This window comes from Daldinia childiae, assembly GCF_008694065.1.
Source record: "Daldinia childiae strain JS-1345 chromosome Unknown Scaffold9, whole genome shotgun sequence".
In the NCBI taxonomy this organism is placed as follows: domain Eukaryota; kingdom Fungi; phylum Ascomycota; class Sordariomycetes; order Xylariales; family Hypoxylaceae; genus Daldinia; species Daldinia childiae.
In genome coordinates, this window is record NW_022984650.1 from 931,556 (window position 1) to 1,070,775 (window position 139,220).

The 139,220-nt window shown below is 44.8% G+C and overlaps 37 protein-coding genes across 39 annotated transcripts in view; 20 read left to right on the forward strand and 17 right to left on the reverse strand.

Annotated features, from left to right (window-relative positions):
* Positions 1-934: 934 nt before the first annotated feature.
* GL218_07484 (ATP-binding cassette transporter CGR1) lies at positions 935-4,882 on the forward strand (the record flags this gene model as incomplete). The annotated part of the gene is made up of 7 exons (XM_033584242.1): positions 935-1,190; positions 1,260-1,711; positions 1,794-2,351; positions 3,360-3,563; positions 3,700-4,012; positions 4,107-4,184; positions 4,278-4,882. The coding sequence occupies 7 exons, from the start codon at positions 935-937 to the stop codon at positions 4,880-4,882; spliced, it is 2,466 nt and encodes an 821-aa protein (XP_033432475.1).
* Positions 4,883-8,134: 3,252 nt separating this feature from the next.
* On the forward strand, positions 8,135-9,142 carry GL218_07485 (Protein indc11; the record flags this gene model as incomplete). Its single annotated transcript, XM_033584243.1, has 1 exon — positions 8,135-9,142. One exon carries the CDS (start codon positions 8,135-8,137, stop codon positions 9,140-9,142), a length of 1,008 nt encoding a protein of 335 aa, XP_033432474.1.
* A 919-nt stretch (positions 9,143-10,061) lies between these two features.
* GL218_07486 (Aldehyde reductase 2) lies at positions 10,062-11,102 on the forward strand (the record flags this gene model as incomplete). The annotated part of the gene is made up of 1 exon (XM_033584244.1): positions 10,062-11,102. One exon carries the CDS (start codon positions 10,062-10,064, stop codon positions 11,100-11,102), a length of 1,041 nt encoding a protein of 346 aa, XP_033432477.1.
* A 199-nt stretch (positions 11,103-11,301) lies between these two features.
* On the reverse strand, positions 11,302-14,333 carry GL218_07487 (Beta-galactosidase BoGH2A; the record flags this gene model as incomplete). The annotated part of the gene is made up of 3 exons (XM_033584245.1): positions 11,302-11,890; positions 12,070-12,733; positions 12,899-14,333. 3 exons carry the CDS (start codon positions 14,331-14,333, stop codon positions 11,302-11,304), a joined length of 2,688 nt encoding a protein of 895 aa, XP_033432476.1.
* A 4,126-nt stretch (positions 14,334-18,459) lies between these two features.
* GL218_07488 (uncharacterized protein) lies at positions 18,460-18,804 on the forward strand (the record flags this gene model as incomplete). Its single annotated transcript, XM_033584246.1, has 1 exon — positions 18,460-18,804. One exon carries the CDS (start codon positions 18,460-18,462, stop codon positions 18,802-18,804), a length of 345 nt encoding a protein of 114 aa, XP_033432483.1.
* A 3,380-nt stretch (positions 18,805-22,184) lies between these two features.
* GL218_07489 (uncharacterized protein) lies at positions 22,185-22,724 on the forward strand (the record flags this gene model as incomplete). The annotated part of the gene is made up of 1 exon (XM_033584247.1): positions 22,185-22,724. The coding sequence occupies one exon, from the start codon at positions 22,185-22,187 to the stop codon at positions 22,722-22,724; it is 540 nt and encodes a 179-aa protein (XP_033432482.1).
* Positions 22,725-25,684: 2,960 nt separating this feature from the next.
* GL218_07490 (uncharacterized protein) lies at positions 25,685-26,086 on the forward strand (the record flags this gene model as incomplete). Its single annotated transcript, XM_033584248.1, has 2 exons — positions 25,685-25,857; positions 25,909-26,086. The coding sequence occupies 2 exons, from the start codon at positions 25,685-25,687 to the stop codon at positions 26,084-26,086; spliced, it is 351 nt and encodes a 116-aa protein (XP_033432739.1).
* Positions 26,087-28,587: 2,501 nt separating this feature from the next.
* GL218_07491 (SWIRM domain-containing protein FUN19) lies at positions 28,588-29,742 on the reverse strand (the record flags this gene model as incomplete). Its single annotated transcript, XM_033584249.1, has 1 exon — positions 28,588-29,742. One exon carries the CDS (start codon positions 29,740-29,742, stop codon positions 28,588-28,590), a length of 1,155 nt encoding a protein of 384 aa, XP_033432740.1.
* A 7,365-nt stretch (positions 29,743-37,107) lies between these two features.
* Positions 37,108-37,653, forward strand: GL218_07492 (uncharacterized protein; the record flags this gene model as incomplete). Its single annotated transcript, XM_033584250.1, has 1 exon — positions 37,108-37,653. The coding sequence occupies one exon, from the start codon at positions 37,108-37,110 to the stop codon at positions 37,651-37,653; it is 546 nt and encodes a 181-aa protein (XP_033432737.1).
* Positions 37,654-39,585: 1,932 nt separating this feature from the next.
* On the reverse strand, positions 39,586-41,521 carry GL218_07493 (Trichodiene oxygenase; the record flags this gene model as incomplete). The annotated part of the gene is made up of 4 exons (XM_033584251.1): positions 39,586-39,954; positions 40,105-40,527; positions 40,656-41,191; positions 41,284-41,521. 4 exons carry the CDS (start codon positions 41,519-41,521, stop codon positions 39,586-39,588), a joined length of 1,566 nt encoding a protein of 521 aa, XP_033432738.1.
* Positions 41,522-42,764: 1,243 nt separating this feature from the next.
* GL218_07494 (uncharacterized protein) lies at positions 42,765-44,785 on the reverse strand (the record flags this gene model as incomplete). Its single annotated transcript, XM_033584252.1, has 9 exons — positions 42,765-42,916; positions 42,986-43,070; positions 43,283-43,718; positions 43,846-43,858; positions 43,921-43,948; positions 44,030-44,096; positions 44,247-44,384; positions 44,488-44,552; positions 44,681-44,785. 9 exons carry the CDS (start codon positions 44,783-44,785, stop codon positions 42,765-42,767), a joined length of 1,089 nt encoding a protein of 362 aa, XP_033432735.1.
* A 1,773-nt stretch (positions 44,786-46,558) lies between these two features.
* GL218_07495 (Pyruvate dehydrogenase E1 component subunit beta, mitochondrial) lies at positions 46,559-47,762 on the reverse strand (the record flags this gene model as incomplete). Its single annotated transcript, XM_033584253.1, has 2 exons — positions 46,559-47,317; positions 47,394-47,762. 2 exons carry the CDS (start codon positions 47,760-47,762, stop codon positions 46,559-46,561), a joined length of 1,128 nt encoding a protein of 375 aa, XP_033432736.1.
* A 951-nt stretch (positions 47,763-48,713) lies between these two features.
* GL218_07496 (Sterol 24-C-methyltransferase erg-4) lies at positions 48,714-49,989 on the reverse strand (the record flags this gene model as incomplete). Its single annotated transcript, XM_033584254.1, has 3 exons — positions 48,714-49,292; positions 49,361-49,682; positions 49,736-49,989. The coding sequence occupies 3 exons, from the start codon at positions 49,987-49,989 to the stop codon at positions 48,714-48,716; spliced, it is 1,155 nt and encodes a 384-aa protein (XP_033432733.1).
* Positions 49,990-51,632: 1,643 nt separating this feature from the next.
* Positions 51,633-53,359, reverse strand: GL218_07497 (uncharacterized protein; the record flags this gene model as incomplete). Its single annotated transcript, XM_033584255.1, has 4 exons — positions 51,633-51,903; positions 51,966-52,771; positions 52,837-53,152; positions 53,226-53,359. The coding sequence occupies 4 exons, from the start codon at positions 53,357-53,359 to the stop codon at positions 51,633-51,635; spliced, it is 1,527 nt and encodes a 508-aa protein (XP_033432734.1).
* A 6,256-nt stretch (positions 53,360-59,615) lies between these two features.
* On the forward strand, positions 59,616-60,670 carry GL218_07498 (uncharacterized protein; the record flags this gene model as incomplete). The annotated part of the gene is made up of 3 exons (XM_033584256.1): positions 59,616-60,137; positions 60,189-60,298; positions 60,358-60,670. The coding sequence occupies 3 exons, from the start codon at positions 59,616-59,618 to the stop codon at positions 60,668-60,670; spliced, it is 945 nt and encodes a 314-aa protein (XP_033432741.1).
* Positions 60,671-63,741: 3,071 nt separating this feature from the next.
* On the forward strand, positions 63,742-64,771 carry GL218_07499 (uncharacterized protein; the record flags this gene model as incomplete). Its single annotated transcript, XM_033584257.1, has 2 exons — positions 63,742-63,879; positions 63,929-64,771. The coding sequence occupies 2 exons, from the start codon at positions 63,742-63,744 to the stop codon at positions 64,769-64,771; spliced, it is 981 nt and encodes a 326-aa protein (XP_033432432.1).
* A 256-nt stretch (positions 64,772-65,027) lies between these two features.
* GL218_07500 (WW domain-containing oxidoreductase) lies at positions 65,028-65,996 on the reverse strand (the record flags this gene model as incomplete). The annotated part of the gene is made up of 1 exon (XM_033584258.1): positions 65,028-65,996. The coding sequence occupies one exon, from the start codon at positions 65,994-65,996 to the stop codon at positions 65,028-65,030; it is 969 nt and encodes a 322-aa protein (XP_033432682.1).
* An 899-nt stretch (positions 65,997-66,895) lies between these two features.
* On the forward strand, positions 66,896-67,444 carry GL218_07501 (uncharacterized protein; the record flags this gene model as incomplete). The annotated part of the gene is made up of 1 exon (XM_033584259.1): positions 66,896-67,444. The coding sequence occupies one exon, from the start codon at positions 66,896-66,898 to the stop codon at positions 67,442-67,444; it is 549 nt and encodes a 182-aa protein (XP_033432683.1).
* Positions 67,445-69,401: 1,957 nt separating this feature from the next.
* Positions 69,402-69,875, forward strand: GL218_07502 (uncharacterized protein; the record flags this gene model as incomplete). The annotated part of the gene is made up of 1 exon (XM_033584260.1): positions 69,402-69,875. The coding sequence occupies one exon, from the start codon at positions 69,402-69,404 to the stop codon at positions 69,873-69,875; it is 474 nt and encodes a 157-aa protein (XP_033432684.1).
* A 4,023-nt stretch (positions 69,876-73,898) lies between these two features.
* Positions 73,899-75,773, reverse strand: GL218_07503 (LysM domain-containing protein; the record flags this gene model as incomplete). Its single annotated transcript, XM_033584261.1, has 4 exons — positions 73,899-74,799; positions 74,867-75,436; positions 75,518-75,575; positions 75,632-75,773. The coding sequence occupies 4 exons, from the start codon at positions 75,771-75,773 to the stop codon at positions 73,899-73,901; spliced, it is 1,671 nt and encodes a 556-aa protein (XP_033432685.1).
* Positions 75,774-76,966: 1,193 nt separating this feature from the next.
* Positions 76,967-81,400, forward strand: GL218_07504 (Killer toxin subunits alpha/beta; the record flags this gene model as incomplete). Its single annotated transcript, XM_033584262.1, has 11 exons — positions 76,967-76,992; positions 77,049-77,290; positions 77,358-77,426; positions 77,486-77,786; positions 77,845-78,043; positions 78,139-78,182; positions 78,249-78,457; positions 78,563-78,769; positions 78,858-79,018; positions 80,571-80,969; positions 81,071-81,400. 11 exons carry the CDS (start codon positions 76,967-76,969, stop codon positions 81,398-81,400), a joined length of 2,187 nt encoding a protein of 728 aa, XP_033432678.1.
* Positions 81,401-87,110: 5,710 nt separating this feature from the next.
* Positions 87,111-87,871, reverse strand: GL218_07505 (Cellulose-growth-specific protein; the record flags this gene model as incomplete). Its single annotated transcript, XM_033584263.1, has 2 exons — positions 87,111-87,176; positions 87,230-87,871. 2 exons carry the CDS (start codon positions 87,869-87,871, stop codon positions 87,111-87,113), a joined length of 708 nt encoding a protein of 235 aa, XP_033432679.1.
* A 4,329-nt stretch (positions 87,872-92,200) lies between these two features.
* Positions 92,201-94,961, forward strand: GL218_07506 (putative transcriptional regulatory protein PB24D3.01; the record flags this gene model as incomplete). The annotated part of the gene is made up of 7 exons (XM_033584264.1): positions 92,201-92,257; positions 92,492-92,613; positions 92,696-93,177; positions 93,237-93,538; positions 93,625-94,134; positions 94,275-94,444; positions 94,514-94,961. The coding sequence occupies 7 exons, from the start codon at positions 92,201-92,203 to the stop codon at positions 94,959-94,961; spliced, it is 2,091 nt and encodes a 696-aa protein (XP_033432680.1).
* A 385-nt stretch (positions 94,962-95,346) lies between these two features.
* GL218_07507 (NADH-ubiquinone oxidoreductase 20.9 kDa subunit) lies at positions 95,347-96,119 on the reverse strand (the record flags this gene model as incomplete). The annotated part of the gene is made up of 4 exons (XM_033584265.1): positions 95,347-95,630; positions 95,702-95,907; positions 95,986-96,002; positions 96,060-96,119. The coding sequence occupies 4 exons, from the start codon at positions 96,117-96,119 to the stop codon at positions 95,347-95,349; spliced, it is 567 nt and encodes a 188-aa protein (XP_033432681.1).
* A 363-nt stretch (positions 96,120-96,482) lies between these two features.
* Positions 96,483-97,732, forward strand: GL218_07508 (Chromosome segregation in meiosis protein 3; the record flags this gene model as incomplete). Its single annotated transcript, XM_033584266.1, has 3 exons — positions 96,483-96,712; positions 96,776-96,851; positions 96,905-97,732. The coding sequence occupies 3 exons, from the start codon at positions 96,483-96,485 to the stop codon at positions 97,730-97,732; spliced, it is 1,134 nt and encodes a 377-aa protein (XP_033432686.1).
* Positions 97,733-98,209: 477 nt separating this feature from the next.
* Positions 98,210-102,084, forward strand: GL218_07509 (uncharacterized protein; the record flags this gene model as incomplete). Its single annotated transcript, XM_033584267.1, has 2 exons — positions 98,210-101,347; positions 101,404-102,084. The coding sequence occupies 2 exons, from the start codon at positions 98,210-98,212 to the stop codon at positions 102,082-102,084; spliced, it is 3,819 nt and encodes a 1,272-aa protein (XP_033432687.1).
* A 1,732-nt stretch (positions 102,085-103,816) lies between these two features.
* On the reverse strand, positions 103,817-104,591 carry GL218_07510 (Vacuolar protein-sorting-associated protein 46; the record flags this gene model as incomplete). The annotated part of the gene is made up of 3 exons (XM_033584268.1): positions 103,817-104,098; positions 104,179-104,472; positions 104,541-104,591. The coding sequence occupies 3 exons, from the start codon at positions 104,589-104,591 to the stop codon at positions 103,817-103,819; spliced, it is 627 nt and encodes a 208-aa protein (XP_033432422.1).
* Positions 104,592-109,367: 4,776 nt separating this feature from the next.
* GL218_07511 (Transcriptional activator hac1) lies at positions 109,368-110,706 on the forward strand (the record flags this gene model as incomplete). Its single annotated transcript, XM_033584269.1, has 3 exons — positions 109,368-109,675; positions 109,735-110,256; positions 110,310-110,706. The coding sequence occupies 3 exons, from the start codon at positions 109,368-109,370 to the stop codon at positions 110,704-110,706; spliced, it is 1,227 nt and encodes a 408-aa protein (XP_033432421.1).
* A 1,347-nt stretch (positions 110,707-112,053) lies between these two features.
* Positions 112,054-112,401, reverse strand: GL218_07512 (putative barwin-like endoglucanase protein; the record flags this gene model as incomplete). The annotated part of the gene is made up of 1 exon (XM_033584270.1): positions 112,054-112,401. The coding sequence occupies one exon, from the start codon at positions 112,399-112,401 to the stop codon at positions 112,054-112,056; it is 348 nt and encodes a 115-aa protein (XP_033432420.1).
* A 2,510-nt stretch (positions 112,402-114,911) lies between these two features.
* GL218_07513 (4-amino-5-hydroxymethyl-2-methylpyrimidine phosphate synthase) lies at positions 114,912-116,163 on the reverse strand (the record flags this gene model as incomplete). Its single annotated transcript, XM_033584271.1, has 5 exons — positions 114,912-115,592; positions 115,649-115,798; positions 115,855-115,923; positions 115,977-116,079; positions 116,129-116,163. 5 exons carry the CDS (start codon positions 116,161-116,163, stop codon positions 114,912-114,914), a joined length of 1,038 nt encoding a protein of 345 aa, XP_033432419.1.
* A 673-nt stretch (positions 116,164-116,836) lies between these two features.
* GL218_07514 (putative acetyltransferase protein) lies at positions 116,837-117,367 on the reverse strand (the record flags this gene model as incomplete). The annotated part of the gene is made up of 1 exon (XM_033584272.1): positions 116,837-117,367. One exon carries the CDS (start codon positions 117,365-117,367, stop codon positions 116,837-116,839), a length of 531 nt encoding a protein of 176 aa, XP_033432427.1.
* Positions 117,368-120,276: 2,909 nt separating this feature from the next.
* Positions 120,277-122,545, forward strand: GL218_07515 (Lactose permease; the record flags this gene model as incomplete). Of its 2 annotated transcripts, XM_033584274.1 has the most annotated exons (9): positions 120,277-120,387; positions 120,520-120,613; positions 120,676-120,839; positions 120,928-121,397; positions 121,450-121,539; positions 121,642-121,661; positions 121,735-122,000; positions 122,054-122,093; positions 122,208-122,545. In XM_033584274.1, the coding sequence occupies 9 exons, from the start codon at positions 120,277-120,279 to the stop codon at positions 122,543-122,545; spliced, it is 1,593 nt and encodes a 530-aa protein (XP_033432426.1). The 2 variants fall into 2 exon arrangements, with proteins under 2 accessions (XP_033432426.1, XP_033432425.1); XM_033584273.1 differs by lacking the exon at positions 121,642-121,661 and having other exon boundaries at positions 121,910-122,000.
* Positions 122,546-123,353: 808 nt separating this feature from the next.
* On the forward strand, positions 123,354-123,719 carry GL218_07516 (putative fad binding domain protein; the record flags this gene model as incomplete). The annotated part of the gene is made up of 1 exon (XM_033584275.1): positions 123,354-123,719. One exon carries the CDS (start codon positions 123,354-123,356, stop codon positions 123,717-123,719), a length of 366 nt encoding a protein of 121 aa, XP_033432424.1.
* A 6,868-nt stretch (positions 123,720-130,587) lies between these two features.
* On the forward strand, positions 130,588-131,442 carry GL218_07517 (AB hydrolase superfamily protein YdjP; the record flags this gene model as incomplete). The annotated part of the gene is made up of 1 exon (XM_033584276.1): positions 130,588-131,442. One exon carries the CDS (start codon positions 130,588-130,590, stop codon positions 131,440-131,442), a length of 855 nt encoding a protein of 284 aa, XP_033432423.1.
* Positions 131,443-133,732: 2,290 nt separating this feature from the next.
* Positions 133,733-135,277, forward strand: GL218_07518 (putative fasciclin domain family protein; the record flags this gene model as incomplete). The annotated part of the gene is made up of 2 exons (XM_033584277.1): positions 133,733-134,446; positions 134,543-135,277. The coding sequence occupies 2 exons, from the start codon at positions 133,733-133,735 to the stop codon at positions 135,275-135,277; spliced, it is 1,449 nt and encodes a 482-aa protein (XP_033432429.1).
* Positions 135,278-135,689: 412 nt separating this feature from the next.
* On the reverse strand, positions 135,690-137,360 carry GL218_07519 (uncharacterized protein; the record flags this gene model as incomplete). Its single annotated transcript, XM_033584278.1, has 2 exons — positions 135,690-137,042; positions 137,121-137,360. The coding sequence occupies 2 exons, from the start codon at positions 137,358-137,360 to the stop codon at positions 135,690-135,692; spliced, it is 1,593 nt and encodes a 530-aa protein (XP_033432428.1).
* Positions 137,361-138,171: 811 nt separating this feature from the next.
* The window catches only part of GL218_07520, a gene marked incomplete at both ends in the record, with an annotated part of 1,915 nt that continues 866 nt past the window's right edge, over positions 138,172-139,220 (reverse strand). For both annotated transcript variants that reach the window (XM_033584279.1, XM_033584280.1), the window contains 2 exons: positions 138,172-138,941; positions 138,998-139,220. The exon at positions 138,998-139,220 is cut by the window's right edge and continues 216 nt beyond it. In XM_033584279.1, coding sequence (XP_033432663.1) covers positions 138,172-138,941; positions 138,998-139,220 — 993 coding nt within the window. The remainder of the gene's footprint in view (positions 138,942-138,997) is intronic.

Here is a 139,220-nt window from a genome sequence, read left to right on the forward strand (position 1 = left end):
AGGTAGCTGACCGCTGAAGCACGGCACAGCCTTACACACCTAAGGTATATATTTGGAGGTTGAGATGGGGTCAAATATATTACCTAAACACCGAAGTTTAGATAGTGTTGCATCAGTCAGTTACATTGAAATATTTTGCAACCATCGTGTTGAGTGTTACCAAAAGTTTGGGGGCCTTAAAGAAAAATTCAGAAGTATTGCGCCGTCTCTGGTGTAGGTAACATCTTGCCTGCTTATTTGCATACGGCTCGGGAACGTGCAGAAGTGGCACGTACGTACTGGATACTTCTATTACTTCTAGGCAGTGCACGACCTAGAGTCCAGATCACTTACAAGGGTTACACGGCATAAAAGATTTAAATTAACTAAATCCTCATGCAGCCTAGAGTCTACATTGACCATTAGTACCCCTTGCATAGGTATCACCTAGATACCGCAGCGGAGGTATACGGCTTCCAACAATGATTGTAATACGTCTCATTGAGTGTGCTACATGCCAGCCAAGGAATGCCCACAGGGAGCTCAGATAGGGATAATCAAACTTAGAGGTTAGTTTTTTATTCGAAATAGGTAGCTATCGAACGTTTGCTTCTGAAGAGACAGAGTCGGGAACGAGGACTCAGCACGTACCTAGCGAACTACCTCCAAAGGCACATCTATCAATTTTAAAATACTAGGTATACTTTTCTAATAAAGCCCCTACATAACAAAATCTAGAGTTTAGACAACCAAACAAGTAAACCCTCAGCTTTAGATAACAGGTCCAAACAACAGCGACAAGGCGAAGAAGATGAATAATAATGATGTTGACAACAATATTACAGTCGGTGCCTTAGACCGTTGGCTCGATGGGTCGGGAAAATTCAAGCATAGATCTAGTAAACATCATGCTGAAGCCGGAGTATCATTTAAGGATTTGAATTGCTATGGATTCATGACAGTTGACCAGTATCAGTCGACTCTCGCTACTTGGCTACTTGAAACTCCGAAGCTTCTACTTCGTCTCCTCCTGGCGAGACCACGCCAACCTCAGAGGGTCGAGATTCTTCGCGGTCTGCACGGTATTGTCCGTCCTGGCGAGCTACTCCTCGTACTTGGCAGGCCAGGTAGTGGATGCTCAACGTTCCTCAAGGCACTGGCCGGGGACACATACGGATTCCATGTTGATGATGACGGGATCAACTATGAAGGTGTGTCAAGCTATATCTAGGTTCTAACTATCCAACAAACTGAGTTACTTTGGACTGACGAAAATATAGGTACTACTTATCATAAAATGCAGCGCGAACAAAGCGGCAATCGCATATACATCGCAGAGCTTGACGTGCACTTCCCCGAACTTACTCTCGGTCAAACTATCGCGTTTGCCGTAAGCACTAGACCGACCGGTCTGGATCACAAGTATCCTGGAACTGCAACGTCATTAGATGGCCCAAGTCGAGATATATGTTCATTCTTCAACCTGGAGCAGGCGTTTGACACGAAAGTCGGCAATACCATGATTCGTGGAATCAGCGGAGGCGAGAAACGACGGGCTAGTCTGGCTGAAGCTTTCGTCGGCGGAGCACAGTTCCAGTGTTGGGATAATAGCACTAGAGGATTAGATAGTTCTACTGCCCTCAGCTTCATCCAACTTCTTCGGAAGTCGGCTGATAAGCTTCGCTTGGTCATCATGATGAGTATATATCAAGTATCTGAGGCTCAGTATAATGTAAGTTAAGTACTTTTTATCCAAGATATCTTCAAACTATCTCCAACGTCGTTTGGTCACCAACTGACCATACGCGCTATAGCACTTCGATAAAGTCATGCTTCTATATGAAGGGCGTCAAATATATTTCGGCTCGACTAAAGAAGCGACTGGCTACTTCCAAGATCTTGGTTTTGTGAGACTAAGCCATTCAACCACGGCGGACTTTCTAACATCACTCACAAACCCATCCGAACGCGTTGTTCAACAGGGCTATGAAAACCGAGTGCCCAGAACCCCTGATGACTTCGCGCTCGCCTGGAGACAAAGTAAGCAAGCCAGGGAGGTACTACAAAAAGTCCAAGACTTTGAGACAGCCACCTTGCATCCAAAGGGTCCGAAAACCAACAGCAACCCCACCCCAGCTCTTGAGACAATGATGCCAGTTCATCTACAAATGCTTACCTGCCTCAGAAGAGGTTTCCAACGACTGCGTAATAATTACGATGTCGTAGTCGCCAGTATTGTCGCCAATTCGATTCTTGCACTGATTCTGAGCAGTGCCTTCTACAACTTGCCCCACACAGCCGACAGCATGGACAAGCGTGCCGTGCTGCTTTTCTTCTCGCTCATTGTCAATGCATGTACCCCAGCATTTGAGGTATATATGCCCTTACCTTAATTAAATACTAATTATATATTAACCGCGAAAGGTACTTACTATGTGGGCTCAACGTCCCATCGTCGAAAAGCACAACCGTTACGCCTACTATTACCCTTTCACTGAAGGTGTCACGTCGATGCTCTGCGACTTGCCGAATAAACTAGGGACTTCAATTCTCTTCAACGTTACTCTCTACTTCATGACCAACCTCCGGCGGACGGTCTCTGCTTTTTTTGTCTATTATTTGTTCAACTTCGTTGTGTTACTGACTATGTCTATGTACTTCCGTATGGTCGGTTCCGTATCCCGAAGGATGGAACAGACTATGGCTCCATCCTCTATCGCCATCTTATTGTGTTCCATATATGCCGGATTCGTTATACCCGTCCCTTACATGGTACCATGGCTTGGGTGGTTTCGGTTCATCAACCCTCTGGCATACGTCTATGAGAGTTTGATGATCAATGAGGTGAGTCTGCAGGTGTCGCTATAGAGCATTTTGTCAGTGTGGTCTTGCGACTAATACTAAATACTTGTCATTTAGTTTCGTGATAGAAATTTCCCATGTTTAGTTACAATACCTATAGGCCCTACATACCCATCTACAGCCGACCTTGAGGGAAAGGTTTGTCCTGTCATAGGAAGCGTTCCGGGTGAGAGCACAGTTCAGGGCTCGGCGTATCTTGCAGTAAAATATAGTTATGTCTCCAGTCACATTTGGCGGTATGGATCGCAGTCTTTTCCTAAAGACTCCCTTCCCCCTACACTAGTTATTCATTACGTGATAAAAACTAACTAAATATCTACCATAGTAACCTTCCTATCACATTTGCATTTATGATCGTTTTCTGCGCGATTCACCTCCTCGCAACGCAATTCATACCTGCCCAGAGATCCAAGGGGGATATCCTCATCTTTCGGCGTCGGCCTACTCTTGGTTCGAAAGGTCGCAGTTTCATGTCAGACAATGTACCAAACTCAGATCTATTGACTACATTCGCCCAGGATATTACCAAAGTGCAAGATGAAAAGGCTCATGAGAACCCCGATAAAGAGGTTACAGGCATATCCATCCAGGCGGTTCCTAAACAGTCTGCTGTATTCCACTGGAAAAACCTCAGCTATGATGTCAAGACCGAAAGAGGCACGAAACGCGTTTTAAATAACATAAATGGCTGGGTAAAACCTGGAACTATGACGGCGCTTATGGTGAGAACAGACCTCACCCCTAGATCCCTATACTGCTCTCACTTGATCTTTCCAGTGATATTTCCTATGTGACATCTTTTACTCTCAGATTCTCCCTTTAGCTTTCTGTCACCTAACTAACTATTTCAACTCCCAGGGCGTAAGCGGTGCCGGGAAGACTACGCTCCTTGACGTCCTTGCCAACCGTGCCAGCTCCGGAACAGCCAGTGGTGATGTTTTTATCGGTAACAGCCCGCGAGATTCCAGCTTTCAGCGGAGAGTCGGCTATGTACAGCAGGAAGACGTGCACCCCCCAATGGCGACTGTGCGTGAGACTTTGCAGCTCAGCGCGCTTCTGCGCCAGTCTGGTACCGAAACCGAGCAGGAGAAGTCAGCATATGTCGATATGATTCTGGGTATGCTAGATATGGAATCCTGTGCTGATGCTATGGTTGGGATTCCAGGCCAAGGTACGTTATCATTTAGCCCATTACCCCTTTAATTGGTCATTGGTAGCAATTTAGTTACAATTGCATAGAACACATGTACTCACATCGGGAATAGGACTCAACATTGAACAACGCAAACGTCTAAGCATTGGCGTAGAATTGGTGGCCAAACCGGAATTACTTCTCTTTTTAGGTATGTTTACTATTTTTGATAGAAGTGCAACTGGTTTTTAATCATCATATCCACCGTCCTTACAAGCAACTCCTTTTTAACAAGTATTCGTAGACGAGCCTACTTCCGGCCTCGACAGCCAGACCGCTTGGTCGATCTGCACACTCCTACGAAAGCTAGCAGACCACGGTCAGGCGATTCTGTGTACAATTCACCAGCCTTCGTCCCAGATCTTCCAAATGTTCGACCGTCTACTGCTTTTAAGCCGAAATGGACAGACACTGTATTTCGGAGACATTGGACCGCAAGCCACCACCGTAATCGACTATTTTGAGCAAAATAACGCACCAAAGTACCAAACAACATTGGCTAATCCAGCTGAATGGATGCTGGATGTTACTAGTATTCCTAGCGACGTTAGCGAATGGAGTGCTAAATACAATAACAGTACACAGCATAAGGAGATGCTGATACATCAGGCTGAGCTACTCCAAACCAACTACGAAACGACGACAGAAGGCGTCTCTGAAGCTCAAAAAGGAAAAAGTGAGTATGCCGTATCTTACACTGGCCAGTTACGCCTTGTTACCACGCATGTGTTCCGCGAGTACTGGAGGGATCCGACATACATGTATTCCAAATTTGCCTTATGCGCAGGACTCGTACGTATTTTTCCACATCAGGTTTCCCTTCTTAATTTCTTCATGCATATGAATTAAACCTAATCGTTAATCTCCGGGATAGGCACTCTTCAACGGCCTTTCATTTACCAATACTCCTCTAGACGTACAAGGCCTGACCAACATACTCTTCTCTATATTTCTGCTCTCTATGCTCTTTAGTACTGTAGACCAACAAATAATCCCGCGTTTAACTGATAGTAGAGCACTCTACGAGTCGCGCGAGGGCCGCTCCAAATCATACTCTTGGGTGGTGTTCCTTTCCGCTAATATTCTGGTCGAGCTTGTCTGGCAGACATTCGCTGCAGTGCTTGTATATATCGCATGGTGGTTACCCATTGGGATCTGGAGAAACGCCGACCCAAGTATCGATTGGGTTGATCGTAGCGCATTGGCTTTTGTTCTGGTTTGGCTATTCTGTCTGTGGATCTCGACGTTTTCCCAGGCCGTCGCAGCAGGGATCAATCATGCTGAGACAGCTGTTCAGGTTGCAACGTTGTCCTTCTGGCTTTGTTTAGTGTTCTGTGGGTAAGTGAATCGAAACCCTTGATTTTCTTCTTCCTTATGTTAGGTACCTAAGGTACTTGCGATACATTTGGTAATTTTGACGTTTATTTCAGAGTCCTCGTCCAGCCCGGTGCCCTTCCCGGGTTTTGGGTATTCATGTACCGTGCATCGCCCCTAACCTACTTTTTAAACGGTATGGTCCTGGCCGGCCTCAAAGGCACGAACCTCCACTGCTCTGCCGCGCAGCTATACCATATGGACCCACCTAATAACGACAGTAACTCTTTAACGTGCGGTGGCTACCTCGCGAGTTACATTCAGTTCGCTGGGGGATACGTCGATAATCCCACAGATTTCAGTGATTGCCGCTATTGTCCTGTCCTGGAAACTGATAGGGCGTTGCAAGACATTCTAGGCATGAGTACGACCGATCCATGGCGCAATGCAGGATACATGGCTGTATATATCGTCTTTAATATTTTAGCTACCTTTTTGGTATATTGGGTAGCAAGAGTACCCAAGAAGAAGACAGGGACTTCCGCATAGACTATATATCTAAGGTACGCAGATTGTAAGGAGAGGGCTTAATATGGGGGTTTAATAGGGGGTAAAGTTATTTGTATATTGCGTGTTTACATCATCTAGGTTAGTTACTTGTCATTGATAAGATAAAGAGGAGGACTTAGATTATGTAAGCAGCAGAGGATAAAGATGTGGTGTTTCTTGAATAACTAACTAGTCTAAAAATAGTTCTAATTAATAGGTATATTTCGACAAGCGTATGGAAGTCCTTTTCAAAAGTTAGGAAGACCTCTCCCCCCCCCGGTAAGCTTTGACCAAGTACGGTTGACCAGACAGGGTACTGTGCCAAAATGAAAAAAAAGATCACACACTAGACTGAGATGGGTAAAAGGTCACGGACTACAATTTAATATATACTTTTAAGCCTCATACGGTTATTTTTATAATATCAATATTCAATTAATCAAAAACAACCGCATCCACACATACCCATACTTAGGTATATATACATATGAATTCAACGATAGCTTCATAAATACTGGTCTTAAAATGACATAATATATATCGTTTGATAGCCCAAATTGATGCGAAAATGACAATATCAATTGCAGTATCATACCTATGATACGAATCAAGTATTATATGACTTAACTACCTACCCAATAAATTGTAATATTGTATTAAAAATTGTCTTGTCAAAAGGTATCACGTGCTTGCTTGCGAAGCAACACAATTCAATTATATCTTACCTTTATAAAAGCCCAAATAACATGCAACTTAAGTTACTAAATAACATGCACCTTAGGTTATTATTTTCGCATTAGTTATGGCTATCTATTGATAGTAATTATATTATTTAAAATTGGGTAGTGGTAAAGTTATTTAAATTTGGAAAAATTACGTGTGGTATGTAAAAAGTTGATTTTTCCATTAGTGTTTTGTACTTTGTATATATATTTATATGTAAAGATACTTACTAGCTATACCTAGCTAAACAGCCCCACCTAGCGCTGCGCTACATACCTACCTAGGTATATAATCATCCCTAAGGTAATCACGTGATACCCTTTGCTGGGACAATTTTCAACATAATATTACTGGGTAAGTCATATAATACCTGATTCGTATCATACAATACTGTAATTGATATCGTTATTTTCGCATCAATTCGGGCTATTAAATGATATATATCATGTCATTTTAAGACCAGTATTCATGAAGCTATCCTTGAATTTATATAGGTATAGGTATAACTAACTAGATATAAGTATAAGTATGGGATTTTTGAATACAATTATATATATTACGTATAAGGTAATGAGATATGTACTTAAGTAAAATAAGTCTTTTTCCCACTTCAAGGTGTAAAGTACCAAGCTAATTGGATAAACCCGTGCTTAACTACCCGTTTAGGCTTAATTTTCATATTTTTTTCATTTTGGCACAGTACCCTGTCTGGTCAACCGTACCAAGCTTGACAACAACTGCTCACCTATTTAACATGTATATATTATTTTACTCTACTATTTTAACAAGGTATATTTTTTTTAATCTCAACTCTAGGATTGTTCAAAAATGTTCATTATGAGTACAAAAGAATTGTTTTTAATATGTTATTTTTTTTGTTTTATTTCAGGATTATATTTGACTGTAAAACCTAGTAGTTAACCTAGGGGATAATAATGTATACATCCTTACATCACCCGACAGCTGCTGGCCAAGTATCAGACAATCTTGACAGGGGTTCGGGACATCCGTAGATACTTCACGCATGAATGATTTTCCGATGGACGGACTTTACCCCGACGGTAAAGTACAAAGCCCCATTTCAATCCCCCGATTCCAAAGATGCCATCCGAATTTGTGGACCACCGACTGGAGGCCGAATTATTGTGTATGGTCTATGCTGAGCCGGCAGGATTGATGCTTGCCTGCCGCTATTTAGCTGTGGCGTAGGTACGCAGGATGAAACTAGCTGAAGATTCATCCCCTCGGTATCGTTTAGCATTATAGGGGTCGTCTATAATCATACAAACCTACTTTGTTTTTTCCATTTGTATAGAGTCGCTAGTTGTATAAATATGATATTGATTTCGTCTAAATTTTTATTCATCATGCCAGACAAGCTACTATACCATCATCCGATTATATATACAAAGCCTCCGTTTATAAGTCTTTATCATAAAGATTCAACTTGAGTTTACATATTTTTTCCCCCTCCTCGCATCAACTTATTATCTCCTATCGACCTCTCTAGAGACAATGGCAGCCATTCGTAAAGTTGTTATTGCCGAGTTCGGTGATGTCGACGTTGTCAAAGTAGTTGACGACGTCTGCCCACCTCCACCACCAGGCCACGTCCAAATAGCAGTTGAATATGCAGCCTTTACTGGCGGCGATGTCAACATGCGAAAGGGTATTTACCCTTTTCAGAAGAGCCCACCTTTCACTCCCGGGTATAGCTTGGTAGGGACCGTCCGCGCCAATGGTGAAGGTTGCAAAGCATTTCAGATTGGCGATGTTGTAACTATCCTGTCCAAGTACGACGCCGAAGCACAACTTGTCAACCAACCCGAAAAATATTGCGTTAAAGTGCCCGATGGCGTGGACCACCAGCAAGCAACGGTGCTGCCGTGCGACTGGAATACGGCGTATTCGATGGTTATGGATACGGCAAAGGTTTCTGAAGGTCAAAGAGTATTCATCCACGGTATCAGCGGGTCCGTTGGTACGGCGATCATGACTCTTTGCAAGTTAAGGGGCGCCGAAGTATACGGCACGGCTAGTGAGCGCAATCACGATGACATCCGCGCATACGGCTCCACACCGTTCGTATACACGGATAAGAAGTGGATGGACAAGATGAAAGAAATGGGGGGTGCGCACGCCGTCTTCGACCCGCTAGGCTTTGACAGCTTCGACGAAAGCTTCTCCATATTAGCACCGGACGGCATACTTGTAGCCTACGGAAACAACGGGAGAGCTCTTGACGGACATAATAAGAGCCCAACGTGCCATATCATCAAAATGTTTGCGCGCGGTCTTAATCCGATGAACAATAAACGCACCACCTTCTACGGGGTCTTCCGTCAATCATCCACGTATAAACCCCATGTCACAACCTTGTTGAACATGGTGAAGGATGGAACCATCAAGGTCCCAATCAAGAAAATTTGGGATTTGGAGGATATTCAGAGTGCGCATCGGGAATGGGGTACCGGGAGCGGGATCGGGTCTCTGCTCATTAGGATTCCTCAAAAGCAAGGCTAATTGGCGAGCTATTTAACTCAGAAATTTCTTTTTGTTTGGAGTGTTCATTAGCGAGGAATATAGTAACGTATGGGGTGTTTGATGATAGCGAGGCGAGTACGTGGTTGGATTGGATTGTTAATGGAATTATTACGATATATACCTATAGAAGATAACTATTTGCTTCATAAACGCGAGCGATAATATATTGTGATAAATGTGGTTAGTTTGATAGTCCATTTATAAGCGCCTGGCCGGAGTGAGATGGGCCCGATACTTGCTCCGTTCTTAATTGCTCGGACCGAAGAAGGGACTAGAAAACGGGGTTAACGAGACATATCACGGGAATAAACGGGTGTTACGTAGGTAGGCATACAAAAAGGTTAAGAACTTCAGAAGTTATATAAACCAAAGCTTAAAGAGCAATTGAGATCTTCTGATTACAATTTTGAGCATTCTAGACAGCAATACATATAATGTTTGACTAATCAGTTATTGTTACGTATGCCATATACTTAAGTACTATGCTTGATTTTCCACTAATGGATATTCAATGGATGGTAGCGCTGTAAGCATGTCTTCATAGGACACAAGTGCTTACGAATATTACGGCGTCTCGGAGTGCCGAAAGCCAGAGTCCGTCTAGAGATCCACTTACAATAAACCCATAAACCTGAGTGGTTAAAAAATAGGTAACCAGCGATGCAATAGTGTCTGACTATTCACTTATAGACTCTCGGTGATTAGAAATACTCTACAGATAGATATACACGTGGGGACATATGGCTCCATTACTCTAAGTGGTAGGGGTGGATGAATACCTCATATGTACGTAGATGCCATAGATGTCCATACATAAACTTCCATTATAGAATACATAACAAATACCTAAGTCTTTAACTTACTCAACTACAAACTGTCTTTCCGTCTATACATCAAAATGTCAAAATCTACATTCTCCAACCCGACAATCCCTCAGGGTTCTACCGTTCTCGTTACCGGCGCTAATGGTTTAATTGCTTCACATGCTGTTGATCGTCTCCTGGAAGCGGGCTATAATGTCCGGGGCACCGTTCGCACCCCTTCAAAATGCACGTGGATGGTGCCGTTATTCTCATCGCGTCACCCATCAAGTCAATTAGAGATCGTGCAGGTCTCGGACTTTGGCGTTCCCGGCGCATGGAATGATGCTGTCAAAGGAGTCGCCGCCGTTGTAGCCGTAGCTGGCGGTGTAGGCATAGCAGTTTCGGATATCGACAAGGCACTCGAGGAGGAAGTGCCGTGGAATGAAGCGCTCCTACAGGCAGCGAAGAACGAGCCTACCGTAAAGGCGTTTATCTATACAAGCAGTGCATGGGCGACATGGACACCGGATCAAACCAAGAAGGTCAAATTGACGGAATGGACTTATAATGACAATGCCGTGCGGATAGTTAGGAGCGACGCTACTCCCGAGGAGAAAGGAATCCGGCCGTATATGGCATTCAAAGCATTACTCGAGCAGCGGATTTGGGATTGGGTTAAAAGGGAGAACCCCTCCTTCACCTTCAACACAATTCTCCCCGAGACGGTCATCGGCGAATGTCTCGACCCCGAGCATCAGGGCATCCTAAGCACTTGCGGAATGGTGAAGTCTCTCTACGAGGGCAAAAATCTAGAAGTGCTATCCATGCTACCACCGCAATGGGTTTCCGACACGCGCGACACCGGCTTGCTTTACGTAGCGGCCCTGATTACCCCCGGCGTAGACAGGGAGAGGCTGTATCCGTGGAGCGACCGGTATAGCTGGCCTAGGATCGCCCAGATACTGAAAAAGCTGTATCCGCAGAAAGAGATCCCAGTCTTGGAGGACAACGGGTGGGATCAGACGGAAGTGCCGAATAAGAGGGCTGAGGAATTGCTGCGCGGCTTAGGACAGGATAAGTGGACCAGTCTTGAGGAGAGTGTGGAGGCTTGTGCTAAGGGCTTCGTAAAGGATTGATCGTGGATGAATATGGCTATAACAAACATTTAATTAAGCGATTGAGCATATGATATCTAAACCCATAAACACTACTTCGGAGTTAAATACGGTAGTTTAATTAAACTAGGCAAGTATACGTGGCAAAGTAAGATAAATTATTTTCATTAATCCATCCTATATTTAGATATCAAGTACCTGGTACGAACCCCTTTTTTATTTACGCAGCCTTCAGCACTATCTCTGCCCCCTTGAGTCCCTCTGCCTCTGCACGAACTATAATATCTCCAGAACCCCCTGATTCCGAGCGGACAACAGCAAGGGCAAGTCCGCCAAAGGCATCACGCGTCAAGCTCGGGAATGCAGTGAAGTCGGCTGGGTTGCCATTATCGGTTGACAGAATCTCGGCAGGGCCAGAGATAGAGAACGTGATGGCATTGGTGGCCTCAGGTACGGTTGTACCGCTCTCGTCGGTAACAGTAACAGTGATGAACGATAAATCGCGACCGTCGCCGCTGATTGTCGTGCGGTCCGCTGCGATATTCAGTTTCGCAGGCTCGGTAGCCGTCTTTACCGTGTCTTCGGCCCATTTAGAACCGTCTTTATACGTGACGACGTGTAGCTCGCCCGGCGCATAGGTAATATTATCCCATCGGAAGCGGTAGTTGGATGGTTCCCTTTGGAGTTTACCAACGGACTTTCCGTTGACGAATAATTCGGCCTCGTCGGCGCCTGAGAAGACGTGGACTGGTGTTACCTCGCCGACACGGCTGGGCCAGGTCCAGTGAGGTAGGATGTGCGCCATGGGACTAGAAATACGGTTAGTAACCACTCGATCAAGGATGGTATATTGCATAGAGGGCTTATCATGGTCTTGCCTGCTTGTTGATATAAGCGGCAAGACATGAATTATTTATGGGATATTAAGGAGCTTGCTTTACGTACTATGAATCGGTTAGTTTATCCGTATATGACAGGGAAATAATACTCATCGAATACCAAGGGGAAGCAGAAATACGATGTACTTACCAAATCAGGGCGCCAACGGGCTTGATACAGGTAGAAGCGGTCCTTCTTAAACCCGGCAAGATCAATAATTCCGAAGTAAGAACTGCGAGCCTCGGTATCAAACGGCGATGGCTCGCCCAGATAGTCCCATCCAGTCCACACGAACTCGCCTGCAACATAGGGGAATCTATCCTGCATTCCAAACACCTTATCTGGCGACGAACCCCAGGAGACAGCGTAAAGTTCGTAAGCACTAACGAATAGCGTCGTAGGATCCGAACCCGAAGTGTCGCTGACAGTCGTGCTATTGGCGCTTGTAACCGGGAATATGTAAGTCCCGCGCGAGCTGACGCCCGACGAGCTCTCGGTGCTCCAAAGCACCTTTCCTGGGTACGTAGAATGGTAACTCGGGTACGCCGAATCGAACGACGTGCCGCGGCCCTCGCCCTGGTAGTTCAAACCGGGGATATCGACGGCGTCAGAGAACTCACTACCAGCCTTTGCGTTGTTGATGCCGGCGCTGATTTGTCGCGTTGGGTCCTCTTCCTTCATGATGCTGTGCAGTTCGCGGGCTGTTGCACCGCCGGAGGGTGTTGATTGCTCAACGATTTCGTTGCCGAAGCTCCAGGCGATGATGGAGGGGTCTGCGATGGAAAGTGTTAGTTAGGTAGGTTTTTATATCCCCTTTTTACTGCCATTGTAGGAATATTTATGAGTCCAATATGACTTGGAGACTAAAGAGGTAGCTATATACTACTCCTTAAACAGGATGGAAATTCGAACTTAAAATGGATATAAGTGTTACTTACGGTTACGGTCACGTCGGATGAAGTTTCGGATATCCGGCTCGTGCCACTCCTCGAAATATACGTGGTAGTCATCGTCAATCTTTTGCTGTTTCCAGACGTCGAAGATTTCGTCTAAGACTACAAAGCCGTACGTATCCGCCAAGTCAAGCAGCTCAGGGGCCGGTGGGTTGTGAGACATTCGAAGCGCATTGCAGCCCATCTCCTGTAATAGGTCTAGCTGGCGTTCAGCTGCTCTGAGGTGGAATGCAGCGCCGATTGAACCGTGGTCGTGGTGATTGTTGGTCCCTTGGATATAAACTCTCTTGCCGTTGACATGAATTCCCGTGTTAGCGTCGTAGGTGATTGATCGGATACCAAAGCGCGTCTCGTAGGTGTCGATGACGGTACCATTGGAGAGAAGCTTCGTAACTGCGACGTATAGGTTAGGTTCTTGATCCGGCTTAGGTCCCCAGAGTCGTGGATTTTCTACCGTCACCGAAGCATTCACAGACGTTTTGCTGCTAGCTGACACGCTCGCAGTCGATTGTGGGAAGGATGCAATTACGTCTGCTCCAGCTTTCCCTGTTTCCGCGTCAAGGACGTAGACGTCAGTCTTTACCTCCACCCGGCGACTAGAATTCCCCTTGTTTTCAATCTCAACAGTTAGGTCGACATCGGCCGATTCTGCAGATACGACTGGGGTCGTAATATAAGTGCCATATTGACCAATATGAGTTTGCTCAACCTTAACAAGCCATATATTGCGGTAGAGACCAGCGCCGGGGTACCAGCGTGAGAAGTTGAGAGGGTTGTCAATTCGAATCGCTAAAAGATTCTCCCCAGCCTTTACGTACGGAGTGAGGTCCAAACGAAAGGAATTGTATCCGTAGGGCCATCCACCAATAATTTGACCATTGATCCACACTGCGGAATTGGACATGGCACCGTCGATATCCAAGAAAATAGACTTGTTGGCGTCGCTTGGTGATATTGTTAGGTTGCGACGATACCATCCTACACCATTGATAGGCAAAGCACCCATGCTATTCGGAATTCCAGGGGCATGGAAAGGCCCTTTGATAGCCCAATCGTGCGGAACGTTCACACTTTCCCACTCGCTATCACCGAATGACGCTTGCACGTACTCGACGTTTGCACCCGGAGCGGTCTTTTCAGGACGTTCATGCTTGGCACCGTTGACGATGAAGTCGTTGCCGGAAGGGAGAATCCATTCCTTCAATGTGTCGTATGACAGCGAATCCGGATTTGATTCAAAACGAGAAAAGCGCCAGCCATCGTTAACGCTAACGCGCTCACGACCTACCGATGCGACTTGATATTCGTTAGGAAGTCTCCTAACGAGACCTGCTTCAGTAGCTGAAGGATATCCTAACAGCAGGAACCCCGATAGGAGCAGCCCGCAGGCGTTGTACACCGTTCGCGCAAGTGGTGACATGTTGCGATGTGCGTGGACGATAAAAACAAATTGACCTACCTTCGACTCTTAATTATAGAGCGAAAGCTTGCTCCGCACAGGGAAACCGGAACTCCATTCTCGGTGAGAAACTAGACCGTAAGAGCTACGGCGCCGAGGAACCCAAGAAATGGACCTTGAAAGAATCCTAGTCTAGAATCCGTAGGGAGTCGAATTTGGATACCAATTCTTCGGGACCCGGGTTATTTCTAGTCGAATAGCCGGAAAGCAAGCTATGGGAGCTCGGCTTTCTTCTGATTTAAACGTCTCCATTTAGCCTACGATTGGTGGGAATATCACATTAAATGTTACGATTATAACAGGGATTAAATCATATGAGGTAATCTCCACATTAGCTAGATGGCACCATGCATGTGAATGGTCATTATGCGGTGGGAGGACCATATTGGTTGATATTAAATAAGATAGGTATCAGTTTATAAGCAATAAAGAGAAGCCATTAGCTTAATAGAAGGGTTAACCAGTTGCATCCAAACTACGGTTCTCGAAGTTCAAGAGAAACGAAGTTCGAGTCAACTTGATTGAAATCATCGTAGTAGAACTGGATGAACATATTAATAATCGCGTTTAACAACCAAATTTCCACTTTCTATTATAAAGCCTTTCATTATGACTGTTCTTATATATATGAGTCTCACTGTAATGTGATATAAGTAACCAGAGGTTATAGAAAATGATAGGTAATATTCTGTGATGTATCCTTGAGTGCCTTAGTAAGTGCCACCGAAGTATTTGAATAATTAGACAAAGACCTTGTCCTGAAAAGAAGTAAAGACCATGAAGTATGATAACTGTTTCGTCACATAGCAAACCAAGTACATTGTAAAAGATAAGTAGCGCAATAGTATAAAGCCGTATAAATTTTATGGCGCCCAGATTTAATAACCGAAAGTCGCTCAGGTTGGATTTACGTCGTTTAATTGAGTTGTAAGTTTCTTCTAAAATTGTCATAAAATTCAAACAGCCGATAACCATGCATCTTTGGATCGATACTCTTAGCGACAACGATGATAGTAGCAGTGATGGTAACACATGGAGAGGAGGCGATAGTTGGCAAACCCAGAAGAGTCCTGGAGAAGAAGAGTCTGAAAAAACCCTGAACGCAATACAGAAAGCATTTAGAAATGATACTCGCTTTATGTGTGAAGGATTACTTGGGGATATTCATAACGGCGCAGCGATGATTATTAGGGAAGATTATACTGTAGAAGGACAACCGAAAGTACGAAGATTTGTCGTTAAAGCTGGAATCACCGGTGCCCATCAAAGCGTTAGAAAGGAGACGCAGTACTTAAATGTGAGTCTACTAAACTTGAGCAGCTTAATCCTCACTTGCTACTCTTTGCTAATGTTATCATAGAGTCTCGCCTTCGCAGAGCACATACCTCGTATTATCTCATTCCAAGATCATCCACTTATGAACCTTAGGGTTCCTTTTTTCGTCTCGGAGTATATGGAGCATGGCACTCTAAGAAGATTTCAGGAGAGGTTAAGAAAAGCAGACCAAATCTTACCGAATCGTATTATATGGTCTATATTCCTTTGTTGTAAGGCTGAACCTAAACTGTCATTAACATAGACTAATTAGCATATAGTAGTACGCGCATGCATAGGGATGGCTTGGCCTCCGCCCGGTCCAAATGTAGAGCCAGAGAAAACTGGACCAAATGACCCGACAGCACTCGCACATAACGACATGCATGATGAAAACTGTGAGTGATCTTTACGCTTACCCTTATTATATTTGCTTTTAATAGGCTTATAGCTAATTGTTTTAGTTGTTTTTGGAGACCTAGACGTGGCTTCGAGCGACCATTCCCTCGTGCCGGTATTGAAACTAATCGACTTTGGTGAGTCGGTTGAGATGCCTGGAGGGACTGATAGATCCAGTTTAAACGAGAACCTTTTTAACCAGCACGATAAGGTTTTGAATTTAGCAGCATAGTAAGTATATTAAACGACTTTAGATACCATGAATCATCGTTACTAATATCAATATATAGTCGACTAGACAAGTATACCAGACGCAATCGTGGTACAGACAAGAACATACTAGATGTAGGGGTTGTAAGTCACCCTCCCTATCCTGATATCAATCGTGTTGTTGAAACTAATAGGTACATGAAATAATAGAATATGAGCCAAATCATTGCTCAACGTGGGTCAGTTTTCCCTAACCAATCCCGCACATTGATTCGGATCCCTAATATCCATCCCAGCCTGGATCCAGACCTTCGGTTGTTAGTGCAAAGGTGTATTGCTGTTGACCCTCTTAACAGGCCCTCGCTAGACGAATTGATGGAGTTGATTAATAATTCCTACTTTAACAGTCACGCATGTTACTATGGCGCCGCTGGGGAGGGAGACGGGCTTGAATCTGACGAAACTATAAGGAAAATCGTTTCCACATGCATTTTGAGTACTGATACATCGTGAGTTAGACCGGAATGGTGCTATTATTCACTAAGACCTTAGCCGGGATGAATCAACTCGGACTTGTTGAGATTGATTTCATCAGGTAGGTTTAGCTCATGTCCAACTGAGTTTAGGTATATCATTAACTTAGAAGTGGCCAAGTTTTGGCATCTTGAAACTGAACTATCGGTAGGTACCTCTTAATATATAGATGTACATAAAGTAGCTCTTTTACTTGAGAAATCTTAATATATTTATCAATAATATGAACGCTATTGTGAGTAGTTCAAATCCCTTAGTTAAGCAAGTGAATCATAACCTTGAAAATTTTTATGAAAATAAACTATAATTAAAAGTCTTTGCAAAAATACCCGCTTAATTCCCTTCTTATTTCAATTATATGGTTCCTTATCAAATCCTATAGCCCTTTTATGAGCAATGAAAACCCGCGTACGATTGGTACTCAAGACTTTACCTAGAAAGTAAAGCGTAGCATAAGCGCGACAGCAACTGTTGTGGTAAAGATAAAGTGTTGCTCTTTGCTACCGTATTCAAATCCTATTAGCCAGGAATACAACGCGTAAGGCAGCATAGGTGAAAAGATGGATATGAATGCTTTTGACAAGGGCCCAGATTATGGAACTGGAAGCTGTGGGAAAACGTAGGTGTTTATAACCAACCACTGGCAAGCAAATAGAATGAAGTATGTTATGCGAGAAGAGATCTGGAGGCGAAAACGGAGATCTTCAACTGTTAATTCACTCATCGCGGTTGAGTTAGACTGGGAATTTTAAATAGAATAATGAGAAGGGCTAAACAAGCTGAAAGTCAGACCGTTTTATAATACATCTCGGGAGTAAGATTGTCTTAGGGGCCGAAATTTGAAAGAGAGCGGAAGTATTTCTATAAATCAATTCCTTCCTACCTCCTCAGCCACGAAGGCTGTTAAAATTTACCTCCCTGATTGGTTTCCGCTCAAGTGTAAGGGAGATCATGAATAGGTAGGTAGATTGTGGCTCACTACATGTAGGATTACGTAAATAATACCGATATGGAATGGTTCAGTACCTAGGTACATATCTAGTACTTAATTGATATTTGTGAGATGTACCTAAGTACATCTCAACACGTGACCTTCGGTCACGTGTCATCCAAACGCTCATCATAGATGAGTGTTTGTAAAAAAAAAAAAAATAATAATTGTATCATTAGATTTTATTCAATCAATTATCTATTATCCAACAATATTTCGCGTATCAATTGCAACAGGAGTCGTTATCTCAACTAACTATTGATCTAGTAAACAATGTTGACAACAGTATTAATATTTAAGGATTATCCAGCGACTTGAACTAAACAATATTGTCTTTCAAATATACCCACCTAGGTACCTTGGGTACCTACTTAAGTCGGTATTAAGCAGTTGAGGTCAGTGGCTTCTGACAATCAGATGTGACGTCACTCAGATTTATGCAGCGACATGACGTCAACGGGTGGAAATATAGCGAGAATAAAATATAATAAATAAAGCATCGACCAAAGCATGACAACAACTTATCTACTTCCACATTACCGACATCTCTACTAGAAAAATAAGATTAATCATTTGAAACTATTATTACATCTATAAAGACGTTGCCTAAAGGGTCACTAGTTTTATATTATCACCATAATGGCTTCCACCGGAAACCCAACCAACGGCCTCCAGAGAGAAGCGCAAATTCAGTCATCAGGAGCTGGAAAGAGCACCATTACCACCGACGGCTCTGTAGTTACCTCCTCCGATCCTACCACCAACCCGTCCGCCAGTGTCGGCCAGAAGCTCAAAGGCGACGTAAGCGGTGCCATCAGTGGAAGCATCGGAAGCATGCAAGCTGCTACAGGCTCACTTATAAGGAACAAGGGGTTGGAAGAGAAAGGCATGACGAAGATGCAAGAAGAAGACGAGCGGTTAGGTGCGAAGCGAGGCGTCATGCCGGTAGGTTCGGGACAGAGACACACTAAAGGGGACGTGTGAAGTTGTATTTGTATCGCGTTTTGTATGCGATGGTACGGGTGGCCGCGTAAATTGTACGAATATAAACGATAGCCATAGATGATTCATAGGAGGTCTAAGCTAAATCATTTCCTAATTCCCATATTTTATAAAATTTTCGTTATCAACGAAATATTTTTAGGAACCTATCCTCTTGGCTGGCATAAGACAGCAACTCCATAACTTTTAGTATTAGTACATAAGGCTTAACGTCATTCATTAACATAATAGGAAAAGGTCTTATAATTAGTCTCTAAAACCGCAACTCGCAAATAGTATTGGTCGATTTAGTATCGCACGAGTCTTTCTTTCTTTTCTAGCTAATCCGTATGTATCAATACTGAAAGTTATAGAGTTGCTGTCTTATGCCAGCCAAGGGGATAGGTACAGAGATTCATTACTGCTATCCGAGAATAACCCATGAATGGTGGAGAAATGATATGCATGAGAGGGATAAGCGAACAATGATGTAGTAATTGAACAGTTCCAACAGATTATAAGCACTTAAATTTGTTTCAGTTAACCATTAAATCTTTTTTTCTATATTTGCCTATGTAGGTATTGTTTATAATTGTATCCACTGTATTACATAATCAGCTGAACCTCTATAAAACGATCTCTTAACTATACGTAGTAGATAGATTATTTGAGGGGCGCTACACTCTCTTACCAAGATAGATGATAGGCATTACCTAACAGATTGACTCTATCTATCCTACTAAATATAACAAGGGGCGTAAATATTAATATCTTCGTAGTGAATATCCTGGGAGTGCTCACGGTCCTCGAGGACTAAAAAACTATGTTTATAATACATAGTCTTTGCTAAACCGTTCCAAGTACTTATATGTCATATCTACTACAAGAGCTATGATACTGTCTAATTCTATCAGCTTACCTTATAACCTTGGCTAGTTTCTAGCTAGAATAAAATTTTACAACACAATAAAAGTGCTCGATGTTCCAGACTCAAGAAATCCATCATAATAGATAATGGATGGTACTTTCTAATTTCAGCTTCATGATACATGTCATTGATAAATGGTGAACAGTTTTTTATTTCCTGGCGCGAAGACGGAAAGAAGGAACAATAAATAATAAAACCAAAGAGAAAAGTCCAAAAAAAAGAATTGCCGGGAGCTGGATTCGAACCAGCAGTATTCTGAATAATAACCTGTCTTCTGTATAGATCGATTAAAGTTTACATCATACCTCTGAGTACATCACACAGTAAACTGTGCGTGTAGCGTCCATGAGCATTACCCATGAACATCTCCTTCCTCGGTATGGATTAACTGGAATCGAGCTAACATCGAGATTAAATCCAGCGACTACACCACTGAGCCAAAGCCCATTAGTCCGTCCCGGCTTGTTAAAATACAGGTACGCTATTGCAGTATATAACCATACCTTAGGTAGGTAGCCTAGGTGGGGTATTGCAAAATGACACTGTCATGACAACTTGTTACTCCTGTCATCCACTGACCCGGCAACCGGTTAACCCCTGAACCCCTGAACCCCCCCTCCCCCTTTTTTTTTTCATACAGTCATTAAATGTGGTTCGCAAGGTTACAACTACGCGTTCTACCATTATATTGGAAATATATTCCGAAATCATTATAGATTACCTATGATTAAATACATATGCCTGTGAAAGTTAAGTACCAATGTAAATAAAAATAAATGTCGGCATTATCAATACAAGCAGTGCTCTTTTCATGTGTACCTACGTACCTAACGTACGTACCTCAAGTACCTACATAGGCACGGACAGTTAGAAAGTCGCATCCTAAAACTGAATTTGACCTGAGGTAGTAAACAGTTACCGACTGAGATTATAGTCAAAAAAAAAAAAGTGTTTAAATATTATTGACCCAGAGAGTCTCTTAAATTAAAAATTTTCACTTAGCATCCTTAGTTTCTAACGACCACTCACAACTTAAAAGATGTAAGTAACTAGGTTATACCCTTATGAAAACATCACGGCAATTATTATCCTCATATTTTCTACTTGGAACTTTAAACATTTCTAAATATATCTATTTTAACAGGTCGACTTCCAATATGGACGTACCAAGTAAAAAGAGAAAAGCGCCTCAGATCTCTTTGATAGAGACCAAGGGAGATGCTTTCCCCTTAAGCCAAAACACAATTACGAAATCTGGATTCAAAGAGTTATTTACCTTTGCCAGCTATGAGGTAGAACCATATGACCCGAACGAAAATCATCCAGAACTTGGAAAGCGTATGAGGCAAGAGGATACTGAGTCGCAACCTCATTCAGAAGGAAAGCGTATCAAACGAACGGACACCGTAGCAGAAACCGAATCTGGAACTGGGACTCAACCATCCCAGTGTGCCTTCACTTCGGCCAGCCATCTTTCTTCCCCTACTCCTAAGGCTGTTTCCTCGTTAACTTCCATACATAGCAAAGCTGCTGCACCATTACAGAAAACCCCACAAGGTTCCTCTCGGAGTCAGAATACTATATTGACCCATGCTCCAGGTTCACATATTCTCATCCTTCCTAGTCAGTACTTATTGATATTAATGTTTTTTCTTCTTTTTAGAACCGTCCGTATCCGCCACCCTTATGACTAACAATATAGATAGGTCATCTACCCAACAGTACAAAGCTGCCTCCAAACAACCGTAAAGCTAAGGTCCCCGATTACTATAATATGGACCGACCATACCTTGCATTTGATTGTATGTGCCGAGCAGCTCTAGAAATAAAAAAATCGAAGTCTATCAAGTCAGCAGCCTTCGTTACCGACATAGATACAATGTGGGGTCTCTTCTCTACTATGAAAGGTGTAGGCACCTCTTATAGCAAGCTCAGCCACAAACAGAAACAAGCTAAAGGAATATGCCTGACAGTTCAGGTAGTGGATGGTACCATATTTATGAAGATACTCAACAGCCATCATGTCGATGGCAATCACCACTACAAGGCTGCAACACAGCATCTAAATAAAAACGGTCCCCAATGGTGCTGGAGTCCACGTGTTGATATTAAGCGTAACAAACGGAATGAGCTCAACACTTTTAAGCGTATCATCTCATACGAATTTAGTGGTTTAACTATGGTGGTTGAGGATCCTTACCAGACACTCGCAGCTCCCCATAGTTGCGGGGGAATATCTAAGAAGGATCTGAAAGTTCAGGATGATTGGAATTAGGAAACTTCCCATTCTAACGAAGATCCTACTAAGATTAGTCCGCCGTACGATATTTACCATCAAAAAGCGGTCGTTAGCCATAAACGAATTATAGTCTTTGCAAGTAAAACAGAAAGTCCCGATATACCGTACCTGAAGAACATCGGATTAATGTGTCGTTTATGGTTGTCGCAAAGTAGAATGGCTATGATATTCCCCTACGAAATATCTGGGAAGAATGTTGTATTCTTGGACCGTACCGAGCTATTTGATTCCGGGTCAGTAGTGGAGGACTCTAGCAACTCTAGGGAGAACTCCAAGAAGAACTCCGCACAGAAGTCAACACTCGATATCTGGGCAGAGCAGGTAGACATTCAGAAGACACTCAAGCTTCTCCACCGCCTCTTACAGCATGTGAAGCAGATGGCTGAGGCTATGCAGAGCCAGGGCGTCTACACATTTGCCTTGAAGCAACTACGTAAGAATGATAAGATACTAAAGGTTGAGACAAAGGGAAGCCCCTCGGCACATTTGGTGATTGATCTAATATCGCCGAAGGTTCAGCATGATCTTGGCCAGGTCCGGGACGGCGACGAAAGAGAAGGTGTCGATACGGAAGTTGACGATGAGACGAAGGATAGGGGCGAAGGGGTGGAGAACAAGAAAGAAAGTGATGATGAGAATGGAGATGATGGTCAGGGGGCGACGATTGAAATAACTGATGGAACTACAAGTTTCTAAAATCTATTATAATCTATTTTCATTAGTCCCCCTAAAACATGAAACGCTTCTTTATTTGGAAGTGATAAAAAAGAAAAAGAAAAAAAGGAAGTTCTACTGTCTACCCTAACCCTACGATAAAACACTATAAAATGGCAAAGATTAATGATTCTAATACACTTTAAATAGATAAAGGTATTTACTCCCTATCCTGACATCTAGGTTTCTTCAACCGTGGCAATGAGGTGCTTAGATCACAATACCTTATAGCGATCCCTAGACAACAAGGATCATGGATGGTGATAGATAAATCGGAAAAACATAACAATAATGAAAATCCCGTGTATTTTATTAAGTACTTTGAGATCTAAGACGAGTCGAACGTTTTCACATATTCTTCGATTAAGCTAGCAGTGTCAGGATTCTAGATGAGACATCTAGAACAAATAACAGGTTTAGTATGTATAGACTTAGAATTTTATAGATAGGCGGTTAGAGTTCTTTGCGGAACAAGGAAGTTGTTTCCATGCTGTTTGGTTCTACCTTGTGATAAGCAGTATATGAGCGAATTCACCCCTGACACGACGACCCGAGTTCTAGCTACTTCAAAGCTATCCTTCGAAGTTGCTATCTTTAAAAGTAGACTAATAACCATTATAATATTGACAATACATATGTACGATTAAACGATAATGAAGCTAGATATAGTAGTTATGGATATAAAGGTACCAGACAGCCAATGAAATTACTCCGCGAAGAGCTCCCGGAGCCCTCCACAATGATGTAAACAACAAGACGAAGAGGCGTTCAATTTCGTCATGACTCGCTCACCTTGAGCTCTGTTTGCTATTCAATAAGGTAGCAATCTGTTGATACAAGACCCGGACACTCCCATCCGCTCTAGCTAAAATACATTCTCGGATTTCGATGAAAACACCGAGATGTCATGATCTCACCATAAGAAGCCCCTGGCTGACACCGTTCTTCGAGCCGGTGCTTTACTTAATCATTCATCGGCGCTTTGTGCAACACCATCGTTCTACTTACAATCACAACAGCCGCAGTTCCTTAGATCAGTATATCCACTCCAGACAGTCAGAATGGCGGCAAACAGCCGTAACGAGCCCTTCATTCGGGACAAGCTCTTCGACCTGAAGGGGCACGTAGCGCTCGTGACGGGGACGGATGTTGTCGACATACCGCTACACCACTAAAAGGTTATTTGGTAACAGATTTTATTCTATTACATATTATATATGTCGGACAGATATTTTTATATCTGACAGATGTGTACCGCACCAACGTCGCGCAGATCTTGTATTGGCCATTTAAAACGCATATTATAAGCCACCTACGCAACCGAGTCGTTAAGCCGTGCGAAATTGTTTAGTTAGCATTCTGTACTATAAATAGAAGCAGAGCCTCAGAAAAATTACGCGTAATAAACAACTACGCAAATGCCGCGTCTTAGGATAAAACCCCCCCTCGTCAGCATCACATACATATTCTTCAATTACGCCGGTTCCGTGTACAAGTCCAAAAGAGATACATCAATTTTATAAGGCGCCTGCATATGCTAACGAAGTATTATTATAGGCCACCTGTATAGACCCCTTGTGACTACAGAATACGTTGGTTAATCCTGCGAAAGAAGCAAATTTTATCCTAGATTTCGCTATAGCCTAACTGCTAGGCCTTGATCCCCGCCTCACACTATGGCGCGTCGAAATAATGGGCAAATGCACCATAATACCAACTCGCTACCTACCAAGAGACAACACTCTCCTTCGCCTGAACAGAGAAGGCAACCAATTTCACAAATAATTGAAACTACTGCTATACCATCTCCATCGTCCTTCAACAACACGTCGTTAACTACACTACTTATACCATTTACATCAAGCTATATAAATAGCTGGCGTGAAAATATCGAACCAGATTTGCAAGATCCGAATCAAATACCTCCAAGTCCGAAAGAACCATATATACCCGAAGATCTAATATCCTCCTTAAATACTATGGGTCGAAATCGAGTAGCTCATCTTGCAAATAGAGATGATCAGTCAATACCACCAGAGGCATCGGTGTCAGCAGTAGCAGCAAAGTATCCTTCCCATGGTGCCTCGAGCGCCCACCAATCCGGCAACGCTCGGTATAGGGAGATCTACTTGGAGCCGAACTTGATAATATTTCAGGAAGGGCTATTCGAATGTCCCAAACCTGTCAAGAAATTTTACAGTAAATTTCTACAGTCTACTCGGGATATACTTAATCCTAAAGCAGAGAGGAAAAGGAGATTTCATTGGTATTTCTCAGCACAAAATCAACGCCACCGTGCAGAGATTGAGGTGCAACTGAGGGTAATGCGTCTATTGGATCTCGATCTATTGAAGGTCCAACCCTACGAGGTAAACACTCCATTTTGGGGTAGTATGACTAGTACGTGGCTATTGCAGCACGTAGTCAGACAATGTCCCCCAAAAGAACTTTGCCAACCTATTGTCCCCAAACCTGACCTAGCCTACGGATACGACGCCAAATACATCCCATATCTTGACCAACTGTCAAGATTCCTAAGAAAGGATCAAGAGTTCACTACTACTACCTACGGCTTCTGTTTCCCGTACCTTATATTCGAATTTAAGGGTTCTCGGAGCTTGGAAGAAGCGGAGAACCAAATTCTCAATAGTACCTCGTCGGCTTTGTTTGTATACAACAAAATTATCCAAGGCGGATATGTTTTCGGTGCTACTGTGAGAGAAAACATTATACACTTCTATATTATGTGGCCAATACCGAACGTATCTGTACCAACCAATCCAAGAGCACGGCTTACGAGATATACAATGATATGTTTCGCATCATTTTTATTGAGGAAGCAAGTGGAATATAAGAAATGTCTTATGTTGATTAGCAACATCCAACGGTGGGGCCAAGGAGAGCGATTTAAGAAGATTTGCGAGACTGTCGAAAAGTTCTATATGGAACGACAGGTTTTATCGGGGTACTTACAGCAAGAACCGCTAAACCCAATAGCGGCAATAGAGCCAGATTTAGAGTCTGGACTTGATCAGACCGAGGATGAAGACCATACTCAATACAATGAATCCGATAGTGCCTCTAAGGGGCAGGCCGAGGCGCAGACCGTAAGCATGTCTGTATGATGTGTGAATTAACTAGGTGCTCCAGTGACTACCGACGGTAGCAATGAGGGCCAGAAGAGCCACATCGAGAAGGAAAAGTATGAGAGCAAGGTGCCGGCGGGTCGTCCCGGGAAGGACGATGACATGGCGCAGGCGGTGCTATTCTTTGCCGCGAACCAGTATTTGAACGGTCAAACCGTTGCAGTAAATGGCCGATATGCACTTGCAGCCGGAGAATAAGACAAGGGATTATTACTAAAAGGAATGAATTATTAAGGTGATGGCGTTTGTGTTTAAGTTATAAAATATATGTTGGTATAATGAAGATACGAAATGAACCAATAAAATGCTCCCTTGGAAATAATACATGTATGCCTACGAACACCTAGAACTATGCCCCCAGTACGATTATCTATAACTAGTTTGAACAATTCAAAGATATCTCTCATCGTATGCCTAAGCCAAGTTGAAACTATAAACCAACCCTTCCTGTATATATTAATCCCCCTGCAGTTGAACCATCTCAAAATATACACGATTTCTTCCCCATCCCCGCCAAGCCAAGCCATACCATGCAAGTACGGTGCCGTCGCATCGAGCTTATCTAAACCCGCGTCCTTGGCTACATTGCGCTCGCAGATCCGATCTGCTGCTGCTGCTGCTGCGACGCAATAGCGAGGCGTAGATATAGCCACGACTGATGTCATGTCATATCACCCATACATACATACAATTGTTCCGCCGGGGAAACGGTTCGACGGGGCGCACGCATGCGGCCTATAATCGTTCGATACCAAACAATTTTGACGGGCGGCGCAATCCATTCTATTTTTCTACCTTTTTTATCCTATCATTGCCTGCCTGGCGCGATAACGGAGGGAGGGGGCTATATCGTTGAGCTATAATTTTATTGTTTTTTTATTGCGCAGTGAACTTCGCATGGATCGAGCATTTATCGTACTATCTCAACATGCAAAGAGTTGAGGTATGCTTTGGTAAAAGGTACGAAAAGCAAAAAGATAAATAGGGCAAATAACGGGTAGCAATTAAACCTTAAAACCAATCTTTACGAATAACCTTCGTCTTCAAACTATAACCTAGGTTAGTATGTAACAAGAGCCTATCTAGTACATATCCAAGTGTCCGGCATGTAATAGGATAATCCATGTCCCGTCAGCGTTACTAATCCATGTCCGGCCACGATGTGACGCGGCAGCCCATTTGCGGGGCCCCGTCTGTTGAAAAGATCCACGTAGGCATGTATGTATGCTGCAGCGTGCTGCGTTACCCAAAAACCCTTACCCGTACAGACTCCACGGAACTAAGCGCGATACGTAAGCAACTGTAACCCAGCCCACGTAGCTGTAGGCTGACCTCACACTGCAGCGGAAACCGGAGTGAGAATTAGATGGCGTACGATATGAACCGAGATTTGGAATATCCAGGAATATATATTTTACATATATAGTATATAGTATATAGTATATACCTCATCCTATATTTTTTTACCCTTGGTAGTTAGCAATCTGGATATTATGCGCGTATATATAAATGTTCAAAACGATACACCCCTAAGGTGTTCAAGTAACAATGTGACATCACTAAAAAATATATTTCCAAACTAAAAAGATCTACGTCCCGAATCCCACTTCACCGGTGCTGATCCGGTAGACGGCAAGGCGGCACGCCAACGACGCTAAGTTAAAGACAAGTCGACAGGGGCGGGGATTACAGCTTCGTAGCGTGTACCATAGGGCTGGGACGTGGATAACGCAGATTTGACCTCGAGACTTGACCTTGGCTTGCATTCCTGTCGCTTGATAATTGTCATAACCTATAGAGATTAGTATCATACATATTTTATAAGTTGGTTATAAATCACGTAAATATTTCCGTACGCTTGTTTAGAATGATATAGTAGTAGGATGAGACTGTATATTCGGTTGGGAACTGACTACCAAACCGGTGATGATATGACAGACGAGGTAACCATAAAAGTAGACCGTAGAAGACCGTAGTACCACACACGAGAGAAATCTTGCCAAATATTTGAGAAATACCCAAATAACTAACATTTCAAAATTTCGCTGTGGGTTTACCTACCACTTGCCTGTGGTAGCTTCTAACATTGGTGTGCATCTCTGTCAATTCTCTGCCAAGAATCTCATTCTGCCCATGAAAACAAATCAAGGTCCATCCCACTCTGCTAGGTCAATATAACGCCACACATAATGCAAAGGTATCCCCTCAATGGGGGAAAGCCCAATCTGGCCAAAACCCCAACCAATGAACCAACCGACCAATAGACCAACCAATCCCCTAGCCTCCCCTAAACCAGAAAAAAAAAAGAAACATGTGTGGAGTGGGGGTAATCATAGGGGTATGAACCTGCTCGCTCCGGGTATCATTGCAATCCCGTTATGCTATGTATCAATGAAAACCAATTCTCTCTTCCATGATCTGATACCGTTGATGAGTTGATGTCTGTGAAACAAATAGAACCGAGTGAACAAAATGAAAATATGTATCTCTGAGACCAATCCGATGGTCATAATGCAACCGCCGATAACCAGGCAACTAAAGCCTAACCGAAACCAATATGCACAAATCATTAAGAAAAACACGGGTCTGAAAGACCCGACAACGCTATACGTTGGCTAGGTTGCCCCCAGTAGTTAGGTTACCCCTAGATGATTCGACCCATACCCAACGGGTCATGGCTTAGGGGATTCGTTGGTCAATTACATAAAGTCGGCCATCCAGGTCTTCTCAAGCCAGCCGACCTTGTCGAAGGCTGTCCACAGCTTGGAGGCTTTGTTGACGTCAATTTTACAGGCCTGCTGTGCATCCGTCTTGCGGAACTCCTTTCCCATCTTAAGACACTCCCGACGACGTATAAACATCCGTCGCTTGCTCGTCAAGTAGGTAGCACAATCGAGTCGAAGATTGGCGGCGAGTGTAATCTCATCAGGGTGTAGGAGGTAACGATGCGGATCATTGCTCAAATCGATTGGTGTTCCTTTCCAATCCACCTTGAGGCTGTTGGATCGTTCCGGAAGCGAATTCAAAGGCGGGCAGTAGTTAGGAAGCGAGGCAAAATCCTTATCTTCCCGGTTCGGGGCAACTGCACGACGTGGTGAAGGATCAGGCGTCGCGCTTGGTGGGCGATTGGCAGATTGACCCGGATTCGTCGTTGGATATGATCGAATTGGTCGCGGAGCTGCGGTGTTAGACTGTGTTGCTTTGACTACCTTTGCTGGCTTCGCAGTCTTTGCACGCTGTGTCTCCTTTCGAATCTGGGGGAGTTTCGCCGGAAGAATTGGCTTCGGTTGGAGCTTGAACTGATTGTTGCGTGCCCCAGCTCGTCGGTCTGCTAGTAAAAGTTCACGTTCACGCTTAAGCCACGCCTTCGGATCCCGTTGGTAGATATTCAATACCTGGGAGTTAAAGTATAGGATCAATTCATAATCCTCTCGCTTGGGTGGGCTCGTATTTCCAAACAGACCCGCCGGTCGTACATTCACATGTTCATCTACAATTCTGCGAACGTCGATAGAGTCGTCTTGACTGAATAATGGTTGTTGCTGTGGTGAGCGAGTAACGTCCTGCGGGGGGTATAGGATAGGATCCTGCACGGTAATACTTGTGGATGACGCAGGATTGACAGAATGATCATCAGTCTTCGTGGCAGGTGAGATAGGAGGCGAGATGGGCGAAATGGGATGCAACCGTCGAACATCGGAAATAGTTGGGCCTATAGATTTCGATTCGCGTCCATGTGAAAATGAATCGAGTCGAGGAGGCTCAGGAGGCGACATTAGGTTGCTAATATCAAGAGGATTCTTAAATCCCGACTCCGTTGAAGAAGCGATTGGGGCCTTCGCATTCTTATCCATGTTGCGCGAGGAAGCTGATGTTGAAAGTAAATGAGTTGGGAACTTGGTGCCGAATGTAGAAAACTTGATACCGGTTGTCGACATTGGTTTGTCAGCCATGGACTCTTGATGCCAGGCAATGTGTGGGTCGATATGAGCACGAAGTGGCAAACCAGGCAGAAATTCAATTGCGTAGCAATTAATTAATTCGGTAGAATTAGGGAAAATATCTCGTCGTTAATGCGACCGTGATCGCGGTTGCAATCGCAGTGGATTAATTATGTTTTGGGAACCAAGTTTGAAAGAGTTGAGTTAGGTGTGGTGTGGTGTGTTGATGGTTCCTAGATATAAGTACCTAAGGGTTGATTTGTTGTTGGAAACTTAGAGAAGAAGGCAGAGCTAAGTTTCGGAGATAAGGTGGCGGGTGGAATTAGAATTCCCTCGTCGTTACTAGTGTGGTATTGTCCCAAAGTGTTGGAAAGTTAATTGAGCTGTGGAATGATGAACAATAAGCAGCTAAGTTATATTTGTATTGTTATCCTCGTGGCGGCGGCGATTGAGTTGAACGCTGTAAACTACTACTAACAAGAGAGCCACCATTTGCGGGGACTGGGTCTGGTTAGGGTAATCAGGGGTAGCGATTATAAAGATTCGATAGGCTTGTCTAAACTCCGAGACCAATGCGCATTGAAGATTGAAGAGAATATAATGAATTTAATAGTATAACCCACGGGTGGCAAACAATTCTCTGTGCTGTGTTTGTGAGTTTTGGTAAGATGAGAATTGAAGGTTAAGACGGCGAGGGAGAGGACAAGATTGAGAAGAAGAAAAAGAGGAAAGAAGTGTAAACCTAGACAGGTTGGTCCTGGTGGATAGATGAAGTATCTAAGTAAGAGAAGGGGTGTGTGGGAGAAGGACAAAACAGCCTCTCATTAGGCTGGTGACTTTAGAACGGTCTTGTTCTGTGTTTGGGGTCCGTACCTCGTCGGATATAGACGTGGATGCGTTTTGGTGGTGGTGTCGTCAAGGAGTCACACCCCCATCCTCCAATAGTCATCGATGTCAGTCATAGGGCAGGGCCAGACAGGGCAGACGCGGCGTGGCGGGCGCAGGGGTGTGCAGCATTTGGCGTTGGCTTTATTTTTGGGACCTGTCCTGCGTGAAGAGACCCAGGAAGCCAAGGAAGTCCATGTCCCCAGACTGAGTACCCCAAAGTACCTCAGCTGAATTGGTACTTTGGTGCTTGGAGGAGTAACTCCACTCCACCTTGGCTTTCATCGGCCACCAACGGGATAGACCTGGTAGTTCAGGTTTGGAAAGAACATTTCTCACCTTCATAGGTATGCCATGTACATATTGGCATACCGTACCGTACCTTGGGTTTTGCCGACATATACCCATCCATTTCTGTTAAGCATGGACACAGGGTTAGGTACAGATCTAATGCTGTGAACAAGATTCGAACCTATTTGAATTTTAAGATAAGACGAGATAGGACGAATGACAATAAGATCTGTCATATAATTGACAAGTTTTCCAACTGAATTGTATTTCGAAAGGAGCGCAATTGGAAGGACAAAGCTTGATGGCTTTTGCAACGTGATCAGGCTTCAATGGAGAACAGTTGCAAATGTGAAAAGCGTCGTTAGAAAGTGGGGGGAGGGGGGGGCTCACGGAACATACAGAACAGACAGAGAGGGGTGTGTATATGTGTGTATAGGTATGTGTGTGTGTGTGGGAGTGGGAGTGTGTGCGGTGCGTGCACCATATACACTCCCACACGAATACAAGTCCCTCGCCAATCTACCACTTGGTAGACTAAACTAGCTCTAGTTGGCATGTACATGCCTACTGAGATAATGTCAGGTCTGTTCTGATTTGTATTGAGGGTGCTTCCCCTCTCTTCTAGATAGAAGCCCAACTAGGACACAACAATTTGTCACGCCAACGGATCTTGCAACGCGGGGTCCAATAACACCAACGAATTGGAGTGGCGCAGGTCTCCCGGTTCGCAGGAGAAAAACTCAACGGGAAGATTAAAAGCTGCAACGCTGGCACGCATGGTAAGTTGATGTCGACGGGAATAACCTAGGCGCACAAGATTTGCGCCAGATTAGGCACCGTAAATGACTTAAGTTGGACGAATGCGCCTTTTCCCCGTTTACAAGAGACCTTTCCCAGCGAATTGACCTTTATGTTTTCCTGGGGAGATCCTGATGCCCAAACTTTAGTACCTTCAAGTGGACCAGAAGTTCGATTGAACATGGCGAATTTTGCATCGTGTCACGCAGCGTCTGGCTCGCGTTTCTCCATGGACACTGTATAAGATTCGCAAACCAGGTGTTAAGAAACGGTTGGCCAATTGTTAGGCGTATGAGGTGGGCGATGCCAACTACCAACCAAGGTCATAGCACATTGGTGAATATGAGGTTTTGCAAGCTTCATTATCTGACCTATATCTGACATGTCATCGTCCTGTTAGCCAGCAACGTTGCCAAGCCAGAGCTATACGGAGGGTAGACGAAAATACATGTATATTAAGATCCGACGGCTGGAGCTACGATAAACAGGTACATAAGACAATAACATGCGGGCTTTTTGATTGAGGACAATTGTGCAAATAAAAATTTTATACAAAGGATTAGGAAACTTAATGATAGGAGATACTTAATTCATTAATTATTTGACTCCGTTCCAGCAACTGCCGGCCTTCATTCCCCCCCGAGCCGACTTGGGATGATAGAAGGATCCTAGATTTATTGCCAAGGTGGGTAGGTATTAGAGCTGACGCGACCGCGTTTCGATGGCGCAGACATACAGTCGTCATCCGTACGGTGTAGCATAAAAAACTAAAACCACCAAAGAAACGAGATGTCATTGCTCGCATTGACAGAAAACGAGAAATTCGAAAAAGCGGGCTAGGGTATGCGGATATGGCGGCTATCCAGGAGGGATTCGGGCTTCTGCGTAGAAGTACCTGAGACAGACAACTCGCCTCCGAAAGCAAACGCGATTAGAGCAAGTAATTGACCAGCAGCAAGAAGAGAAAAAAACTGCCACCTCAGCGCTATGTAGACCGAAGTGAATGAGGGGACAATCTAGAAAATTGATGAGACGAATTGGCCAATCAAAAGATCAATTGGTAGATAAGAGTGTCCATAATTGGGTGGATTTAACTGAGCTGAAGATGCCGAGAAGCCTTTTTTTGTCTGTGAGTCATATGTATAGTGCAAGGACAGTGAGGCAAAGAAGTGAAAAGAATCAGACAAAAAGGAAAATAAGGGGACGTAGAACAATAGCATTAAGCATTACTTAGCAAATTCTACTGACGGGGAATTATATTATTACATATTAGGTACATATTGAAAAATCTCTTATCTAACTGTTTAAAAAGAGCCAATCGTCTCTCTAACTAGGCTTGCTATTGGGCAACATGGACTTCAGGTGAAACTATATTACCCTTTAAAGTATAGCATATACTTATTTTAAAGGCCTTCTAACTTATTAAAATATTCCAAATTCAAGCATCTCATGCCAAGCTTTTATTCAGGTGTCCGGTCGTGAAATGTACCTTTTTGGAATTTTAAGTACCGATACTATTCCCCACCCCAATCGATACATGTCATATTAACCACTCACAATTTGTGTCATACGCTAAAGTCACAAGCCACTTCCCACCATACATTTTTATGTACCTCATTAACGGGTTGCGCCCGCGTGGGGCAGACTTACAGATCTGTTTTACACCCAAACCCCAACATGATGGCGTCCCCAGATCTCGAATGCGTCGATTCTGTAGTAGCTAAGTACCTTTGCCTACCTACCCTACCTAGGTACCCTACCTCCTACTTCTACAGCATTGGCCATTAACGTGCTGCCTAAAGGTGGCCATGCTTTTGTCAATCACAAAGCAGACCGGCGATAATATGTAACCACATAAGTACCTACTTACCTACTTTCCTTCTAGGTATAGCTTTTACGCATGGCTTATCAGCGCGGAGTGATTGTAGCACAACCGCAGCAATGCTGACGATGCTCTCTGTTGCCTAGTCTCCTAGATTCGTGGAGTAAGGGATCATTACCCTCGTGGCAATAGCAACACTAATACCGATGATCCGACCTAGGCTGACTAGCTTCTATCTAATCCTATTTAACCCGTATAATTTGTCAACATGTCAACGTCTTATTCGGACTTTGGCGGACTTATTATCCACCACAAGCTTCGTTTTTATATCGCCATGGATAGACTATTCTACAGTTTTCCCGACGGATCCGGGACAACGTCAATTCGAGCTGTCGAATCCCTCTATTAATGAATTAGACATCCTAGACGATCTACCTGGACAGCCTGCCTCGCCTGATTCTCGACTGTCTGGTCTCCATTCCATTACGTTATGTTTGCCCCAGCTCCGCCTCATATCTCTTATCGTTAGCATTAACATATGACAGATATAAAGCGGGAAGCTGCTCAATGCAGATCCGAAAGCGCCCGAGTTATGAGTGTTGTATGTGAGATGTTCTCGAAGCTTACAGCCTAGGAGTCCTACGAGCTGCTGTACAACATCGTTTCCCGTATGCCTAGGTAGGCTTCTTATTAATTCCACTTACCTCGAGATATCATAGCGTACCCTGCAGAAATGCGCCTACCGGGATGGGACTTGAATCAAGGGCAACAACACTTAACATCTCGTAGCCGTTCTCAGCATTCTCATTCAACTATCTTGAGACGAAAAAGCAAGCCTCGTACCATTATTTATATTACAAGCATTCGTGACTCATAAATTGAGCGAAGTGAGCTTCCGATACAGTTAACGGTATGTCAATTGATATTCACAATGGCGGCTCTATTCGCAAATCAATCAGAGCCAACCAATTCTCTACCACTTACAAGAGCATGATACATTGCTCAATTCAATTGGCTACAACAGGCAGATTATTCCTCAATTGAGACCCAATTGCCGGTATAACTACGTTATTCGATCTTAGCAAAAACGGCCTAGCAAATAGCAATACACAACCTTGCCGAGGCCGTATGTGTCGCACAGTTATCGCCTCACTTCAGATGAAGCAGCAGGCAGGCAGTTGATTCTGCCCTTAAGTACCGAAAATGATATAATATGTCAAGTCCAGCCGAGTGTAAAAGAAGATGCCTAAAAGCAATTGCCTGACGATCTCTTCAATCAAAGCTGTATGACTTGAACAACTCCAATTAATCGATATTGATTATCTTAGGTACGGCAGCGTGGCTGGCGCATTCACGCTTATTACCTACCTAAAAAGAGACAATATCGAATACCTAAGGTATCATCTATACACAATAATACGCAGTCATGTATCCAGGCACTACACATCCATAAATCCACATGACCGCCTACATAGAAAAGAGGACAGCTCGAACTTTGGGGCAGAACATAAGGTGGTTCGCCTAGATCCGCCCTAGCCGTCTCTCGTGCTTAGACGTCGTACAATGCCTCCTAATACCTTTTAGGTACCCTCCCCCCCCTTACGACCTAATAGGTGCCTATGTACGTATCAATGCATACCTATATATGTACGTATTATATACGTACATTCGAGACATACATGCCTTAGGTCCTCACGGGAAGGAGGTGCTATAATTTAAACTAGACCATGCATTTAGAGACTACCTCTATTTATGGTCATTCATCTTATCGTTATCTTGTTTCTATCCAAGACACCCCACCATCAGGTTGGTGATCATGCTTCGCACGCTTCGCACGCTTCTCACCCTACTCACCTTGGATCTCGTCACTTGACCTTTTTCTCCCTACTGCATCCTCATCACCCGAGACATGGCGTGTGGGTATCTACAACAGTCAGGCGCCCGTCGCTATTCCATTTTCAGATGGTGTGGCAGGTGTGGTAAGTCCACTTTCACATGTTGCAGAAAGTGTATGTAGAAATTAAGACCCCGCCATTCCTAACGTTTCATTACAATTGCAATCATCACAATACCCCGCCTAAGCGTACGAGAAACATGTAATTGCGCATTATCGATAGACCAAATTGTTTTAGGTCTTGGGGGCTAGGCGCTGGGCGCTGGGCGCTGGGTACTCCCGTTGCAAGTCAGTCAAGTATCTAAGTATCTAAGTACTTAGGTATTTTACAGGTATGGAAATCCCCCTGAGAATAGGTACATTCAAACATCACTCTCTCCTCAACAATAAAGGAAAATATGGCTGTAATTTACAAGTCGAAGCTTTCTCTCCAACTTCAATTGGGAAATTATTAATGTCAAAATAGAAGCTCGAATCTCACATCTTACGAACGAAAGGAATTGATTACAAATTAAAAATTACGGCATTCCACCATTCCTTCAATTAGCTCGCAATAGATCACTACATCTATACATATACGAATTACTCATTCAACATATATGGAACTACATATACCTTACCTACCTCACCTACGTATGCTTTATGCTCACGTAATCCCCCGCACCGGGCCGTAGTAGCAGACCATTCACTCGGGACAACTATGTGCGCCCTGTGTCTTCGAAGCATGGAAGAGTCCTTACGTGCCGCCGACATGCATGGGCGGCAAGTCACCAAGTCACTAAGTCACCTTAAACACCTGCCAAAGATGACGGCTAAGTGCTTCCACCTCATTAATTTCAACGCCAACATTTGCCAACATTTCGCATAAAATTGAAGATATGCTCGGCTCAGATTCCCCCCTTAATCGGCCTTCGGTAGACAGGGAATCCTTTTCATAATGTGGTGCTGTTGGTGCTAAAGGCCCGTCTACCCTCGTCGTGCACTGGGGCTTCCGGTGTCCATTTATGGTCTTGTCCGCCCACGTCAATTGCGATGTTAAGGATCATCAGCAACGTCAGCAGAGAAACCCCCTTCCTCCACCTAGCCCAGCGCTACCATTATGCAGATTAATCACCTCGGTCCGCATCTTATTACCCAGAATATCATGGCAGCGTAAGAGTCTTCTACTAGGTAAGGTCGCAAGGTGCTTCCTCGGATCAGATGACCATATCCTGTCACGAAATATTGTTAAGAGGCTATCCCTGAGACTACTGAGACATCTGGATCAAAGAAATTGCGCGTATGTATACCGGTGGTCCCGCCTTGGTTATCTCTGTAGCTCTTGGTGTGACAATGTAGTTTGCTTTTCCGCCTTCAGTTTGTATAGTGACAAAAATTGTGAAGCCGCTAATTTGAGCTATCCTCGGGTTCTCTCGCATCCGATTTAGTGTCAGCGGTAAGTTGGCTTGCAAATATCTGGTCTCGAGGTTAACGCATTTTACGTGGCTAGCACAGTCTACATTATTCTACCTCTCCGAGATATTAGCCGGTTTCCTACTTCGCTCCTGTAGGCTCGATCCCTAAATATCGCAATTTTTTAGGCATTACAATGGCTACAACACGTTGGGAGAGCACACTCTATTCTTCGGAGAAATTTGTCGAAGCTTGCGGGGCTGTCGTGTTTAACACTGAGAAGCCGGAGCAAGTCCTTTTACTATACTATGCTGCCTTGGACGAATGGTTGCTACCGAAAGGAAGACGTAACTGTAACGAATCTCGGAAAGACGCAGCCATACGAGAAGTTCGCGAAGAGTCAGGCTGTGCGATTCGATTACGCCCCGTAACAATGACTACTCGAGCTCCATCTGACTTGGAAGCGGCTGATGTCAAGGATATCCCACGCACTTACGACAGCCTCACGGAAGCTTTTATGCTAGACGTTCGGGACTTGGGGAAGGGTAACGGTGTTAAGTTAGTCTGGTGGTTTATCGCAGAACTGGACAGCATCGCGGGAGATGGAGAAGCGCAGTTCGAACCCAAATTCTTTCGGAGCGACGAAGCCGTCAAGATACTGACGTTCCAGAAAGATCGCGATGTGCTAGTGAAGGCTTTGGAGCTCGTAGGACGCGGCGCCGATAAGACGAGGGAGACTTGAGAGGATGGCGTAGAATCAATCGAATGGGGGCTGGACGAACCTCGAGTTTCACAATCCGATGCGACCCCAGAGTCTGCTGACAGCTCGAATGGTACATATAACGATCCTTTTATCACTATCTAGAGAATTCCCCAGAGTTAGAATTTGTATGTTTATCTTTCTTAGATCTGATATATCAGATTCCTTTTTAGCGAGAACGTAATGATAGCCGGATATGATTCCGATATGTCTATTTAGATAGTATGATGTATCAGATCCTGGAACCTCAAACTCAGCCCAGCCTCCTCTTTGCGGTGCCACTAACCTAGGTTTCTATCTGCCTCGCCTCCGTCATGTGACCGCCATTCATGCGTCTAGGAAAATAATGGATTTTAAATCCCGCGGTAAGAACTCCTATTGGGAAAAAAGGGAGACCGACGGCCCGCGAGTTTTGCCGTAGTCCACTAAATACGACAATGCCTCCTCACCCATCATCTCGAGGGGCGACATCTGGAACCGACGCTGGGAAGGGGGGGGTTATGTTACTACTGCTGCCGATGCTGCTACTACTACCCCCTCTTGTTCACCGCGACGGGGTAGAGGGTAGAGGGGGGTTACTTTATCACTTGGGAAAACGTGTCAACCTGAGCGGTTGGGCTTACCTGCATGAGGCACATAAGGCACCACACACATCATCATCATCATCATATATCCTCCAGGGGTATTGGTTTATTAAGGGATTAGTAATTTGGAGGTTCTAGACGGAGACTACTCGGAGACTCTTGCTATGGGGGGATTGGGTGTTTTTTTTGTTTTTTTTTTCTTTCGCTCCCTTTCTTCCCCTCTCCGTTGGGCTTCGTGGGTTAATATAAGATACAGCCTCGCGGAGAAGAGTTGGGCGAGAAGCTCGTAAAAAGGGAAAAGCGATGTAACGACTTGTTAGCGGATGGCTGCTTTTTTGTTTTCGTTTTTTTTGTTTTTGTTTTGCTACTTGCGTTGACAAAGCGGCGAGTGGTAGTCGTGGAACCACGGGGTGTTGCTTTTAGTAAATAAATAAATAAATAAAGGGCAAGGTTGAATTGTACAAGTTGTTGTCTTGCTTGTTCCTAACTCGGCGGAATGATGAGGTATGGTTCTTGAGTAATTTGTTCGAGTAATAGCCCTTGAGTTATAGGTATAGCTCTTCTGGCGTATAAAAGCACGGTAAATAAATTCTTGTGGCATAATTGGCTCGATACCGGTTCGAGAAGCATTACTCAAGCACTACTTGGCGTGGATTGAGAAACATCGAGTTCCTGGGGCGTCTTTTTAGGTGCCTTTTCCTTTAAGTCGTTGATATTGCCACCTAGGTTAGATTGATCACAGCCTAATGAAATAAATGCTTAGAGTACTCTTATCAAAGTGTAGAAATTTGGGTATTCTCTTTTATCGAACTAAGTGCTTATTTTCTTATGTGAGAGTACAGTCGTATGGATGTTTAGAGTAGCTTTATTTAGCTGAAGGTAGTAGTTGTAACTTTCTATCCGTGTGGTGGCTGTACTTTTCAACGACGTAGTAAATGGTAATGAGGTATATATCTCAACTTCGACCAGATTCCTCAAGTAATTGGATCTTACAGGTTTCTCTAAACCACCCTTTTAATAAAAGCGGATTGAAGAAAGGGAGTAAATTAAGATTAATTGCGTGAGCTAGAATTAAGTATGCTATTATATGTGTTATATGTGAATGTATTGTGTTCATACACGCAGAACTTCGGGCCAGCAATGATGGTTTTACGATAAAATTAGTATAAGACAATTCAGGACAAAAGGGTCCTCCTTAGTATAGTATCTTCCCCTAGTCCTTATGTTCGTTTCTACTCATATAGTAACTGTGCCAATCTTTTATCCTCCAGCCGTCTCTTTTCCACAAGGCAACTGGAAAGAATAGACGTCTTCCGAGCTTTCTCTCTCTCTAAGCTCTCCATACGTTATTCCCCTTTCCCTCGCCTCCTATCGTGTTAACTCTAACTCTGAGCCCGCGCCCCCTAGGGAACGCAGCAAACCACTCGTGGTATGCAACCCAATCGTCGTCAACGGTGTCGTACAAGTGCATTTCGAAACCGGGGCGGGGCCCGAATAGTCGAGACACGGCTAGATACAAATCAGTAGTTGCGAGTTCCATGCCTAGACATAGCCGCGTGCCACGTCCCCACGGCTGTAGGTATCGCCCTAGTCGCCGCCGTTCCTCCGGATCCATCCACCGCTCTGGTATAAACTTGTGTGGCTGTGCGAATACGGAAGGGTCGTTGTGCGTGTCTTGGGTCGTTGTCGAGATAGTTGTCTAGGCGTGTTATTCCCAGTGGGAGTTGTGTTAGTAGTATGTATTATATAAATGTTTTTACCTTTTTTATATTTTTTCATGGTTGAGAGATATGGTGGGGGGAGGACAAGACGGAGCAAACTCGATGGTAATTCAAGTCTCAAAACTTACGCCTCTGGGGAGAATCCATTGCTTGTATTTCAGGTCCTGGTCCTCACAGACCCTCGGCAGTCGGCTTGGCGTCGGATTAGCCATGCGTAGGCCTTCGTTAACGATACCGGTGATATACGGGAGCCCTCGCAGGTCCGAATACTCAAGCATGCCCCCCTTCACTTCCTCAGCAGCACCCAATTCAGCACGTAGTTTCTGGAGCTTCGCCGGGTCGTTGAGAAGATTGCTTGTGATGCAGACGAGGGTGGTCGCAGTTGTCTCCGTGCCAGCCATGATGACAGACCGGGTCTCGGAGAAGAGCCGCGGGAACGTCTTTTCCTCCGGCGGCAGGTTCGAGGACATCAGCGTCTGTATCATGTCGTACGGGGTGCCAGGTGCGGGCTCGGGCTTATTCATCGAGCGCCGGACGCAACTAGTCATAGTCTGTGCAGAGGCAAGTCAGCCAGCGCACTGCGCCTTATGTGGCACGTTCATGAAACGCGTATGTAGTAATTAATACACATGTATTCATTGCGCACTAGTTAGAATACTTGGCCACAGTGACAACTTACATCCCTCATCCACTTCACCCGGCCGAAAGCCGGATTCATCTTCTTCGCGATGCTCTCCGGGATACTATGCAGTATAGGTAGCAGTAATCCGAAGGTATGCCGACTCCACATACTAGTTCGTATGACCATCTTAACGGCGAGGTTGAACTCACGGTCGAAAGTCGGTTCGTTGAGATGTCCGAAGGGAGCACCGAACGCGAAGCCAGTTGCAACATCGGTGGCAAGACAGCGGAAAGCATCGCTCAAGTTAAGGATGCAACCATCGGCAGCATGTATGCGAGCGCAGAGCCTATCGACTTGTGCTAGGATCGTGGGCATATACTGCTGGATATTTGTCGAGGCAAAGTATACTTGTAACGGGCCCCGACGAAGCTGATGTAGCGCGTGCGACTCGGCTACATTAGTACTCGGGAACTTACCAAAGAACCGGAAGTAGAACCACCGCGGCTTTGATGCCTTGGTCGAGTACTTATATACCGCATTCCAGTCCGGGTCCGCGATATGTACTTCCCGTGGGTTTATACGGACGATAGGACCTACGCGCCAAAGTATAGTTCGGTAAGCCAGGTTGTCTTAGATCACTAATATTGAGGCATCAGGAGAACGAGATATATGAAGGAATCATTACCGTAACGCTGGTGCATCTTCTCGATCTCGACCCAATATCTCCCGCCGCCATCCTTTATACACTGATAATATGCCTCGTATAATCCAGTAGAAGCCGCCAACACGGGCCCTGGGAAACGGGCAAGGGGATGAAAGGTGAGCCGGTAGACAACTACTGATGGAATCGCAACGGCGAAGAAAAGGAGAAGATATGAAAATAGATATGGGCTACTTAGCCCGTAGGGCCATAGTAAATTCATTGTAGGACTTGCTTCAAGCTCAGATATTTCCCAACAAGAAGAGAGAGGGCTTTGCCTAGACGGCAAGTAAACCTGGGCTCATGTTATATGTGGTTATCCTACTATGTAGGATGTCACAAATACACGGCATCGTCAGACATTCCCCAGGCACATGTCACACGGGAGGGACGGCCCAGCTCTAAGCTGTCAAACTAAACTTGCTGCCACTTTAAGCAACTGTCAATGTTTAACTGTCATTCACTTTAACTCGTTTAACCCTGCTGTAGTTGATAATGTCAAATCCTTATGTTGCGCGTCAATGCGCCAGTCACACCTAGCCCCTGCAAAGATGAACCAAGTAGCTACGTAGAGTTTCGCACCGGATGCCCGATTCTTGCAGGATATTTTAATATAGACCTTTAACAATGCATTGCAGATAATGTCGTCTTCATCTAATATACTAGATCTTCGACAAGATTTGTACGAATTTATCTACTATTAATGCCTTATAAGTCACACTTGGCGTAGAGGACGTCTACTATTCCTAACGTCTCCAGCCGAGACCTGGACAAGGTCCCCGAGTTCAGTTCATATGCTTATATCCTAAATATGAACAATTAATTGGCACATATATCCCCCAATAGCATGCCGACGTAAGCTTAAGTTATAAACTCGCCAATAACCTAGGACTTCCCACCCCCTATCCGATTCGACGGGAACAAAGTTCTGACAGCAAAGCTAACGCCATTAGATTCGTCACCTTTCAAATCGCGGAGATTATTTAAGACTGATTAATTACGAAACCGTTGACGAAATTTGGTTCCCTACGTCATGAGTTGGAACACAATACTCAAGTATCGCCATTCCTACCGCGCTATTATCAAGGCGGTGTGGTATACGCAATTAAAAAAATATTTAGAACGATTACGACAGTGGTTTTTGATCAGCCCGAAGTTTGAAAGAATATCATCTTTATAGTTTTAATTGTCGAGCCGAATATTCAAACCGATCAAGTGGACAATCCAATTTGAGTCCACATACCAGATCCATCCACCCCTAAACAACTTCTTCCAATGTCTGTGACGCAATTAACTATCAGTATTCTGGGTATTTCCTTCATTCCACACACGTAGGCGTATCCATGCCTACGAGACATCCATAAACCTGCCTCCCTTTCCGCTTGTAGATGACCTATCGTCATCCACGTCATCTTTTCCCATCCTACCACGCAAACATATGAGTGATCACTCCTCGAACTTATACGTCACGACTCTGGCTTCTGACCATATACATAGCGAGTCCTCATATAGCCATGCAATCTCCTATTATGCAGCTCCCTCCGCATCTGCGACAGATTTTCCTTATAACCCGGGGCGTTGTCCCCCATGACAGTATTCCAAGGCATGAGTGTGTAGCCTGTATATTTATAGCCACATTAGAATTTCTCAAATATATTGGCAGCTGGTTTAGACTATAGTGACTTACCTTCGAGGTCGTTAAGTAATGTTAATTGGACGTATTGGCCAACTTCCGACATCCTGTGATCAGTTGGCCATCCACCAATCGGGAGCTGTATTTTGGTATCCAAGTCAGCCCTACGTAAACTTGGCACGATACTTATATGAGAGTGTGGAGTACTGAAAATGGGGAGATGAGTCTTGTCGCGGACTGAAATAAAGAAGGCAGTAAAAAGGGGTAAGATGAGGTTATACGAAGACTGTCAAGCTGGCCTATTTCTCATCTTTCCCATCAGTATTAACAAGGCGAATGTTTATGACTCACCTTGTAGTCATACACCTCGATATCCCGGAACCCAGCTGCTCTGAAGGCACTCTCCTGAAAGTTATGGGTAAGGGGTTTAAACGATGTGCCTATTTTCCCCCCTATCTCGTCATATAACTTATTCCAGAAGGTCTTGAGGGCGCTGTCAGGAGGGATGCTTCCGTCGTCACATTGGATGATAACTTCGGTCTCGCAACTTTGGACCCAGCCTCCGGGTCTAGTCACGCGGTATGCCTGCCGTATGAATTCGTTCCAGTCAGGGATAGCGCCAAATAAGTACCGTAGGTGTACGAAGTCAAAGGAATCGTCACCCCACGACCACGGTTGCGTGCAATCTTCCAGCTCGAACCGAACGTTGGGTGGCACCCACATGGGTTGCATGGGAGAGAGATCCGTCCCGATTACTTGTGCGTTGGGGTATTGCTCTGCAAAGTCACTGCGCGGGTCATAACGTGAGCAATAGGGTCAAAATTTCGAAGATACGGCTCGGGGTTTGAGGATAGGCGTGAAAGTAGGGTATGTTATGATAGTTAGAAGATCACTTAGTCTATCATAGTACGTACATGGACCATATCCCTGAATATATCGGTTAGATACAGAAGCGTCAATATTAAATAAGGCGAGGGTTGGCTACTCACCTGATCCAGTTCCGATGTCTAGCACACTCTAATAGGGGAGGGCATTAGCATCTCGATACTCCACAATAGAATATATTAGTAGTTAACAGTAAGAAGGGATTTGACAAACCTGGACATGGTTTGGTATTGGTGCAATGAAGAGTCTGTCTTCAAGCAGCAAGGTAAGGTAGTGGTGGCTATGAGAGTAAACGCAGCATATCAGTCAGACACGACCCCGAAAATTGCAAGATCGCTACACTGATCTAACTGCTAGACACGAAGGTTGGTTTCTGAGATCCCTCCGCTGAACCCTGCTGGAATGAGACTTAGGGCTATAAGATACGTACGTGATGTCTATAGACTGGACTTGCTGCTCGTCATTCGGGGTGAAGTAGTTGACATTGTGCCTGTCGCTGTGATATGTTCGCCCTTGAATTATCCGGTACTCCAAAATGCTCGACGCGATGGAATTGGCGCTGCTTTCTCTGCTTATGAGTGTTAGCAGTGAAAACAAGCTATACCTTTCTTTTTATCCCCGTATTCATTGGCGCCCCCTGGGTGTAAGTCGCTAAAGAGAAGAGAACTAACATGTCAGATCCCAGCGCTGAATCCCTATCCCTATCGTCATCGTATTGGTACTCCTGTGACTCCAACTAAAATGTCAGAAGCTGCTTATACTTAACAGGGGATAGCTATGAAAAACCGATATATAGCACCATCCTTTGTAGATCGGCTACCGGCGATGCCAGCCCCCCACTACCCCAGATCCAGTATATCGTACCTCATCTTCTAGATCTGGCTCGGCTACAAGTTCCGCTTGTTCAGGCGGTTTCAACGGACTAGAGCCGCTGGACCTTGCGCTAGTCGGCCTCCAGCTATCCGTCATGGTGTCTCAACGCTATGGTTTAGATTAGCTTCCTGTTTCCGCTCCAAGCGAGGTCGTTGTTTGACACGTGGGAAACGGACGAATGAGAAAGATCTCACTCACAGTAACACATTAATATCCAATGCAAACACGCAAAACGATGGAAAAGAGGATTGCCGACGGATTCATGGATGCTCCGTGGGAAAAAAGGGTGAAAAAATAATAATAAAAGACCCCGGGACTCGCGAATGGGGAATCCTCACGTCGCACAAAGAATCCGAATGAGAATAACTCGAAATAGTGTATGTATTCCAGGATCTCCCCTCTTGCTTTGAGGTCGACTTGCGAGAAACTACCAGTTCCGATCTTCACTAGGATCTTGACCAATTAGAAACCCGCAAGAAAATAGTACATGGCTTCCCACCTAATTTTGCAGGTATCCAGCGTACTAGGACTATCACGGACTACAGCGACGCGTGGCCAAATTTGCCTACGGTCACAAGTACCATCTGTTATGCCTATTTTGACATGGGCAGATGGGTCAGTGTGGACCAGCAGAGTGGTAAGTTTATCCCCTCCCCAAAATCGCTAGCAGTCCCAGTCCCAATGTACCATCAACGGTAGTTAGGTAGTGTCCCGGAATAATGGGATCGACTCGAGGCGGTCAGCAATTGTACTCTCCTGGGGTTTCCCGTTACATTGACTATCCAGCTATCGTACATAATTGGGGAAGATAGTGTAGGGGTGAGAAAGAAAAAAACGCAAGACAGTTTAAACCACGAAGGGTTGGATTTTGGGTACATGAACCAATCGCGACATAAAATTGGGCTTTGGGCACTGTTAATTGGTTAGCCGGGTAGGTGGTAATAAAGATAATGCCCTGCAAGGTAATTTCAACGCCTCCAACGTGCTGATGAACTGATGGACCCTTGTTTCTTTCGTATGAGAGACTTGGCTAGAAGGTCAATACGTGGAGTTATCAACAACGAGCAAGGTATGCTCTTCTAATAACCAGGTCTTTGGTAAGTCGTCTGGGGAGCGTGGAGTGCTTGTTTGCCCGCTGCAAAACCCGCAAAGTGCTATTCCGAATATTTCACACTGCTACCAACCTCGGAAATGAACCTGTTTGTTGCTGTCGTCATGCCGGATATGATGCTTGATGAATGACTAAAGGTTTAAGTTTACAAATATAAAATTAAATAACTACCTAAAATATGTAAATCTACCTAATACATGCACATATCATGTCATATCTCCTTGCATATAATTAAGTTTGACTAGACAAGTAGGTACCTAGGTAGCTACTCCCGCTTCTGAACTGTCAAGGCGGCGTGCAGGCGCGGTCGACCCCGGACGCCGCATAGGTTCCAACCGGGCGGATCAAATTAGCTACCTAATATAGTTAATTTCAGTTTGTCTAGATGCGTGTTACACAACAGGGTCCATCCCATCAAACCACCCTTACGCTCTACTGGATAATTTTACATCTGGTACTTTTCTTTTGGCTCACTATGTTTACTACCTAGGTAAATGTGCTCTCACGCATTTAGATATACACACTGCTTCAAATAGCACATTCATGGGAGAATCACTTAGACCACCGAGGAGAATCTCGAAGAGACTGGAAGATGGTCTAAATCAATGTATCCATTTCGTCGTGGGAATCACTCCGCCATTTTCGAAACACCTAATCCGGGTGACAGTTCGTCCAGGCAGTAATCGATTAATATTGTACATTGCTCGTGCCTCCAACTCCTCTTCTATGGTTTTCCTCGTTTCATCTTATCTCATGCTTTATACACGTAGCACCTTCGCAGCAAACTTCTCAATGAGGTCTTCCGTCGGGAAGCTCATCTGCTCTAGGCCTTGGGCATATGGTGTGGGGACTTCAGCACCGGTGATTCGCTGGGCAGGGGTATCTAGGTAGTCGAAAGCATACTCCATGGTCGTAGCAAGAATCTCAGCGCCCATACCAGCGAAGGGGAAACCGGACTCGACAGAAATCAGGCGGTGCGTCTTCTTAACCGATTTGACGATGGTCTCGATATCCAGAGGCCTTATCGACCGCAAGTTGATAACTTCCACATCCACACCGTAGTTCTTCTTTAGGGCTTCGGCTGCGACCATGCACTGTCCAACGGTACGAGAAAGGGAGACCAAAGTTAGATCCTTGCCCTGGCGTTCGATCTTGGCCTTGCCAAACGGAATAACGAAGTCGTCCTTCTGGGCGGCTTCGGACATGGGGAAAGAGACACCGTACATAAGCTCGTTCTCAAGGAAGACGACTGGGTTGGGGTCACGGATAGCAGCCTTTAACAGTCCCTTGGCATCTTCGGCAGACCAGGGAGAAACAACCTTAAGACCAGGGATAGATCCATACCAAGCGCTGTAGTCCTGAGAGTGCTGAGCGCCGACACCGGCGGCAAAGCCGTTAGGGCCGCGGAACGTGATGTTACAGGGCTGAATACCACCGGACATATAGAGCGTCTTGCCAGCACTGTTGACGATCTGGTCGATAGCCTGCATGGCGAAGTTGAAAGTCATAAACTCGCACTAGATATTGCGCAACAAATTAATATCTTTCCGCCCTTGCTAGTAAATCTCGGGGGGCGCATATAATTATACTCACAACAGGAGCCAAACCGCTCAGCGCAGCACCAATAGCCAAACCACAGAAACCACTTTCAGTAATCGGGGTATCAATAATTCTCTTCTCTCCAAAGCGATCTAAAAGGCCCTTCGTAACCTTATATGCGCCATTGTACTGGGCAACTTCCTCTCCGATAACGAAAACTTTGTCATTGGCCTCGAGCTCCTCAGCCATAGCCTCGTTGAGGGCATCACGGACAGTGTATTCCTTGGTACCCTTTACATCTGCGAACGTTCTCCGTTGAGAAATGGCGAAAGAAGCGGGAGCAAACCGGGGAATAGTTCGGGGGACTGCGGCGGTACGTGCAGAGGCAGCTAATCTAGCCGCCGGACGTAAGTATCGAGACATTATGAGGAGGAATTAGAAAGGTGAAGGAGAATGGAATTCAATTGAGATTGAAATCCCTGCCGACTGAAAGTGGACGTAGTTGGCGAAGGTTATCGTTGGTGACGACGGTAGTAATGGAGAAGAATTAAAGAGCGATTTTTTACCGTCAGCCTTTTTGGAGTTGCTATCAAATCGCGGTTGTTCCCAACTTTTTTTCGGATGGAATAGGAACAGCTTGTTGAGGGCGATACGCCGCGCTATTCTATATCGGGTTTAGTCTCTATCTGCTTCAGTGAGCTATCGGAGCTTTGAATTCCTGGACCCTTATCAAAACAGCTTTACCTAACTAGATATATCAAAGTACCTGCCCAACTCTACCTGATCAACCACTATATTTCCATAATATGTACAAGTACCAAGAGAGGGAATATAGTAAAATAGAGAAAATATAATTATATCACATCAACTGTATATTTTTGACGCATTAGGTACTACCTGCCTCTAAAGCATAAATACTTTGATTAAAAGTTGCTTGGCTTTCCGGTTGTGTATCTAGGATTCGCCGAGTAACGCCGTAACGGAGTAAATTGGGGAATCCCTCCGTTGGGGGTAATCCGTTATCTCCCTCCGTATCTAGAGGGTCTGTAAATAAATTTATGGCAGGGTCAAAATAGGCACTAATCTAAATTTTAACCACCGCAATTACATTAGAACTGCAGAAGATTCTTTAAATATTCTATTTCATACGCTAGTACATGCTGCGAAATGATATACTCTACTTAAGAGTGTGCCTCTTTGTAATATATACAAAGGAATCAAGGCCACTTCTCCAGAATCAACCTCTCAGGACCCCGGAAGTTCGTATTAATAATATTAGTAGGCGTGGACGTTACGTCTTTATTCATTACTGTGCTTATAAGCACCTCGCTTGCCTTCAACTCCAAGAGTTATATCTGTTACTTGATGTCACTCTTACTTCTGCTCTGGCTTCTTTCCAACCATCAAGTACATAGGTGTGAAGAGATGTTTAGCACCACCGGCAACTAAGCAGTCACCTGCGCGAGCCAGACTATCCGCCGTCTTCTTGGTACCCGCCGGGGCTAAACGGGTCAGCTCCAGGAAGGCTGCAAAGTTATGCGCCAGCGTGCGACCCCACCATGTCATCCGTGCGATAGTGAACGTGTCGAATACTGATTGCATGTACTTCCAGTCACCAGCAAGTGGCCAGTACCACGGAATAGGGTCGGGGCGGTCAGCAAGATCTTCGTGATGTAACAAGTCGAAACCAGCGATCTTCATAGCTTCGAGACCTTCCGAGATCTTAACCATGTTCGAAATACCATCACCCTGCTCAATACCAAGGCGAATCTCACGGTGTTCTAGGTTGTTGTTGTCGTAGTCATCCGTCATGAGCCATTCGTACACACCGAAGACACCACCGGGCTTTAACACTCGGAAGATCTCGCTATAGACACCCTCAAGCTTGGGCGCGTGAACGGTAGCCTCGATGGCATAAACAGCGTCGAAGCTGTTGTCGGGGAAGTCCATTTGCTATAGAATATTAGACCATGTACCAGTGAAAGTCATGCGAGACCGTAATTGCTCAGGCTAAGACTTACCATGAAATCACCCTTGACGAATTTTAACTGGTTCGAGAGACCATCTTTCGCGGCGTAGTGAGTGGCGCGTTGGATTTGGTAGTCGTTGTTGTTCAAGCCAGTGATATGGCAACCAGTAAACTTGGCAATCTCTCGGGCAGGGCCACCAACACCACAACCAACATCTAGTACCTTCATGCCCTCCTTAATACCGATCTGGTGCGCCAGGTAGTGTTCATGTCGGGCAATGGCTTGGTAAAAGTTCTCGCCTAGAGAGTATCGGCAGAAATGGAAGGATTGACCCCAACCATATTCGTATAAGTCGGTAGCAAGGTTGTAGTAACTGAGACATATTAGTATTAAGAAATGCGGTGTCATGGATATTGTCTGACATACTGTCTTGTTAAGGTGGCGTATTCGGCTGTTCGCTTAGCGCGGTCCTCCTCAGTCTCGTCCTTGGCATCTTTGTTGTCCCAGTGCTTGAAGTACTCGTCTACAGCAGCTCTCTGAGCATCGGTGCCCTTACCACCCTTGCCAATCATGGCGCGGAAACCACCTGTGGACTGGGCAGTTTCTCCGTGCATCGCCTTGTTGAAGGCAGCATCGCGGGCCCTGTCCTGTCTCTCGAGTTCAATCTTGGAGGGTGCCATGTTGAGTGGCGTCGAGTTGACGTGTAATGCTGAAGGATTGAAAGAAGGAATTGGTTTAAAAAGGATTATTACAAGTTTGTAGCGGAATAATGGTATTAACAGCAGAAACCGTACGGAAATAGTAGTTGGAGGATGTTACGATTGTCGAAAAGCGGTATACTCAGAAAAGGGGACGGGCGACATTTTATTATTTTTCTGGGGTTGTTATCGACAATTGATTAAAGCCTGGATAAGATGGACCTAGAGGACCCTTCTCCAATTCATTAGCCAATCTTAGGTTCGTAGTTTGAGCTAAGTCTATGCTGATGAATATTTTAACCAATAATTTTGCACTGACCCTGCATTAGATAAAATTCGGAGACAGGGGTCATTTCGTCCCGTTCTCGCTCTACCGCAATTTTGATAATTCACCCCCTCAAACCCGAATACGAACCCGACAAGCCACAAAGTAAAAAGATGCGACGTGGCTGATGTGTCTATACCCCAAGCATTTCAAATTTAGCATGTGAATTAGCTATCGTGATACCATCACTGCACGACTTTCTCAGTGCAAGGTCCGAATACGAATTCGCATTCTATGTAATATTATGTTGATATAATTTCACTAGAGTTTGTTAATCTCAATAGCTGTTTAGGAAAATCCTTCGTTGCTTCATAATCCAGATAGATGATACTTTCCATGTTCCCCCCCTATTAGGTAATGGTATTTTTCAAGAAAAAAAAACAACTGCTACGTATGCTGTGCGGGTCTTAACCTGCCGCTGATGCGAATCTCAGAAATTGTGATTAAATGAGTAAGAAAAATATTTTAAAAATAAAAAAATAAAAAAATAAAAAGGTAATTACTGGAGCCTGTACCAAATATGCTGTTTAATAGCGATGTACTTGCCGTAATCCAGAGATGATGCTAAAACTTTTGAAAGCCAACTTGGAATAAAAAGTACAAAAAGCAAAAAGATGGTATAGAAGGAATCTAACCTCCTAATGATGGACTCGCGGGGAATCGAACCCCGGACCACTCCCATATTGTATGGATGATCTCAGAATCACGCACATGCTAAGGGAGTATTATACCACTAAACCACAAGCCCCTACAACTCTTTTGAGAGCCTTGTAGATCTGATTCGTTGAAGGCTGTAGTTTGCTGAATTTGTATATGTAGCTTTTGGCAGAAGAGTTGTGTGTTGACCCTAATTAGCCGATTGGCGTCATTTACTACCGTCTTGTTTCCGGTCCTAAGTTGCCAAGCTTCGGATCCAACTTTTAGTCCAACTCTTAGTCCCCGAGCTCATACTACAAACAAATGTTACCGCTTGTTTTAATACCTTTCAATATTCTGCAACTTCTTTATTCGTATATTATGGATGTACCTTTAAATTTTCAACTTGGAAGTTGGGAAGTTAGATTCCTAAACTTATTCAATATTCTAGGAGACATCCAGATAACCAATGAACCAACAACATAGGTAGGCTTAAGTACCTAGGTACATAACATCAGAGTTGAAGGCTGTTCATGATTTCATTCGTGAAAATATAATGACTTGGTTTTCCACTTAACCAACTACCTACCTAAATAAGAATACCGCTAAAAATATTCATTTTCATGTATCCAGATCCAACACCTGGTTCTCGTCAAAGCACCGCCTACCACGTCCACCTCCATTTCTTTACTAACTCAACTCTCTGCCCGTCAGGTGTTTCGTCCGTCTTCCCAGTCACGATAGGAGTATCTCCCTGCTTGTCTAGCTTTTTGTTACTAACGATGTACCATACACTTTGTCCTACGATTTCTACCGCAGCCACAGCAGAAAGTACTAGACAGGCAGTAAAGGCATTCTGATAAAGAGGGGCATCTTGAGTCCGGAATACCTGACTTCCTGCGATGCCGCCGGAATTCGCACCCATTATAATCATTCTAAGTATTAAAGTTAGCGATGAAGTTGAAAATCGTGAGGAGCTATTAGGAAAGAATCTTACGCCATAGCAACACTTCGTTCTTGTGGCCGTTGGCAGTTCACCGATAGCCAACCGACATTGAGAATATGGATGGTGGAGTTCATGGCCATCGAGAATACGACAGCTGCGTACTTCCTCCCGGCGCTCCACCTCCATGCTTCTCTTAGGCAAGAAAACGCAATCAAACTCCAAATCGCGCCGACTAACAATGCTGGTCCTCTTCTCTTGGTGGTGTCGCACACCCAACCTAGAAATACCGTCATGATCGCGGCGATGAAAGCGCCAACGCTAGCCATGGCGTTGGCCCTTACGGTACCATAGCCCAAGCTCTTAATCACGCTCGGACCGTAGGTATTTATCGCACTCACTGGTATTGTGGCAGTAGTGGTGATAACGATATGAAACAAGATCCTAGGGTTCTTAACCGTCGTCCAGATATCATTACCTGAGATGCGTAGATGGTTCGTGGTCTTAGCTGGATCATCGAGTAGTACGCGACGTACTAGTATGTACGACTCGCGCCTGTTGAAGTACGACCATCGACCGAAGCTAATGAGAGGAGATCCATTGCCGACTGATGGTGGAAGGAAGAGAATGAAGATGATACCAATTCCTATTGTGATAGATCCCTCAACTATAAAGAGCCATCTCCAACCCGCTACACCGTATCGATCACCCATGCTAAGAATACCCGCGCCGATTAGTGAAGTAGTAGCCGAAGCGATGAGATTCCCGAGGAAGAAGATTGAGACCCGTAGACTAGTCTCCGATTTCTTGTACCAAGTCGACATTGTATATAGCGCACCGGGGATAAAGCCCGCCTCACACTACATAACTCAACATTAGCACCATACGCGAAAGTGGAAGGGGACCATAGATTCATCATCCGTACCAAACCTAATAGTAGACGCGTAGCGAGATAGCCACCGTAGTTCTTGATGAAGTTCTGGAAGGTAGCGACGAGTCCCCAAGCTATAATCTGAGTGGACAGCCACTTCCGAGGCCCAATGCGCTGCAACAGGATGTTGGAGGGAATTTCCAACAAGACGATGCCTGCTGACAGAATACTGCCTCCAACATTAATCTGATTCGTATCGATGCCAAGGTCCTGGGTAATGGTGCTTGTTAGGGCGTTTGAGATGTTCCCTCTGTCTATTTGAAGTGCAAAGAATGCAAGACCTAGGATAGGTAGTAGAATGAAGTCAAGTCTATAAGCCGTTAGATATTTACAGTCAAACGCTCAGGTAAGGAGCCAAGATTTCAATGAGAATGATATCTTACTTCCGCTTTACGGCAAGCTCCTCTGCTTCGGTCCAATCCGCGACGATTGAATCGTCGTCGACATTGACGGGGACAGCTTCTTCATCGCTAGAATGAGCTTCAACGGCCGGCTCGAAAGATTTCTCAAGCGCCATGATGAAGTCCAAAAGAGAATAGCTCAATCAGAACAGCAATAAAATATACGGCGGCGAATTTTTATTGCTTTTTCATGTTAAAATGAAGCTCCTTATGTATCGCGATATCTTGGCTCATAACTATCCATACTGGCCAATAAGCTGACGATAACGCCGACTAACGACTACGAGGCCCGGAGCCCGGAGCCCATCAAGACTCTTCATTTTAGAGCTCTTTCGTGCTATTCTATCCCTACCATGATTGCGCGGTGTTGCTGCGGGACCCTGCAAGCGGCGTTGACGTGCTCGGCGATAAAGTTGCGTGATCGCTCGTTGCGCCTCTAGACCCAATGAGCTACCTCGGATAATCTATCCATGCGCATAATTAAGAGGATGCAGAGGTTTAGCATGATCTGATAACTGGTATTGGATCTTAAGATAAATATCTCTTTACTTAATAATTATTCCATTCACTTACGAAAGGTCTGCTTGTTCTAATGGTTATAGCAACGGACTGTATTATCGAGCTATGTTATTATTACTATAGGCTAAGCATCGCCCAATAACATAGGAGCACCTAGGTAATTATAGCAATGTCAATGTAGTGTTAACTCTATGGGGTGATTCGAAGAGCCTACGCCTATACATAATAAAAATATACTTTATTCCGGATGTCTCATCAAGAATCCTAACAGAGGCAACTCTTTAATACATTCTTACTGGCCCGTCATACCTTGTACTAACCTACCCATTCTTTAAATCTAAGTCATTTTCCCACTAAGCTCGGGCACCAGCTACCAAAATAGAGCAATGTTACCGTAGGTTACATTATACGATTTTAATGCTGCATGTAGCATACTTTTAGAGGTAAAGTTTTTATGACCTACATACCTAGGTAATTGTATAATTGGTCGAGAAGAACATAGGTTATTATCAAATGCCAATTACGTAGGCGATTTGGTTAACAACTCTTGGTTAATATGCCTCTCAATATAACTTCCACGTACAGAGTGCTCTATAACAATCCATGCCGGATGACATAGTGTGTAGCACAGCATAGATACCTGAACCATGAATATCAACATTGTTTAATAGGTTTAATATTAGCTTTTGCTCATTGCATTGCCTACTATATGATGTATCACTATTGGAGATCGACTACAGCTTACGTTTTTGGATGCAATCCTACCATATTCAAGCAAATTGATACGAAAAAGACAAATAAGGAAACACCAGTGTTGTATAAGTTATCCGTAGGTGTATACGTATAATTGGAAGCAGGCTGAGGAACATGGATTGCTTATAACAGGACTACCGACGTATATGATCAGTTACACTGCCTAGGCTCAATTTATAGATGGTGACCGTAAGCCGATTAGCGAATACTCCAATGTCAGCCTACAGATGTTTGATTATATATGTGTGTTGTGCTGGATGGTGAACATGAAATTGTCCCAACTAAGTAATAGTCAGCGATAGGATATTTAAGCTGGAGCCTGACTTTATTGAACCTTTCAATTCTCCCTATTTAATTTATTCTGCCCTGTTCGAGTGGACATTGAAAATGGCTATGAATTCGCAGCTTGACGCTTCTATATTTTCCGCGAAGAATGAAAACACCGTAGCCTTATTAAATGCACATACGGAATTCTCTCTTATCAAGGTTGAAGTTCCTAAGCAATACGAAGGCTTGGGTAAGGCTCTCTCCCACCGCAGACGGAAGAATGCCGAATGTGGACCGCAACATATAACGGCTCGCAGATTGGGAGCGTTGTTTGAGCCAATGATTCCTAACATTGACATTCTCGCCTCCACATATGGGAAAAGTGTCTCGGAAATCTCTAGGTCATCCCAGCTTGAAGTAAAGGTAAGATCTCTTCATGGGCTCTTAATTAACGGGCTGCCTGGGAGTTAAGAATATTGGTAAGCTGATGACGATGAAGCCTGGTGAATACGGACCATTTGATGAATATGTAGGGGTCGATGGTACCACTATATATGCAGCAGTCCCATCGGGAAGTAGCGCAATCGCTTTGCATTTACTGGTCTGCCTGCTTGCGCGAATGTTTTCAAGCGCCGAAGCAACAGCAATTTGGGCTCAGCTAGTCGAATCCAGGCTAAAAGAGATCGAAGAGAACTCAGATTCTACCCAAATACTAGGAAGGGCGGCTATCTTCTCTGGAGAATTAGGCCGCCAAATCATGAGAGATGATTTGGCTGCGTGGGATGCCAGCGCGCGTGCCTGGCTTGAAGCTGCGAACCAAATCAAGAGACGTGAATATACACAACTAAAACTTAGCATAAAAAATTTTCCGTCGATCCGAAGCTCTGACGCTCCTTACAAGGATATTATTTAAGGCTGGATTATGGGAATGATAACAATCTAGGATATAATCTAGGGTAAGCCACAGAACATAACGAATGGGTTGATTCTTCTTGGACTTATGTCGTGGCACATCTACCCTGACTTGAACGTGTTTTCCCCGAATTGTTACGTTAAATTTGATGATGATCTTGTGGAGACTGGAGGCGTGATCACTCTTGGGCTTGAACAGAAAGACGAAGATCAACTTGGTGTCAGCTGATCGGTCTCTCTTTCTCACTTGCGCTTCTACGGGGATCCGATTGTTATCAAAAAGTCCTCTGAAGAGGATAGCGATAGAATCAGCGCTTATGAGTTACGCTTCGTCGCCTTCGGAAGTTTACTGGCAAATTGGAGTATGCCGGCGTCAACTGATATCTTGGAAATCGTTGAATGTTTTATTGCATTAGGGAAAGCCTTACAACTGGACGAAAATACTGACGATTTGGATTGCTACAATAGTTTAATGGGATAACGTTACTTATCGATGCATCGCGAAGCTTTCAGTCATCTGTTGGAATCCATAGGGATATTGCGCTTCACTATATTGAGCTTGGTAGGCGACGAGGCCGAAAGTTTCTCGACGAAAACCGCCACGGCAACATCCCAATGTTTGGGCTGTCCAACCCATACTTGCTATTTCAATTATCTACAAGGTGGACCACGGAAAGCCATGATCTAGAAGTATCTATAGCCCTGCTTCGTCAACTTGCTAAAGACTGCAACTTTCCTCGTAACAGTTGCATTATCGCCAGCCGTCCTCCATGCCCCATTGCTGTTGGGGTATCTGAACTTGGGACTTCGTTAGATGGGAGTTGGGAATTGACTACCGCAATCCCGGTCCCAAATATCACTGGGAAACGATCCAGGGATGGGGAATTGCAAATAGCAGAAAGACATATTCGATGGGTCCATATCGACTGCACTAAAGATCCTCTATATCAGAGATACCGGGACATTTCGGACAATCTGGACAACTTTGAGCCTGACAACATGGTCAGAATAGGAGAAACTAGCATTGCCTTATCTTCTCCCGATTGCGACTGTTATAGAAAGGGGCGCGCTTGTGATAGCCGTTGTTCATGCAGAAAGAGGGGATTTAGATGTACTTCACTATGCTTATGTCTTAGCCATTTTACTGGCCTAGATAGTTCGCGTTGCATGAATTCTCGGGACTGCGTATCACTGTCTGGGGTGACGGGCGAAGATTTCTATTGGCTTCCAATGAGAAGCACTTTGGATATGAATTATTACACTCAACTTAATCAACCTGGTAGTAAATTCAGGTGGCATGATCCTCCCTGTGCGTTTGTCGATAGGTTTAACGAGCTTCTAGTTTCACCAGATGAGCTGCAAACGCAAGGCGAGCTAGACTACGACAATAAATCATCATATAGCTCAAACGCTCTTGGTCAGGAACTCAAATTCCGGTTAATTGAGTCAAATGGAATAGCTGGGTTGTTTATTATGGATGGACTTAGGGTAGAGATACCGAAATTCGGCTTGTCTCGGCTCACAGAAGTCTTCCAGTCTGGTACTTTGGACCCATCTCTATTAAGGGAATATCTGAAGGACATTCCGCTTAGTGGCATCATGGACTATTCGCCATCACTTGATGAAGAACATCATTCCTGTGGGACAATCTTCAAATTTTTGAAAGCTGTATCTGCTACATGCGAGCTCTACGACAACTTACCAGGGGCGACGATTTCTATTGGCATCATAAAGTAGCCACTCGGCTTCTCTCACTGGGTTGTTAACATATGGGATTATTCGCCGGATGAGGGTAACCCAAAATTATGGCGATCAACTAAGTTTTCGTGTCTGGCTATGATGGAGTCCGGGGTGCACAATATACATCCTGATCGTCTTGGGCTGGTTATGGCGATGGCAGCGGGAAATTCTATCTACGCCTCCGAAGCGCTTCTTCAAGATCCCACGCTTCAAGATCACTCCGGCCTTCCAGTATTTAAAGGAATCCGACGAATAATTGGCAATATCGGATGTCCCGGAGTAGTAATGCTAATCCCGCCACCGAGCCCGCGGGTATTGCGGGTGGATCCGACGCGGCAGAGATTTGAGGGGGTCGAAACCTTTGATGGACTACCACAAGACTACCTCACTCAAACATCCCTACATTTGAGGATTACGGAATATAAGTTCCCTCTCGCGAGTGCTCCCGGTGCTGTCGATGCGGACGTCCTAATCCGCGAGGCGCTTATCCGTTTATGATGGGTCTAGGTGGATTGCTGACCTTGATATATTGAAAGGGTTCGAAAGTCCCGACCTAGATATTGTATCGGACTATCATTGTGAACGCGAACATGAATGCGAACATGATGACAAATATCCCGGCCAGCTGCTTGTTAAGAAGTGTGGAGTTCAGCTCAAAGCTATAACCACGTGGGATCAATTGTTGTTATGCAACGAGGATCTCATAGAAGGTGAAATAGGAGCTGTGAGTGTCTACGGTAACTGGTTTGCACGATTGGCTGTGGCGAGCTTAGCAATTTGGATGGGATCTCAGAGCATTGTGTTCCCATCGCATTGTGTCTGTATTCGCTGCGGAGAAAAGTTCCTTGATTATAAATCTTGGTACTTGAAGGAGGAAAAGGAATTTCCGGTGCTTTTCATCTTTTGAAGAATGAGTTTGTCCATATGAATGGAAGCTTTTTATTAACTAAAGGTAACTTGTATATGTTTGGGTGTTGATGGCCATATGGGGATAGCGGGGTTACAGATATCTTTCTAATATTGGCTTAGGGCCGTCTAGATCTTGTCTAGCGCTCGTGTCTAGCGCTCGTTAGCTCTGGTTAGCTCTGGTACGCTATAATTCTAACGGCTTAGCGGCGTCTAAAAATATGCAGTTGGATAAGGTACCTTAATGCAGTTGGGATTTAAAAAGGAGAACCGGAATTATCGGGTGGCCTTGGCCTTTTTCTTCTCGAAGCTGTTCCCTATGGTTGTCGCCATGAAATAGTTGACATCAATGTTAGTGCATTCAAGTTATTATAAACCACGATAAGCGCTCAAAACATCGCCTACCAAACTTAAGATTATCATTCATAAAATTAATATTCCAGGTATTTCATAAAACGAATTGTATAACACATTATAAGGTTTAAATCGTAGAAACGAGGTTCAAGGGAAATGCGTTACCAATGCCGGAACCAAACGCCGCCAAATCCTTCAAGTGTAATACATGTTTGGCGACATTTCGTCGACATGAGCATCTCAAAAGACACGCGGCCACAGCTCGTATGTCTATAAAGTAGTGTACTATGATGACTTACTGCTAATAAAAAGTGATAGACACTGCAGATCGTGCCTTTGCATGCGAATTCTGTACTGCCAAATTTAAACGAGGGTTAGATATTCCTACGACCCCACCTGTAACTACAGCTAAACTATTGGCTTAATCATAATTATAGGGATGCTTTGAGGAGACACTATAAGTCATGTTCTCTTAGAGTCCAGCGTGGTGTGGACATGCCTCCGGCTATCCAAGCTGGCAGGCGGAAACGGGCTTGTGAAAGTTGTACAACTCTCAAGAGGGCATGTGATCTTCAAATGCCATGTCTTGAATGTACGGAGAGGAGAAAGCAATGCATCTATAGACGCGGCTCCCCAACAGCCGAAGGTAGCGTGGGTTCCGAGGTCCTCATCTCTGCTGCCGGACCTGGTCCTGTTAACCCCGAAGAACTCAATGTCGGTACCGAATTCATTGACTTGCCGTTCTTTGGTATAGACTACGAATTAAACGGCGGGATGTCTTATGTAGGAGATCTAACTATGCTCATGCCTGCCATAGAACACCCCCCACAAAGGATCCAACGTCCCATGCGTCTCCAATTCTTATTAAACTTCACTCGTACTACGGGAGTGAATAGCTCATATAACTACAGACGGCCATCTATGCAGCCGCAGAGTCTTGTAGGTGTATACAGTTACAGGACCGTGTACCTTTCTAAGGGCGCAGGGATATGTCGGCTCCTGGAATCTACTACGCGGGGCACCGATTTCTCTCAGATAACATCAGCTGCCGACAACATCTTCTCTATCGAAGAAATGCCAAAATTACTTGCCATATTCTGGGAACGGTGGTACCCACACTGCCCAATCGTTCACCGCTCGTCCTTCAACATCGCCTTTGCTCACCCTCTCCTAGTAATGGCTATGGTTCTGTTGGGAGCAGTCATGTCACCATTTATACAGCATAGAGAACAAGGGAGACTTTTGCTCGATAGTGCGGAGAATGCTATCTTCAGTTCCAAGATCTTTGATTGTGATGGATATACGAATGTCGACGAGGTCCATAATTCAGGGGCCGTCGCCACTTTCCAAGCCGCATATTTTATCTGCATTATGCAGAAATGGGAAGGCAACGAAGTTGCTAAACAAAGGATTAGGCGCTATAGGTTTACTGCCCTGGTATCGGTGAGTGGCTTCATTAGGCTTTGCTATTGACAAGATATTGATTATCTGTAGGCCGTTAGATCTCTTGGTATCCCTCATGCTACCCATAAGCACGACTTGTCAATAGAAGACCCGGATGATGTCAGATGGAAGAAATTCATTCGTCGTGAAGAACTAATCAGGTAAGTTCATATTATCACCCTGTTCTCAGAAATCCGAATGCAACCTAACCTCGGCCAAGAATCGTGTCATACGTGTTCCTCCTCGACTGTGGTTTTTTGACATTCCATAACTGTGTCCCTAGAATGGCGCTTCAAGAAATGACAAATGAGCTGCCATGTCTAGAGGTCTACTTCCAAGCTGGTTCTGCATCGGAATTCTTCGAATTGACACGCCTTGGATCTCTTTCGCCGCGCATGCTCACCTTAGTTGACGCATTACGCATTCTAACAACTACCCCTGATGGCATGTTTAACTACGAGGCCGTTCTGCCAGCGAGCTCTTTAAGCTTATTCGTAGCTATTAATGGTAAAGTGATCTCCGTCAAGATATGATGTCTATATTAAAGAATCGTTATTGAGGTCGTATACGCTAATCGATTCTTATAGCCCTCCTTGCTTTGGTATACCATCAACGAACAATGTCGGTTTTCGTTCCATCTGATACTCGGCCACTCCTTAAGGCAATAAGTAGATGGGAGGAAATCTGGGAGTGGAATATGCACCGATTGCAGGCCTGCAATATACGCATAGATACGTGCTCGGGGGAGGGGCTATTTATGCAACAGGCACCCGAATTCGCTGCGCTGGCAAGACTTCAACTGAACTCAGCTAACTCGGAAGTAAATCCATATCCATATCCTTCCAACAGCCTTCTTCCGGATTCTAGCGCTTCTGCCCCACAATCAAAGCTAGATAAATCGGATATGAGCCATCTAGCAGATCTCATTCTGCGTTTTGAGGCCGTAAATATGGAACAGGAGACTCTCTAGTATTGTATAGCCAATAAACCAATCAAGAATATGACTAGCGGAGGGCCTTTGTTGACAATCTTAGTTTAGATATCATCGTGACATGTTACTCTTAGTTCTCATGCTCCATTTTATCTTATATGGTTTATCCTTGTCGAAAGTGTCGTATCTTTTCGATGGCTCAGCGCTTCATTGTCACTGTGCAGAGAAACGGGCCTTTCATCTCTCCAATACCTGAACTTTCCATCTCAACGCGTCGTTCTGCGGATATAGGATGAAACTCAAACTTATTGATTAATGTAGTCAATGTCTTCCAAATATTCGTCATGGCTAGATGTTTGCCGATGCACATACGGTGGCCGATGCTGAATGGGAGGAGATTGTTCGCTATGGACTTTCCGCTAGCCTCGAGGAATCGCTCGGGAAGGAAATTTTCTGTATTCGCTCCCCAGATCTTGGGATTGTGGTGTAGCACATAATTCGAAATAGATACATTCGTCTGCCAGATAAGAAAGTGATTAGGCGTTGTTCTCATGGAGCCAAGTGGTTCTCTTTAACTAACATTTTGCGGGATATTATAGCCATCTATATTAGCTCCTTCAGGATTGAGGACGCGTCGCCATAAGCACATGGTGAAAACGGGACTTATTCTGAAGCTCTCTTGAATACAGACTCCAGTATAATTCAGCGAGGACTCAAGGCCCTTAATGGGATATGAAATCTTATCATCTGGAAGGTCGCCAAGAGTGTCCCGAATTTCCTTATCGACCCGTTTCAAAGCCTGATCATCATGAAGCAAATGCCAGAACAACAGGCTTAAACTTCCTGATGTCGAATGGGATCCAGCAATTCTGCAAAAGTTATTCTATGTCACCTCCTTGTAGAATTTTAGTAGAACTCACAGCATTGCCCATGCCTCCGAGTTAATCTCTAGGTCTGTTAGCTTGGCTCCGGTTTCTGGATCTTTAGCGTCTAACAGATGTTGCATTAGATCTAGACGACTAGTAGATGTCTGTTGTCTCCTTGTTTCCACGCAGTCGGCACAGGTATTCTTAAGTTTACCTCTGCTCTGTACTAACTGACGGAGCCTGGGGATAGGTAACATGGGAATAATGCTCTTGAAGAAAGAACGAAACGGAAAGGTGCCGAGGAGACTCGAGAGAAGGATATGGTCATTAATGGCAGGGATCTCAGGGGCCACCTCGCTTATTTGAGTATTGAAAGAACGGCCAAAGGCAACATCGCCTAGGATGTCAAATACGTAAAATGCGATCAGGTGCTTGAAATCGAATACTTCCTGGTTCTGGGCTAGGTTTTTCAGCTTCTCAATAAGTATCTTCATTTGACCATCAATCAATGGCTCCATCTTCCATATGGAAGCTTGAGAGAATCCATGTGATAGTTGTCGTCGGCGTAGGGCGTGTATCTGTCTCGAATTAGTACAAGGGCGTCTAACCAAGCCTTGATCTACAATATGTTAAGCTGGGAATCTGAGCAACTAACATCTTCATCCCTACCGCCAAACAAATTTGGCTTAAATGCAGTGAAACCATCGTAGAATTCTGGCTTAGCCATCTGTCTCCCTGATTTGTAAATTGGCAATATGGCGTCCGCACTCCAGAAATGTAGGTCATTAGGCCCGACCCTTATAACAGGGCCATATTTGATATGCGCATTGAGAAGTTGTTCATGTAGGCTTAGCTTGTAGATGTAATATCCCTTCCAGCCATTGCTGAGAGAAGCAAGAAATGGCCCAGGATATTTTGACAGGGGATGGAAAAATCTTTGGTAAATCACATATATAGTAAGGAACGAAAATAGAATACTTGTAGCTACGAAAGCTGTTGTTGGTTCAGGAGAAGTTTCAAAATAGTCCATTATGTGAGATAAATTTGTTCCCAATACTATGAGTATATTAAAAAGATCAGAGCCAGTTTAGTTCCCAGGGATGGTTTATGCAGAACGAAAGCTACTACTTGTCTACTCGCTTAGCTTACCCAACCGATTCACGCAACATGAAGTATTATGTTGAATAAGTGGCGATGAGGGTGAACTCCGAACCAGATATATTCGCTGAGAGGCTTTCCAAGAGGTGACTGGTAGAATTGGCGAATCATCGAATCCAAACAGTGCTTATTTGATAAGTATAAACATGACCCGTCATTGGATTAAGTATACCATAACCCTCAGAACTATGGCAACTCATGACAGCTTATTGTGGGTATTCTCCGCGGTAATTCTTCTAAATACGTGCTCGCTATAATGCTAGTTACTCTTAGGGGTATTAATCGTCTACCGGAGTGTAGTTTAAGTCCCGAACCCTCAACCTAGAGCCGAGCAGAAGGGTTACAAAACAGTCATAAAGGGGGAGGAGGGGAATTCCCGACCAGCCAATCAGTTTACACGTATTTGGAATAAAAGCGGAACATATGGGGAGTTGGTATTGTCTCATTCTTCTACCGATGTCCCCTCAGTTATTCTTTGAGTGGGAACGATTTGCGAACTCACTCCGATAAAGAAATCTGATCTCAGCATATCTTTCTAGGGGTAGGAATACCAGTTACAACTTATCTCTTCCCTGAAAAGCTAGTTGATATTTGTTCCAGGTGTTCTGAGCGTAGTAAATATCACCTTTGTCAAAAAGCATAGCCGATAATGGGATCTCAAATCCAGACATCAACCAGCGTATATAAAGTTGCAGGAAGCTTGTCCTTGACAATCGATGTGCATGTCCCTGAAGGGTATGACCCTAACTCCGGGACCGCTCTCATCCACTTCCACGGTGGCTATCTTGTAACTGGTTGATACCACCCATCGTCAAGATAATAACTAACTAGTGTAGGTAATTGGTGAAAAGACTACATTTCCGCCGCACTGGCTGATCAATGCCTGCCACCGACGCGGATGGGCGTACGCCACGCCATCGTACCGCTTGATGCCGGAGGCCAATGGTCTTGATATTCTCCAAGATGCCGTCGACGCCACCAACTGGATACGAGACCACTTTGCTCGGTCAAACCGATTAATCGTTGCCGGTTCTAGCGCTGGTGGTTACCTTGCGCTCGCCACAGTGGCTCATCCTCAATCACCGCCGGTTACGGCTGTACTTCCGATATACGGCATGCTTGATCCTGCGGGCCCACGATACGTCAAGCCGGGACAGCCATTAACTACACCGGTTGATAACCTCGAGTCTGTCGTGGAACAGATATATGCTGTCAGAGCAAAGTCGATTAAAATTGACGGTTATGCGTTCCCGCAGGATATAGCAACAGATAAAAGATATACTTGGATAAAAGCACTGCATGAGGCAGCTCTGTATCCAGATATATTAACAGATGTGCGAGGTTTAGCACAGCAGATCAACGAGCATGGTATTGACGCCATCCCCGAAAAGTTCCGACAGCTATTTCCTGCTTCGTTTGGGCTTCACCGGGAATTTCCTCCTACAGTATTACTACACGGAGACGCAGACGTCGCCGTTGACGTGGAGTTAAGCCGTGGTGTAGCAAAGGCTCTTGAGGACTTGGGAGTCAAAGTCTTGCTGGAGATTGTTAAAGGTCAAGGCCATGGCTTCGACGTCAGGGATATCCCGCCAGATATCGATATTCTTAATGATTCTACAGGAGACCTTCGTAGTAGCCTGTCTAGGGTCTTCAAGTTTCTAGAGCAAGCTGTGGGCTGATTCTAACTAGGGACCTACCTAATGTGGCATTGCCACTCGGGGAGAACTACGTCCTCGCGTGTTACGATTAGTGATAGCCTTTAAATATAACGAAAATCAAGTCAAATATTGATTATAATAATGGAGGTATGTTATGATTAGAGAGAGTCCCCTTCCGGAATGGAGTTCCCAGTTCAATTATATAAGTGTAACTTTATAAAGTCCCTAATCTAGAAGTTACATACCGAAAGAAAAATAATAACAGATTAATACTAGTTTATTTGAACTGCTCGAAGTGTTGCCGTTCCTCATCCCCTTTAGCCAGATAATTCACTGTCCATTGCCAAACATCGTCTTGTCTAACCTCATCATAGCTCTCCTTGCTACTCTTGATAGCCTTTTTACCCTCGAAGTACTTACCACTTTCGCCTTCTAGATCCGAGCCAACCGCGAGACGCATTAGCGAAGTCGCAGATTCATTCGGATGATGGATATTCGGGACGAAGATAACCCTAAGAAGTGGAATGACTCTTGGAAGGACATGCATCCAAAGGAACCGTAGAAATCCACCGGCTTCACGCGCTAGCCCGGAGCCTGGCATCAGACCTGGGTCAAAGGCATTAACTGTGATGTCTCGCTCTGGAACACGCTGTTTTAGACGGCGGTCGAGCGCGTACGTCCACAGTATGTTCGCGAGCTTGCTTTCGACGTACCGCTGACGACCAGGGTTATTAGCTGAGGCAGAGGTGGGGTGTGCCATCTCCTCGGCACTTATATAGTTCGGCTTGGGCATACCACCCGTATTTTGGTCTGGGTCGTGAGTCCCGCTAGAAACGACAACCACCCGGGCCTTGTGAGCGAGGTAAGGACACAGGAGATGGAAGAGTAGAGCGTGGCCAACGTGGTTGACGCCGAAAGTTGATTCGAGGCCGTCAACGGTTTTGACTAATGACCCAGGATGCTGCAGAGCCGCGTTGAAAACTAGGGCTTGTATAGGGGGGTAGTTCTTCGACGCCCAATCTTCAGCAAAAGTGCGTACACTCTGTAGGCTTGAGAGATCCAGCGGGATGTAAACTACGTTTTCTTGGCCGAGCGTTTTATTGATGGTATCTGCGGCATGCTCGCGGTCTGATCGCGATGATACGATGATTAGGTATTCGGGATGTGCCTTGGCAATCTGTAGCGCGGTGTAGTAGCCTAGATTCACCGTCCCGCCGGTGATGATAATTGATCTTTCGTAAGCCATCTTCTGTGTAGAGTTGCCGGATGTTGGATGTCTAAATTAAATCAATGCCTGAAATTCGCGAAATGCTTCTAAGCTGTACTATTGATATCGTACGTAAATGTGTATTGAAATCTAGGTTTTACTTCGTGATGAACACATCGCAAAGTAAATAGGGCAAACACCCAGCTATATGTACTACCTGTCTTGTTACTAGATCTACGTTTAGGTCTCTTTGAAGAGAATTGGCCTTTAGGATTAAAGGCTTTTAATCCATGCATCGTTACTTTTCGTATTGCTGTTGGAAGCTATCTCCGTGAAGTAGTGGTAAAAATGAAGTTTATGAAGTTCTCTTTCCTGCGGAGTTTAGGTAATGTCGGAGATCCCAATTCCTTAGCCCTGGTTTTGATGGCTTTCTTGGCAAAATGATTGAGCAGCTGAGTCTGCGGCGGGCGCCGAGGAGACCGAGACACGGAGCCCATGCAATCCAACGTCACAATTAATCAATGATTAGGTCTATGTATTTCTATGGTAGTCTATTGCCTATTAAAAAGCCACATGATGAATTCTATCGTAATTTGTAATCCTATTAGGTAGTGCCTCTTACAAGTCTTTGAATTCCATCTGTCCAAGATAAGGGGTCGAGAAATGCATTTAGCAAATGTTATGTATTAAAGGTGATAGTTATGAGGAAAATAGGAGAGGTAGTACGGAGGTACACTACACTACACTGCACTGCACTGCATTTATCTAAGATCTCGATGACGTCGAATTGATATTTTGCTTGTCTAAATATTAACATTACAGAGCCCTATGTGTTGATAGATATCAACATGTATCTAAGGTATTTACTACAAATCTCACTCTACGTACCTATTTTCACACATTATCGATCATAGTTCATATCATATAACACTATCATCATGATCCAAAAGTTAACTCCCACACCTTTAACCTCACTTCGTGTCTCTCGTCACTTTATTCCAGCGCACGGACTTATCCCCAACACTAGCATCCAAAACAAACCGCTATTACACTATCATGAGGCTTTTCCTCCCTCAACACTTACCGCATCTGCCATAGAGTCACATCTCACATCAGTCGGTGTTGTGGAGCCTCAGTGGCGTTTTACAATGTATTCTACCACTCACTTCCACTCCACCACACACGAACTGTTGTGCGTTAGTAACGGAAAGGCGAAGCTCTGCTTCGGAGGCGAAGACAACTCCGACAAGGTGGAGAAAGAGGTTGAGAAGGGCGATGTATTGGTCGTGCCGGCCGGCGTCGGACATAGGCTATTAGAAGATCTTACAGGTGGATTTGAGATGGTGGGTTCCTACTTGAAGGGCTATAGCTGGGACATGTGTTACGGCAAGAGGGACGAAGAGACCAAGGTACAGGGTATTAAAAATCTGCCATGGTTCGAGAAAGATCCGATCTATGGAGATAAGGGACCCGTGCTTGATATCTAAACGTTAAGAGAAAGCGATATATATTTTCGGTACAACAGTTACTTTCTCAGGTTCCTCTTTGAGAGTCATAGCTATGTTGATATTAGCGTGGTACGAATTGCCTCACCGTAATTCACGGCCTGAGCGACAAAACTCAGCTATTAGACACTCTGATACCGAACCCTCCGACATGAAGGTCAAACGACTAGCGGGCGACGGACAGGGCTGTGCGCATATCTCCATCTCACGGGAATCGGCAGGAGGAGAAGAAACAAGATGGTCCAATCGCAAACTATTGCCTCGATAGCCGCCTACAAATATTGATGTGTGAGGGAATGCAAATGGAGACGTTAAAGATGAGGCGTCGGCATCTGCCTCGACGCAATCGTTGGCATTGATGACCCGTGGGAGATCTTGTGTAGCCTCTGTTACCACGAGCTGATCAAAATGGAGGGTGTCAGAAAGCACGAAACCTGCAGATACCCGTCTGAACTTCCGGATTGTCTGGGTTCTATGGGGACATGGTTACGCCCAGTTACTTCGTCGAGGTAGAAAAAAATACCTGTCATTTGAGTTATCTATGGCGCATCAATATAAGGGTTGTGGCTTAAATAGAACTTACGCCAGTCAAAGCTTGTGGGTGCTCGACCGTTATTAGAAGCTTGACCCATTTGAAGTATTAGAGATTGCTTCATCACTAGGACGACCTCTTCAGCTATATATATCTACTGACTTAGGTAGGTACCCTATATCTAATTTTAAGATTCTTCCAAGATATTTTTCTCAACTACCCGTTCAGTCAGAAGCAGCTGGAGAAAATTACAACCACCGAAAGAATAACCATTCCGACCAACCAATAAGATGTGCAAGCTTATAATTACATACCGTTGCGGCTGTAAGCCATACGAAACTCGAGTTTCTTGCACAAAGTCCAACTGCAAGATAGTCAAGATTACCCAAGAGCCGCCATGTAAGCAGTGCGAAAAAGACAATACGGAACTAGAACTAGCCATAAAAGCGACTTGAGAATACGACTTAGTTCAAGACTTAGCCACGATAGGTCATACTCATAGGAGATCTTAAAAATGTTCAAAAAGACAAGTGAGTTCCTCGTATAGAATAAAGAGTGACTCATTAATACAACTGTTAGAAGGTAACCTTCATACACCACTTCGCCCCTCTACGTTCTGGTTTAGTTCAACGACTAGACAACCGAGGAGGAATCCCACCATGCGACGCGAAATATTTAGCCTAACGCGTTTACCATAAAACTGTTCGCTGAACCCAACGATATCATGCATCGGAAGGATATATAGAGTTGGGGTAGGAACACACAAACTCAGACGGATGATACGATTAGCTCGTAAAGACTTAGAACCGGTAACATTTATTACTTTACCCATTCTATTTACGGTATACGAAAGGCGTCAGCATATCTTGGCAATGACCCTGATAAAGCATCTCGGGTTGAGACTGAATCGTGGGGGTAGATTTGATATGAGTTTATGAGCTGGCAGTTTTTTATTTCCACTTACACCATAACCACAGGCCAACAAGCCAATATTGAAGCAACGGAATGTCGTTATTGGGTATCTGAAGACGAACTTTAGTCGAGATTAATTGATTTTTATCTTCTGATTCGTTGGTATACAATAGCAGTATAGCAACCTGATTGGCCAAGTGTGTGATGTGGAAGTCCACCTCTGTCGGTCCATCACACTGCGACGATCTTGCTCGTCACGTCACATGCGCAACTAGGCCTGTCAGAGTAGTAACCAAGCACATCGACTCGGCACATCTATAATTCAACATATAATTTAGCATATAACATCACTTCTCACCCCTCGCAGTCAACTCACTCTCCTAATATGGCGGTGACTATATTAGCTAAGCCATCGTCATTGACAATACCATGAGTTTACAAGAACTCAGAACTCGAGACAACATTTGAGATTCTCGGTAACATTATCTGGTCAATATGTTTCACTCAATCTTCTTACTGCCAACCCTCTTCGGCGCCCTCGCGGCTGGCATTCCTTTTCCACTAATACAAAGGCAAGATGCCTGCGCCGGCGACAAGTCTACTGCAGGATACTGCAACGTCCTATCATACATAGACAGAACTGGTACCCCATCGACATCAGCGCCGTCCACTTCAGAGTGCCAACAAACCTGCCGGGGCGTGCTAGGGGATGCTGGTGACTGGCGCGTGGACTTCATAGACAAACCGGCGGGCTATCGCGACACCCTATATCTAGGCCCTTGCGAGTTTGGTATCTCTCGGGAAACAGATGGGGACAGCACGGAGTTTGAGTTTGCGATGAATAACCAGGATATTGTTGATGTCATCGACGAGGTCATCAACAGGTATGCCGGCCAACACGATGGAAAGGTACAGGCGGAGGGTACGATGGAGTGTTCGGGTCGTGTGGTTCGCTGGTATGTTGGATAGGTAGATGGTTAAGAGCTGGAGGCCATAGGCAAATGGACGTGATTCGTCCGATAATGCCTTTTTGGCGAGGAGGACCCCTGACAAGTTAATGTCGGCTGGAGGAAGAGGTTATCTTATGAAATATAAAGGAGACATGGCCGCTAGGCCTCAGGCGTTCATAGATTTCATGAGAGCGAATTGAATGGGACGTGGAAGTGTTGCTTAGCACATCGAGTCTTGTCTCAGTCTTACTATCTTCATATTGAGCATCACGACAACAATGTAACCCCCTTACGAATGCCCTAATAAACCTTAGTCATGGCCCTATGGATGTGCTCACGTAGCTAAATAGCCGTACCAAGAAACTAACATTCAAACTCCAGGTCCTCGAAATGCATCACTAACACGACCATTCCCTTGTGAGTCTATGCCTATAATTCTTCGAAATATGATCGACAAACGTTGAGCAGGCGGCTAAGCAAAATGGAATTGGGAAACATAATTGGTTGAACAGATCTGTATATCACGCATGGTGACCGCAAGCTGCAGGGGGGAAGGTCGGGGTAAAAGACAAGGGGGGAACGAATCAGAACTCGTAGTTTGAATTTCTTTAAAAACCTTTAAAATTTACAACAAGCACATGATACTTAACACTTGCCTGACAGTTTTGTTGCCAATACCCTTAACCTCTCAATCCAACTAATGTTGAAAAGGGTACAACATATACTGGCCCAAACAAGTTTAGTTTATAATAAGAATGTTACAATGATAAAAGTAAAGAAAGACTCCTTAAATATCATCAGGCTGAATCAAGTACCTAGTACATCTAGGGATAGGTAATTAAACAACCGGTATACACATTGATATCAGGAAATTCTGGAATTGATTCCCATCGCTAGATATTAGACAGCCGTTAACACAGCCGTGGTAAGCCTCTGTGAGGCTAGGCACTAAGAGGGGGCAACGGCGAAAATGCGCCGTATCAATATCACTATGTCAGTGAGGGTATTGTGTGATTATAGTAGTAGTATAGCTATGACAAGGAGACTAAGATCTAATTATCTTAGGCACCTAGGTATCTAGTGAGTATACAAATACGGTAGCTTAGTTAGCCCCATAGAGCTAGTTAGTAGCCTTGCATTATCCTTAACACTATCCCGCCGGCCATACTTAAGGTAAATAAGGTAAGTGAATGCTGATACTTCGAGATAGTTGTCTTTTGGATGTCGGCAATGTTGTCGTCTGAGGGGCGGACGATCTTAGGGATGGTGATCGTTATTAGAGGGTTTGGTGACTTTGAGCGGGGATTGCTGAACAATGGGACTGAAGCAATCAGATCTTAAAGAATGGTTTTGGTTTACTCATTTCTGGAGGTACTGGTCCAGTGCAATCCAAGAAAAGATGCGAAAGAAACGGAGTAGGTGCTACCAATTGTAATGATCTCTTAGTGGATCCTTATTGTTGTAGTAGTAGTAAGTATTTTAAATGAGTCTGTAAGATGTGGGACATCTGGTTACATAGGGCCATGTATGGGCTACCATCTGGACTGTTGCAGTGGAAAAGGTTGGCATTTGAGGCTCTACTTCTACCACGTTTCGAGGCGTTGCTAGAGACATCAATAAGCTTGCTGCTATCCTCGAGTTTGTCTTCTATATATTGGAAGATGCAATAGACGACGTCGACGAGAAATACTATCGAGAAAGCCACCAAGGCGATTAAGACGAAGACCAGAAAGCGTTAGCTGCAGTCTCGGGGTAGTGGGTTGGTGAGATATCGATGAAGGGCATTGTAATTGAAGAGATAAGATATTACGATCGTCTTCATAGGTGTAAAGAGATAGTCTGGGTGGTGGTATAAAATTTGAAACGAATAAGGTGAAGGGCGATGGAGTGAATGTACATCCCGCAATCTTATAAGTTAGGTTGCTGAGGACGCGTCTGCGAATGACGCAGTTACACTTTATACTGTATAAGTTAAACAGCTTGCAAAGTAGTGATATAACTGGTACCGTAATCTATGCTTATAACCGGGAGAACCTCCGATCGTAACGGAGTGAAGCTACCAATTGAGAGGAATCAGTGTGTTAACGAACTTGATGATTCTGAAAGGAGGAAAAGATCTCTCTCCGTTTTATTTAGTTTCTTTCCTAAATTTTCACAAATATCTTGTGCTTCTTTTTGGGTTTTTGTGGTAGTGATGCCATCTGGCGCACTGGAGTTGCCATAGTCTTTAGTAGAATACCTTCTATCGTTTCGGCATTTCCGTTTTCGTCGACTGTTGATTGGTGGGTACAGATTTCTCAGAAGGGCTCGTGGACTGGGTGATCGAAGCTCGTTTTCGTTTGGTGTTATCGAGTGTCTGGAGAGGATCTGTTATAGCCTACTATGAAGATTCTTGACTTTGGCCTGAAGCTCGTTATTCTTTGCCATGAACTTCCTTGATCGGCCTCGGACATGATAAATTCTGACTGCAGTTGATTCAATAAGTAATTAATGGACCTGTCGTTGAATAGTGTATTTACGGTAAGAGCTTCAAGTAGCTGAAGTGGTGTTTTGAGAATCCTTAAGATTGTAGAACTACCATTGTCTGTGACTATATTTCACCGAGCAGGTAAATATATTCAAGTATGGGACTATCGGCTGCTTTATCCGCTCCATGAACTACTAAGTAGCGGTTAATGTATTGTTATGAAGTGGAGCATGAAGTAAGGAAATAGCTTCGTCGCTCTGTAAGGAACTCTAAGCTAGCTAGGAGAGCCAACGGTTATACATACCTCTAAAAGTATCCTTTTTTCCAGATGTCTCATCTAGAATGCTGACATCTGTTTCGTTTTCTTCTTCGAAAGTACCGTCGTTATTAGAGTATAAGTTAGAGGATAAGTTGGATTTGACTTCGTAGCTGTTGTTGACAAATAGTAGTGGGTAAAGATAGGAACTTTGGATCCTGAAAGGAGTGTTTCAATTCAGCCTTAGTATTAAGGATGCGATCATCCGAGAGCACTAGAGATGTGTAATTTGCGGCCTATTTCAGGTTCCTCTTTAGGTTATGTAAGTTATTAGAATATAAGTAAGAAGATGCATCGTGATCCTAACATGACATATTTTACATATAGGATACGATAGTTTTAGGTGTATGTAGGTGATAAATATTTAAATCCGTGTAATTGTGTGTTGATCAAGCTTAGGTTCGAGCTAGGTTACGAACAGTAGAAGAATGACTTTAATTACATGAAAACAGTTGATTGTGTAATACTTACAGGTACCTTAGGTGGATACACAAATCAGTCATAGAAGGTGCGAATATATATCAGTCAGTTACCAAGTAAATTTTTAAGTTCAAGCTCTGGTACTTTAGGTACCTAACCCTTAAAGGATCGTGCCTTCTATAAACACTTGAATACCTAAGGCACCTTAGGTACCTTAGGTACCTAAGCACCGCGCATTTCTGTAAAAGCTTCCTCCAATTTCATCAGTTTATCATGTTAAGCTTTTTGGACTTGCTATAACTGCTTTTATAACTCTCCAGTAGTTCTTGCAACATCTTCACGGCGAACGTTCCCTGACCAAAACTCTTATCTAGTCAAGATGAAAGAACGCCTTATCGACTCTGAAGGCGAATGGATCGAGGATATCGAAGACTATTGGACCGAAGGAATATGTATTGCGGGCTTAAGTGCATGGTTTAACCCGAACGAAGTGACAAAAGTTTGGAGCATATTGGGCCTGGTATCAGCGAGTGATAAGTCATGTCAAGCTATCAACTAACTCATCAAACTTGCTGCCTGGTATGGATAATGGAACTCCCAGGAAACAAAAGAATACCACCCTTTTAGCAGCAAATATTGGAATGGAAATGTAGGTAATAGGTATCAAGTAATGCCAACAATAAGCCAAGTTTATACCGCTGATATATTAGTTTCTCGAATTGCTAGGGACACCCTACCGAGGTACTAGTTACTATTAATTTTAACTTCTTTAACTCTGTTATAATTTATCTTGAAAAGTTAATTATGACTAATATGTATACGGAAACTTAGTACTACCTTTAAATCCCGATGCAAACGGCATATCCAAGCCATAAAGCCGAGCAATCCGATCCGACACCTGGATTCCATTTGTAAAAGTCATCAACCGAGATTCCGGCACCGTTTGCAATAGCCCAGCATCCATCACCCGCTATCACGGTGTGCCAGACCTTGCACGTGGTGATAGCTCCCGGCTGAGTAGGTGATGGGGGTGCCATACTGGTACCGGTAGTAGTAGACGGTGCTGTTTCTGTCGGGAAAGTGGAAATAGAATGAGGGGTAGAAATAGGGGTGTCAGGCTCAGGCTCTGTATCAGGGTCGGGGTCAGACCCTATCATGGATATATCCTCTTTCTGAATACAGTAGCTTTTCCCTGACTGAAGTACACAATTCTCTGCACTCAAACTCGGGTTCCATACTATTAGCTCAGCGACAGTAACATCACCGGCACTGGCCCAATTCTTACAAGAATTCATATCTGGTATTTTAGCTACGACGTCCGTATCCCATGCATCTTCGTAGTAAAAACAGCCATCTATTGTCCCCAGTGCACGCGGAAGCAAGCTCGGCAATGCCACCGCCGTAGTAGTCAAAGTCAGTGGCGGAGGTCGTGTAAATGTCGTGAGCGGTGTAGTGATGCTATACCCCGGGTACGTTTCGATATTTCCCACGGCCTTAACACAGTAGGCATATCCGAGCCAGAGGTTGGTGCAGTTAGGTGCATCGATCTGCTGGTTTAAGAAATAGAAGTCTGCTAGGGATATACCGAAGGACAATGAAATAATAGCGCAACTATCATCAGGCTGAACAGTGTACCATTTCCCACAAACGAGATTCGATTGGCTTTGTTTATTTGTAGGGAGAGGCGCTGTAGTAGTAACGGCATTCCCGTTTGGGACGACGACGGTTCCTCGGGGAGAGCTTTCAGAAAGCGAGGTCAGCCCATTGACTTTCGGGTAGATATTTAATACTCAGCTATAGTACAGACCTGACACAAAGGAACCGACCCCTCCAAGAATTGAGATTCGCGCATCCAGGGCTGATAATTGGATTCCAGGCTAGCAACTGACCGATGGTGATATTTTCATCTGCTGTGATTAATCCACATGTATCATTAACAGCAAGCTCACGAATCTTGCAAGTTGTAGGTAAACAAATCGTCGTCCCTACAGCTGGCATAGTGTTGCAAGCTAAGTCAATCCCATTCAGGGAAATCAGGGACTCAGTCGAAATATTATTTGCTCCAGCAATCGAATTACAGCTGTCTCCATCCCTAATTATATATGAGGTATTATCAGCGCAGGCCGGCCTCAAGGGAGCAGTTATCGTTGCGTTCAGTCCGTATTGTGTTGGAATCGAGTACATATATTGACTGGCCTGACAGCTTGATGTAGTGGAGGCAAATTCCGAAGCAGCTTCTTCGCTGAACCCAAATGGCGACGCTAGTTGCTTGGCTTGGAGGGCTAACTCACACTCAGAGCAGTTCTGGATGGTGGTATGTTGATCTGTCTGATTCAACCAAGTAGCGACGACCAAGTCGCAGTATTCCCCGGTGTTTCTATTAAATTACCTAGTCAGCCCCAAGCGCCCCTGAGTTCCGTTATATTACGGAACTCGTTTGGGGATCGCGACATCTTACGAATCTTTTAGGCATGATAGTTCTGCAGCGTAAATGAAGCGATCTACTAAGAATGTAGCTGAAGTATAACTGCTTAGCATATGATATTCCTAAGGTTAGATCGTTCCAACTTACCTGGGTAGATAATACCCCCGGGCATTACCACGTCGTTACTCGAAGTGCAAGACGACTTAATCGTCGTCCTGAGACCCCTGAGGTCATCTTGACATGAACTACCGCAAAGTGTTATGAGCTCCACACTACTCAGTATGTTCATGCTCTCTCGATCCCTGAGTATAAACACGGTATTAAGTACTAAGTCAGTCTTATATCTTCAAAGTGCAATCTCGGGTAATGCTGGGAGTGGACATACAAACCAGCATGCTGAGCAAGCCAACTAGGACAGGAAGATACGGTAGTGTTGATTGCGGCGAAACAATTAGAACTAATGTCTAGGAGGTCGTAAGGAAAGACGTGGCCTTGAAGCTGTTGAGCGATTATGGAGTGAATAAGCAGAGATTCTGCTAAAATTTGTAACTTGGATGCCATGGCTTGGGTAGGTTAAGAATAAAGAAGCACGAGAAACCTTGAAGTGAGGTATATACAAGGAGATCAGGAGTAAAGATCTATATATTCTTACTTCCTAATCGGCGGCTTATCTTCATAAATTAGACATCTAGGAACCTTGCACCTAATATGTTAAACGAGAGCTCTATTGCGTTTACGAATCCATGAAACCTAACGATTGAAACCCGCTACGAATATCCAGAGCACAAGGATAGTAAACAAAAAAAAAACGATAAGAATGAACTACCGCGCTCTGAATCATGACTCAAAGCATAAGGTGATGTCTCTAGTTTTGTTTTGTGCAGGTATGACCAGTCCCTATAAAAGCACTTCAGGATGACAATTGATGGTACACAAATAGGGGCTGTGTTGCCTAGCCTAGAAATTATTCGTTATTACACAATTTTATGAGATATTAGTTGCACCTTGTAGTCGTGGACATGTAGCAGTCTCCTCAGACTGGAACTTAGGATCTTGACCTAAGGCCTTTTTCTTTTATTTCTTTTCCGATACTCGAAAGGGTTAAATACGACTGTCCGGCTCCATAATTTCAATCCACGAAGCTAATCTATCTATCATGTGCTTTAAATATCCCCCGGATTAGTGCAAGAATCTTACTATTATTGAGTTTATGATTTATTCTGGTATAACTGACGACATGAAATCTTTTATTGAGTTTCTTATTGTCTACCTTTCCATCACATTCGTCGTAGATGCGCATGTTTTTGGTTCTCCACTTGTAGGGAGACTCCCTGTCCTAAAGAGAAGAGTTTTACTACAAAACGAATCATTGTACATTGCATCCCTAGGTCGACGTGATGATTATAGTTGTGGCTCAGGAAGTTAGTATCCCCCGTATCTAGCTCATCACTAGACTAATAAGCTAACAAGACTACCAGACCCATGCAAGAACGGAGCTTGTTGTGGTGGTGAGCTCCTTATGCCTATAAGAGGCTTCTTACTCTAATTACAGCGTTATAGAAAGTGGCTACTGCGGCTATGGCCCCAAGTATTGTGGAAACGGATGTTCCAGTAATTGTGACGCCCATGCAGAATGCGGTCAATACTCAGAGCCTCCTAACCAGGAATGTCCTCTGAATGCTTGCTGCTCGCAGTTCGGGTTTTGCGGGACAACAAAAGACTTCTGTAATGACAAATGCCAGTCCAATTGTGTCGAACACCCCAAGCCTCCAGGGGTTGGAGGCCCTCGGATGACTTTATCTAAAGGTATCTCCTATTTTATTTTACCCGACGTACGCCCAAGATTTAAAGACGATGTTGTAACGTGATATAGTTATTGGATATTGGGAAGCCTGGAACGATAGATCCACATGTCACCCAGGGAAAGCCACTGATCTTCCGAGTAAGCATTATTGCAGTAGTTAGGCTTCTTAATCAATATGGTTAATTAACACTCTACAGTCGACGCTTTAACCCACGTCAACTACGCCTTTGCCTATCTAGATCCCCAGTCGTTCAAAATCACCACTATGGATGCTGCTACTCCGGTCTCTACTTTCCAAGACTTGGCTGATCTCAAGCTTTTAAACCCAAATCTAGAGATATTCGTGAGCATTGGCGGCTGGACCTTTTCGGACAATGGAACGGCTACGCAGCCTGTTTTTGGAAACATTGCACAGAGCGCTACTAACAGACAGACTTTTGCAAATAATGTTCTTCAGTTCCTCGATTCGTTTGGTTATGACGGGGTGGACATTGATTGGTAAGTGTAGCAATTTGAAATGCCGTATAAATCTGATGATTATTGATCACTCTTCAAGGGAATACCCTGGTGCCCCTGATAGGGGAGGCAGCAAAGATGATGGCGCTAACTACGTACTAATGCTCGAGGCGCTGCGCAAGACCTTTGATGGGTCTGGACGTAAACTTGGAATTACTTTCACAGCTCCTTCATCGTTCTGGTATCTTCGATGGTTCGATCTACCTGGCATGATGAAGCATGCAAATTGGGTCAACCTAGTGAGTTCTATTCGGCTCTGACATTACTAAGTTCTTATCCCTAACTCAACCAAAACCCCCTTGAGTGTGTACGGGCTTACATATAACACTAATAGATGTCTTATGACCTTCATGGCATCTGGGATAATTCCAATCCCATGTGAGTTATCACCTAACACAATATTCTTTAACTTCCCAAGTTATACATGGCTTAATACTCTTATAGCGGCTCTATTGTTCAGGGTCATACAAATCTTACAGATATCAAGCTAGCGGTGGAGCTCTTTTGGCGAGTTAACATTCCCCCGTCTAGGATTTCTTTCGGTTTTGGGTTTTATGGTCGAGGCTTCACTCTAGCAGATCCTAGCTGCAAGACGCCTGGTTGCCCCTTCAGCGGTGGAGCCAATCCCGGGCCATGTACTGGGACAAGCGGATGTAAGACAACTTTGATCCATCGTGTGCTACAAGCCTTATAGTTACATTTTTTGTGAGGATGATTTTCGTTACTAATCTCTGCCTCTGCTCCTTTCCTAATTCTAGACCTTGCGTACTACGAGATCCAAGACATCCTGAAGAACAAAAAACGTGATATCACACCAGTCTACGACAAAGAGGCCGCAGTTAAGTACCTTGCGTGGAACACTAACCAGTGGATCTCGTATGACGACGAGGAAACCTTCAAGGACAAGATCGAATGGGCCGATAGTATTGGCTTCGGTGGTTCGCTCATTTGGGCTTCAGATCTTGGTAAGTTATTCTTCCGATGGTTATGTAGCCCATTTCAAACGTCTCACTACCCCTTACTTACTGTATAACTACGAGCTAATAATTTTAGATGACTACGAACTCACAGCTCACAAGGCCCTCACGGGCAAGAAAGATATCGGCACAGCACTATCTTTGGCACAAACCCAGAAACCATTTGCAGCGGAGATCGACGCAAGCTTTGGTTCAAACTGTTACAAGGAAAAAAATGAATTCAAACAAATGTGCGATGTAGGTTATATTAAAGTGGGAGCTGACAAGGATGGGATTAACTGTAAGGGAATCGTGAGCAATTTCACCCAACTACAAAGTCGGTTACGTTCGCTAACGTTCTATCGTAAATACGTTGCAGTCGGATGATTTATGCGGTAGAATCATCTGCTGTCCGAAGAACTCTGGCATGGTCAATTGCATGTGGAGGGGTTCTGGCGGTGATTGCAATGGACAGTGTCACCCAGGAGAAGTCACTATTACTGGATCAAGCTGGGGCGGCAAGCCCGGTGAATCTAGTCCGACCAAGAGGTGTAGTCGGGGAAGCAAGGTATTTTGTTGTCAGGCAAATGAGTTTGACAGTCTTACCGAGAATTGCCACTGGACTACAAAATGGTAAGGATACCTTACTATTTACTTTAAATATTTCTCCCGCATGTCTTTGCTAATCTCCTGCTGGGTTTATATTTCTAGCGGTGATTCCTGTAAGTCCGATGAAGAGAGTATTGCCTATGCCTACGACCGTTGGGGTCTAGCTACCTACTCCTGCAATGGCTACCATTATTGCTGCAAAAAGGACAACCCTATTCCGTTCAAGGATTGTCACTGGGTTGGCAAAGGAGATTGTGCCGATAATACTTGCGACAAGACCGAGGTGACTCTATGGACCGACGTTAGAGGGGATATCGAGAATGGCTGCGCGTGTATGTCTTTCAGTCGCGTCTACAGTCTATTTCTAATCATGGCCAGGGCATCGCAAGAAATCATTATGCTGTAAACCAAATGAAGATGCGGTCAAAGAGATGACTTGCGATGTTGATCTCTGCTCATATGACCCATCTCTTTGCGACGTCAACTCCGACTACGATAGGGTCGATGGCTACGCTAGACATATATATGTTGACATCTTTGACGGCCAAGAGTACGAGAGCCTCGAAGAACGTAAATACCCTGGCCAGTCACGGAAAATAATCTACAGAATGGGTGACGCTACCGTGAGCTGGATGAGTCGAAGTACGGCTTTGCTACTTTTTACCTTTATCGATTTCTTTATTTTTCTATTTTCTAACTTATGTATATCCGAATCTCTATTCTACAATATCCACAAGGCTGTTTCTTCCCTTTGAATTCAGAATAATGTCTTATTACACACATTCCGCTTAGAGTGTAGGGATCATGAGATTAATCTAATAGCTATAATATAGTCTATCCTGCAACTAGAAAGTTGCTATACAGAGGTGATGGCTCCAATACGATGATGCTTCGCGGAGCTTTTGGGTAAGTTTAAACCTGGTCCCTTAAGAAAAGCTTCGGGAAACCCCATCAAGCTTTGATTCTCGTCGCGTCTCGAGAATTAGGGGTAGTCACTAAAGATCTAGTTTAATACGGAAACCTACTAATATTCTATTCGATAGCATGGCAAGTACAGTTTGTTCTAATATACATATAGCATTTACCAAGCTTGAAGACCTTCCAAAAACAGGCTATCAAACAGAGCACTATCACGAGGTAGGTAACCTTCTAGATATCCCTGTTAATTAGAACTTGTAGAGCTGAACATAATATCTTCCAGATCCAAATGTCCAAGTGGTTGCTTCAAACCGCCTATACCGGCCGTCTTCCCGATGGTAACACCATGAAGGCGGCCACTTTAACCGCCAGCAACATTGCTGCAGGGTGGAACAAGCCCTACGATGTCCCTCTGAATAAGCTAGTTGAGGTTGTCACCGACCAGAAAGATTGGTTCCCCCCGGATTGCCCGTCACAGCGATTTGGTGTCATAAACGGAGACTACGGCTACAGGTACTCCCTTTTATACGTTGCCGCCCAATTGAATGCTATTAAGGGTAGAATATTCCGGAACGTGAATCCATTGAGTGAGGCCAAATTGAAACAATTGCTTGACACAGCTATCGCGGGAGGATCAGATGCCGGTTCGGCCATCAAGACCATTATCGAGGTTTTGCAGATGGTGTGTCTTAGCGTCTATTTTCCGATGCTTATAGTCACAGTTTTAATTCTAGCTTGCTACTTGTTCATTGATGAATACTAACAGATTTCCCAACCTACTAGACTTTTGGTGTCTTCGAATATATAAACGATTCGAGCATTGCGAGCACCATCGATCGCACACGAGCTGATCAGCGACGGGAGATACAGAACATGGAAAACCATATCAGCGAGCTGAGGGGAATAGCAGCTGTATGGGATGAATTCGAGCCTGCGTATTATGCCATGGTCTCGGCTAGAGCCACTAGATTTGTACTGTTTACCACGTCTTACATCACATTACGTCTGGGTCAAACCTATGTAAACAGCGACCTAGCGCGGCTAGCTTGGACTGCTGCTCAACTAAGTTATAAAATTGATCGGTTGGTTGTTCAGACTGGCAGCATTGGTTAGCTCTGGGAAGTAGTTATCATTTGTAATGGAATGGGCTTCCTAATGTCCGATAATGCGGCAACTGCTAGTAGGACGGCTACCCGAAAACTAGAAAACATGAGAAGATAGTGAAAGCAAAATGATCTTTTAAGTACCAATATTATCTTCAACTCTTTCAACGTAGGTGCTACTTATCTCTGAAATAGTCTCTTATTGAAAAGGGGGGGAGAATAGGGGGAGGGGTTCGGGTGCACGGGCCAAATAGAAGGTAGTAGGAATACATCTAGTCCACCGTTGTATAACATGCATGCTCTCTCACATTTGCATACTTTTAAATACAAATATCTTTTTATGTTTCTCTTTTACTCACTTAGAATTCATACTTATCTCTCTAATTTCGGAATTCTTTACGTCGAACAGTGAATGACCCATGCCATGATCCCCCCGCGTACAATCGCTGGCTTGAGGCATGTCACCTTGATGTTATCTAGAGCACGATCATCGCTTTTCCAGGCTGTCAAACCGCGACCACCAGTCGCAATTACTATCACACCTACAGTAAAGAGCAACCTAGTTGCTCCCAAGCCACTTACCATCCAGCACAAATATCAGATTTCTTGTAGCTTAGCACGATTCAACTCTATGTCGGCCATGACTAACGCCGACGCCATACTGGCTGCCATGGCCGAAGACCTTGATAATATAGATGATTCGCTCCGCTTTGAGAATATAAAAGCAGATGCGCCTTGGGGCATGGCCGTGTACCGCGTCTCCTACAGTGATGATGCAGCATGGCAGCGGATGTTAGCATGCATCGAAACGGCCGTAAGAGAAAGTCTTAGGCTACGAAGTCGTGATGACTTGCTCTCTCGCCATAGCCTTGTCATCATGGATGATCCAACCAACTTCAGAGGTCTCAAACCCAACGAAATCCGAGAGAAGTTTACGCAGTGGGCGATGGAGGAGCTAGGGCGCAACTGGACCGGGGGGGTGGATAGCGAGTTACACTGCATATCCGGTACACGGTATAATTACTGTCTCGTGGTAGATGATCTGTGTCTGGAATCACTAGATAAAATGCATGGAGGCGTAGTCAAGCTTCTAAGGAAAGACTTCTTACCGTTGTCTCAAGATGAAGCGAAAGAAATGGGTTTTATTGATGACAACATAGATTCGGCGGTCCCCGCCGCATTTTGGGGAGATGGAGTTACATCCCATGAGGAGGAGGACGTAGGTTGGATGTATATTCCAGTTGTTGACTACGTTGAGCAATACAATATGATGTGTGATGGGGACAATTGGTACGATAGCTACGTACGCCCACCCTTCACTTTTCTAGATAGAGAAATTGAGACTGCAGTCGGGTTCTGGAGAACGACAGCGACAAGCTCCTTTAGTAATAGTTAAGGAGGATGTCTGCGAACAAGTCTCTGTTCATTTAGTTATAATAAATAACTTTTTAGGTACCTGACCAGATCCAGAGTCAGTTATGAGAAATTTTTTAAACAACTAGCCCTGCGATTTAATAGTAGTGATACATGCTCCAAAATACCTTAGAAAATCCTTTCGTCTTCTCCTTTTCTTAAACAATTACTATCTCTATAAATAATTTGGTCTCTTGGATTGTCACTGCTTCGAGAGATTATATAGGGGCAGAAGCAGGGGAGCTTAGGACTTACTTACATGTTTCGGAAGGACTATGGAGGTCCTAATATACCTGAAATGATGTCATACGTCTTCATAGCTCATAGGTACATTATGGGGCTGGGGGGGTCTATTGACATGGTGTCAGCAATTATGATAAGGGGTGGACATAATGTCGGCCATGCGCTTGTCAAATGACTGTTACTACTGTGATTGGCTAGTATATGTAATATAGTCACCCTTGGGGGTGGTCATATCTAAAATATAAGGATGACCAGGTCTGAAATAGCTACCCTACGTACACGATTATACCTTCTTGTAATAGTATTGCTTTCAAAATACTGATATATTAGGAAAGAGTGGCTTTTTAGATATTGTCACCAAGGGTAGTCACGGTCACCTAATCGATATATGTCACGTAAAAGGCTATGTCAGGCCAGGACACGATGTCAGCCCAGGTCATATATTAAAATAAAATAAAATAAAAGAATAGAAAGCCCTGTAATTCAACAGGGCCTTCAGCATATTATAATATATATATATATATATATATCGCATACAGCACAGGCACAGGCACATGTAAAAGTCAATTGAAAAGATTACGTTGAAATATCATCACGAGATTACGGGCTACGCATTTTACCATTACACTACGAGGTTTACGAATACGATTAAAGTCTATTTTATTGCAGTATATATGCATACTATGGGCCCTTATTTAACCTGTATATACCCGGGGCTGACATTGTGTTGAATTCCTGACATTGTATTGATACTGACATCTATTGATACTGACATCGTGGCTTTGCTGACATCGTCAACAGGCCTGGTAATTATGGCGAAATAGACAGTATCTCCGACATGATAAATACCTTGACATACCGTCGATTAGTACTGACTTGTAAGTACCTGTAATGAAATCGGTACAACAAGCCTTGCAGACATTGTATCAACCTGTTGACATGGTCTTGACATAATATCAAGGCCCTGTAATTATGTAACCACACCGACACAGTTGCTGACATAATGTCAGTAGACCCCCCCAGCCCCATAATGTATATACTGCCTTAGTCAACGATGACGAAACTTCTTACTTTTTAGCAATTACGATCAGTCGTCAACGAAGGAGTAATGGTAAGAGCGTATAGATACCCTGGTGGTTTCCCTCATATGCTAGAGGTAACTTCAAAGATTCCCGCCTCCACATCTATTCCTAAGAACTTCATCAAGAATTCGAATTAACGACCTCAAAATCATAGTTGAATACCACCACCATCTTTTAGAGGCAGATTTATTTCGCCGCCATCGCATATAATAATCTTTACCATCAATTATTCTATATTTTCCCTTAAGTTTCCCACTTTCGTTTATACATCATAGCGAAGTAGCCCGCGCAGCCCCGACAGAGAAATCGTTCACGACTTTACAACACCTTCGCCACAAACCAAGAACCAGTCCGAATCTCAAACTCTCACGTAAAATCAATATGCCCCACAGCTTAGTAGAGAGCCTAAGGGGGTTTTTACCATGGAGGTGGACGCTAGAGCAACTTGTGGAACGCTTCTCATGCGTAGCCATCGCGTTATACGGGTATGATCAGGGCATGATGTCCCTAGTCAATACAAACAAATCCTATCTCCGTATCATGAATATACCAAACGACTCCCCCCTCGTCGGGGTTATTGTCGCTGTTTACTACCTTAGATGTGTAGGAGGTGCCATAATAGCGTCGTTCTTTGCCGACAGATACGGCCGAAAACTGTCAATTCGCTTTTCAGTCGGTATAACTATGGTTGGGGGTATCTTAATGGTCACTCCTGGAATATTTTCGTCAGTAATCGACGAAACATGGGGCGGTTGTGCCTTCTGGGTCATGCTAGTCGGGCGGATCGTGCTCGGGATTGGGATTGGCGGCATCGATACGGTAATTCCCGTGTACAGCTCCGAACTTTCTGAGGGCAATGCTCGTGGTACCGCTTGTGAGAACATTTCTTCAGTTACACCCCTTCTGATCGTTTACGTTTATATCCCCAGGAATACCCAATCCATACAGCCCTTTATAGTCCTAAACTTCTTTGCTAATTACTGACGACCGACCTCCATAGTGGCAAAAGAGTTTCGGGCAAACATTGGAGGGCTATTAGTGGCGTTTGCATTGAACCTCTGCTTCTCTCATTGGATAAAGGACGATAGCTGGGCCTAGAGGATGCCTATATTGTTCATGCAGACTTTCCCCATAGCACTTCTGTTGATCATGGACAGACTACCGGAGTCCCCACGCTGGTTAGTAAGTAAAGGGAAGATAGATGATGCTCGGGTGGTACTTTCAAACCTTTATGGGGATGACCAGGCAAACCAAAAGCTTGAAGAACTCCAAGAAGTTCAACAAGAAGAAGTTGAAGAACAAGGAGAAGTTGAAGAACATGGAGAAGGTGAAGAGCAAGGAGAAGTTGAAGAGGCAGCAGGGTGTCTCCTCGATATGCTATGCTGTGGACCTGGTCTGTTTCACCCCAACATGATTACGATAATGGTCCAGTTCAACCAGGCTATGACAGGCGCTGGGGCAATCTCAGTCTATGGTTCGCAAATCTTTCAGCTTCTAGGACTATCTTCATGGGTAGCAGAGTATGCAACCCTCGGCAACTACATCTTTTACTTTTTTACCATGGTTGCCACCACGAGTTCAGTCGACAAATACGGGCGCAGAAAATTAATGTTGGGGGGTAGTTGTGGGTTGACAACTTGCTTCATCATTCTAGGTTTTGTTGCTATGGGCGTCCTCACGGATGACTATTCGTTTAGATTATCCGTGGGAGCTATCACTCTCGTGGGTTTAACAGCTATATTTGGAGCGTGCTGGTTAACGACTGTTTGGTTGATTCCAACTGAGATATATTCGGACAAGGCGCGAGCGCAGGGTGGTGCCATCAGCGTTGTCGTATGGGGGCTTGCCAACTTTATTATCACGATCCTCACACCGATTGGCTTCAACAATTTGAAGTTTTAGTTATTCTTCATATTTGCCGCTACCAACCTTTTAGCAGGACTACTCATTTGGGCATTTTTGCCTGAAACTGGTGGCAGAAGCTTTCAAGATAACCAGCAGTTCTTCGTATTGGCCAAGGAAAGAAAGTCATGGATCGTACACAAAGTCGACAATGGTAGCTTTTTAAGCTTGCCTCCTCCGTAAATCTGCTGGGTTAGTGTGCGAAATTGTTCACGGGTGTGAAGGGCAAGACATTGTCTAGCGAGGGGGACAACTGATGTCTTAATTATTTGTAACTTATTAGAGACAAAGTAACGTCCCGAAATAGTGAGCGATATCAACAGCGAATGACAGTACTGGTTATAACGTTTGCTTTAATATCCTAAAACGCATTGTTCTAGAGCAAACTCGTTAATCTACGTGCTTTTCGGCCTCGGTTTTGAAAATATTCCGGTTAAATGTCGGCCAATTACGAACAGCTGGAGCAAACGTCTGTGCATTATAGGTAAAAATTCCACCTCAAATTTCACCAGCAAGGGTGGTATAGTATAGTGGATAGTACAACACGTTGTGGATGTACAAATATACTGATACCGTGTAGACCTGGGTTCGATTCCCAGTACCGCCAACTTTTTGCATTTTCTCTACCCCCAGAGTCTAATTACTGTCACTTCCACTTCCTTTAGTTTTTTTTTTCTGTCATAGATATCATGACCCTTGACAGATAATTCATTTACAGTAGACTAGGTCTTCAGGGTTTACACTGACATTATTTCAATACCATGGTTCAATATCGAGGGACGCGCGACAACGAAGGGGAGTGGTATCCGACATATGGATTGATACAGGTCGGTAACTCCATATTATTTTGATTTTTATATTACATATTTAATCTATGGCTTTAACATTCGATATCGGATTTAAAATACTTTCACGTAGCTTTGAATGGAAATTATATCATGAATGAATCACAAAGAGGAAATTGGTTGGCATGGAGGTGATATATTCCAAAGTTTCAATCATTAAGCTGCCTTTAAAATATACGAATTTCCGTCACCTAGCCATGCATTATTCCTCGTCAAGGTCTTGTGATGGTCTTGTTTAACCAGTCCACACAGCGGGACCAGGGGTCTTGTATGAAGTTCCACCGCCCTGGTAGATGTCGACCTAGCTTTTGTTAGTTCTCAAGTATATCCAGAAAGATTGAATTGACTGCTTACCATGATACCAGGGTCGGACTGAGCAGCATATGCGGGGATGGAGGCCAGAAGGTTGGCCGGAGGAGTAGCGGTACCGGAACCGGTAACCTTGATCTGCGCACACTCGGGGTAGAACTGAGGAGTGTTGGCTTGGTGGAGAGCGAGCAGCTCGTGGCGGATGAGGTAGTTGCCGGGCTTGAGGGTCTTGGGAATTCGGCTAGAGTACTTGAGGTCCTTGAAAACGACCGCAGTTCCCCAATTGGCGCTGTTCAAGACGTTGCCCCATAGGCCCAACTCGTCAATCTTGAACCACTTCTTGCTCTTGCCGTCGCAGGCGGTGAACTCGCCGTCGCAGCTGTAGAGCCATACCATCACGGGGCCCTGCTCGTGGGTCCACTGCTTCCAAACCGCAGTCACGTTCTCACCGGCTGGGACTTCGGCGGCGAGGGGCGCGGAGGTACCACCGTTGCAAGTCATCTTGGGGTCGGTGACAGTCATGATCGGGTTGTAGTCGGGCCATTGTCTTTGGATGATCTGAGCTCCCGCGACGGGAGAAAATCCTTGGTAACCCTCGTACGTCTTTCCGCCAATTTCGTAACTTGTCACGGCACCGTGGGCGGCGACCAGGGCCGGTGCGACGAGAAGAGGAAGTGAGAAGAGCATCTTGACACCAGAATACGTAAAGCTCGGTGATGCTTGCTATTAGGACGGAGGATGGATAATCGTAGGCCTTGGCAATCAGCGAGACACGGTAGTATTTATGCTGATCGTGCTGGAGAGCAACCAGATTCACCCCAGGCTAGGATAGGGGCAACGCAACATTATATCTCCATGATCTGATTTAGTCTAGACCACCCTGATGCTGGTCCATAACCTCTCCCGGTGGGTGCGGCACTTGCCCATGCTCGGCCGCCGGGGTTGGTGCTATCATTAGAAGCACTCCAACTCGACGGGTCGATATTAACTTGAGCAAATAATTCCCGAGGGCATAAGTATGGGCCACAGATGCATCCGAGCATTTTCGTCTAGCTAGGCGAGTATGAAAGAAACCTAGGACACGGCCTGGCGGACCGATAGTTGAGCTAGGCCACACAATATTCGACGGTTGGCCTATGACTACGGATTTCACAGCGCGTAGAAGACCTTAGACGCTTCTTCGGCCAAATTGAGGCTGTACCCATCGCGCTAGATATGAATTTTCAATCAGGTGGTGGCTCAGGAGGCAACCGATTGGAATGCAAGTGTGACAAATCTAACAGACAACATTTGACTTCCCCATACGTTTAAATATATCGGCATGCCTGAGTCCGGGGAAGGTCGCATCGCGGGACCGAAACGGGAAGTTTTCCTGTGGTTCATATAACTTCCGGCGCACAATGTGATCATAGCTCATATAGAATTAATACGACGACTTTAGGCTATATAGGTTAAATCCGCGATTCCGCCTCCCCCTTGTCGCTGCGAGTATAATTCGACAGAATGCATTGGAAGGCTTTGCTGGTTCGAAAAATGTAGAATCCCCTTAAATAATTATGCCGAAGAAGGGGGAATAGGGTTACTAGCCAGCATATGGCGATTCCAAAAAGACCAAGGCTCATCCCTAAGCATTACTAACTAATAGCGTAGCCGTCCTTTTCGGTGTTATCGTATCAACGTGAGACTCTATCCGGCCGAACAAAGTCCTGCTGAAATACAGGGCACCATTACGAGCACCTAGATGATGAGAGTAGACTCACAGTTAGGGGCGGATCGGGTATCCGTCACCTCCCTACCTTGATCTCCACCATTCGGCGCACTAGTCATACTCGGCGCTAATAAGCCTATTGATCGGTAGCGAGGATATAGTAGCGGGCTTTGGGCGTGTGATATGGGCATCTTCGTGCTTCATCTCGGCCGTGTTGCCGTGTCTATAGCATTGACGGTCGAGTTCGACCGGAAGGCCGGCGTAAGTGGAGTCCACGATCATCAGTGTGACTGTAAGTAGGAGTTTGGATAGCTTCAGTACAGCTTCTACGAAAATTTTAAATTGTTTAAATTCTTCGTAATAGTCAGGTTTAATGGTGCATTGCTAATTATCATAGTTGAATAGTCTGTCTTTCGTATCGTAGGGATAGCTGGTGAGGCGACAATATCAGTAATGTTTACCTAAAGTTTCATGAGTTCCGGAACTCAGGACCTTGTTATCTACCTGACTAAGACATCTTGTCAACGTATATATTGCCGTAACATTACCTATAGGTTATATACTTTAAGTGAAGATACTGTACCTATGAAGCATTTTAATGGCATGCGTTGGTTGAATATTCTTAACGGCTATTCATACGTTGACCTAGGTTAGGTCTCTTCACTTGCGTTATTTATTACATATGGGCTTATATGCTACGTAAAGTCGTAAACCATTAGGCTCTCTCGTCCCATTGATTCTTTAAGAACAATAACCATCTCGTCGTCGAAACCGACCCAATTCCGCCGGCCATCCCACTGGGCAGCTGTGGTATCGATGATAGTAGGATCATCTGTTCCTTCTTTATCATTGGCGGTAGGTCTAGTAGTCGGGCGTACTTCGATACTCTTGCCGTGCGCCCTCCCTTCAAGTTCCCAGACTCTAATCTCATCGCCACGGGAGCTGACACTGACCGCTTTTCCACGTGCCGTTATTTCAGCATCGCTTATGCCGGAGGTGTGTCCCCAAAGCCGAATACCAGGTGATATCGACAGTGAAGTCGCATTTGATGTGCAAAGAAATAGGATTAATGTATTATCTGGAAGGGTTGCGAGAAGATAAGGATGTGTATAACATAAGTTGATAGGTCCGTATATTGCTCCATTATCTTGATGTGGAGATAGTAGGCCTGTATGTCGGGCTTGTGATGTTAGCGTCGATGGGAAATGGGAAGAACTATTCCAGACTGGTGTCGTATATGCTAATCGAGTTGTTATTATGTCCGACATACGTTTTGATCGGGATGTAGGAGGGTGTAAGTGTAAATCCTGCATGCCTAAGGACCACCCTTGAAGCGTCGAAAAGGTGTAAACAATCGAAGCTATGATACTGCCACTTGTCTTCCTAATGGATAATGCTAAAGGGGCTCTCGAAGTATGCGATTTGAGTGATGTGAGTAGGTAGGGTGCTTGGAGTGTCATCGATTTGGGATTTTGCTCTATCCTCCCTGAGTCTTGCCCGGGTTTATTTTCGAAATCTTGTACGTAGCCATTGACCTCTCTAGTAGATTCCAGAGTGCTAGAACAATCCGTCTTATGAGGACCGTCGAACGTGTACATAGATATAAGTACGGATTTGGTTGCTGTTAAAAGGTATGGATAAGAAAAAGCAACTCCGACTAATTCCCCATTGCTGGACTTCTTGTGCCGGTATCTCGGCAGGATCCTCCTTTCTTCCACGTCTAATGCCCAAACTCCAAATCCCCCATCTATAAAACCTACGGCAATTTCTAGAATTTGTTGATGGATCTTTTGATCGTCTATCGCAATACAGCTTGGAGCAGCTCCAGAGTCATCTCCTCTTAGGCTAATCTGCGCTAAGAGTTGCTTCGTCTTCAAGTCCCACGCTCGTAGTCCTGTGTTGGCGTCTGCTGTTATCGCGATACCCTCGGTAACTTTTACAAGGACCTTATGCGATAGACTTGTTTCGGGTAAGGGAGGTTCTTGTCTAAGCTGCAACTCTTCGACGGCGCATTTTCCCTTAGACCAGTTATGGCGCAGCTTATATTGTTTCTTCCAGTCCCTCAAACTGTCGTCTAAATCTCCAACATGTATATCTACCCAGCCTCCTCTTCTTCCATCTGCCCATACTGCTTTGCGGGAGGAGTAATGTAGCTTGCCTTCTCTAGCGGAACCATCCCGGAATCCCGGAATGCGAAGAGCGCGGGGTAGGACGAAATGCGAATAGTATAGACGTTTCCATAGCTGATAGTCGCCGGATAAGTGATAAAAGCGCTGAGATACAGGGGAGGTGTTTAAGAGATCGGAAAGAGGTAAAAAGGTGAGGATGCGTATGAGGAGTTCGTCAGATAACGATGATAATAGATCGAGCTCTGTTGTATGACGAGATCGCTTCGATGCAGCTGCTCTAGACGCGATGTCGGTCTCCAGACGCTTTCGTTTGCAAGTCATTTTTACTACCGTATTGTTCTATTGGTGAGGGTTAAATATCAAAAACCGAATCCTGCTTAAATACGGACCAATACAATACGATAGGTACGAAGTTCGAGAGTTGCGACTTGGATTATTTGTAGAAATCGATAAGGATATTTGGTGATGAATCGCATCGCGTTTCCATTAGGTAGTACTTGGTAACTTAGGTAATGGAAATTATGTAATAAAGGTAGGTACCTAGGTACCTACCTGTTAGGTACTTAATACTAGTAGGTTTGCTGATGTAATGATATATCCACTAAAATGAAGCTATCAGATTCACAGGTAGCTTCTACTTCATCTTTCAACTCTAAGATTATATATAGTTCACAGAGTAATTACATACATCTAGAGTAAAATATCACGTTTATTTATTTATGTAAAGGTTCTCATAACGTATCACCTTCACAGGCTTATAAAATTTCATTAAATATTAGGTATCTAGGATATATAACTCTTTATTGTATGTTTCCTTCTTGCGAACAGATAATACAAATTGAGAATGAGCTGACAAACACCAGCAATTCCAACAAGATTTCATATTGAAATGTAATATTTCATCTAATTGGTGCCGTGATATAAATCATATACGTTCCTATAAATTTGAACTAATGCTAACCAGATTACCAGACCAAGCTTTTATGTAAAACATCCTTCCGGGATCCGCGGATGCCGATGTTAAAGCAGACCGCCTGAGGAAGAACATAATGCCAACTTAAATCCGGAAGCAAGACGTATCTTCGAATCGTCATACAGCATATTGTTCTATGGCCCCCCGCATATGATCATATCAACCTGCAACTAGCCCAAGAGAACTAATTTGTTATAAACGCCACCATGGACGCCGAGGTGTCCGAAGCCGGTGGTCAAGGGTCTCCTGGGCCAAGGCGAGCAGTAAGTGAGAATCCGGATCCCGCCGGCCCCGTTATGCTCAATTTGACTTGTCTTATTGTGATACTATCGTTGATTTTTGACTGAGACCTGATGGCTAAGTAACATTCGCACCATAGTGTGACCAATGCAGACTTAGGAAGGTGAGGATCCTACTCTACTACTGTCCACCTTCCTTATTATCTCTATGATGAAGGTATCAAGCTTATGTATTAACATGTAAACTCGTGTGGGTAGATACGTTGTGACAAGACGTCACCGTGTTCTAATTGTCGAAGTGCCAAGAGGTCGTGTAGTTCCACGGGAGCTGGCCAAAAGCCTAAGGAATCGCGACAACGAGTGTTAATTTCTAGCCAATAGTAAGCAGTATTATTAGTCTTCGTGACATAGCCTTCAATAAAGGAGGGCATGCTTACTAACAGACATTCGTTCTCCCCTTAGCGAGCGAAAGATCGACTTAATCGAAGAGCGGCTCGGTGGTATCGAGTCACTTCTACGGAATCTAAGCCCAATATCGGCATCTACATCATCCTCTGCCGAAAGCTCTACACGACGACAATTCGAAAAGCTAACCCCATTGTCTCTAAGTAGTCGAGATGATACAGCTAGCACAGTGTTTGACCCTGAGGATGCGGGAGACTTTGAGGGCAACTCGTCTCTAGCCGCACATACGGCGTTCGCGAGCGAGTTTCTCGAGCATGCCGTGCAAGGAACTCCGTTAGAGCAACAAGGTGGTAACTCCAAGATCGACGCAGCTTTATCCTCTCTACGGAAGATCGTAAAGATGCAGGAAAACCGGCGTGCTGTGTCGTCCTTTCACGAATTTCGCCTGCCTAGCCAGAAGCAGCATTCTAGGTCCCATTTACGGGATCTACCTTTACCACCAATGGAAATCGTGGCACAAACGCTTCGGGATATGAAACGTACGTGCCTACCTAAGACGCTCTATTAGTTTCCTACATCTCACTCACCCTTACTGTAGATGGCCCATTGCCAATGATGCTTGCTGTCATCTATTGCTTCATAGATGTGGAGCATTTTACCGATCAATGTCGGCGTGTCTACTTTAACACGGAAGACATCACGGACGCCACATTTATCCTGGTGAACTCTGGCCTTGCGTATGTGTTCTTCGAAGTGAAATTGAGTGCGAAAACTCCTGAAGAGAAAGCCGAAGCCGACCGATACTTCACTATGTGCCAAAAGAATTTAGACACAGTGCTGTCTCACATCAATCTCCTTATGCCGGCAACGTTAGAAAATATCGAAGCATTACTCATGGCGGTGAGTCTACTGCTACTTTCTAAGTAGAAGTGAATTCTTAAAAATTTAGTAGATGAATTTCCAAGCTAACGTAGTAGTATTAAAAGTCGAGTTTCTCGATAGACATTTCACGTCCATCTCTAGCATGGCTTCTAGCAGAGCGCGCTGCGCATATGTGCCGGACGCTGGGCCTTCATCAAGTCCACAGTATGAAAGATGACAGCCCACAGAAGAAGGCAGACAAGTCACTACTGTTCTGGTGTACATATATGTTGGATAAAGGGTTGTCGCTACGGCTAGGTCGAGCCTCTATCCTGCAAGACTATGATATTTCGCTACCGCATATTCTTCCTGAGACCAGGGCAGCGACGTATCCCGGAAACGAGGTCATGACGCTGTGGATTAAGCATGCGCAGATACAGGGCCGCATATATGAGCGCCTATACAGCCCCGGCGCTTTGCGGCAGTCCGAGACGTACCGTGCCGAACAAGTCGGCATTCTAACTTCAGAGCAAAAACACCTAATGGCAGAAAGTCTAGCGCTATTCGCCGAATTCAACGCAACCGATGCCGCCGAGAGCCGTATGTTTGCCATAATGTTAAAATCGGACGAAGTTGTATGTAATACAATATATCTTTTATCCCCAAATACTCTTAGGAGCCAGCACTTCTTAACGGAACTATATAAGGAGATCCACCTTAAGACATATTTCTATCGATTAACAATCCTCGAGAAGTTATTACTAATTTAGTATAGTCGTATCTTTCGTCATTAGCCCTTACATACCGTGCCATGCCACCCACAGGTACCCTCTCACGCACCTTTGCGGATGAGTGTATCGAGTCGGCTCGGGCAGCCATGGCATGTCACCAAGAAGCGATGGAGATGATGGATGACCAGTCGTTGAAGATTGTATATATTCACTGGTGAGAACTACTTATTGCCTGCCCACTTACCTAAGTTTCTACTACTAACTAAACATTACCTACAAAAAGGACGATTCTTTATGCGCCATTCATCCCATTCATCGTCATCTTCTGTTTGGTGATCGAAACATCAAGTGCGGAAGATTTACAGCTCCTAGCACACTTTGTACAATCGCTAGAGGCAGCGTGCGACTTATCAGAGTCAATCAGCAAGTTGCACCAACTATGCCAGGTTCTATATAACATCGCCCAGCTATATATTGAAGCTAAGGCGCAGCAGCCCGTTGACCAGGATATGGTACCCGTAGGAAACGAGTTTAACATGTACTTGAGCCAACTGGGCTTCATGCCTATGGAAGACGGTCCAGCCAATTTTGATTTAGCTAGTACTGATGACCAGGCTAGATCCATGGCGCAGACGGCGCAACTCGGGGATTGGTTCTCTGGGGGTAATCATATGCTGGGGCTACTTGAGGAAGATCTTTCAGGAATAAATCCTTCGACCTGGCCGTCATGATTTACCCCTAAATCAAAGCATACAATTACTCAACTTTGGGTAGATGGACGCAATAGCGGCTTATCTACCAGTATATATAGCTGACATACCTTGATATGTGGTTAAGGTATATCTTAGGGCACCAAGTCGAACTACGGAGTAATTCGTGTCTGAATACATCACCCCTCTTTTTTTTTTTAAAAAAAAAAACGTTCTTTTTAGAATAACTCCCATAGCGTCAACACCATATGTCATATATACAGCATTGTAGGAGGGAAAAAACTTGAACTTTGCATTTCCTGCTGAATTTTAGGCTCTCTAAGGTCTGGCTACTTAGTAGCTGATAAACGTCGATATATGTACACGTAATAGGAGCCTTTTCCTTCATTGGTGTGACTATTGTTGTTTACGAACTACTCTTGCCGAGACGCTCAGCCTCCAGTTCCTGCTCTGCTCGTCGGTAGTACTTTGCTGTGTCGACACCGTGCTGACTGTGATTGACGAAGTTAAACCAGGGCAGCACCGCTGTGAAAAGGGCAGAGTATCGCGACTGACGGGCCGCGACGCCCTGCATGTGTGGTGTCAATCTGCTCTCGCCATATAGTGGCTCGCCCGTTTTGACTTTGTCTACCATCTCCCGCATATCTAACTCCACTTCACGGGCGTTCTCTGACATGCCGTAGAACCGTACTGTACGCAGCAGCGCATCATGTCAGTGGGGGATATTCTTTCGGATATAATAATGGGGTATTAGAACGTACGACTCGATCGCTGGTAGAAATATAAGAATCCACCCATCGCTCCAATTACGCCAGCCAAGCGCATGGCTCTCGCAAAACCACCCCGGCCAACATGCGAAGGAGCGAATTTCTCCATCGTCCAGAGCAAACCCGGACCTGCCGCCGCAGCTACAGTGCCGTGCACATAGTCTGATGGTCGGGCATATCCTACCACCCTCTTGAAATGTCTAAAGAATCATCGCACGCATGTTAGCCAGATATTCTACAGCTAGTCGTTGTCTCGGAGCTTCGAAGTCGATACGTACGGGTCATTGTCGATGAGCTAAATTACAATTCGAATTAGCGAGCTATCTATAACCCAATTGGTAACGGTACATACGGGGTAGTCGGACTGGACGATTTTGCTAGGGATATACGTCTGCTGCGGAGGATTCGCCATTCTCGCGGAGTGGAATTGGACTCCCCAAAAGCTTCTGTATAATATCTTCGTATATTCAATGGATGTCAGCGGCAATCATGAGAGCTTCGAAATCGCGAGGTTCTTGGAGATGGATGAGGTAAGCGGGACTTCTTCGGAAGATAATGAAAGGTATACAAGGTACATGTACGTACATCTTCATAATACGCTATGACCACTTATATTTAGATACGTACCTCTTTAGCTCCGTCATCCAAAATTCAATTTAACTTTACCAAAAAGACCCCACGTTAAATCGCGTCTTTTCACTTATGCGACGCGTCTTAAAGCTTAGTTCTAATACTTACAAAGTTACAATTCCAGCATAAGATCAATACTATAAAAATGGCCTCACGAGGAGCACAGAAACCGTCTTCGGCATTAAAAAAGCCGGTAAATGATATAGATAATTACGACGTCGACGATGATCCCTTTGCCGAATCTGGAAACGAAGCTCCCAGCAACGACACCACGCAGTCTAAGAAGCGTAAAGATGCTACTGGGCTAGGAATTGATGAGGCTGTAGCCGTACAGAAGAAAGTCAGAGCCCCAATTGTCAAGCTAGATGAAGGCAGGTTCGTATTACTCACAAGCATCTCCGGGTACTATTAGGAATAATATAGGCTAATCAAATATAGATTGCTATCAGAGAAAGGCATCCCGAGGTTACGAAGAAAAGCTCGAGATTTGAAGTTTAAAGGAAAAGGACACGAGGTACTATATGATATATTCTGATATAGAACCAATAGCAGCTAACAATGGTCTAGTTTTCTGACGCCGCTAGACTTCTCTCCTTTTATCAATTATGGTTTGACGACTTATTTCCTAAAGCCAAGTTTTTAGACGCTGCAGCTATGGCGGAGAAAGCAGGTCATAAGAAATATATGCGGATGAAGCGTATGGAGTGGATCGAGGAAGGGAAACCCAAACCGGCAGGGCTCGACGGAGATGACGATGACCTTTTTGGCGATTCTCATGACCAACCAGAGGAGCGTGCGCCCGCGGTGTTCCCTGCCAGGATTGCTCCCTTATTCCAGGATCGGGGAAGTGAAAGGGCACATACGCCTATACGAGATGATGTGCCTGATGATAACGATGATATATACGGAGCTACACCACAAGCATCGAGGATAACACAACCTGCAAGTAAATCGTTAATTGGAAGTGGGAGTGCTAGCACAAGGCCCGCGAGCGCATCCCTATTCGGAAATGGCGATGAGCCTGACGAAGATGACCTAGACGCACTGATGGCAGAGGAAGAAGCACAACGTACGAAGCCTACTTCTGTTTTTGGCAACGGTGGTGGAAAACCCAGTCAATCTGAAAACGAGCTAGACGAGGATGACTTAGACGCATTGATGGCTGAAGCCGAAACACACCACGAACCCCCAAAGCAAGCTTCTAATCCTACGTCCAGGCCTAGCGTGGACAACAATGAAGAAGATGATCTAGACGCATTAATGGCAGAAGCGGAAAATCAAGAGCAAACGAAACGACATGCGGGTTCAACACCTAAAGAAACAAAGGAGGTAACCCAGAATACGGCAGACGCAGATGAAGAGGAAGCCATGGCAGAGATGGATGGATTGTGGTGAAAAGCCAAAGCTAAACTGGGTAGTTATGATTTGTTGTATAATGATGTATGCAAGGGCGTTTAGGCTGCTACCTTAGGTAATGAACGTTAATACCTGAACGGAAATGAATGGCTTTTGATGTTACTAAAACCTTATGATACTATACCTAAATACTTGGATATGTCATAATTAACAACCTTATGTCCAGGATTCTCATACCTAGTTGGCTGACTCTAAGGTGTAGAGGTGTAGATAGCAATTATTATCGATAACAGTTATCGGGCACCATAATAGCAGCCGGCATCCAACAGCTAGTAAAACGGTTGGTCCACTTAATTACTGCAGTATCCCAGTTTCCCACCAACCCACCAACCCACCAAACATTGAACTTACTAACTTCACACATCGCAAACGTCATTTAATGGTATCGTCCTAACTCTCCCTCGCGACTGTTTGGAGCGTCTGCTTCTCCAATTCTAAGTCGTCGTTTCAAGAAAAATGGCGTCTCCCGACCTGGTGGAAGCTATTGGAAAGCTTCACATCAGCGACGATACGGCCATCGACGATATCCTCTTCCAACAAGGTCCCCGCAAGCGATTCAAACAAGATCCAACTATGTTGAAAGCAGAGCTGGAACAGAAATTCCTAACTCCATCCAACAAATTCTCTTCCGAATGGCTTAACAAATTACAGCAAAGATGGGACAGCCCAGCCGATCTCACCGAGTTATTTCGCATTGCACCCACTCAAACTCGAACAGTTACACGCTTCCAACGTCAAGGTCTCGAGGGCAGGGTGACGGGATATAAGAATGTTACTGTACCTGCAAACAGTGCCACGGCCAAAAACTCGACTTCGCTTATGCGTAAACCCGGCGGTCGTGCTGACTTTGTGCGTGGAGCTGCTGGTTTCTTCCCCTTTGCACCTGGTGGACTTGATAGTGTTGAGGCAACCGCTGCTATGGAAGACCAGATGTTACGTCCTAGCGCTATCGGCACTCAGAATAAGCTAGAACGCGTTATCAAACTAGGTGCTGAGGGCGGCCTTCTCGAAGTAGCCCCTGGTATGGAAAGGGGAATCGATTTTAGCAAAAAGAAATCCAAGGTCGATGAGAAAGAAGCAAAAGCAGTTGAAGCCGAACTTGACCAAGAACCTGAGCAAGGTCCCGAGGCCGAAGATACCAATGGACATGCGGATACCAATGGCATCGAAGAGGAAATTGACGAGGAAGATTCGGAAGATATCGACACTCTACTTCCTGTCGAATTCCCAGCTTTAGAGCCACACGGTAACCTTTCATCAGCTAAAGCAAGAAAAGCTGGCCGAGAATGGGCACATATGGTTGATATTAACCGCGATATTCCCAACTTTAAAGAGCTTGTCCCGGACATGGCCAGAGAATGGCCATTCGAGCTTGACACGTTCCAGAAAGAAGCTATATATCATCTCGAGGGCGGCGATTCTGTATTTGTCGCCGCGCATACATCGGCCGGCAAGACGGTCGTAGCTGAGTATGCCATCGCCTTAGCTGCGAGACATATGACAAAAGCTATCTACACGTCACCCATTAAAGCCCTAAGCAACCAGAAATTTCGCGATTTCCGACAGACCTTTGACGAAGTTGGCATCTTAACAGGAGATGTCCAGATCAATCCCGAGGCAAGTTGTTTAATTATGACTACGGAGATTCTAAGGAGTATGCTGTACAGGGGTGCCGATCTAATTCGAGATGTCGAATTTGTCATTTTTGATGAGGTTCACTATGTGAATGATTTCGAGCGTGGTGTAGTCTGGGAGGAAGTCATCATCATGCTTCCGGAGCATGTTTCGCTTATCCTGCTATCTGCGACTGTTCCTAATACGTACGAATTTGCCTCCTGGGTTGGTAGGACCAAGAAGAAGGATATATACGTCATCTCAACGCCGAAACGACCTGTTCCTTTAGAACATTATCTATGGGCTGGTAAGAATATCTACAAGATTGTTGACCACGAAAAGAAATTCCTCGAGAGAGGGTGGAAGGAAGCGGACCAAGCACTGCGAGGAAAAGATAAAGTTCTCCCAGCGCCAGCTGCTCGCGGCGGTGGCAATCAACGAGGCAACCAAAGAGGAGGTCCCCAACGCGGCGGCCAACAACGTGGCGGCCAGCGTGGTGGTGGTCAGCAAAGAGGCCGGGGAGGTCCCCCAAGAGCTGGCCATGCGCCTGGTCATATGGGCCGTGCCGGGAGACCAGGAGGCTTTTCGTCTGCCAACCAGGACAAGAACCTATGGGTTCACCTTGTTCAATTCCTGAAGAAGTCTACTTTGCTGCCCGCATGTATATTCGTCTTCTCCAAGAGGAGGTGCGAGGAAAATGCCGACGCATTAAGCAACCAGGACTTCACGACTGCCCAGGAGAAGAGTCACATTCACATGATTATTCAGAAGTCGATAGCACGTCTACGACCCGAGGATCGAGTCCTACCTCAGATTATTCGTCTGCGAGAACTCTTAAGTCGAGGTATTGCCGTGCACCATGGCGGTCTATTGCCAATCGTCAAGGAAATTGTTGAGATTCTATTTGCTCAGACCTTAGTCAAGGTGCTCTTTGCGACAGAGACTTTTGCCATGGGTCTGAACCTTCCAACTAGGACTGTAGTTTTTTCCGGTTATCGAAAGCATGATGGTCATTCGTTTCGAAATCTTCTTCCGGGAGAGTACACTCAGATGGCTGGCAGAGCGGGCCGTCGTGGACTTGATCCCGTTGGGTCCGTCATTATTGTGCCTCCTGGAAGTATGGATGAAGCGCCACCTGTAGCCGATCTTCAGAAAATGATACTAGACCCGCCTAGCAAGCTGAGGTCCCAGTTCAGATTGACCTACAATATGATTCTGAACTTGTTGAGAGTGGAGGCGTTGAAGATCGAAGAAATGATTAAGCGCAGCTTCTCCGAGCACGCCACTCAACAACTACTTCCAGAGCATGAGAAAGCTGTTAAGATATCAGAAGCTGATTTAGCCAAAGTTAAAAGAGAAGCGTGTAAAATCTGCGATGAGTCTTTGGAACAATGCCACCAAGCATCGATGAACTACAAGCAACTAACACAGGAACTATATAAAGGCCTACTATCTATCCCAATCGGGAAGAAACTTTTTGCACCATCAAGACTTGTTGTGTGGAATAAGGACGGTGTACGAACCCCGGGTATCCTCTTGTCAAACGGTGTTAGCACGAAAACTTTAGGAGGCCAACCAACCGTGCACGTCTTCGAGATCAAGACTGAGCGCGAGATCCGTAACTCGACCGATCTATTGCCTTTTGTTGATACATTCCGACGGCTATTTTCGCCTCTCCCACGCAACAAAAGATCCATAGCTGGGAAGACCGTCCATGTACCACTTAGTGATATCGAATGTCTAACCGGAAAACTTACTACCGGGATCGTACCAGACTTTTTCGAACAGGGTGAACCACGCCAGAGAGCAAAAGAACGGATGTTAGGTATCTGTAAAACCTGGGAGACCGATATGTGGAACGAAATCAGCTTCGCAAAGATCAAAAGTTTACAGCTGCAAGAGATTATCGAGAAGCGCCGACAGGAAGAAGTAATGATCAAAAATTCCGCTACAACATACTGTCGGAACTTTCTGAAGCACGTAAGTTATTCCATTTTTACCCGCTATAACTGCTTAAGGCTAAACAAAGACATCAGTTCGCCATGTGCCATGATCAGTGGCTTATTAAAGAGACCATTTCGTCCCTCCGTTCAGCTCTCGCAGATCAAAATCTACAGCTGCTTCCCGACTACGAACAGCGGATTCAAGTCCTGAAGGATCTTTCCTTCATCGATGCTGATACTCGCATTCAACTCAAGGGCAAAGTTGCCTGCGAAATCCACTCGGCTGACGAACTCGTCCTCACCGAACTTATTCTTGACAATGTCCTCGCGGATTATGAGCCAGCCGAGATAGCTGCTCTCCTCTCCGCCTTCGTATTCCAGGAGAAGACAGAATCAGTACCTAACCTTACAGGCAGCTTAGAACGCGGCATGAAGACAATCATTGAGATCAGCGAGAAGGTCAATACCGTACAAACGGAACACCAAGTCATACTGAGCGCAGATGATAGCAACGATTTTGTATCGCGTCCTCGCTTCGGTCTTATGGAGGTGGTATACGAGTGGGCACGCGGCATGAGCTTCAAAAATATTACGGACCTAACGGATGTACTTGAAGGTACTATCGTGCGTACCATCACGCGACTAGACGAGACATGTCGCGAGGTCAAAAATGCGGCTAGGATTATCGGTGACCCAGAACTATATCAGAAGATGCAGACCGCACAGGAGATGATCAAGAGGGATATTACTGCCGTTGCTAGCTTGTACATGTAGTTATTTCACTACCTCTCAAGGTAGAAATGAGGAACTTTAGCGTCTAAGTTATTGAAGGTGTCAAAGGACTGGCTCTAATTGGGCATGTTTAGGTTTGTTATCTCATCTATAGAAAGCAACGGGGTATGACCGAGATGATGGCTATGATGATGCTTGTAGGAAATAAAATTTATTATTTGCTCAATACTCTTTTTTTTTTTCAAAGTGGTCTAGCCATAGATAATGAGGGGGGTGTAATGTAAGTCATGTATCGTTACGAGTAGTTAAGGCTGTGGCCGCGCATGGCAAGACTTGCCAATACCATATTTTCGATGAGTTACACCCCTTCCTAATGTTGATAACCCCCATTGACGACATTAGTTATATGTTTAATCCAGGTGTAACTAGGTAATTACGAGATCAGTCTATATGAATTAGAACTCTAAGCTAGCTACAGGAGCCTACAGTCATACATACCTCTTAGGTACTAATAGCTTCCTTTGCTCTAGATATCTCATAGAATGCTGACGTGGATTTCATGATCGTCTTGTATAAATGATAAGAAAAGTAGCGTAAATCTTGCCAGCGTAGCACTACCATAAAAATAAATAAGAGTATTATAAGAATATTTGTTTTCCAAGTATTCATTACCGTATAGTTTTTATTTTTATAGTCCAGATGCGAAATAGCATCAAGTTTACCTAGCAGAAGAATAGCACGTATCGACATGGCAGGTACCTACAGCACTAGTAAATACCTAGGCAACGAGATACACCTGCCCAAGTACCTACCTACGAAGTAAAAGTTATATATCCTAACTGCAAACCAACTTTCAACCGACGCCCCTCGCTTGGGCGACTTGAGGTTAGAGAAAACCCCACTGTGGTGTCTTATGCTGAACCGTTCTTCCCAAAGAACGTGACTTAACAGCAGATGCCTAACGAAGCCGGTTTTTCGTAGGTCTTGGGTTCGAATCCCCTGCCCCTATCCGAGGGGATTCGAACCTGGGACTGAGCTTTTTTATTTTATTTTTTGAAAAACGTTCTTTTTTTATGTAACAATTTTTAAACTAGGCTATACGCTTATGATTTGATATTTTTCAATGGGCCACGAACGAAAAACGGAGATCTTCAAATAAATGGTAATAATTTGATTAAAGGCGTGTAAGGTTGAGTTAAGGTTGTTTACTAAATCGAAATTACATAGCAAAATCATTGTCACTCTAGGCTCTATAGGTTTATAGTTTTACTCTAGTTAAGCTATCTTATGTACTGCTGTAGCTTATATTCGAAGCTATGATCCAAGTATAGATTGATGATCCTTAGGCAATGAATAGAGACATATCTACATATATCATTAAAAACACGCACGCTCAGAAAGAGAAGCTCTAGTAGTATTTCCTAACAAAGATGCCCACAAAAAGAGTAAGCAGGCAAGGACCAAAGTTACCTATACAGCTTCTGCGTATTTAAATCTTAACTTAATGCCTGTAAATAAGTTCTATTCCACACCGACAGGCATTGCGGTATCTGCGTATAAAAGGGGAAAAAAGCACAATAACCGGAACGCCAAACCAGACCCTTATGTCGTGATGCTAAGCAAAATCTGCCATCCCGCACGCAATCAGATATCAATACCGCTTCTCTCTTGGCTGCGTGTATGTTCATGTCGCCACCTGCGGAACTCCCTGCTGCTCATCGCCATCCCCGCCATCTCCATTACCGTCCCCATCTCGGCTTCCTCCATCGGCTTTCTAAGCCCGCAAGGCGCGGAGGCGCTGCTGTAGGGCATCCTCTTCCTCGGCGGTCGGTTCTGCAGTCTGGGCGGGCGCGGGTTCAGCCCGGCTAGGTTGTGCAGAGTTAAGTTCGGAGTTGAGCTGGACGCCGGCGTCGTCGGCGAGCTTGCCGAGGAGTTCGTGTACTGCGTCTTCGGAGACTTGCTGTGATGTCGTCTGCGAGATGGCGTCTTGGTAGATGCCGTTGTTGACGGCGTATTCCTCGTTCTGCTGCTTGAATTGCTCGAGCGTCATTAGGGTCTGTGATTTCGGGATAATGTTAGTACTTTTGTGATTTATTTCCGCGGAGAAAGAGATAATAGGAAGAGGAAGAAACGTACGCGCTCAGGGTTCATATTGCGTTGAGCAGCAGTCATGGTGCGCGAGGACTGGCCCATCATGTTCGTCATGCGGTTCATAGCGTTATTGGCTTGGATCTGGGCGACGCTAAGTTCGGCCATGTCGGCCATCTGGTCCATCTGCTGGGCGAGGGCCTGTTTAGAAAGCAGCATCTTGGCCTTCTGATAGGCCTTAGCTGTATCGCCCTTCTTCAGCAGGTCCTGGATTTGCTTCTTGAGTAACGGGTCCTGCTTCGCTGCTTTTTGCGCTTCGCGACGGGCTTGTTTCGCTTGGAACTATACGATGAGATTATATGTTAGTTTCGGATATGTGATATTGGGGGGATAGAGCGGGGAGGTCGTACGCGAGCCTGGAATTCGACTTGCATGTCGCGGGCGAGTTGTCGGTTGGACATGTTGACTGAGGATTGAAGATCGATGGCAATGGAGAGGGTCGTTGATTTGATTAGATTGACGTAGTTAGCTAATCGTCAATCTAGATATTGAAATATCTGGGGAGGCTAGGACAAGTCGTCGAGATGGTTCGTGGTGATTAGGATGATGGAGTTGCGATTCACGGTATGGCGCGGCGTTTCCTGGTGGTGGGGGCAAATGGAAGTCAGCGAATGACGCACTTCGATAGATTTCGCAGTAGCGATAAGGTACCTAACAGGAACTAAATTTTCAAGCCCCAAACTCCAGAGTTCTCAGCCACAGGGTTTATCGATAAATATGTCATATGTGCCTCTCCCTGATTCACCAAAGCAAGCTCACGTAAATCATATAATGCTTCACAAACAATATACATGTGACTATTGATCTTCAATTACTTAGACTATGATCATTGATTGATGGATCCACTTGTGATAAGCAAGCGAGATTTCAAAGACCTCTGAGACTATTGCTTCAAATTATAAATCACTCAAGGGAGCCCGGTTTCTACGAAACAAACTACATTGATAAAATGTAACTAGATGAACTACTCTTTCGGTATGGGAGGGATATTATTATTGTCTCCTTATAACCATGCTCCCTTCATAAAACCGTGACATGATATGTTATATCTTTCATCTGTTTCTATCCAGTAATGCACAAGTACGCAGTCGTCCTCGTAATAAGTAGTTGATAATAAAATGATCAATATTCGTAAGTCGGATTATCAAGATTGACTATTTGCGCGTAGTTACACTTAAATAAGGTAGGCTACCTTCAACCGTTACCACTATGTAACCGAAATCATCCAATCCTTCGATGCGATTGGACCATCGTAAAGTTTCAAATAAGAACTAGTATATCGGTCAGTCTATCGTCAGCGTAAAACATGACGTGAGGCGTAAACCAATATTGGAACGTATAGCAACGAGATAGGTAAGTCTTCGCATTATGATTTTCCTTACACATCATTATATAAATCATTTTTCTAGATCATCATAAGGATGGAATCATACGTATTAGCGGCAAAACTAATACGATACGATAGAAGGTATCATAGGTAATTAGCGGACTGTATTGCGTAATCAAGGAGGGCCTCGTGTTCAAATACGGACTCGTTTTGAGTCCCGCGTGTTGAGTCCGACCCCCTATCGGAAGGCGGTAGGGGGAAAAGGGGGGCGGACGGACAATATCCTGATTGGTGCTTGAGACGAATGATTCAAAAGGGGGGGGGCCAGAACATCTGGGTCTGCCCACAATTTCCTGAAACAGGCGTCGTGTAAGACTCGCCGTCAACCTTGATTTTGAATCTAGTGGTTTGACCTTCGAACGACTTGTGCTTATAGTGTACGCTATGTGAGCTAATAATCGTGTCTTAGAGGTCATAGTAAAATACTATGTACATATATGTTTTAAGTATAGCCAATAAGATAATGATTAAGCGTATGTATAGTAAAAAAACATTTGATTCAGCTTTTGGAGTATGTTAATACCTACCTAAGGTATGTACATACCTCCTCATAGGAGAGATGTATGTAAGTACCGCTAGGTGTTCAACCATCTCACAATTGTTCTGTTAGATGGGGAGTTCGATCTTGAATAGGAATTCCCATATAATCAATTCCCACCCGATTTAGATGTTGTACATAATGTAGAGCGATGTTGCGCCTCCGTCCCGATCTGCTGGTTTATTAAATCGGGTTTGCGGGGAAGATTGCGAATATGAAATCCATATTTGGGTGGCCTGCGATCCACACTGCGCTCCATCAGAAAACGGGGATTCAAATAATATCCGTGCGGGCTGGCGGGCTGGCGGGCGGAACTTCGGGCGCGCAATTTGAAGCGGAAGGTGTCTGGAACTTATGGAATCGAAAAGCTACTGGCAGAAGGTTTCTTTACTACATGCAAATATCGTGTTTCATTATCGGTCGTTTATCTTCTATTCGCATCTCCGATAAACTTCTACATGCTACGTAGTACCTCGTACTGAGCTGGTAATTTTAGATTGAAACTAACATCGCACGATAATACTAAAAATTGAAGCACTCTGATGCGGGTGAGCGGCTGCAAAGGGGGCTGAGTATGATAAGGCGTAAGGATTCGCCAATCCTTCATCACAATGCTGAAGCCATCATATCAGCCCTAACAAACGAATGTAACTACCATAGTAGTGTAAATATATTGAAAGCAGCGAGGTGACAGAATCAACCTCTACAAGGACTCTTATACAGATTAGACATAATAACATTATACGATTTATCGACTTATGTACGATCAACGCTCTTTTAAATATAGCAATTATAACTCCTTACGTGAGTAGCTTACACCATGCATGTATTGCCTAGTAGAAACTAGACAGCCGGCGAGACCTTTGTTTCTCGGCGGTTTACTACAAAACAGGCAAGACGTTAGGGAGCAGGTAAACGATAAGCGATAAGCTATTAGCCTCCCTAGGTATTTTAGTAAACATCGTAGAAAGGGGCAATCTTACTGAGTGTGTCTTTGTGTAAGCAAGTAACCCATATATGATCAATTTGGTCTTGTACTATAACAAGCTAAACGGAGATTTGAAAGTAGTCGTTGGTGATTCTTAGGTAGAGTAATCCTAACTTAAGGCAAGAGGGTATATTTTTGTACTAACTACGACTCTCCAACGACCAATCTTAGTTATATGTTATACGAAAGGATCATGGGATTTTAGATCTTAGACTAAATAGAAGCATTCACATCTAACCCGTATAACAACATAAATTTAGTAAGTCTTAATAGGTATCGATTGGAACTAATCTTCATGTTAGTCAAGTCTCAGAAAATATTAGGTCAAGGAGCAAGGGTTCCCGTTGGTGATAGCCTCAAGAATAACTACGGGTTTTCACCCGGCTTTATTAGCATATTGCATGTGCCGCATTATCTTTCATGAATGTCCAGAATGCCACATGGTAAGGGATTGCCGTTTTCTCAGCAAAACATCCCATTGGTTAAACTAAAGACTTGTAGTCGTAGACCTTGGTTCTTCCCCGGATCATTTGCTGTGATGCTAGGTTGTGCGGACGGCTTCGGTAGTCATTCCGCCGCGGTTCGCCGGCCATTTTGGTTCGGCAGCAATACAGGCTAATACCCCAGATGTCGATTGATTGTAAATAGATTAGCCTTCCAAATTCTCCTTCTCGGAGGCCGTTTTGGGTTTGCCTTAATCATAGCAAGCCGATTAAGTTAAGCATTTGCTCTAGTTTGTGGTGGATTTACTCAAATCACTTTAAATGTCATTAGGTGAATCTGAATACCTGCATGTACTTTACCAGGTACCTAAGGTATGGATTTCAGGGAAGCTTTCCAGCGCGATCGTAGGCCTTTTTCCCGTCAAATTCTCAATCGATCTAATTGTGATGATGTAGATTCTATGTCATATTTCGACGTCATGAATAACATAACCCAACAATTCTTCTTTTGTGAGAGTTAGGGTTCTGAGCGACAGCAAACTGCAAGTCAGCGGCGGGTTGACATGAATTGGGGCCAACACGTCCGCCCAGACCGCCCAGGTGGGTTGCTAATAATAACCACCCTAAGCCATGGAGCCTTTCCAAATAGGCTTCGATTGGTGGAGATGGCGTTGAAAAGCCAAAGGCTGAGAGGATCAACCTTTGAATTTCGTCAGGGGGATTCGACTACTGCAATGTAGAATGACGAGATAGGATAGTTTGACAACACAATATTCTCCATTTCTGATGCATTTCGGTACTTTAGGTGGATATTCTATTCTGCTTAGAATACTTAGAGAAGATAGACTGATGCTGTAAGAGGCAAACACATCCGGTAGGTTTCTTTAACGATTTAGGGATATAAATCGATTAATTGAATGTGAGAAGCTGGACAAATTCGAAAAGGGATGTAACACGAGACTCCGGGCTATCAATACTACATACTAATACCGCGCCGGGCCGGATGATAGACCTAAATTATTAGATGGAACTGAAGGGAAAATGGAAGTTCAGTTCGATAGTGTGGAAGGGCACAGGCACGAAAGGGCCGGCGGTACTTGGCAGTAAGAAGTTCTGATTCGTCTCGGTGGCTTGGTACCACAGATCCACTTGCCTTGTTCAGATCTATTAACCCCTGGCATTCCCTCTTGCCCCCGAAATCATAATCCCTGTCGCACAGAACCAGACAAGGTGCACACACACAGCACAACACAGAAACTAGCGCAGGGGGGTGGTACGTAGCCTTCCATTGCCCCACTGATGGCTGACACATCCGAGAATTAGCAGGGGGCAGTTTCTGCCTCAGGCACTCGACCCACCTCCTTACTAACAGGACACGTTGAACATAAAGAGAGACGCTTGTCTCCTCAACCTGTTCAGTCACTACTCAATACCAAACCAAGCACAATCATTACCCAACAATCCACCAATCATAATATAATTAACTTCGAGGCCAGTGGCCACCGTGTCCTTATTGCTTTCTTACCGCTACTGCCTATTATCATTCACCTGACTTAGTAGCCTAGCCTGAGTCATTCACGTACCCTTGTACCCTATCTAGCTAGACAATGCGCTGGCAGAGGTGAACTTGCTGTTATTTGTATTGAGGAATTAGGACGGCACCTCTCTACTTTCAGCTTTAATCCATTATTATTATCTTCTGCGGCTTACAGCCTTATCCTTAAAAATTCCGGACCAAGCTACTATAGAAATTAGCTTGTAATCCAGTTTACACAATCAGAAGAAATCAAGTCCTCCTATCAACAGCCAAACCAAATCAATATGGCTACCTGGGAAAGTCAACAAACGACTACGTCGACTCCTCAAGTCAAGTTTGAGACCTCTCCTGCAGAGTCTCTCATGTCAGTACCTGGCGATGCGTATCCCTCTCTATTCGCTACGCCTTCTACACTAAACCCCTTGGAGAGCGTCATGACTCCTCAATCATATATGGAAGACGGTTTTGCGGACGAAGGCACAATACAATCCACCCCGTCTCCGGCTCCTGAGAGTTCCGAAAAGAAGCCGGTTAAGAAGCGGAAGTCGTGGGGCCAAGTCCTCCCGGAGCCTAAGACAAACCTACCTCCGAGGTATGATTACTCACTTATAACCGGATAAGTAAGAAACATGTTTCGCTAACATACAATAGGAAACGGGCAAAGACCGAAGATGAGAAAGAACAACGACGAGTCGAGCGAGTTCTCAGGAATCGCCGCGCTGCCCAGTCTTCTCGGGAACGTAAGCGTCAAGAGGTGGAGGCCTTGGAACAGAGGAATCACCAGCTAGAAGAGCTTCTACGTAACCAACAGAAGACGAATGAAATGTTGATGGATGAATTAAACAAACTACGACGAGGCTCTGGTGTTAGCCGTAGCTCGCCCCCTTCAGATGGCTTTCAGCCTTCTCCCCTAACTTTATCTCAGCCGTTATTTGGCTCATCTCAGGATGGCACGGCACAAGACAAGTCTGGCATGATCAATGACTTTATCCTCATGCCTGAGCAGGACGGCACTGTCGATCCTGCCTCTCTATCCCCCGAATTAACCCCCATCTCTGATGACACCTTCCCCGAAACGTCGACGACCGAAGAGGTCGCGACGGTCCCCGCTTCTGCAACTACTTCCGACGAGACACAACATCCAGCAGCGGTGTTGTGCGGCCAGCAGTGTCCGTCGGTAGAAGTTCCGCAGTCGTGGAAGGCCTCGCGACAACCGTCGCCTCCAGTGCTGTCACTCTTACTACAGCTTCAAACGATACTGATGGCCTCTTCGGTGATGCTTTCAGCCTTTCGACACCCTTTGACGTTGATTCGTGGAGCGCTCAAGGCCAATTTAGTCCTTCATCCGACCCCCTCGATTTTGAGTACAATAATCTGGCTAGTGACTCGACCCCCCAATTTCCGGATTTCGACTTCGACCAGTTCCTCAGCACCGACGATGTCAGCGGCGCAGCTCCAGGCGCGACCGCGGGAAGTGACTCGGTTGCCCAAGAACACCCGGACCCAGCCTTCAGCCTCTTCGACTCTGAGAATCAGATCCCTTCAGAAGCTCTTAACCAGCAGCCCCATCTTGGCGCGTCCGCTCAAGGATGCGACGATGGGGTTATTGCGGTTGGTGTCTGAGAAGGGACGCGATGACCGAGTCGAGGAGCTGGCAGCTGGATCCCCGGGTATCAAGGGCGATCAGAGCCGTGGACCGCAGACGTGGCCAGACGGCACCAGCTTACCGTCGCGAGAGGTATTGCTCACACTACTGTGGGCAATCACTGTCGAAGAACGGAAATTATTAGTATCAGAGGAGGCGACTATAGCCTCCTCGCCAGACTCTCGACTCGGATTATCAAGCATCCCTGGAGAACAGACACCAACACAAAATCTTGTATTATCGGTGACTACCACATCAAAACGGCAAAGAGAAATGACGGAACTAGGTGGCGGAAAGCGGATTAGGCTTTCTCCGTAGGAGTTCCGGATTAAAATGGACTTTGGGTACATAGGCGGGCGTCAATGGAGCGGATGTATGATGGCGTGGTTTGCCATTGAAGCTGGACTTGTATCATCATAATGTTATGAATTGAGAGTTTTCATACTTTCACATATTATTCCTTTGATTTTTTTATAGTGACATATGTACGAATTCGTGAAATGTGACTGAGTTGTTCATGTTTTAAGACACCTGAAGGTTCTGGTATCTGTTCATCAGTCTTGTAATTCAATATTAACAAAGGAGATAACTTCGAGGTTTTTCCCCGATTAATGTATACATGTACCTAGGTAATTTAGTGTACCTTCTAGTAGTACCGCTGAGAAGACAAGAATTTATCCATTGCTCTTATTCGACACTATGAAACCCTTTGGATCGTTTTTTGCATAATAACTAATTGGAATTCTAGTTGAATATCTTCTATTTTCGGATTTGTTTTTAGTATTGTATCCAATCTTTCTCGTTTTCTATCATTACGGAATGACTCAGGAGTGCGTTAGAGTATTTTGATACTGAGCAAGGGGACAATGTTCAACCACAATACCATGGCACTATTTAAGTCGAGTCATATATTTGACATATTAAAATAGCTCTTTCTTGCACATATCTAGTTTCACATCGGTCAGGTTCACGATAATAGATCGGAGTCTAGATTAATAATAAAAGACTACCCACCAAGGGGTGAGAGTCTGTTGGAGTCTATTCATTCTCTTTAGAGAGTAAAAATCAGCACCTTCTAGTTTGGTGCGGCACGGTATATGCATCATGTAGGTCATTCCCAGAATGTTTCCTTGGTTCCATGTCTGTCCGAATCGTGCTGCGAAGATCTATGTCCGGCACAGCCACAGCACACATTCGTTCTATTCCTCCGGCAAAAAGCAAAGTACGACAATGGGTAACATCTATCCGTCTAACCTGCGAAACCTGTTCGGCTTTTGTTTGGTAACTTCTCTCCCTCAACCGTGAGTGAGTATGACGGGACGACTTTACGTGGCGTAGTCCCACTCGATCTTGGCACGGCCGACGGTCAGAGGTGCGAGGGACTTGAAGACGGCAGGCGAGACGTCGATGGAGTTATCGCTGCAGCCGGGGCACTTGTCGACGATGGTGGCGATTGTGGTTGCGTTGCCCATGTGAATCTGGATCTTCTTACCACATGCCTGAGAATCCGTGGTGAACTGGACAGGCGATAGCGCAACGATCATGTCCGTTTCCGAGTTTGTCTGGCCACAAGATCCGAGGCCGGGGGTGTAGTAAGTGAGGTCTCCGCTGAAGGCAACAGCGTATTGCACGACGAAAGACAGGACGGCGACGGCCTTGGTGAAGGAAACCATGTTGACTGATGTAGTAATGATAGTAGTTGTTTGGGAATGTCGATATGACGGGAAGATCTCGAAGGTTAAATTGGCCTTTGAGATTCTTATAATTCTAGTCGTAGAGACGTGAAGGAGGAATTCTCGGGTTGAGAAAACACAGTTATATCCACTTTCTTAATTGTTGAAAGAAACGGATGGACGCCGGTGAGGCAAAGAGAGGCTGCAAGTAAAAGAATGACTTGCTAGTTGGAAAAGATTGGTTGTGTAGAGAATGAACGACAACGAATGTGATACCGAGAAAGCAGAAAGATAGCATGACCTCGACGGATTTCGCCCATCTTATAGTCGTTTCGAGGCGCCGAAATGTAATACGCCATTACTACCTCATACTTGTCGGACCACTGACTATAGCCCAGTATGGCGGGTAGATTTGAATCATGTCATCTGTCATCTCACATTAGTTGAAACATTTCGTCTGTCTGCTACCATACGGTTTGGAGGCGGACACTTGCCTCCTAGTGGGCGCGTCTCCATTTTCCGAGTCAGTCGACTTCAGATGGGAGTTAAAATTTTTACTCCGTTTTCCGGACCTAGTAATTTTATACTTACTAGCTGACACGTCCTGGTTTACGAGTCATGATATCAACTGCACCCGAATTCGGAAGTAGATAGGCTACATCATCATTTTGGGGATGATAGAGATAGAGATTCGGTATGTCCGAGTGAATAGCTGAGACGGAGTTTTCTCTACGAGATTTGCATCACTATACCGGGTGGCGCTCGGTAGAACATCTACTCTGCCCTGAACTAGGAGGTAGTTAATATGTCAGTTATATTCTCTTAGTACCCGAAACTCGAAACTATAGTTGTATATTGTGTTATAGAATTACCGTCTTGGTTTAGTTGCCCTCTTTCTTAAAGAAGGTAGTAATTCTTTTTAATCAGAACTGCAAGACATTGTAGTGTATTGATCTTGAAAAGACCTACGAGATTGACGATATGTACTCATTCCAAGTATGATAAAATTGGTAAAAATAAATGTTTATCGTGAAGCAAGAAAACCGTGTCATCAATTATGATACCTTGAGTAAAGTAGCTGGCTTAGTTTATGTTCAAGTATGACTTATATTACGGGAGGTCCCATTATTAGTGTCACTCTCTAGTAACGTAGATCTGGAATATTGGGCAGTTCGTGGGACTGTTGATCTATGTGGCTTTGGTAGCTTGTAGTGATATGTTGTCTTTGAGACTGCATCTCACGAAACATATCTTCATGTGTAGACTCTAGTGTAATGTAGTTATCCCATGCAGTAGTGGCTTTTAACTGACTTTAAATTAATTAAACACCTCTTAAGTTATCTATCTTGATTTAAGAAGCCATATTCTCATTAAGAATCCCGATCTCATCGCTGGATGCTTGCTAGCAATCCCACTCATTGCTTTTACCCTAACAAACACCACCTGGATTCGTATGTAGTCGTAATTGAATGCCTCGGTTCTGCCATGGCCTAAGGAAACACAGCTGTCATAAATAACTCTGAGGCTTACGACTTTTCTTGCTGGTCAGATAGGAAACACGTCTGATACTTTTGCATTAATGTCGCACGGTTTCCAAAACCACCTATAAAGGTAACTCGTGAGTTAAACAGTCCAAGAAACAATTCATGGTAGTTATAGCTATCAAACTTACTTCTTTCCCGTCTCTGTGAAGCAGCAGAACAGAAGTGCGATAGGCCAGCAGATAATTGCGGCTAGCACCGCGACACAGAAGCCAATAGTTGGGCCTGTTTATGTGAGATCAACATTTGTTTACGAATAAGTCGTTTCTCGGTGCATCCGGATTCTCTCCGGGGGCTAGCGCTTAACTTACCGATGATCTTGATACCGCAAAGGCCGACGCCTCGACCGCATTGGATACAGACGACGGGAAAGGGAAGTCCGCAGTCAGCCATATTTTAGGTATCTAAGATTGTGTTGATTGACTCGAGCCTACAAGGCGAAGAAGCGGATGTCTGATAGATAAATAGATGGATTGATGACGATGATGTTGCGAGACGCGACCGGAATGGGGATAGTGAGATCTTGGCTACGGGTTACGGGCAACAGAACGGGATTTAGGTACTTAGTGGAGTACGGAATACACATATATTTATTGATTGACACAGGTTAATCTTAGAGTGGACCTTGGCATGTTTATGACACGGGTATGAATAAGCCAGGAGGGCCAATGAGTTTCTGTTTGTTTTCCCTTTCCGCGTTCCATTCACTCATTATCGTTTAACTCAGTTTCCTCGTGTTGAACGATTGGCATTTTACAGCTCATAGCATGTTGAAGCAATTCATCACATCGATTACACCAAGAAAGATTACACAAATTTATGTTACTATTCATGTATAGAGTAACTATCCAGTTTGCGACTTATTCAAGGAGTGTCCAAGGGGTTTCTGGTTACCTAAGGAGTGAATCTACGCAAGAAACGACTTTCCTGGGCATGCACGAAGTAATACTATGAGTATAATTGGCCCCCTTAAGCCTGGATAGCGGTGCCGTTGATCTCCAAACGGTGGAAACCACCCTTAGAAGCAACGTCCTTCTGCAGCTCTGCCATGCGCTTCTGATCTCCAGTCGGGTCAGAAGACTCGCCATCAAGGGACCAGGACAAGAACGAATTGGTGTAGTTGGGCTGGAAGTTTTGGTCTAGGACGCCAAGACGCTTGCCGTACTTGGTGACCTTCTCCCAGTCTCGGTGGACGTTCTTAAGGTCCCTGGAGAAGTATGCGAATGAGCGCTCGAAGATCTTGCGGTTAAGTTCGGTGCCCATGATGGGCTTGAACTCGACGTATTCGGCGTACGCCTTCTCCGGCTCTGCGATGACAAAGTCGGTCGCGCGCTTGACTGCGCGCATGAATGCGCGGACCTTTTCCGGGTTCTCGGATAGGAACTTCTCGTTCCCGATGTATAGGATAGTGCAGAAGCAGCAACAGCCTAGCTCAGCTAGCTGATCAATGCGCAACATCTGAACGTCGCTCTTGGGACGACCTTGGGCAGCGAGCCACTCTTCGAGCTCGACCATCTGGACGTTCTCTAGACCGATACCGGCGTCGATCTCTCCCTTGATGATGGCCTTGGAGACGTTCATACCGCAGCGGACAGCAGTGTAGTCATCTGGGGTCATGCCATAGTGAGAGGTAAGCTCATCAATTTGGATCTGTGAGGCCAGTTAATTCAAGGCTATAGAGTAAAGTGTGTACATCAATTAAGCACCTTTCCAAATTCGCCTACGTAGCCGATTCGCTTTCCCTTGAGAGTCGTGAAGTCAGGGGTAATACCGCTATCCTTAAGGTACACAACACCCGTGAAAGGTTCGTCGAGTAACGACCCGATGGATAGGACTGGGAAGTTACGGGCTTTCGCCTATATAACGATTCTTAGCTTGAATTAACTTAGTCGATTATCCAATGGTGTCTTACGGCAAGAGTGTGGATCATAGCCTTGAAGCCGAGATCGACCTTTCCGGTACCGACGATTTCGGTAACATCCTATACGATATGAGCACTAAATCTACGCATGATACAGCATTTTTAGAGCATACACTCGGGTCGTTGGGCTCGAGAAGAGCAACCTTGATGCCCTCATCTTTAAAATATCCTCTGGCCTGAGCGAGGTAAAGGGGTGCGTGATACGGCGTGGCGTGCCTGCTGGCGTTAGTAAATGCTTATCTACGGTAGATCTCTCCATGCTTGCCAGTTGGTCAAGAACGTGATCTTGTCGGTAGACATGATGGATCAAAAACTGCTCCAGTTAATACTAAGCTGCTCGGGTTAACAAGGGGGAGGGGAAAGCAGCATGTCCTTTCGCTGGAATTATCCAGATCAAGTTTGAACGGTGTAATCTCAGCCCTAATGCCTCTCTCCAGTTAGACTTCCTCCTCAATACATACCTAGGTATGTACCTAGAGGAGAAAGCTATAACTGGATCGAAGAACATCGAGCACCCGCCATGCGTTTGTCCAACGTTACCTTGATACTGAGATAGCTCCATGATGGCAGGTGCTTCCTAAGACCATACCAATGAGATAATCTGTCGGTGATGCGAACTGAGTTTAAGCTTGAGCTCGAGCTTATTAGAAACCGAAGTAAATATCGATGAGAGATTTAGAAATTCGGCACAAGAGTTTAGGGGGGATGAGAAGGTCTTTTAATACTTAATAGGACAAGATGAGGGGTAAATATGCTCAGTAGGTCACCGATAGTGGGTCGTCATGCAGTCTATCATCATTTTGATATAACTGATCGTCGATAAGCTCTCTTCTCGAACGACATTGATTCGTCTAAAATCTACTAAAGAGATAGGTACATGAAAACAACATACGTTAACAGAGAAGATGCTAGATACACGTGCCTAACTGCGTGATATTATATGGCCCGATCCAAAGCGAGACCCTGAGTTTTACTACCTCTTATCGGCCGAGACGGGGCTTGCAAAACACTGGGCATCCATCTCTAGTTCCTCACCTGCATCTCCTTTCCATCTAAAAATCGTCGTCCCAAAGTGTTCCCAGCCTAGTCGATGGTACATTCGTATGGCATCCGGGACATTGGCCAAGGCAAACATGACTAACCTCTGGCCTCGGCGCTGCGCTTCGTCAAGGGCAGTCTGCATCAACTTATTCGCTATTCCGCCGCCTCGGGCCTCGGGATGTACGAATAATCTTCCCAGTACTGCGATGGGTTGTTCTTTTTGAGGATGTAACTGCCACCACATTGCTACTGCCACATCGGATGGACTGGCCTTGAAGAGGGAAATGTGACCCGTGATCTCGCCATTCATATTCTCGGCTACCCAGGCCGTATCATCGGTCTGTAGGAATCCTATCGCATCGCCTACTCCGTATACCGGATATCCATTTGTAGCGTAAACAGCCTTGAGAGCTAGAGCGCAGCCGGGTAAGTCTGCCTCTCGACGAAGCCGAATTTTGCTCATATTGGCCTTCGGAGTTGGTGTCTAATAATCCTTCTCTCACAGCTAGCTTCGATTGTGGGTATAAAGTGACTTTTTCTTCTACACTGTTCTGTATAATAATAATAACTGGGTATGTGACTAGGTACTGGCCCCTGACCTTGGTAAATCTTTTTATAGAGGTTCACCGGTATCGGAGTAAATCAACATATCCCTATGTTAATGCCCGCCCCGCGTCACACACTCTCACGATGGGGGATGAATAATACCAACGATAGAACAGTAAGAAGGGCTCAAAACGTGATTTATTTAGAGCTCATGTTACGAAAAAGAAACAGGATGCCACAACGATAAACATAAGGAGTCACCCCCTTAAGTAAATATGGCATTCATTATATGACATTTCTGGACAACTTTACTTGTAGATATTATCCATCTCTCGAACAAATATTCCAAGGTTCTAAGCGAGTTTTCAGGTTTACGTATTGATGTCTGAGTTCTCTTCTCATTTCCTTCACTAAGTTGTATACCTAATTCTTCGGCGACATCTCTTTCTTGCTTCGTCGATCGTTTAGTTTCCCTTTTCATCCAGACCTGCACCATGCGCTTTGCCAAGTATCTTTTGATAAAGTTTGAAAGAGATTTCTCTTCTCGATAAAATTGATCCTGAAACTCTGCTACTAGTTCTTCTAACTCTTCCAAGAGAAGTTCATCTTCGGCGCAAATATAAGGGAAGTCTTCAATATGGGATTCCAGCACGCTCCGATGAGGGAAACCCCGCGTCTTTAGACAATGATCAAGTATTTTGTCGCGGCATGTGTGCCTGATTCCTAGGATTTTAAACGCAAGTAGTCGTATCGTTATGTTTGCAAAAGAAGACCTCTGCACGCCACCATTTTCAAAATCCTCTATCAGACTTGGTTGAAACAGTATTCCATCTAGATCTGAAAAAACTGTTCGGAGGAAAATGGACAGAGCACTACATCCTTGCTCCTTATCAGTACAACCACATCGGCAAACATGATCTGCTTAGAAGCTACTAATCTTGTTAACAAGGCGTATTACGGTCCCACGAATCTCCTCGTAAAGGGGCCCACACCAAGCTGAGCCAGAGACGTACATAAGGTAATGAGCAACTGTTATTTTAGGGCATGTCTGTAAGAGGGTTACGGTATCGCCCGAGGAATAGATTCAGCCAATCAAAGGTACCGTATTACTGATACTCGCCCCATGTGAAAGAAGCCATTCGCAGTATTCAAGAGGAACATTTTTACGCATGATTGGGGGTATTCCCCTATAAAAAACGTCGGTATCCCAAAATCCTAGCTCAAAGACAATTTCGGCTTCGTAAACCTGGTTTATCCAATGATATATTGAATGCGACGAATGAGAGAGGCGGTAGTCACCTGGATTCAGTTGTAAATCGACGAATGGGGAAGTACCTTTAGCTTCAAGGCTTTGGATGACTTTGGGCGCTGCGCAATCTAAGACTGGAGAGCAGTATAGCCCAACTTGTCTTTGTTCGGCTTCGTCGAGGTTATCTTGGGCCAGGTGCATCAACTTTTCTCGCCACTGTTTTATATGGCTTAAAAAAGTGGATAAAGCTCTATATGAGATATGAAGTCGTGCTGAAATTAAATTTCTTAATTTGTCGATGCTTTCGGTGACGTGACAATCAGATTCTAGTAGGATTTGAATCGATTCGGCGCAGGGGCAATTTTCGCATACTTCCATAAGATTTCCTTGACAAATACCGCCACTTGCAAACATTGCGAGTCCCAAAGGCGTGAGACCATGGCATATAATATTTAGATTAGTTTTTGGCCAAATATTAAGGAGAATCCTTAAGCCCTGTGGCCAAAAAACTGCGGTGTGGACCGCAGATATTCCGTCACAAACTAAAGAATCTAGCGATAGCAATGTTGTCTGGAGAATACGTTCTAGCATAGCTTTATGCCTTCTCATTAGAGCTCTAAAAAGGGGTGATCGAGGCCGAGTATTGTCACTGGTTGTTAGAAATGAAAGGTATGCCGATAAATAAGCTCTCTTTTACTCACCTCCCGCAATACCATCCATCTCGAAGATTGTTGTTCGTATTTCTTTAGAGGCTGATATTTCCCAATTAACTTCATAAATATAATTCTCGGGCTTTTCTTGAATGAATAGTGGTATTAATATTTTGGCCTCTTCCACCCTTAGCAGACCAAATGCTGCGTGCCGGATACAAGTAGATATAGGACTCGACCTAGATAGTTAGTCCTTGATTTTAGATATTTTGCCTGATCTATGCTACTCAAGCAAGGCATACCAAGTTCCTGTAACCCTTGTACCATCGTTAGTGTGATTCCTAGTTCTAGCTGGGTACGACTAGAAAGCCACACTCATGTATCTGTCAGTTACAGGTGCGGGAAACATAGACATAAATTGTTTATTTCTCACGTATAAACCAGATTAACTACATCCCACAGAAGCAATGCGACATACTTTCCCCATTACTCCAACGCCGAGTAAATGATAAGAAACTAGTCTATGCATGTATGCTTCTCCAATCCGTAACCCACGCAAACCCTTGTCAGTCGGCCCGTAGTATAGGTATATAGCAAAGAGGTAGTATTTCCAAAAATACATCTGCTATTAATGACCCCTTTTTATTCGTTTTGTAGTATACAGCATACCATTCTAACTCGCCTAACTTGTGTGAAATTCCTAGGCTTTCGCGTAATTATATGTGGCCGGCTTACTCGGTCCCGTAGATGGACGGCTAAATATTCGCTAAGATCAGATGCGGATACTCGGTCCCCGTTCCCAGATTGTCAGGCGGCGTAAATACGATCGCCTCGACTTATTATAAGGAACTACCGACGCTCTCGAATGATAATCTCCAATTCAACTTTACCAACATTGTTACGGCTTTAAGTTGAGATATTGTCACAATGGCAATCATTGGGGCTAAAGAACATCATGTCGACCCTCGTTTGGCGAACATTGCGAAAGCAGATACTAAAAGATGGTATCAGAAGCCGAATTTAAGAGCACTTTATCTTGTTAGTAATAATCATTAGATGGTTCGAACCTACGCATTATTGTGGTGGCGATTTATAGTTAATGACCGTGAAATACTCACGTTGATGTGGATCGTTATAAATCCTATGTCCATTTCTGACATTGACATACAGATACTGATCCCAGCCGCGATGGGTGTCGAATGGACGTCCGGGTTTGACTCCTCGATGATGAACTCCCTCCAAGCTGTGGAGGCTTGGGTTACATGTATGAGGGTCCCATTGAAGTTCCCTACGTGTCCTGAAACAATTTTAGCTAATAAGCTGGAGACTTCGACAATCCTACAGAGGGTCGACTTGGTCTTTTAAATGCCATGTATTCTCTTGGAGCTTTGATGGCAGTACCTTTCATTCCCACCATCTCCCAGTATCTTGGGCGCCGTTGGTCTATCCTCGCAGGATCGCTAGTCTTGTGCCTAGGTGCTGGGCTCCAGGTATTTTGGTCCTTTTCTTCCTCACCTTGCCTTGATATAAGAGTGAAAGAGTGAAAGAGTGATAATATATTTAACATTATTTTTATAGACGGGGTCTCAGAATAGCGATATGTTTCTCGCATCTCGCTGGGTACTCGGATTTGGTATTCCCCTGGCCATTGTTAACGCTTCCGCGCTTATTGGAGAGCTAGCGTATGAAAAGGAGAGGCCGACTATGACCTCCCTATTTACTTCTTCTTGGCACGTGGGGGCCATTGTCGCGGCTGGTGTCACCTATGGAACTTTTCAAATGACTAGCACTTGGTCTTGGAGGTTACCCTCCATTCTCCAGCTGGTTCCGAGCTTGTGTCAGATATTATCTCTACCATTTTGTCCCGAGAGTCCGCGATATTTGATCTCAGTCGATCGAAGTGACGAAGCATACGCGATTCTTCAGAAGTACCACAGCGAAGGGGACAATGGCGAAGAGTTCGTTCGCCTCGAATTTGCCCAGATCCAAAGTACCATTGCTCAAGAAAGGGAGACAGCTAAGGCATTCGTGTGGGCCGATGTTTTCCGGTACGCGACCACCTGGCGCCTGTCTTACGTATATACTGACTTTATATTGTAGCGATCCTCCGATGAGACGCAGGTTTCTACTTGCTGCAATAGTTGGATTCTTTACCCAATGGAGTGGCAATGGGCTTCTTAGCTTTTACAGGTCTGTGTGCTCGTCCACTCAGTGGTACAAGCTTCCCCTATTTATCGTCCAGTAACACTAATGGTTAAGTAGTAAGTTAAAATAATCCTCGGATCGACAAAGACATACGCTGTCTCTTTCAGGTTCCGTGTCTTGACTTTCCACGTCTATTAGAGGGGTCGTGATAATGCATAGTGTCTTGCTAACGTATCTCAGTGAAGAAAATTCTAAATCTTGTCGGGATCACGGATAATCGCACTGTTCAGAAAGTCATCTTGAGCAACACATGTTGGGGTTTGATAAATGCTGTCCCCGTAGCCATCGTCGCACCACTATTACGCCGCCGCGTCGGGTTCTTGATTTGTACGATTGGCACAGCTGTAGTTTATAGCGTCTGGACAGTGGCTTCGGCACGATTTGCTATCGAAAACACTTCGGCTGCCGCAATAGCAGTTCTAGTGTTCATTTTCGCGTACTCGCCCGTGAGTTACTCTACGCCTCTTATGTTCACTATCACAGCTGACATGCTCGCTAGTTCTACAACCTGGGTTGGAATGCGCTGGCATATACTTACTGTAAGCAGCTGATTACTACTTTTTATTGCACTCACCTATCCGCCTTGTGAGGCAGGCAACCATACTGAATTAGGAGCAATTTTATGTGGTGATTGCTGACTGAAGCCCGTATAGTGGTTGAAATATTTCCGTACCAGCAACGAGCTAAGGGTATCGCGGTCGAGCAGCTAACGGTTAGGTTTGCTGTATTCTTCAACACATACGTGAACCCGGTAGCACTGGATCGAATTGGATGGAAATATTACTTGGTTTATTGTGTATGGATCCTGTTCGAAGTCGCGACCGTATACTTCTTATTCCCAGAGACATATAACAGAACCTTAGAAGAGCTCTCGTTCATCTTCGAAGGCAAAGAGGTCCAGGACAAGGTTCAGAACAACGTTGATAAGCAACTCGAGGCCGAGCATGCCGACAAAAAAGCCGCTGATGGGACAGAAGAAATAGGGGTTTAAGTGGAGAAAAGAGACCTCAGGCATCGAGTTGCGAATAAGAGCCTACGGTCCCTGTATAGCATGAAACCTTTCATGGAATAATATGTTTACCTGTTATCCCACGTCATAGCCGTCGAAGCTGTCGAAGCCGTTCCGCCGCATCCGATGTCGTGGCCGAATCCGAGATCCGACCGACAATATTAAGTCATTGGTATAGCGAATCGGATGAGATCTTACTTTCACATTTTGGCGGGCACAGATATAGATAGGGCGAAGATATTATAAGGCCTTATGAATAAGCGTTTGCTCCGTAAAGTTTATATGCAAGGGCTTGGTGTGCTGCGCCGCACTGTCGTAGCATCTACCCTATCGTGAATATTATTCTTCGTAAATGTAAGCATGGCTTTGCCTAATACCTATATTAATGTGTCACAAATTCCCTGCTAGCGAGCCGAATTTATAATCTAGGGAGAGTAAAGAGGGTGGATGGTTTGACAATGCACTTAGCGGATAAGTAGTATCCGCGGACTTGGCTGAAATCCGACGGAATCGCCTCACGGATCAACGTGGACTAGGTATCAGAGAACATTAATACCTATGTATTATTCCTCCATGCTTGTGTAGCCGGATAGTTGCATGGTTCTGGTCCAAGCGTCAACTCCCTAGACGTATATTAGTCTACGGACCTATGTAAACTGTTGTAGCCCCAGTTGTAAGAAATAGGGTCAAGATTCTCGAGTTTTATTCTCTGTTTTTACTTCCCTGCATATGATTCTGTCAATTATTTCTATTATATCAGGCCTGGCCTTTGATATCTGAGTTCTCAATCATGGCGTCCGCGGGGACTAGGCTCCGGCGTGCTGTCGTATCAGTGCCGTTTCTTTTTATCGCAGCTTTCTGCTTGCATATCATGGATCCGAGTACGATAGTAGCATTTCAACAGCCATTCGCCGACTCTGGAGTAATCGAATGGGATGGCGGGAAGATCCCCATAATAGACAACTTCCATGGGATATATTTCCTTGATAACATATTTCGCGGAGGAATGGCAACCTTCTCGGCTTCGACATTCGGATACGACCCTGTGGCTTGGTGGCAGATTTTCTCTTTCCTTACCGACCTCGGGCCAGTATATGCGATATGGATCCTAGAATCCTACCGTGTCGGTTACGCTTACACGCCTGCCTATTTGTGAGTTGATATGAGACCTAATGAGCGAGAAGTGACTAATAAAGCTTTCTAGCCCGACTGTATTTACAGTTGCTGGGCAATTCCTAGGTATAGGACCAGTAGCCCCGATCTTTTATTTCTTGTCCTTGACTTTTGGTCCCACTGCATCCGATCTGGCCCGAGTACCGGCTCGGGATCGAGGTGTCTGGAACCGTGGTAGTGGGCTTGTGTTTTTGCTTATCTTCCTCTTTCACACCTCCGAAGTCTTTGCTATGTGTCTCGCTCCGGAGCTAACTACACGACACTATTGGACTTGGGCCTGGCAGATGAGCCCTCTCTACATTGGTATTGCCAATGTTCTACTTTCCAGGCTTACCAAACCGCTATTATCTAAGCTTAGCTTCGCATCCCCTAAAAGTCTCCTTGCGGTAGCTGGTACAATATCCACTGGTGTTTGGGGGTACACGCTACTCTCCTCGCCATATTCTCTAGCGACTATCTTCATACCCACATCGGAAGTGCCGTCGGAGTTTATCCCCTTTGTTCAAAAAATATTTCAAGCTGATCATGTATCTTTCTTCACCAGCTCCTTTCTGTGGTTGATATATTCCTTCTTAGATCTTAACAGTGCCGGTATAATAGGAACAAGCTGGCTTTACTGTATCCTACTCCTTCCAGTTTCCATTGGCCTTGTTGGCCCTGCTTCCACATTTACTCTCTTTTGGTATATACGGGAGAGGGCACTAGTATCTAGTTAAAAGTACCTTGCTTATATTGTATACGGACATGAGTTTGGGATAGGTATTTCTTACCTAGACTGAAAGGACTTTTAATGTTCCCGAGTTCTACTGGTACACATATTCCTATTAATGTACATAAAATCACTATGTCAACTTAAATTCTATAGGGGTTAATAGTACAACATGTCAAACTTTTATCTGCTTATCTTCACAACTAAACACAGTCTCTTGACCATTTTCCCTGCTCTGAAACTCGACCCCTGTTCCTAATAGCATACATCCACTCTTTAGCAACTTTATAAACAAAGAGACCACACAAAGAGAAGAATACCATACAGAAGAGCAGTATGACCGTGACACCAAACCAAAGTGCAAACGACGACAGAAATTCCTGGCCCTCTTCCAATAGGCTCTGTCTAGCAGAAACAGACAACTGCAGTCCACTAAGAATTACTGACCCAATACCTATTAGGAATAAGAAGGGACCATAAAATCGAGCGAAATATGTTCCATATTGGTAATTCACTCGCTGAAAATGAGATTTATGTAGGAGTAGTGGCGCATATAGGTTCAATCTTGTCAACCGGAGTTCGCCGTATGCATATCGAGGAGAGACATCGTCATCACAAATACTAGCCAAGTCCGCGGCGAAGTTGCAGAATTGCTCCCACGTCACATCATTCGGCACAAGTTGTAAGCCTGGCTCTTGGGCGATTCGAAAATCAGATTCGTATCTTATAAGATACGTGTACGTTCTTAGATATCCTAGACTCGCCTTACGAATCCAAGCGCGACGTTCGCGAGACTGGTCATTGTGATTGCTGTAGAGGTATTGCCAAAATGCGTGGGATACTAAATAGCGAGGGAGCGGCTTGATAAAAATTCGGTCGTGAATCCACACGAGATGTAATTTCGGATCTTCTGTAACAATAATCGACCGACCCTTGACGATTTGTCTGTGTAGCGGAGAGATATTTCCGCTGTCTTGCTTTGACATCCACCAGAGCCTCTCCGCTACCTGATCTAAGTCTTCCGAGCAAAGTTCCCTGTATAGAAAATCCCAGAGTCTGGGTAGGTCTTGGAGCAGAATTTGGGGATATCCAAGTAAGTGCCGTGTCAAAGAATTGCTCAGTTGGTGTGCAGTTGTGAATGGTGGTGTGGGTAGAACCTCCTCTATTGGTCTGCTCATAGTGGCTTAGGGGCAATTTAAAAAGGGGCTGAATAGCGACCTGTTTCGCTATTCGGGATTGGCTTTGTGGTGTAGCAACTGCCGGCACAGCCTTTCGGTAGCAATTTGCTTTTGATGTTAGAATAAGGATGACATTCTAAATTTTAGGTAGCAAGTGCACCTTATTTATAATATTTTTGGTGTGAGTTTGCCTGGCATGTTGGCTTGTGTCGACTGGTGTTAGGCATAAACTCTGTAAATAAGTTCTCATTGGGGAGAGTAACATTTCTCATTTTCTCGCAAATGCTAAGTGCATATACTTCACATAATCTTTACATCAAGGTCTCATGTACCGGTAGGTATCTACGAGATATTTCTATACTCAAATATGCCTAACTATAACGTACTAGATCATAGGTAGATGTTAGGTAAGTAATTGCCTCATAAGCTATACTTTATATTACACATAGGTGGTCAATATGCACCACACTGACTTCAGCTTGCCCTTAATACAAATTAACACGTCTCTAAACAATATACCGCAAGGCAGCCAAGGAGGCAGGGAGACAGTTTATCTTATTGTTCCAAGGCTTACTTGTCCTGTTTCTGCGTGCTATTAGAGGTAGTCATTAGGCAACAAACCTTCTAGGCGGCCCTAAATTCGATCTTCACTTCCAGTAAGCTACAGTATTATAAATATTGCCTACCTAAGTTATTTCCAGGTATTAAGACAATTCTATCTAGTACCCTAGGATAATCACACTCAAACCCCCAACGTCACGTATCTCATGGGGCCCTCACTTATATTCGCGAATAGACCCATTGAATGGCCTTGGCTATTCTTATGTACCGCCATTATTACATTTTTTACTTCACTTTACTTCTATCTTTATTCGTCCAAGCCAGTACATTCGAAGAACAATGCCAATCTGCTTGATGTTGAAGTTCTAAGTAGACCTGAGCGAACCTTTACTCTACGCATTAGGGCAATTCCTATCGCTAAGTCTTATGAAGCCGTTCAGGGTGACCTACAATATATTCTTACATCTAACCCTGAATTGAGTGAGGGTGTCAAGAACTTACTTATACATTCCGTTATCCGATTTGACAAGGATTCCTCCTGCGCTGTCGTTACTATCCGCGCAACAATTCCCCCTGATAGATTACTCGCTAGACTGAAAAGAGCCAGTAGCAAGCTTCCGTATCGTTATGACTTAGAGTTCTATGGAATTACGCCAATATACGAAAGTGAAAATGGTGCCAAGGTCGATTAAGCATATAGATTCCATTCACCTCTTAAAGCTTTCGCTTAGTTAACCATCCTCCTTCTATATGATAAAATAGAAAAAGTTCGGAGTTACCAAAGATTATGATAACTTCGTATATCAGCAACAGCACTCACTCTAGCGAGACAAGTGCTAAGGATAAATGCAAAGCCATTAGTTATCCCTACAGAGCTAGTCATGCTACCCCATTTATACACTCATTGATCTAGATAGCCAGTTGGAACTTACTCTCTTGGTTATTCAATACCCCCATTCTTAGGCGACCCCTGATACGGCGCGATAATCCATTGATTCTTACCAGTACGTCTCACAGAGGCTCATCACAGCAGCCAACGTAGCTATTCAATATCTCGTACGAATATGAACAATAACAATAAGGTAGAAGTACTCTATCTGGGCAAGAGAGTAGATATGACGCTTCGCAGATAAAAAAGAATAAACCGTTTCTTGAGCGACGAGAAATTTAGTAGAGGGAGTACAAGATTGTTTCATTCTTTCACATGTTTACCTAGGTAGCAACGTGAATAAATATGAATTAGTAAGTAAGTTTCCTCCGAGGTTACTTCATTTTTTTCTTGTGTACGGAAATAGTAGAGATCGCGAGCTATATAGAGCAATTGCTACCAGGTTCGATAAAGCATGACGGTAGAAAATGTGTGAAAGCAAAAAAGCCAGACCTAGGCCATCTCATTTTACGATGTATTATTACTAGAGTGCACTCTTTCGCTCTTATCATACCATAGATATAGCTCATACTTAAGAAGTTTATGTCGGAGAATTTCTAGGTGCTCTAGAGATGTTCTTGTGTAGCCTCATTTAATTTACTAATAATTATATTTCTGGCTTTGCAGTGCTAATCTCAACTATCCTTACAAAAAGATACCGCTATAGGTTATGCTGCCAATGTGAGACATAATCTTGGATATAGAATTTCATATGCGTCTCGCACTCGCGAGTAAGTTATAGCTAAAGTCGAACATACATACTATCTCATCTGTTAAGAAAGGTATTGATGTGACAAGGTGAGACTAGAAGAGGCGTAAACAATCTAGTTGTTCCGCAGGGGGTTCAAACCTAAGCTACACAAATCAACGGCCATCTAATACATACGGAAGGTATCTTTTGTTCAAGATGTCTCATCTTGAGTCTTGACAGCTACATCAATGCCAAAGTAATATAAATAGATATCATAATTACCTCGAGTCCGACCTCTATTATCATTATATTCCCATCATTTCTTATTTATCTCCAAAACAATGTGCAAAACTTTTCCATGTGCCAATCTGGGCAACCCGGCAACCGGTGCTGCCCTTCGTACTCGAAATATAAATCCTACTATAAACCAAAGAATCCACAGGGCTCCAGGGGTCCTCCCTGGGGGCCAAATAAACATCCCTGGATCTGACAGTAGTGAACAAAGCTATTTCCAGGTAGCCAAGTGAGTAATAATACCGACCGCCTTGATAGTGTATGCATAGTTTCTCACAACGTAGTATTTACAGCCGGCAAGTTTTCCCTACATCCAGCAAACAACGCTGGAATATATTTGAAACGCGGTTTGAAAGAGATATCGATCGAGAAGAAGTGAGTGTTAATTCTAGCGATCTAACCATTCTTGACAATAAACTAACCTAGGTACTTAGCAGAATGAGAAAGACTTAGGTAATAAACCAATAGCGTATGCTGCTCATCCAAGTCCTTATCTCAACCACGCAGATTCACGCAATTATGTTCACGGGCCTGCTATAATTCCCGTAAATCCCAGTCTAGGCTTGGGTGTTGACCTTCGGTCACATCTTTCAGAGGCCTACAACCAATTAGCTATGAAAAGCTGTGTTTCCCATGCTGTAGCCGGTGCATTTGAATTTGCGATTAGAAAGGCAGGTCGATCCGATTTTATTCCTTCCAGGCTATTCATTTGGTACTATGCCCGCTTGAATTCAGGATACAGATATTTATTCCATGAAGCCACCAACCTCAATATTGGTACTTCTGTTGAGGACGCTCTTCGTGTTCTGCCATTAGGTGTATGTTCCGAGCATCTTTGGCCCTATATATTTAAAGAGAGTAATGATGGGAGCACCTATAAATTCTCTCCTAGATCCAGGGCAGCAAACGAACCCAGTGAAAATGCAAAACATCTTGCTCGTCAGACTACCGCAACATACGAGGCGATTGAGATGGAACACTCACACCATAAGCTCATAGATTGTCTTGATAGCGGGTTTCCCTTCATTTTCTCCATGAGCACACGCGATTGGCTTTACAAGAAAAACCTTAATGAAGGTAACGGCTATCAAATGCGTATGTATATAATTAAGTCTAAATTTTACCCTTATCTAACGATCAATGTTATTATAGAAGTGCCAAAAGACCCAAAGAGCGATAAAAATGCAAACGACTGGCATGCATTCCTAGCGGTAGGTTACGAACCTCGGAACCACACACAGGATGGATTCTTTATTATTCGGAACTCATGGGGGACTGACTGGGGTGATTATGGCCATTTCTATATGGCCTACCGTCATATGCGGACTTACTGCCGAGGGTTCTGGACTGTTCGCTAGAAAATACACCAAGGAGACGTCTTAATAATGAATTCGATAATGCTAAGAGGCTTCTCACCCCTTAATGCCGTCTCTATTTATTCGAAGTACTCTTGAACAGGTACGGTTTCCACCTAGTTACCTTTTATACGGATTTCTGAACTTATAAAATATCTACCTTTTCTAGTAATTCTCGAAATGAGTTTGAATCGGTGCAGGGAATAGGTTTACTCTTGCCTGATTCCCTCTTAGTTGATGTATTAGGTAGTGTCTAGAGGAAGCGAAACGCGATAGCCAGCGCCGATATTATATACCTAGAGGCATTTATGTCCTTTACATTGAAATTGTCCGGCACGCGACTATTGAACATAGAACGGCTAAAAAGGTATCAAACAAAGCAGGTGAAATTTATTGTCTGGCATACGCAACCTTCTCTCCCTTCCTCGTACAAAGTAAAGTACCTAAAGCTATAAGAAAGACTATTTGAGTCATGTCACTCGGGTACCTTCAATTTTATCTTTCATCGTGTTTGTTAGAATTCTAGACGAGATATTCAGTATAAAGGATCTACCATTATGTACCTCTAAGTAGGTAGTAATCAGTATACATAGTTTAGATATAGAATTCCTTAGAAAAAAAAATTAGTTCAAAAATCATTCGCCTACTTACAAGGTATTGCTAAAGTTCGTTTATGGCCCGCCACTTCATCCCGATATTTCGTGATCAGTCAGCAGGGACATCGTGAAATATTCAATATTATAAAAAAAATAGCGAGTATATCTAATGCTTATTCAGGATTAAAAATCCACCCAGAGTATAACATTTCTACTGGCCGATCTATCCGCAGTAGGGACTAGGGAGCGGAGCCGAGCTAATAGGTCATAATATTACAGGTTACCTCGTATCAATCCGCCTTTAATAGAACAAGTCCAAACTCCATAACTCTCCGCACAAAGGATCGTTGGAGATATCTATACCCTGACTGCTTACAAACCATGTGTGTAAGTCATCTTAGGTACTTGGTATATATGGATAGGTACCTCATATGATTGACGAGGGGGAGGCGTTAGGATATCGTTCGAATGAACCCCACCTCACCATTGGCATTTTATGATTACACTTAACAGACATCTAACATATACTCTTTAAGAATATGGCCACTAACACGTCTAAATCCGACTACGTAACAACACCCGACGGCGTCCGCCTCCGCTACTGGCAAGATGGGCCCCTCTCCGGCCCCAACGTAGTTTTTATTTCGGGCTGGGTCCAGACAGCAGCCCAATTTAAAAAGCAGGTCGAGCACTTCAAGATCAAGTACCGCGTTACTACGTACGACCACCGGGGCCACGGCGAGTCAGATAAGCCTGCCTTCGGGTACCGCATATCGCGGCTTGCCGCGGACCTAGAGGCCCTGCTAACGCAACTCGACCTACGCAACGCCACTCTCGTCGCACACTCGATGGGCTCGTCTGTGACCTGGGCGCACTGGGATCTATTCCCACACGACCGGATTTCCAAGCTCGTCTTCATCGACCAGTCACCCTCCATGACCGTCAACCCAGCATGGACGCCCGAACAGGTCGCCGAAGCAGCTGCCATATTCCAGCCTTCGCAGCGCTTCGACATCGCAAATGCTCTGCGCAGTCCGCAGTGGAAGGAGGCATGGACTGCGCTGTCGCGCAGCTTCTACACGCCGGATGCGGACCCCAAGGATATCGAGTGGGCACTGGCCCAGTCGATGAAGGCGTCGCCGGAAACCGCGGCGGCGCTGATGGAGGACCATGTCGCGATTAATTATCGGGATATTTTCTCCCGGATCACCGTGCCCACATTGACGTTTGGTGCGAAGGGGAGCGTGTTCCCCACAGCGGCGCTGGAGTGGATTGCGAAGCAGACGGGGGGCCGGGTAGAGGTGTTTGAGAAGGAGGAGGGGGGAAGCCATTTTCTGTTCTGGGAGAATCCGGACAAGTTCAACCGGATATTGGAGGAGTTTTTGAGTAGTTGAATAATCATCTGTGTCAGTCATGAGTCGTGGTTGATTTGTGAGTGTGGTTGATCTTTAGCAATATAAAGTGTACTTATATTTCTACTCTATAGGAAATATGAGTATTTGGAAGAACATCTAAGTAGAATTATCAGTTTAAAGGCATGTAAAACTCTCATCATAGCGTGTGTAGGTAGGTACCTAGTCATCTCATACGTAAGGAATAAACACAACTTTTATTATGTACTAGACTAATATTTAGGCTAGTTAAGTCCTAAATATAATATGTATTATTGTTCTCGGTGACGTAGGAGATATGTGTATTAAGAGATGAGACCAAAGGGATGGCCATTAATACAGGAGCCTAGGAGAAGGTGTTAAGAGAGAACAGGGTTGTCAACCTTACTCAGACTCACCTATACGTTCTACTTCCCCTTCTATCTTTCTAATCTCTTCGATCTCTTCAATCTCTTCAGGACGTAAGAATTCTGGGTTTAACTGTCGCATCAATGTCTCCAACCATCCAGCCTGGCTATACTCCTGCCGTACGCGGTATCGATAGGCATTCTCATAAGATAAGTATAGGAGGCGCCGAGAAGCTTCCGGATCGCTGTGATCGTGACGGGCCCGCCATTCTACATAAACCGGGAGCATTTGCCGCTGCGATGATGAGTTGGACACATCTTCTACAGGGGTTCTAGGTATTAAATCGTGTCCATAGATAAATAAATAAGCCGCAAGCGTACCGACTAAAATGGGGACTTGGTATTTATTCCCTGGCGTTAAATACGGCCGAATCGCCAAGTCGGTTCTCTCTATCATGGTCCAAGTATACACTTCCCGCATGAAGGTCAAGATATGATGGTATGGTCGCTTTGGGCGTAGACTTATGAGTTTAGTACTCGGGTTGTCGACCACAGGGGAACATTGGAAGCTATCCGCGGCCTTCTTAAAATCCATACTGCTGATAAACCGGTGCATACGGTCAAACTCGGAAACTTTCGACCAATATTCACCTTCAAATTTAGATACAGCAAGCTGTATCCTTGGAAATTCGACGAACTCGATAATTGCCGCGGGGTCGACTTCCGGTAACCAGGTTGCGAGGCCAATCGCGGCACGCGTGAGTGGTGTGGTCCATTGTATATAACGGTTCCTTTCATCTTCGGAAAACACGACCTTAGTTGTAGTGATGTCTTCGCCTGATCGTAGGATTTCTAGAATGGATGGGTTACCCATTATGAATTATGAATTTTGGAGAGTTATTATTCTAAAACTTAACTTGAAAGAGATATTTAGTTATTACCTATGACTAGAAGTCTAGTTTGATTGTTAAATAAGCAAGACTACTTGCGGGACTAGGGCGTATATATACGTGTGTATATATACGTGTGTATAAGTTAGACAGTAAAGTTAGACAGGAAGTTAATCTACAATACATATCAACACATTGTTAGGTCACACAGTATGTTACAATCAGTTAGAAATTATAAGCATTAGTGACACAATAACTTTCAAATTGCCCAATGATAAAAGAATATCAAAGAAGCTGACAAGGCTCATACAAAAAACACTGTGTTTGGTGTATTGTATTAGGCACTAATGAGTGAAGTATAAACAAGTTCAAAAACAATTCTATTCATACACATACGTTAATTATTTGTCTTAGCAACTATCAAGATTGACCAATCAAGACTCAACGCCCGGAAACTTGATGCCTTGAAAGTAATCCTGGTGCCTAGAAGTACATAGAACATACCTAAGATAGATCTTCTGCAGAAAAGCAACCAATAAGATGTCTGATCGGGAAACGGGATCGTTAACTGACCGATCTTCTAAACTCCGTGACAGGGATATAAAGCTCTCATCCCGCCTAGACTCGGCCGAGCTACCAATAAGAAACAACACGCCATATACGCAATACGTAAGGCGTCTTTCAGCCAGCAATCATGACGCGAACACAAGGAGAAATCACCTTACGCTATAATCGAAAAGCATTGCCTAATAGAGTAAGGCACCTAGGGAGGCGAGAGGTAGGTATTAGAGTCGAGAATCTCACTGTTTATTCTTCGTCTTCTTTCCTTCTCATCATTCCCAATTGCGTGTAGACCACGATTAATTCCGGGTCCAATTCTTGTATCTCAACTGTTTTATACAGGCTTGATGTCGGTAGCCGCCAGATATCAATTATAGTATAAGACATCAATTTATAAGTCCCGAGCTTCCAAACTACCTAGACATTTATATAATTTGGCCATTCCGTAGATCCCGAACTTCCCAATTGCCCGTCTAGGGACTATCCATCGATAAGATGAGATATTCAACTACTCTATTGCCCCTCGCGGCCACAGCCGCCGCCTTCGTGATACCCGATGAAGCCACCTCTCAGCAGCTCGTCTTAGAGCCTGAGCAGCAGGCAGAGAAGCCCGTATCATCATCATGGTGGGACCGCACCCACAACCTCAACGACTTCCTCTCGTCTGCAGAGAGCACTTTCGAGACTGCCCTCGATGCTCTCGAGAAGCAGGCCAGCAAGCTGAGCAGCTCGCTCCCCAAAGTGGAGTTCGAAGTCGGATCCGAGATTACCAATTTCCTCGCCCCGTCCGACTACGCCGTCCCGGGGCACGGACATTGGCATGTCACAAATCTGACAGTGTATCAATCCATTAAGGCGTCGAACTACAGCAAGAAGTTCGCGGCTCTGGTTGATGAACACCCGGATATAGTTAAGAAGCTGAACAGCACTTCGGCTAACATCACCGCCTTCATCCCCACTGATCACGCTTTCGAAAAGATCCCCCACGATGACAAGGATCATAAGCCGCCTAAGGAGTTCCTCGAGAAGTTGATCAAGTACCACGTTGTTCCCGACTTCTACCCCGCTGGTCGCGTGCTCGCTCACCACACCCTACCGACTGCCTTGGAAGAGGAATCGCTCGGTGGCCGCCCTCAGCGACTACGGGTTAGTGTCGGGTTATTCGGCGTCAAGCTGAACTTCTTCAGCAAGATCGTCTACGCAAACTTGGTACGTCCCTCTCCATTCTCTTCCATCCCCTTAAACCCTTCCATCCCCTTAAACCTCTATCCTAAAAATTATACTAACGCTCCTCCCCTTATCTAGCACACATCCAACGGCGTCCTCCACGGCGTTGACAACATCCTCGTCCCGCCACCCCCAGCCAAGACATTAATCTCTCTCTTCCCAACCAAATTCTCCACTCTCGAGCTCGCCGCCGAGAAGACAGGGCTCAAGCGTCACGGCGACTCCCACCACGAGCTGACCGGCCTAACCGTCTTCGCACCCACCAACACGGCCTTCCAGCGTCTCGGCCCCGGCGCCAACGCCTTCCTGTTCAATACCGAGAAGGGCCTGCATTACCTGCGCGCGCTTCTCGCGTACCACATCGTAGCCAACGAGACGCTATACTCGGACGCGTATTACGGACCTAAGGCCGCGGGCTTCGCGCCGAGTCTGGATTTAGCGTATAACGCCGACGCTGACACAGCCGAAGAGGAAGACGGCGCTGAGACGAAGGGCGCTAAGCACTACCATCTTGACCTCCCGACCCTGCTTGATGACGCGCATCTTGCGGTGGATATCTCGCGCTGGTTTGGGTTCATTACTATTAAAGTTAACGGACACGTCGATGTCGCGATCCAAGATGGTCTTGCCCGCAATGGGGTGTTGCAGGTTGTTGATCACATCTTGATTCCGCCGCACAATCACAAGGGTGCCTGGAATGGAGAGGTCGAGGGTGAGATTAGTGTTGAGGAGTTGGTTGAGAGGTTGGAGCCTTTTATTAAGAAGGATATTGGCAAGGGTGAGACTGGAGAGGAGGGTATTGGTGAGTTGTAAGCGTGGGATGAAACCGGGGATCTGGAAAGAATTCAGTGTTCCCCCTGATGAGTATACGAATGGGAAAATGGAAATCATGCTTAGTAGAAACGCCACTCTATGTTATGCACGTTAGAGAATAAAAAGAGGGCTAAAGTAGGGCTTGTTGATGAGTGTGTATGCAGCATTATGCAAACGAGGGTGAAATTTGTTGGATCTAGTTTCTGAACGAGTATCATGTTAGTTTAGGCACCTCCTATGTAGGCTTATGAAGTTTTTTGGTTTGGGTTAGATAGATACCTACGTATAGCAACAGAATTATACTCATCTACAATTATCAAACATCCATCAGCGCCGTCGTCCAGGGCCAGTAATCAACAATCTTCCAAACACAGTAACAACCCTTCCGGGTTTCTCGTCCTCATATTTACCCCTAAACCCCCAAAACCGCATCGACAAACCTGACCCTCCCACGTACATCAACAGCACCCCATCGCTGCTCTCTACTCCTCCATATCCTCCTATTATCACTACCACTACCACTGTCACCATCCAGATCCTTACTCTCACTCTCGTCACCATCCCTATATCCCTCCACCCCCAACTCATCAAGCAAAACCTCCACAACCCAACACCACCGAACCATCCCCGACGTCCCCGCAGCCAACGCCTCCGCATCAGCCCGCGTCCGCGGCACTCGCGTGCAGAGAATATGCAAGTCGAGGAACTGCGCGAACGTAGCGCCGAACGCGGGCTTACTCTGCCGTCTACTACCTCCTGCCCCTGCTCCTATTCCAGGTAGAGGCGCGGGGAGGAAGATAGAACGGAGTGTAGGTTCCAGAGGACGATTCTTCGCTGTTGTTGCTGAAGCGAGGTTCTGTGGGACGTGGGAGGTACCGGTAGAAGTAGATGAGCCTGCGGATGCGGATGTAGATATAGATGTAGAAGTGGCAGTAGTACTGTTAAGAAACATAACAAGCGGTCCATCGGACGATCGGGCTAAATACCGCAGGTGCGAGGATAGTAGTTGCAAGGTGGTGTGTGCGCTGGCCTTGTTGTCTGCGGAGCGGGTGAAGAGGTTTGTGAGGAGGGTTGAGAAATGGGTTATGAGGATTAGGTCTGGGATGTGCGACGGTTTTTCTTGGGTGCTTGTAGGTACTGCGTTTGCGGTAGAGGTTTGTGCGGTTGGAGCAATAGGGGGAGGGGAAGGAGATGGTTTTGGAGGAGAGGATGGTGGCGGCGGTACGGATAGTTGTTGATCTTGTAGAGACGGTGGTGATAAACTTAGCTCTTCTTCGTCTTCGCTGTCTGCTACTTCTACCCGCTTCGTCCTAGGCCGCGGTGATGGAGGAATATCCTCCACTGCCTCAACCTTGCCCTCTCCTTCTGACATACTTGATGGGAATGAACCCAGCGGCTCAGCATGAGCCAGATGCTCCTTGTCTTCAGTAGTAGCCGTAGTAGAAGCTGCCTTTTCTTCCCTTTCCTCTAGAATAGCATCACGCCCAAGAGACGGCGGCGTCTCAAGCTCACTGAGGACCTCCCACAAGCCCTCGACATCAAAAACCCTCGAGATAGAAATCCGCTCGAGACAGCGTCTCACTTCGGCATTGACAACCTCCTGCTTCTGATTCGCCGCCGGGCCCAAAACAGCCTGAACCTGTGCTCTAATAACATCCCTTAGCGCGGGAAGTATCGCCGCCGGCGTCAACGTAGTAACGATAGCCGCCCTCTGCTTATTCGCACCCTCGAAAACCATCATATGCGCCACGGTCTGCAGCCCGACCTATCCCGTACTGACTGTCAATCCAAATTTCCATCTTCGTCGTAGTAGAACCCGGGGACGCGTTTAGTCAAAACTCACCAAAAGCCCGAACTCAATATCCTCAGCACTGACCCCCACAACGGTCCCGCGTTCCAAGCCGCCTAGCAACACCGCATCATCCACTTCGGCACAACCAGTCCGTACTCGTCCGCGACGCCTAAGAGTCTCGCGACGCGCTGACTCAAGCTTATATAGCGTCGCGCCTGAAATGGGCTCTAGTAGCGGGAAATGAGAGCTAGCCTGCGAGGCCGGCGGGCCCTGATCGACATCTTGGTCCATGTTTCCGCATTATTCGAAAGTATACATTTCATGAATTATGTTGTAAGAGAAGTTGAAAATGTAGTAAATTAATTAGTAACTAATGACCTAAAAAATGTGTAAGCTCCATTAAATATAAGATGATATACGAGTTGAACGTTTGTTCACATGAAATTTGTCTCATAGGCTTTCGTAATGAATTATCCAACCAAGGAACACTAATTAATACCGAGTTTCTAATCGCACAATAAAGTCTATAAATATATTATGAAGGTGCTCCGAAGTGGAGATACTTTACAACGAATGTCATAATCCTTAATACAGCATATTTCCGATATCAGCAACATGCACCACCGCATAGCCGAGCCTCGATTTGCTCAAGTCAATCTGCATGGATTTTTACTTAGGGACCGCCGGCAGTGTCTCTCCGTCTTCCATTGCGCCTTTGCCATTCCCACTAGTCATGCTCAGATTACCTAGACTTGCCCACCTCTCCCTTAGGAATTTAAGAGAACTCAAGAAACTACCTATCCTGACACGAAGCCGAGGCCTATAAAGTGAGTGTCCATGCTGTAGCTGACTAGCTCCCAACAGCTTTCCCCACGTCCCGTCTCCCAGACATATTTAACCTTGTATTTTAAGAAGAAAGTGTCGGAAAGCATATTTATCATAAGCTTTGTCCCACTAAATACGTGAACTCCAAGTATAACAGAGCTCCGCTACTGCTCAAAACATCTGGTAGGACAACCTCAACTTGAAGACGCAGCTACCAATGCCGGTTAAGTCATGAAAAATATTCCTTAGCACTATAGTGCACCAATCCTTATGCAGCTCACATCGCCACACCGGGGGCAGGGGGAACATCTCTGCTAGGAACATCTGGTCGCGGTCGTCGCCCTCCTTTCAAGCTCCTGACACGCGACATGAACCCATTGCCCTCTGCTCCATCGTTGGTTCCTCGGCGCTCAAGACTTGGCACAGGCGGCGTCACGGGAGATGTCGGGCTCGAATCCTTACGCTTGACAGAAATGCGCTCCTCTGCCTTACCGTCGAACTCTGCAAAGAACGGGTTCCTTTCGCCAGTGCTACTGCCGGTAGGCATATCGCCCGTCCTAGGAGTGTAGCGGTCACCATCGGCGTTGAATTCACGAGGCTCGCGCGGGGCGCGCTTGATGCTTCGGAAGCGCTGTACCACGGACTTCTTTCTGCCCAGTCCCTGCTCCAAGACCTCCTGCGCCGTCTCGGCTTGGTTGCGCTGGATCGCAGCACGTGCTGCTGGGGTACCTTCTAAGAATGTTGAAGATCCGAGTCCCAGTGTCTCTTCGCCGACGACGAATTCGTTTGCCTGCTTCGGATCGAACAAGGTAGCCTCGCTCTTGCTTCCTCCAGACCTCTCCTTAACCACGTTCCCATACATGTTGGAGACGTCATGAGGCTCTTGGCCCATGAACTGCATATGATCGGGCCTCTTATTTAGGGGACCCGAGCCTCCGATAGAATTGTTGGCAGAATCCTTGGCAAACGCTTGCATAGGCGCACGACGACTGCCCTTACGATTTCGGTGCGGGTTGCATGCATCAAATGGACCATCATGGTGAAATACTAAGTAGGATCAATCAGTACATGAGCCAGAGAAGCTCGACACTGTGAATACTTACGCCCTGTTCCGTAAATGCTCGTAGCATCAAGCTGATCGATGATATCGATTTTTCGGCCTGTCTTTGGTTTATCCTTGCCCTCGCGATGGCGTCGCTCGCGCTCTTTGCGTCGAAGCTCGCGCGCTTTCTTTTCTTCCTCCGTCAAGGGCTTCTCAATCATCGAAGAATCGCTATTGCGACGAGGGCGACGGTCTGTCTGCTTCCTATGGGGAGAACTAGAGAG